General features: G+C 42.3%; 1 protein-coding gene and 1 pseudogene across 1 annotated transcript; one reads left to right on the forward strand and one right to left on the reverse strand.

Annotated features, from left to right (window-relative positions):
* The first annotated feature begins 20,969 nt into the window (after window positions 1–20,969).
* On the forward strand, window positions 20,970–22,930 carry LOC137277910 (uncharacterized; annotated as a pseudogene).
* Window positions 22,931–45,365: 22,435 nt separating this feature from the next.
* Window positions 45,366–106,186, reverse strand: LOC137257856 (uncharacterized). The gene is made up of 4 exons (XM_067795344.1): window positions 105,960–106,186; window positions 48,849–49,130; window positions 48,435–48,566; window positions 45,366–47,946 (listed from the first exon to the last, which is right to left on the reverse strand). Exons 1-4 carry the CDS (start codon window positions 106,036–106,038, stop codon window positions 45,440–45,442), a joined length of 3,000 nt encoding a protein of 999 aa, XP_067651445.1. The 5' UTR covers window positions 106,039–106,186; the 3' UTR covers window positions 45,366–45,439.
* Window positions 106,187–112,122: the final 5,936 nt, after the last annotated feature.

Consider the following 112,122-nt stretch of genomic DNA (forward strand, 5'->3'; position numbering starts at 1 on the left):
CTGGGGTGTGGGGGAACCAAATCCAACCATCCAGGACTTCTGCGATTGTCTGTGGAAGATTGAGACTCGTTCGGAGCAAAACACAAAGATTGTGGAGCAAACCACATCGATGTTGTCTGCTCAGGCAGAGCAAACAACGAATATGTTGGTCAACATCTTGTCTAAGCTGGACAAGGAAGAACTCCAAGAGGATATTGAAGTTGAGGAGAATATAGAAGAGAAACATTTTGATATACAGAACAGTTGGGCGGATGGTAGAATCAACCAAGAATTTTGTATATGTTTCGATGACTGCCTTTGCTCTGTGGAAGGTCTTGTGGATGACCTGGAAGCACTGCACATCAGCCAAACAAGATGATTCACAGTTCATACACCCCATACACAAACAGGATGATGTGAAAAATTAAATGCCTCCCAAGGACCCCGTCCACATAAACTAAAATGTATGCACCTCGAACTACAAACGATGTGTATTTTTGTTTTCATGCAGTCCCTGTAGAAAAACTTGTATTTTTCACTCTCATCAAAGGTCTGGAAGCAGCAACTAAACTTCTCTGTTGTCTTTCCTTCTTGAAATAGGGGATCGAGATATTTTCCCTAGCAGGGGATTAGGAGCAGTAGGAGTTGGGTTGTTGACAACCGTTGTAGCCACACCGGTGGTGTTAGGACTTGAATTGGCATCTATAGTGACAGGAACAGCTGGGTCGGTGTTTAAATTTGTATCCCGCAAATTGAATCGTAAAGCAAAGAAACACGATGAAATTAGAATTCTCGCTGAATCGAAGTTAAATACAATAGAAGATCATGTTTCCACCACACTCAATGATAACAAAATCTCAGAAGAAGAGTTTTGTTTGATCCTAGGTGAACTAGAAAAGTATAACAAAATGAAAGAAGAGATTCGATCAAAGGTTCATAAAAAATCTTCTATAAACGAGGACGAGAAAAAAAATACATGAAACAAGGGATACAACAAGCCCAACAGGCATTTACTATGAAAACCAACGGCATAATAAAAGATACAAGTTAGACTGTTTCGCTGAGGTCAATGTTTTAGATTGATATATTGTGGGGTACCCCCACACCCAGTATATTTAAACTGTAATTATTTTATGGGTATGCCATGACGACCAACGTAAATGATTTTATTACAGCTTGAGAGTTGGGGGTCCCCCCCCCCACACACACACACTCACCACCCACCAACACACAGCCTGTTAACAATGTCAGATGTAATGTAGTATAGGAAAAGGGGTGTTCTGACCTGAATTGTTTCTGAGACCTCGATGTCACTTAGTGTGAAACGGACGGAAAGTGCCTCTACAATTGAGGGTTGTGTGAAAAGGAGGTTGAGGCATGAATTTTAACATAGGATTATGGATTCTTTTGTGTGAGTGAGTCAGAACCCCCATTTCCTATACCACTCCTTATACCCTCCCATACGGTAAGCAACATACCTCAGTGTTGTGTGCTTGATCAGTGTGATTACACAATCTCTGACTACCTTCCTTGTTTCGTAATTGTAATTCCTACGTCCAAAACATGTATTCCGAAATGGCACAAAGCTGACTCCACTGAATTAAATGCTTACACAGAAGAAACGGGGAGACTTCTCTCTGACATACATTTGCCATGCAATGAAGCTCAACCTGCTGACATTGAACTCTATAATGAACAGATTAGTAGTGCTCTTACTAGTGCTAGCTCTACGTGTATTCCCTCTGGAACATTTAGACCGTATCTAAGCTATATTGGAAGAGTAACGGCCTAAGTGATGCTCATTATCAAATGAAAGTCTCTCGTCGAACCTGGCTAGCAGAAAACAAACCAAGGGGAGACAATTCATATTCATATCGAGAATACAAATGCACAAGCGCGATTGCCGTCATTTACATAGGCAAAACAAAAATAATGCAAAGAACTATCCCGTCAAATTGAAATTACACCAGAAACTGATATGAATACCTTCTTTACATCTGTGCATAAACTTAGACCCCGCGGTCAACAGTTGACCAGTTAGTGTTGAACATTACCCAAGCAGACACACCAGAGGCCATTTGTAACCTGTGGGGTGTTTACTATGCTAACCTTGCTTTACCACATCATGCTGAAACGTTTGATGATGCATGAATTTAAAGCGTCTGTAGAAAACAAACTAGCAGATGCAATTTCACACCCTAATGATTCTACTGATGCTGACTCTGTACTATATGCTGATATCCAGTCATCAGAGTTAAAGCAACATCTGGTTAATCTAAATCGTAACACATCCCCTTGGCCAGATCATGTAAACAATAAACACCTTATCTTTGAAGTAGACATGCTGATTGAAAAGCTTTGTATCTTATGTAACATAATATAGCTGACTACTTTCCTAATATCTTTAGATTGGGTATGATTGTTTCACTTTATAAATGAAAAGGTTCAAAATGTGATCCCAAAAACTACAGATGTATCAACCTTACCTCCTGTATAAGAAAACTATTTGAAAAACTATTACTCAACGTCTACAATGTTATATAAGCCATATTAATCCTTACTTTCCAGACCCTCAACAATTTGGATTCAGAAAAGGACATCCTGCAATTATGTCAACGTTCATGCTCATTGCTTAACGTATTATGTTGAGCGTGACTCACAAGACTTTTCAACGTTTCTAGATAATGAGAAAGCCTTTGAATCCATCTGGCATAACGGTCTATTCCTAAAACGCTACAATTTGGGTATAACGGGGAAAATGTGGAATCTGCTATATCATGGCTACACTTGCAGCTCTTCTTTTGTAATGTACAGCGGAAATAGCTCAGACACATTTGGAGTAAAACAAGGTGTAGAGCAAGGTAGAGTCCTGTCTGCATGATTCTTCCTTGTCTTTATCAATGATTTAATAACTGAAATAAGACTTAGTAACAATGGTATATGTGTGTAGTGTACTGAAGTGCCATCAATCCTGTTAGGCGATGATATGCCACAGTTAAGTACCACCCCATCTGGGCTGCAGATTTCACTACCTAATGTCTCGGAATATGCCTCGTGATGGCGCTTAATTAATATACAATGCATCTAAAAGCACTGTTGTACACTGTAAATCTTTGCCGTAAAATATACGGTAACATCACATGAAACTGCGACGGTAGAACTACGTTATGACTTTGGTAGGGTGCAATGCCGTTAACGTCAATAATTTACGGGATAATATCGTTAAACCACACACCATTGTGAGACTTACGGCATTTTACTCTTATGACTGATTTTTACGTTATAACACCGTTTAAGCCCAAAGCAATGCGGGATACTTTCATCCACGCCGCCGCCATTTTACGTTGGGTTTGATCTCATTGATCTCTTTGATCAGCTGCCACAAGACTCATCCGTTGGTAATTTATACTATACAATGCCTAGAGTATGCAAATTAAGGATTCACACGTTTCCTATTTAGGATGTCTAATGTTTCCAACTGTATTTTTGTTCTTGACAGATATAATGGCGTATCGTTGCAAAAAATGTAATTTTGAGACTTCTATCCTACGTCAGTACATCAGACATCGTTTACACAGAAACGTACCAAATACAGTGTTTCCATGTTGTCAAGAGCTTTGTGTCAGAACATTTCACACATACAGTGCATTTCGAGCACACGTATTGCAACGAGTCAGTCAAGGTCATTAAATAGCCAGTCACATGTGGATGTACATCTTGTGTGTAGGCAAAGCTTTTGTGACAGTACATTTTCTCGTATCGAAGAGCTCTTAAAACAATTGTGTCAGCATTTAGATAGAAGGGATCCCATTGTATGTCCATTTAGATCATGCAATACCAAAATTGTACATACGTCAACATTCTCATCCCATATAAGTAGAAAGTACAAACACCACACATTATCAGAGTTATCAGAGTCAGTTGCTGACACAAATAACACACGTGCAAATCCAGAAGAGGACAACACTGCATGTCTTTACAAGGAGACAACAGGTTGGTTGAAGTTGATCTTGAAGAAAGTGAAATGCGGGATGCTGATTTAGATGAGACCTCACAAAATCAATACCTAAAAAATATTGCCCAGTTCTATTTAAAGTTAGAAGCAACACACTTGCTACCTGCATCTTTGATTCAAGATATTCTAACATTGATGACATCAGAAACGACATGAGTATATCAGATATATTTTCCATTTACAATAGAGGCCCCTTAGGATCTGCAAAGTGTAGGTCAACTTTCTACAAACATAATTTCCCATATGTACACCCCAGAGGAAGTAGTTTTGGGTTTCAGTGAAGAAAGAGGGAGGGAGCGAACATTTCAGTATGTCCCTATCCTCAAAACATTGTCAAACATATATACCAGTAGTATAGGGAATGACAGTTCTGGACCACTTTCAAGAAATGTCTCTACAAAGCCTTATTTACTAAATAAGGCTTTGGTTGGGACCTTAGATCTTGCTACTATTACCCCTACTACAATGAAACAGTTTACCGTGTATTGGTTGGAGGTAACACTGTGCCGTACGGTACGATCAATAATTCTTCTCTTACAAACCCCCTACCCGGCCCACCCCTCAAGTAGTACAAGTTAGGTTCGTTGGCCTTTATATCCACTTTATCTATGTTGTAAGTTTTGACTGACCATATAGGATCGGTGGCCCGCTTACGGCTATCACCCTCGTGTTCCCCCGGCTGGTATAGATACCTCACTAGGGCCCTATCTGGTATCTGTTTCTCCTTCCCACGCAATGGAGCGGCCGACTCTGCAACTATTGATTTTAGTTTGATAGCGTCTGCCGGTTTCTTACCGGTGAGACGGGTGACTTCATGGTTGATTGCCGACACCACCTTGGGTAACCTCGTGACCCATTCAGTCGATCGTTTTCCAGGGGTGACCATCTCCCTAGCATACTGATGGCCGAACAAGCGCTCAGCCAAAGTCCTATTAAATCTCTCAACTATGGCTTGGCTGCGATGGGCTCCGGCCGTGCCACGCCTGACCTTTGTATCGTGTTTGGCTAGCAGTTGTGACACGGCACCCATGAACTCCCGTCCGGGGTCAACTTGCAGCTCTGTTGGCCACGTCAGCGGACTGCGTTTGTATATGCGTTCGAATCCTCTGGCTACCTGGGCCGAATCTTTCGTGGTCAAGGGTTCGGCTTCCTTGTAACGACTGGCTACGTCCACTACGGTTAAGGCATACTTGTACCTCTTGTCGTGGGGTAGGAACAGTAGGTCTGCTTGGTGAACGCTATTAGGTATGTTAATACCGAACCTCCTTCTAGGCACGTAGCGTGGTGCCGGCAAATAGATCTGCCACAGGGCTTGTTTTTCAAGCCACGCTTTGGCTTCCTCCGGGGGTACTCGCGCTATTTTAGCTAGCTTATCTACTGCGCTAGCTCCTTTCCAGTACCCACGCGGGCTGTAGTAAATAGCCTCAAATTTTTTCATGTCCATACGCGTATGTGTTTATCCCATCAATAGCTATCCAACGTTTCGTGTCCATAGGCGACAGGGACGTCTTGTTTATAGTCAGTCCGTATATCTTATGTCCATCACTTCTAAGTGTGTTCATTTTATGTCTAAAGGTACGGGTCTTGAACAGGGCTTCCTTGAATCTGGCGTGTTTGATGTGTTGTTTCACCACATACTTCTTAACCCCCTTAGCCTTCCGGATCTCACTATTGTCGGCTTTCAGTATGGAGTACATCTTAGGTCTCAAACCTATGTACTCGGCTATGGGCGTGCCAGCACACTCGTCCTTCATCTTACCTAGGACCTTTTTATTTACCGTACTGTGTATAGCATGGGTCTTAGGGTAGTCGCTGGTGTCGTATAAATCGAGGTGTTTTTTCATGTCCTCGTACACGTCCTCGGTTCGAATCTCCATCAGCAGGGAATCCGTGTCAGTGTACAGCACTTCACACCTGGCACCGTACTGTTTCTTGAGCTCGTTGTAGTAAAAGTCGTACATCAGGTGTTTGGATAAATCGAGGATGCTCATCCCCACGTAAACAGGCCGGTTGAATTTTATGTGGCTTTTCTTCATGTGTAGGGCAACCAGGTTGTCTGTGAATATCTTACTACGGTTGAATGCCGGACTGGCTATCAATCTCCTGAGCTTGTCTTCTTCACTCGACCGAACCAGCTTCACGGTCACGCGTTTCCTCAGGTTCTCCATAGTCTTACCAAACACCGAGTTGTTCATGAGCTTGTAGAGATTTTTCTCAAAATCACTGGTGGCTTTTTTTCGTAGGTCTGTGTTCATTCTGATGTAGGGCTCCATCCATGGACTCTGGTCGAACATGAGCACCCTGTGTATTTTGGTCAGCCTCATACCCAACGACAGGTACAGCTGTAGGTTGCGATAGTGAACGATGTACTTGGTCTTATTCATTAAGTTAGGCACGAGTTTTTCAACGTCTGTCACACGCCCACCTGACAAGTTATGTTGGTACTCAGACATCCAGTCTGGGTTAACCCTCATACGTTCGGGGGCCAGGGGGTAGCTGTTGTGTGATGTGTGTAATTCCTTGGGATACTCTAAGTCAACCTCGAGGATATACCCTTTGTTCGAATCTGGTGCAACCCCCATAACATCAACGTGTGGTACCCATTCGAATCCCCCTGTAGGTAGATACTGGCTCATGGCCCAGCCGTACAGGTTGTTTGCGTCGAGGTAGAGAATGTGATTGGTTGGCTTGTTAGGATCGTAACCTTTCACGTATTGATTATTTGCTTTCGCGTATCGTTTGGATACCATGGAAATCCCACCTCGCAAGCCTTTCTCAATGAATAGGTGCATGTCGTAATCTGTGAGCAATTCCAAATTAACTCCGGTCTTTTTAAGCAAGGCGTCCCACGACAGACCTGGGCTGGTGTAATACCATGCGGGGTCGAGTTTATACTGCTTTAAACATGTCCGCCTGAACGTTTCAAACACGTCGGCTAACAGCAGTACATCTGTCCTCAAGTACAGGTCGTGATAATCACCCAGGTTCTTACAACCCAGTTTATTCCATACGTTAGTCGCGTGCGAGTAATCATCTCGTGAGACGGACGCCTCATTCAGCTTGCTATAAAAGCAGTCAATAGGGGGTAGTCTGGTCTCGGTGAACTTGGCCCAACTATCCATGTACTCATAGGGGTACACACCCTTCCTCATAAGCAGGGGTCTAGTCTCGGCGTCTGTGTATCGATCGGTGATAGGGAAGGTATTGTTGGCCTTGACCAGACTGTCGAGTGACGACAGGAGGAACTGAAACGAGTCAATGAACCTAAGTCCGTTTAAGCTGAAGGAGATGTATCTCTCCATGTTGTTGGGGATGCACGTTATATTACCATCGATTTTCGCGATGGCCTGCATGATCAAGTGTGAGTCGTACCCTCTCAAGTTGTGAAAGACAACAGGGATGTTTATTGTCTTAGGGTTGATTTTAAGCTTGAGGTTGCACGCGTTGTGAGCGGCGCCTCTATACTTACCAGTTATGTGACAGTGATCTCTCACCGAATCACCGTTAAGTGGTGATTCACACACGTGACAGTTAGTGCTACTAGCGTGGGCTAGCCTGTCGACTCGGGTCAGACGCATGGGAGCGATTTTATACAATGCATTCCTAATAATTTTTTCTTCCTCCTGCAAACACTTTAGAAACCTTTCAGCCGCGTCAGGCCCCCTATACACTACCGGAGCTTTCGTTTCCCCGTCACAACGGACGACAATGTATCCAAACGAACAGGCTTTATGCTCTTGTGTCTTGTGGGTGAAGCTACCACTGGGGGAATCCCCACCCACAACTAAGGCTTCGAAGTCGGCGTATATGATATAAGGCACAGACATTTGGTTCTTGTGGTTACTGAATTTTAGGATATTATCACCTTCCTTAGGCATGTCGACTCGTATGGCCGTCTGCCCCACACCTTGACAATCATCCCGGTGGGATTCTAATAAATCAGCTCGGGTGAAGCCATGTAGGCATCGTACACAAAAGTGTTTTTCCCCATCGTGTTTCGACTGGTCGTGCAACAACCGGCTGAGATGTTTTATCCACGTGTAGTGATACTTTTCACCTCGTTGGATCATGAATATATTGATAACTTGGCGATCCTTCACCGGGCTGACCCTGTGTACTATTGTTGTGTTACCTTCGTGCCCAAAGACATTTATAGCCAGATTATTCTGTTTTTCTACTTTAGTGATCTGGGATATGGGGGTGGGTTCATCTATACCATCCCAGTTGAGCCCATCGTCTTGGGGATAGCTAGAAAGCCTATCTGAATGAGTGCCAGCTGGAAATAAGGCTGACCTGATAGCTAACCTCAGGCAATCGTTTCCTCTATTCTTAACGTTTACTATGGCATGTTTATTCCTATAGTAGGGAGGCAAGGCTAGGTATGACCCGCCTCTGAACGGCACGTAGTTAGCTATGTCTAGATAGACATTATCGATTTTATCTACAGCCCACCCGGACCCCAAGTGTGTGTAGCGTTCTAGGTATTCTCGTATCTGCTGAAAACTGGTATCGATTGATGCGTCAATGGTCTCTGTATGTGTGGCGACCTCTTGTTGACCTCGGAAGTAAGGCTGAACATACTCAGTGGTACTCCCAACCTGCTTATCGAGCGACATTTTCACTGTGATCTGAAACTTGATACTTCCTAGGTTATTTAGTTCCTGGTTGACCTTATCAGCTATCAGAGGCTTGATATCTGTAATGTCTATGTTTCTATGAACGTGCATGCGCCAACCTCTCAAATAGTTGCCTACAGCGCGCTCAGTGCGCACGAACTGTAGGTCAATAGCTCTATTCTGTCGTAATAATTCTAAAAGCTGTGGTTTTCTCATACGGGAATACCCGCCTAAACCCAAATCGTGTGCCTCGACTTTCAGTTGTTTTACAGTGGGACGTGCTACGGGGGCATGTGATAACAATGCGGTTAACCCGGCTCTCCCCAGGTTTGAATAACCCGTGTATCCAAGCTGTTTTGCTTGAGCTTTTAATTGTTTTACTGTAGGAGGGGCTTCTAAACCTAGTAATCTCAACAATGCTGACTTCCGCATTCTAGAATACCCGATCACACCTCTCTGTTTTGCGACCCGCTTGAGCTCGCTTACAGTAGACATCGTGTTTACACCTAAGAGAACCAATGTCTAATTGGTTCACAGTAAGGGGAGGTAACCCTTTCACGCACTGGAGTCTATCTTGAGCAGTCGCCTACGTTCTTTTATGTAGCCTTTTTTATTCTCGTAGATGAGTTGATGTCTGACTACGTTCGCTCCGTGAGCTTTACATAGACAGTAGTGTCCTTTAACCCCGATACCACACACAGAACACGTGTAGTTAGGACTTCCCATATGGAAACAACAGAACCCCTGATTCCTGCATTTCCTACCACAGGCCTCGGTCTTCCCCATAAGTATGTATTCGCATCGGTATGGAGCGGGTCTCATGTTTACTTATATAGGTATTTTAATTAAATTGCTTCGCAACCAACACAGTAGCTGTTATACCCAACACTATGAAGCCCAGTTCACGATTCATTTGTCCCTTGGATGGTGTGTAGTACTGAGCGAGTGTGGGTTTATTGAGCGGTTCCAATTGTTTACCAGTTAGTAGATAGTATTCTTTCATTGCTTCATCGACATCGTAGAATGTTTTAATGGCATGGTTTTCACGCTTGAGTTGTTCGTTAATAAAATCGATCCTCTGGAGGCGTTTTTTAACGTACTCGTCCTGTGCTCTTTGTAATTTCTCAGTAGCGAGATCGTGCCGCTTCCTTTCTTCCTGTATTTCAGCCGCGTGATCATCTCGTAGTTTCGAGAAGAGGAAATTACTCCCGGAAAATGCCAGGGCATTCACTAACGCCCCACCGACCATCATAGCTATCGTGGCCATCCCTATATTTATTTCATTATATTATCAGGTATTATTCCTTGTTTTACTAGGATGTCTTTTGTGGCCATCGCCATACCAAGGTTCATTATGAGCATACCCATATCCTGCAGGTTGAAATCTAGCTTGATAGTTGGTTGTTTAAGCACCATTTTAGTCAACCGAGCGTACCCTACGGCTAGACTGGCGACCACTGTGGCGTGGTATGCGTCGTTGACGAACGTTTTCCCCTCAGACATTATGTATATGATATAAAATATTAAAATTATAACATGATATGCGGGTCAATAGTGGGGGATACCCCCACACCCCCACTGTTGGGGGTTACCTCACTGTTGGGTGGTGGCTCACTGTGGGAGGGTACCCCCACGTATAACCATGTTATAACCACGGCAGCAGTTACGCCTACAGCCAACAACAGTCGGGTTGGGTTGGTCACTTTATGTTGGTTACACCACCGTTTTTTACCGGCAGCTACTCTCTTAGGATTCTTCTGCCTGGTTACTGTGGGGGTCACTTCCCTCACTGGGGTCACTGGTTCCTGTGAAGGGGTCTCTTCCACTGTTGGGGGTACCTCCACTGGTTCCTGTGCAGCATCCATCTATACTATTATTATTATTCTTTCTCTCAAATTGACAATGTTTTGCCGTGATAATCGCCGCCGTCACTGGAGCCAACAACATGCCATATTTGTGGTACAGCCCGCAGCTGATAGAGCTCACGGCGTGTTCGATAAAAGGGTCTTTCTCGAGGTCTTCCCACAGGTAAAGTCGGCGCTCTGGTGGAATGGGAAAGAAGTATGATACAATACCGGTGTATATCTGGGTCATAGCCGATCCTATTGTCTTTGTCATTTCTGCTCCGAGCCGGGACTCGTATCTAGCGTACAGCTTATCGATTTCTTCGGCTGACATTTTGTGAATTTTATCCGGAGTGTAGTCTCCAAAGTAATGTTTGGCTTTGCCGCCAACAGCCAACGCCACCAGTTTCTCTCGCTTGTCATCAGTGGGGCCTGCCGGCGGCGTGGGGGAACCCTCCACAGACAATTGTTCGAGCAATTCCTCACACTCCATCTTATAATATAACAAGTAAGATTTAGTTTTAACTATATAATACCCGATACAGACAAAACACAGAGAAATGAAGGGTAAGTTGCACACGACAAATACTTCAAATATCATAGCTATATACTTAGCTTTGCTTAGCTTTGCTTAGCTTTGCTTAGCTTTAGCTTAGCTTTGCTTAGCATACTATATATGCTACTGGTTGGTCGGTTTTTAGAACGAGCTTAGCGTGTTTAGTTTCAGCGAGCTGTTTCTTCACCCGTTCCCGTTCTAATTTACTCATCACATCGTTCTCTCTCAAACACTCCTCAAACGAATCCCTGTCCTTGCAGTGAAATAAGGCCACCCATCGCGTCTGCTCCCTGAGGTCTTTCAACACCGAGTTGAACTTCTGCGTTAGCACCCAGACGCTGTGATTTGCATGCCGGCCGGAGAAGGCCAGGTACGATAGCATGTCTCTCTTTTTTGTTATCTCGCGATTAGCGCTGCAGTCGTCCAGTATGAACAGCGTCGGTTCCCCTTTAAATTTCTCGTGAAGAGCTTTCAACCAGTCCTGCAGGCGTGTTCCAGGGTCGATTTTGTGTACGTCCGGGTCCGTCATCACCCAAGGTCGCGCGTACGTTTTATTCATGCTCAGAGTAGGGCACATGATAACGATGTTATCGAACACATCCTTGTAGTAACCCTCCAACATATCCAACACGAAAACGGTCTTCCCACAGCCAGTCTGCCCGCACACTATAGCGCAGTGTGGGTCAGTGGGTAGTTGTGGGTACCCCTGGGGGGTGTGGGGGTCTTGTTTATTGTTGGGGGGTGTGGGGGGGTACCCCCCATCAGTAGATGGCTTGCACGAATCTCCCACTGTCTATATTAAGTTGCGCGTCCATAATAACGTACAGATATAATTTCAACTTACCAGCGGTTTGAGCCTTCTTAGTAATCTGGATGGTTATCCCTTCGCTGCCGTTATCTATACGGCGCCCGCTACCGTGCAGTTTATCATCATCCGTGGATCGCATGTCCAACCATAGGGCGTACTTGGTGGTCAGGTATTCACCGATCTGCACGGAGCCGAGGTCCAGGTCCTTTGTTATGTAATCCCCCACTGGTAGCTTTTTTATCTCATCCCACTGCTGGTGTGGTCTCATAACATGACTGAACAGCTGGTTGGGCACGCCCTCGATGGTAACTTCCACCTTTTCAATCTCGGGGTTGAAAAACTTCTCGCTGTCCCTCCGGAATGGATCGTAATCCTCCACGGGGACGACCAGGATACCTTTCATCGATCGCGCCGGCACGTTCAGGTTGATATTCCACACAGTGTCGCTCTTATCTCGCACGACTGATCTATGCCTCAGTACGCGATCGTACAGGATAGCCATCTTCCCAGAGTACTGGCTTCGAACCTGCCTGGCCAGATCCGGGCTAGTGACCATGTCGAACTCCAGAGAGATGTTGTCTATGGTATAACTGGCCTCATCACCGTTCGGCGTACGCACTACTTTGCTATAGTCGTTAAACGTGAGCTCGTATTCGAGCCTAACACCCAGCGCGGCCTGGTAAAACGGCGCGTGTCCCGTGAGCAACTCGAAGTCGAGCGGCACGCAGAATCGATTTCCGTATGCTCGAGCGATGGCCTTTTCACCGTCCGATAGCTTGTCTTGCTGGTCTTGCGTGAAGACATACCCTATGCGCGCCCGGGTTGATTTGCTGATACCCTGGTACACATCATTGACTCGTTCTCTCTCGCTTTTCCAGAGATCCCTGTAGCAGTGAAACACGTCGCTGTCGTCGATGCTCAGCACCTCGTTACCGCTGATCTTGACGGTAGTTTTCTTGATGATGGCTCAACCCACGTTCCGCACTAGCTCGCGTTTGTCGTTGTCGGAGATCAACGTGATATTGAACGCCAGTCGAACAGTGCCTGGTACAATGAGGTCATTCTCACCAAGGTTTGGAAATCTAACCAGCAGAGTTTGATTCTGGTCTATCTTGCTGGGATTGTTGGTGATGGTCACCGACTGGCGCACGGCTCTGGCTCCTAATGGCTCTCTCAATCTTCTGAAAGGATCTAATTTTCTGCCGTACATTGTTATATAAAAGAAATATATTTTTAATACTAATGGATGAAGACATAGATATGACGGAGATGCCGGGCGCTAGTGCCCAGGCATTTGATGATGAGCAGGAGACCTCATTTACTAGTTCACCATTGAACCAAGAACTCTTGGAAACAACGGTAAATGATTATTACGAAAGTTTAAGAAGTGATAAAAACTACGTTGAACCACAGGGTCGATACCATAAGAATTTTTTTATTGATACAAAGGGTGTTCTACGCCTTAAGTCTGACCCAGGGGTTGACCTCTTTAACAAGAGCAATAAAAAACCACTGGCCTTGTCAACTCTAGCCAGCCGCCATGGTGTCGAATTTATCCGTAAAAATCTAAACATGAATGATTACGGTGGTGCAATACCTAAGGCCGTTAAAGAAGATCTGCAAGCTACCAGATCCCACCTCACCACTAGAGATGAAATGACACCACAGCGTGCTACAGAAGCCTCGGACAGCATAGAAAAACTGTTGAGCACCTACTGGGACAAACCGTTACCGGGGTAAAGGGAACTGCGCGGCTTAGACGAAGCCGTGAAACGCGTGCGTGGAGAACTCGTTAACAACATGGGGAAACTGAACGAAATCGACGAGCACATCGCTAGGGAAAAAACCAAACTCAACGAAACTGAAAACGATGATATGAAGCGCCGTATCAATGAACGAATACGTGATTTAGAAGACGAGAGACGTACACGATTGGAAGCCGCTTCCTCGAATCGTGAACAGCTTCGATCCCAGATCAGTCGTATTCGGGAAACAATCGATAGAATACTGAATGAGGATACAACTTTAGCCAACAGGATTCGGATATTGTTCCGGGAGCAAGGGATCACCATCGCCAGTATTCTGACTGCATTGGGTTTCATCATATCAACCCTGGTGGTGTCACTGACAGGGGGAACCCCCACACCTGCCGGCGGGGGAACTCCCACTCCCACAGGCGGTGGTGTTAAAGACTGGATAAAAAAACTCGGGGAAGGCCTAGCTAAACTGGCTGGTAAAGCCGCCGAAGCCCTTCTCGGCATCCTGGGTAGCATCGTCTCGTGGTTGTTGAGCGCTCTGTCTAAAACTGCCATGTGGCTCAGTCAAAACCTGTGGGCAGCCATCGTCGCCGTGGCGGGTCTGGTGTACGTAGCGGCTAAGAAATCTTTAACCAAATAAGTCCCAAAGTTACCCCACCAACCACTAGGGCTGTTTTATTATCAATATGCTGCTGATAGGGGGGTCCCCCCACATGAATATGGGGGTGTGGTGTTGGTTGAATTTTAGGCTCCGGAGGTGGCGCCACTATACCCTTTTCACGTGGTGGGATGTGTGGGATATAGGGGGTGTTAATATCGGGGTTGATACCCAACTTTTGGTCCGCCGTGGCTATGACTATTTTGTTGTTATAACCCACCACTTTTTTTATTCTCAGTTGCATATCACTTGGAGCCATGTACAACCCCACGCCGAACACGTAATTGACTTTCGATCTGGCGTATTCTAACACGTTTTGGTAGCGTTCGATGGCCCGCGGGAGATCAACTGGAGAATTGATAGCATCATCAACGTTGGAAACGAATTGTGTCTGAGCGTCGTAAGCAGTTCCCTTACCGAGGATGTTGGAACGCGTCATCGACTGCGCACCCAACAGCGCCCACACGTACGTTCGAATCGAGTCGTTCAAGCGTATTGTACCAGCACGAGTGAATTCTTTCGATGTTTTTGAGATCATTTTAGTCCAGGCTGTGGCTGCATCAGGATTGGTTTGCTTTATACAGCTGACATGGATCTGTTCATTCGTTGTGGGGCCTGTAAATGTATGACGGTGTGGGTTGTATGAACCATCTTTAGAACCGGCCTGATATGTTCCGGACCTGTAGAAGTACACGAGAACTATACCGAGACCATGGTTCACACCAGGAAGGCGAAAGTCTTTATTCATTGGAATCTCAAACTCCCCACAAACACGTTCATAAGCGCGTTTATCATAGGGGTTATTCGTCATACTCCACGCTTTATCTTGGGGAAGAGGAGCACTTATTTCCTTCAATATTCGTCTCGTTTGATAATAAATATGAAACAAAATAACCGCCTTACTCAGTTCGTCTATACCGTAGTCTGGTGTCACACCCGACCCTGTCGTCGCACACCACACAGCAAAGTTGAGTTCTGCCAAAACTGCATTGGGTTTTGATTCCAGTTTACCACCGCCTGCGCGTTATTAACGGACACGATATAGTTTTCAAAGATATTAATAAAGGTTGTTTTAAACCCCGTACCATCTGCATTCACCACGATTTTCAAGTGTGCTAAATCCATATTATAATATATAAATTATATATTATAATATGTACATAACACTTCCAGGAATAACGAGCGGTGAGGCCGTTCAGCTGACGCACGCGATCGATAACACGTCAGGTCAACTCGAAGTCGCACTCTGCGATATCACCTACCTACCGCAATGGACTAACATCAACGTCAGCAACAATAAGCTGTTCGTCAGTGGGGCTCGCAGTCAGATAACTGACGGCTACTACAGCGTGTGCTCTCTAAACGACGAGGTCTTCAAACCCCTGGGAGCCGAACTCAAGATGAACGACTCAAACGGTACAGTGGTGTTAATCAACAACGGAAGAAACCCCTTGAGGCTCGGCCGACCATTAGCGAGGATACTCGGTATGTCTCCTGACGAGATAAAACCAACAACAACCGTCACAGGCACGAAGTTACCCGACCTAGTACCGTACCGAGAGCTGTACATTCATCTCGGTCAGGTGAGCACAACGTACAACATTCAAGGAGGTCACCCTTCCACTATACTGAGAGCAGTGCCGGTGAAAACTGAGAAATTCAACGACGGTAGAACCGAGTCGTTTTCACCACGGCAGTATAAGAGATTAACCCAGGGCAACATACCTGAGCTGACAATATCGGTGTTAGATATAAATCATAATCCTGTAAATATAGGATACCTCAGCTTAACGCTTCATGTAAAATGACCAGCGCACAAGGGCCCGGAGTGAAAAAATGCGTCAATATCGGGATCTCCGACCTCGGAGACACGCGCGGTTTCGACGCTCCCGGAGTAGATGGTAAATCGTACGCCTTGCAACTGAAAAACAACATTTACAAACGCGTTGAAATCCCCTCCGGTGGAACCCTAAGTGATATGATAGATACCACAAGAGCAACAGTCAACACTAAGTACGCCCTTGTCAACACCGGTGATAATAATTGGATAATATACCCACCGTTCGGTGGTAAACTGTTCGACTTAGACGATGTTGAGAGCACTACCGTCGTCCAAAACAAACCATATATGCTCGTCTTCACCGAAGATAACAAGTGGGTGTTGTTACCCGATAACGACGACTGGTTTCTCAATATTAGACTCGTCTCCCCTTACGTGTTTACGGATAACAAAGACAACCACCTAAACAAAGTCGTGAACAATGGAACCCTGCTCGTGGCTTATGTCCCAACTCAGAGACGTAGCGTAGTCGTCAGCCCAGTCAACACTATGGCAGCCCACATGCTATCGAGTAAACCAGCCATACAAAACGTGAAATTGCAGTTGGTGTCTGAATTCGAAGGTGTGGTCACTATACTAGAGGATCTACCGGCAAACTCAACACTGGTCATTAAAGTCTACCTAGGGGAACCATCGGGGAATAATATCGAGATCGTGAAGGGGATCAAACTCGGGTGGGTGAAACGACACCAGTATCAAGTTTGCAACGTTTACGTGCGGGTGGGTGTCGACTCCAACACCAGTCTGCAGGGGGTCAACGTGATCGTGGAAAACAAGATATCACTAACCAATATCTTCCTGCCTGACAACATACACTTCATGGGTATGAAGTTCACCCCTGAATTATTATCAGAAAACCAGTTGGAAATTATATCGTAATAGTATAATAATGACCAGTCATCATCCCAACACTACACTTAACGACTTAGGAGATACGGAGGAATTCGATCAGCCTGGTGAGGAAGATGAATTATACATCCTGCAATTCAAAGACAACGTGTACAGACGGATGTCGTTATCAGATTTTAAAGAGCCCAAATGGTTGATCAACTTAACACTCGCCTCACCTTATATCACATTAACTGAATTGGGGCGTATCTCTAAGATTAGGAATAACGGTATCTGGCTCGGGGATTTCATTCCGGAGAGGGGATTAATAAGAACTAGCAAAAATGGGTTAACGTCTTTCTTCGAAAATAAATTAACATTTAGTAATCCTGAAATAATATTCCCCCCTTTCACACTCATCATAGAAGTCTTCTTTGAGTATTCAGACAATGGAGACCCCCCAATAGTACACCAAATTCTACCCGAGGTGTTAATGAGCTGGTTTAGCATACACAAAGGCAAATATTGCCGTATTGTTATACAACAGGATACCACGGGTCCTATAAACCACGTAATAAGCCTCCTGGGGGTTTCTATTACAACAGGAAATTCTATTAGCCTCTCACCTATTACCCTGACTAATAGTCTAGAACTTATAGACTTTAAATTCATTAATAGATTTTTAACTGAAACCCAATTAAAATATCTTTCAAAATATACATTATAGGATGGGTCTGTACCCAGTCGTAGAGGAAGTAGCGAAGACGCTGGAAACCGTAGATGGGTTCCGCTTGAGGCAGTTATGTGATGTGAAACGTCAACTAGAACAAGACCGTGACACGCGGAAAGCACTATGTAAAAAGTATAATAGAGCTTTCAATATCGTGGACGGGGCTGACACTACCCTTATGGCAACCAGCATGGGACTAGGGGCGGCAGGTGTTGGGTTGTTGGCTACCATCGTGGCTGCACCTATAGTGCTAGGTATTGAAATAACGGCAGGGGTGGCAGGGTTGGCAGGGTTGGCGCTTAAGTTAGTATCACGCAGACTTAATCGTAAGGCATTGAAACACGACGAGATCAGGGTTCTGGCCGAAGCAAAGCTGAACACAGTGAGTGAGCGAATTTCCACGGCACTCTCTGACAGTAAGATCTCAGAAGAGGAGTTTCGTTCAATCCTATCTGAACTCAAAAAATATAACGGAATGAAACAAGATATTCGATCCAAGTCTCGTAAGTCTGCTATCAGCGAGGACGAGAAAAAAAAGTACATAGAACAGGGGATACAAAAAGCCCAGCAAGCCTTTATTATGAACACCAAAGAGATCGTAGGCGGTTCACGTTAAACTGTTTCATCGATATAAACATAACATAGGGGAACACGAGGGCGATAGCCGTAAGCGAGCCACCGATCCTATATGGTCAGTCAAAACTTACAACATAGATAAAGTGGATATGAAAGCCGACGAACCTAACTTATACTACTTGAGGGATGGGCCGGGTAGGGGATTTGTAAGAGAAGAATTATTGATCGTACCGTACGGCACAGTGTTACCTCCAACCAATACACGGTAAACTGTTTCATTGTAGTAGGGGTAATAGTAGCAAGATCTAAGGCCCCAACCAAAGCCTTATTTAGTAAATAAGGCTTTGTAGAGACATTTCTTGAAAGTGGTCCAGAACTGTCATTCCCTATACTACTATACCTACCACAGATTACATATGGCACACCATAATGACAGTGGCGTGAGCAACAGTGGTGAGCAGCAGCCACCTTTGCAGGACATTCATCAAGGTTCACATTTTAAAGACACTGAATTCTTTCAAACACACATGAACTCTTTCCAGATAATTTCGTACAAGGATGCCTTTGATGCCGTGAATCCCCTGGGTTCAGCTAAAAGAAAGCACAAACTTATAGGAGAATATTTTACTCTTGGAAATTTCCCATCTTTCAAGCGTTTGACAACTGACCAAATTCAGTTGGTTATACTTTGTCGTGAAAGGGACATGAAAGAATTTGGTCCAGATAGAGTTTTTCGTAAATTGGTGAAGGATCTGAAACATCTTGAAAGTGTTGGCCTTGAAGTGGCAAATGACCTTTTCATTTTTGGATCTTTATATTGCATTCTAGGGGATAATCTAGGTTCCCACATGGTTGGGGGTTTCGTGGAAAGTTTTAGTGGAAATCACATTTGTAGATACTGCCTTGTCAAAAGATTAGAAATGTTTGAGGTATCTTATGCCGTTAGAGGGGAGAAAAGAACAAAACACAATTACCAGGAAAGTGTCTAAAGAGTCCACAATGAAAGTCTTAACAATCACACAGAAATAAAGCAAAGTTCTATCTTTAATGAGTTACAACACTTGCATGTAGTTTAGCACATGACTTATTTGAAGGAATTCGTGCCTATGATATGATGCTGGTCATTGATCACATTGTGAAAACCAACAGATGGCTTACCTATGATCAGCTCAACAAAAGACTGAATGGGTTTCCCTACACTGGCTCGGATGCCTTTGACAAGCCTTGTGCTGTAAACCCTGCATCAGATAGACTGCAAGGACATGCAGTTCAGAACTGGGTAGTCATCAGATTATTTTCCTTGTTAGTTGGAAAATACGTTTCTGATACAGAGGATAGGGTTTGGGCTTTTTTCCTATTGATGAAAATTTTGGTGGAACTTGTCTGTACACAAAGTTTTGAAATTTACCAAATTGCAATTTCGAATTCTGTCAAAGAAGATTATTTGCATGAAAGGAAAGATGCTGTCAGTGTTCAGATGCGTCCAAAGCACCATTATCTGGTACATTATCCGGGACTTATTTTAGTTTGGGCCCCTCATTCGCCTCTGGACACTTCGATTTGAAAGCAAACATGCTTACTTCAAAAAGTGTGCAAAAAGGCTAGTCAGTTATAAAAGTCTTGTGAAAACACTCGTTCAAAAACACCAGCTTTTACAGACTTTGTACAATTCAGGTAGTTTGTTTCCAGATGAACTTGACATGGAAATACTTTTACCCGTCCACCCAGAAATGTATTCTAAAAACATCCAAGCTGTTTTGTCAAGATGTGTTCAAACGTTCAAACGTGTTCAAACTCTATAAGGTTTGTATAAGAGGCATTACATACAAACTTGGAAACACACTGGTGATCAGCAAACCATCTTCTTTTGAAATGTTAATTGGAAACATTCAAGACATATTTGTTGAAGGAATTAGAGTATATTTTTGGGTACATGAAATTGTATGCACCTACATAAATGACATGGATCTTTATGCATATGAAAGTTCACCTGATCAGGAGTATAGATCGCAGTGTCTGACTCTTTCCCAGTTTGCAGATTACTACCCAGTGGAAGTCTATTTTGAATCAGGAACTTTCTACATTTCCCTAAAGCATTCATTGCCACAGTGACTATCAGTACTGAAAATGGCCAGTGATATGTCTCAGGGTGAACAGCATCTTCAGAGATATGTCCATGAAGTTATGGGTGACCTGGACGAGGACACTTTGAACAGTATTGTTCAGGTACTGAATACCTTAGGCGTCAGTCAAGCGCATGACCTGCAGTTGGTGACACAGGATGATCTGGTGGTGAAAATCAAGCCTGTTGATGTAAGGAAGCTCTTAAGCCAAACCTTGTGTGAGTACTCTTAATATGTATTTGACAGTTAATGCACAAACTAATTCATCATCTTTCAGCTTCTTGTAGAAAAGTTGTTATTCCTTTGAATTGCTGAAGCAGTCTGAGTATTAAGGTGATGGAATTGGAATGTTAACCGTCCACAAATATGCAGATACCATGCAAGACATGGCTATTGCAACACCAAAAGTGCAGTTTCATATAGATGGTAAATGGTTAGGTAAACGTGTTACACAAGGACGTTGAGCTTACATACAATGTTACTGTCTCCAACCCAGATCATAGCTGTTTGCCTTGGGCTTTGAGAGTTCAATGTTTGCAGTTTCAGAATCCCATTGTAATACACCTATGCTGTCCATATAAAAACAATATATTCATTTCAGCCCAACCATTAAGTGGAGTCCCTTCACCTGCATCCACTATGGATTCGTCCTTGTCATTTTCACCCAGAAATCCAAGTCTAATATTGATCAATAAAATAAACACTGACCCAAACTGGCCTGTCAAATTAGACCTTCCATGGGCAAATGTGAGTGCTGCTGTTATAAATGATTTAGAGAGGGGGAAAAGACTTAATCCAAGTGCTAAACAGGATCTTGTCAGATTGTTTGTTGATGCAGTCAGAAAGAAAACCAATCATGCAACCAGGTCCCAAATGTCAATTATTGCCCAAAGGATGACTGCACGATATCCTGATAGTCTAATGTATACCTGGATGGTTCCATTATTGGTTCTGGATATGACAGCATTCTGAACAAGCTTGTATCCAGAAATGAAAATCTGAACCGAAATGCAAGCAGCATGTGTCTTTCTCGTAAGAAGAGACCACTTGCTTATGATAATTCAGCTGTTCAAGATACCGGTGGCACTACTGCAGCAGCAACAGCTGAACGATGAGACTCATGTGGCTGCATCAACTGGATGCCACTGTACACAGGGGATGCGGATGCTATGGAAACTCAAAAGCAGAGTTTGAAAGCAATGTTTGAGGATTCCGATACTGATGATGAAAAGGCAATGCATTTGATAATGCTCTGCAGCGCAAGGAGATTAACAGTGGGACCTCCATGGAGGAATTGAAAAAAAATTGCCCGTATCTTTTTCATGTCAAGGGCATTTTAGATCATGCAAAAGAACTTTTGGAGATCGACATAAGAAATGCCTTGGGAAGTGCTTACACGGACAAGGCTGTGAGAATAAACAGATTCTTTAAAAACAAATCAAGTTCCAAATATGAGGTGATCTATGATGAAGCCAAAAGGCAGAGTGAAAAGGATAATATCAAGGCCTGGTTGGTAGCAGTGATTCTCTGCATCCTGAATCATTTTGGGGAAAACGAGAAGGATGTCTTCTTTGTTGTTGATGTAAGATATATTCTAATAGTAAGATTCTGATGGTGAATTAGTATCACTGCTCTCAAGATCAATTTTAAACTTAGAGGGACCTCTTTTCAATGCTATGTGCTATTTCTATAGTTTTCAGATTCAGTATGAAATCAAAAGATCTTTCAAAGACATTCTGCTCATCGAGTATTTTCCTGTTTATTCATTTTACCTTTACAAACCGTTGGAACAGGAAACAACAAGTGTTGGAGAAATAGAAGAGTGTGCAGGATTGGAATCACTCCTGCTGATAGTTTTTGGTAAATATTTTATTCAGTTATTTCAAATGTAATATTGAGCTTTATTGGAAACAGTATTTCTAGATGTTCAGGGACGGTTTCCTCTGCATACTTTTGTAGTGTCTAAAATGTATAAGTACTAATATCTAAAGTTGTATTGTGGATAATTCAAAGTATTCAAATTTATAATATCTGTCAGATAATATTTTATCCAGTTATTTCTTATACTTTCTGTTCTGGGTGATTCAGTCCTTGCTGGTAAGTCATATATGTTAATGTGTGACAGAATCGTCATCTCATCCATGGGAAGAATCCCAAGCTTCACGGATGCCGTCTCTGCATTCTTTGCATCATTGTACGCTTTCAATCTTGAGTATCCCCCGGTGGTTTCCGCAACCATGGCGTTTATTCAGAGGTATTTTACATTCAGTAGAATAGTCAGAGGTAAGATGACAAAACACAAGCAGATTTCATTCATTGAAGTCCGTGGAATATGAATCAGAGGCTAGAAAACGGAATAATTAAGTGTCGTTTTAGTCATCTGTGGTACATGTCAAAGCTATAAAGCAGCCCATGAAGAATGAGAATACAATGCACTCAACACAGGTACAGTGTGTGTAACATCTTGAATCCAGTTCTTAATTCATTGACTAATCATGTTTTTCATATGATTCAGATGTTTCATTGGCATCATCCCTGATAGAGGATCTAAAGGGAACAAAGGAAAAAAGAAGAAGGTTAAGATTAACCCCAAGGTATGATTGTTAATATTTTCACTGAAGAATGTCACTTCTGAATGTTGTTTTAAAGTTCAACTATTCTGTTAAAATTTCACTATGAAAGGGATCTTATTTGAGATTTAAAATATTTAAGCAGTTTCACATTGAAAAATTATGGTCGTTTTTCATTATACCATTAAAGTAATGCTTGTATTTGGACCATGTGACTGGAATACATATTTCAAGTAATTTCTTTCAAAGAAAATATTAGTGTTATAGGGTTGTTTTATGTTGAGCATTTTCAAAACTTAAGGTTTTCTAATACCCTTTTGATAAATACCCTCCATTAGGAGGATATTATATTAATCTGAGCACAGGACATGGACCTGTTTCTCATTTTTGGTTGTGTACTGGATGAGTTTTGCATATGTGCTAAAGGCATTCCAGGTTTTGGGAAAAGGTAGTGTGGTTGTGTTTAGTGTCATGTAGGTAACACTTTGTGTTTCATGCAATGTAGATTTTGGTACATAGATGACTGTTCATGTCAGTCCACAAGGATTAGTTTTAGTTGGGTGGTGAGGGTGGGGGTTGTGACTTAATGATGATAGATGAGTATTTGCAGGGTATAGGGAAATGTTTCTCCTTTTTATTTGCAACTCACGCACAGCATCCCACCCCCCCCCACCCCCCCCACCCCCCCCCCCCCCCCTCCCTCCCCCTTTCCCCAGTTTCAACTGACAAAAGTAGGCGTTCGTATATCTCTATACAAGTTATCTTAATATCGTTATACTTTCATGATGTAAGAGAAGACCAGCTTCAGGCTGAAGACAATAAATATTCATCTAACACAGTTGTATTCTTTCTTATTTGAATGTCATGTGTTCGCAGCATTATAAACAGCACAATTATATACTGGACAAAATAAGTTAGGGATGTTGGTATTTTGATCATTGATATTTCATCAGTATGACAATGATTAAATAGATGCCTATTCATTATTTCAAAATTTACACATATCCCTAACATTTTTTGTCCAGTTAGATAAGTCTCATGTTGCAACTAATATTTCAGTGCTGTTGCCTTTCAACTGTTATGTGAAGGTAACCTCAGCAAATGGCTTTTTCATTTTGCTATACAAGCACAGGAATTCTACCAGCCAGAATTTCACCGTATATTTTGCGGTGTGAAGACATCTGACACTCCGTAAGGTACTGGGTTTCTAACAGCAGCATGACTGCCGGAGGTGTACCGTATATTCTACGGTATGAATATATTACGGTATCCCGTGAAGCTACTGGGTTTTTACCGGCATCGAGGCTGCCAAACCTTTACCGTAAAAAAATCACGGTAAAGTTTTACAGTGTATAGTCTTTCGGAAACGGAAACAATCTTGTCCTGACTTTTCATTCTCGTTTTGTGACATCGCAAGTAACGTAAGTTCATCAGTAAAATATGGTGGTATTCTACTCTTATCAGACCTGTCTTGTAAAGGCAGAGTTCTCGCTAACCGTCAAAAGGCCTGGCAAACTATAAAATCTTCTCGCTTATTGGGTCTTAATAATACCGATTTATATCCAGTTACATGTGTTAATATATGGAAAAGTATGATTTTACCTACAAGTCTCTGTGGCTGTGAAACCATGCCTCCGCTATATGGCAAAAACATTCATTTGTTGGAAAATACCCAACGATATTTCGCTAAATGTATTCAAGGTTTCAACAGACGTATGTCAACAGATTCTGTGTGTGCCAACCTATGTCTCTGGACAATGGTTGGATACATTGATAAGTGTAGATTGTTATTCCTAGGAAGATTATGTAACAACGCTTGTCATTGATCGAGGAAAACGATGTTCTGTGCATTCTTATCACTAACTGTTCATTTAAATATTAACTCACCCAGTACTGTACGAAAGTATAATCTACTGAAATATGTAGTAACTTGTGTGCAAATTGGTATTTTTCCGTCAAAGACAGCGTGGAGCAGAATAGTTGCAAGTTCTATTTTCTCTTATGAAGCTCAGTGGAATAGGAGACTCTCCATACGTGAAGATATGTCCAGATATGCTGTAATACACCACATGCTGAGTCTACATTGACTTACACTCTGATGTACATATTTGTACCAAGACTATAAAGCCCGTATACAACTTACTGTATTAGTCGGCTCTAAAGCCACATTCTCAAAGGAATGTACGCTTTGTGATAAGGACTGCCAGGACCATGATGCCGGCCTTATTTTACATTGGGAATCTGTAATGGGCCAAAGAAATCATTTTCATATGCCACTACTTGACATACTGGATATAGATGTATGTGTATTAATTGAAATGCTGGATGATGAAGATGCCCTTGTACTCTGTTGTGGTGCCAAACTTCCGATCCCTGGCCTTGACGAAACAGCATGGCAAACTTTCATATTACACTTTTCAAACTACATCTATTCCTTGAAAGACTCTTTGATGTATACTCTCTAAACTACCACTCATGCAAATATCCATCTGTTGTAAATATCCGTGCTTTGTTAATGTCATATGTATATATGTAACTGACTGACATCATAAATGCTTAATCATCGAATGTATTGTGGAGGAAATAAATGCTTTCTTTGATTGATTGATTGATTGATTGATTGATTGATTGATTGATTGATTGATTGATTGATGTTTTGCAGGTAAGGGTACAATGCAAGTGCATGTTATAAACCACCTGACGGCACAGAGCAGATCGTGCTTCAGCAGAACACCACTTTACAATGCCGAGGTTAACGTCAGCGAGAGACGGCCATCGGAGTACTGCAAACTGGCCACGTGGTCAGAAGCTTCCATCGTGGCCGTCAGGAATCTTCGTCGTCGTTACCAACAGACTGGCCAGACCTTTGACAAGCTCCAGATAGGCATACTTCGCGTTACAACTGCACAGGTGGGCCTGTGCCTAACGACTGGCAGACATCGCCGCTCGAGTTGTCCAGAACTTCTTTCACGCCGTCATGCTATTGCCTGCACGCTCTCCTAACATGTCGCCAATCAAGCACATGTGGGACCACCTGTATAGAGGTATTTGACGAAGTCAGAATACAGCAGTTATAGGACAGCAAATGACTAAAGCCCTTGTCAAAAGATGTTGCGTATCCAGGATGTCATCAGACCTAGAAGACGTGTGTTTGCATGTATTCTATCTAGAGATGGACAAACTCGCTATTTAAGACTTCTCCTCGCGCTTTGCGGTTTCCCGAACGGACCCACTAATCGTGAATTTTCTAGTTAGACCCGACGTCGATCATAAACTGTTCAGTAAGCTATAAGCTTTGTTAAAATCAAACGTTCGTACCTAGCACGTGTCTGTCATTGCATCACAAATTATATATTGACAACTTCGACTTCTTGTTCTTGTGTTTTTGCCAGTCAGCATATTGAAATATATACACCCAGCCTACGAGACACGGGGTGTAAGTATGGCCAGTGTAGGATTAAAGTATGGATCATTCCATTCTCAACTCTCAAGGTAACCGGAAAGAGGGTAGACGTGCAGTTACCTAAGCAGTTGTTTCTATTAAAGGGTGAGTAACTAATGGCATGTGTAACTAATGGTACGTGTAACTAATGGCACGTGTAACTAATGAGAGGACATCGCTGGCATGCCAGGTACAAATGATAATAAATGATAATGCTATAGCAGAATAGTAATTAGCCGGAAGACTTTACAATTTGCCTGATATATTTACAGAATTTACTGAGATATGTCAGAACAGATATCTCATGAATTTAGGCGCCATGTATCAGAAAACCCGCATGTGGGTATCAATTTCAGGACAGAGCTCACACTACATTTTTCTGTACTTTAAATGTGATAATATCAGAAAGACGATGTACTTTTATATACATTGGTATGATGTGACATCAATACCTTGTGGCCTTAGTTCAGTCTGCATTTAAACATGGAAATGTACCTGCAGTTCACGATTTTATCCTCAAAAGCAAAAGATGTGAGTCATTGTAAATTCATATAGATCATAGCTGTATTATTGCACTTATCACCAGACACCAGAACTCCAAAATATTGACTTTATGTGTTCCGTTTGTGCAATTGTATATGATGTTTAGCACTATCTTGCAAACGTATACAAGCACTAACCAGATTGCTTTTCTTACCAATCCGGAGTTCTTCGAAATAAAAATGTGTTTGAACCAAATAATGAAATCCATAGCCCACATCATTCATACAACGTAACTTACATTTCATTCATCTGTTGGTATCCTATTCCATCTTCCTGTTACAACTGGTAAAATGGTTGCATAAGTATGAACATTGTCATTTTTGGAATTTTCCAATACTGAACTCCACATCTGAATAGCACTGGCATTTAAAGCCATAACCACTGCGAAGGCCATACAAAACCAATGTTGTTAAACACATTCTTGTCAGCAGCCATGAATATTCAGCTACAGTCGTGAATACCGTATTTGTGAAGATTATATACAGTGGAATAAGATTGAAGATATCTTGGATGAACTGTTTGTAAATAACAGCTAACATAAATGGATGTAAGCAGATTAGGTCTAATAGTCCAGTGCTTGCACGGTTAGGGTTCAGGACGTCCACTTTGGGTCCAAAACTCACTCCATGACAACATTTGTGGACAGCTTCTTCTGTGCTGGACGAGTCAAGGAAGTTCATTGATCACTGATCATTGACCATATTTGTGTAGCTAGAATTCCCTACATTTCTGAAAGTAGGATATTAGTGTTGTCTTTAGGCTGTTTTACATGAAGATGCATCTTCGCTCGCTGGTCTTCCCTCACCCACGCGAGCCGAATTGGCTACCTTACCACACTCCTTGTTTAGGGAGTCACACAGATAATGTGACGACTACATGGAAGTCGAGTGTAAACGACATCCTGAAGTCATTTGTTGGCTGAGGAGGGTCAGGGTTAGGGTCAGGGTTAGGGTTAGGGTTAGGGTTAGGGTAGCCTAACCCTCACAGACGCTGAACTGACTGCTGCCACGTTCCATATCTACAGGGTCACACAGATCCACTCAGACAACCTGTCTGTTGGCTGACAAAACACTCAGACGACAACCTGTCTGTTGGCTAACAAAAGCTTTGGGACTTTTTTATATGGGGTGTGGACTGCAGTTTGAATCCCTTTCGTTCCACAACTTAGGTGCTTTAGTATCTGAATATGGTAGTCAATCCAGACACACCCTCTAATGAACTGAACCCATGAGTATCTGGGTTAGAATCAGTCAGACTCAGACCACCTGGCTCGGCTGATACTGCTCATATCCCAGTTTCATACATCAATGCTCATGCTATTGATCACTGGACTGTCCAGACCAGACGTAATTATTTACACCACATCCAGTGTTGCTTTAATTTAAAGGACAGACAAAAGAAAAAGAATTTTCATTTTAATCACATTTAATGCCGCTCATGTCATGAGACTTTATGATGATAAACATCAATAGTGAGATAAAATATACAATGGAGGAAGCATATACAATCATGTACAAAACAACCGGATGTATGATACACAGGGTAACAGATGTATGATACACAGAATACATTATGATACACATAACAGTGGATGTATGATACACAAAGACAATGGATGTATGATACACAGACTTTTTATGTGTGACTTACAGCACAATTGGTGTATGATACAGAGACAATGGATGTATGATACAAAAACAATGGATGTATGATTCACCGAACAAGGGGTTTGATACACAATACAATGAATAAATGACACACAGCACAATGACTTGACCAGTCAGTCTGTTTGACAGTGTATTTATGAGCCAGGCACAAGTTCCTAGTTCCTCTGCTAATTGCTGATGCTGGCAATATAGCTGGTGATATAGTTGGTAATATATAGCTGGTGATATAGTTGGTAATATATAGCTAGTGATATAGCTGGTGATATAGTTGGTAATATATAGCTGGTGATATATCTCCACCTTCCTTAAGTGAGGAAAGCAAGATTTATGGTTGACAGCTTGTTTTTTTGGTGAAGAAACACAATGTTTCAGAGCATATCCTTGCTCCTTCATCACCATCATTTCAAATATCTGCAGGCCCTTGTGGCCTTCTGTAAATTATCTGTCTTTTTTCACAGTGCAAATCTTTCCCTTGTATTTTTTCCCATTATTAATGTTCGGGAATCATCCATGACCCATGATGTTACGAGAACTTAGTTTCACTTCCTGGTATTACAGCACGTCGCACATAGGAATGTCAAACCACTCTTTAACAATTAAAACATCGCTCTCATAGGGTTCACTAATTGACTTTGTAGTAACAGCCTATTGGTTTTTTTTTGTTGGTATGGCTTTAACAAAATGTGAAAGAGGAGTCAATTCAGGTAATTAACCAACTGTCCTCGCATCTACGTAGACTGAGCCTACGGATGTGATTCACAAGATGCCTGAGAGTAACAATCATATATTACAGCTTGACCAGACCTATATTTCCAGCTCTTGTCCTAAATTTCTCCTAAAACATCTCCGATAAAACATTTCTCCTCACACATTTCTTCAAAAAGCTTCTTGAGACACTAACTTTGGACATTTGAAACAAGGATTCCTTGTAATACGGAATCTACTTAACAGGTTATTTTCACCGATTTTGTACAAGTTTACACAAGCTGCTCCTGTCTTGGATTCCGTGTTACACAGATGTTGATGCCAAGCATTATAACCTGTAGGTCGTACAGAGATAAAATAGACCTAAGCCTGAACTGATTTCAGTCATGTCACATCTTGCATGAGCTGGTTACCATCACAACAATGGATATTCAATATGTTTGGAACAGAAGGAAATATTGAATGTTCTCTGAGTCAAAGCTAGTTGTCTCTCTTGTGCAGACAACAGACTGACCCATGAAACCATGACACCTTGATTGAGAAGACCCTGATATACAGGAGCCACCCACCACCATTGTGCTCCAATCAGTTTACAAACACATGGACAATATTTACAGGGAGCCACAGAATTACAGAAGCTACACAAGACCATTTGTTTTGCAGCAAGATATCCACTGTAATTCAAATTGCACATTATATATATGTCTATATTGCATAATTCATGAAACTCACAAACACTTAACGCCAATGCCATTCTAATTCGACTAGTGTAAACATTATCACAACATATCACAACTCTTCAGTTTAACTTAATCCTTAAACCAGTTATTCAATACAGATCCTTAAAATCTTACAACGCAATCCCTATCCCTAAAATCCTGTACCTTTCCTCATGACCAATGTTTATGCGCAAACAAAACAAATCTGTTGTTTTCCTATTGCAGCCAATTTAAAAACAGGATAATTTTTCATGGTTCCTTAAACCTATTTCTCTCTTTGAAAACAGTTATCTGCATAACATTGGTGAAAGCAAGTTAAAAGACAGACCATTCATGCATCAAGTTTCTGGAACACCAGGATGAAGACACCATAGCTTCAGGACAGCTTGCTGAGAGCAGCAAGGAAGTTGAGCACTACTACCGGTCTGCTGTGGAGCGGCAAGAAATACATACTGACTCACACACTCATTTGACCAAACAGTATAGCTTGACAAGATATCTACTCTCCCAAGAGGAGTGTAACTGACTTTGGATTAAACAGATAGACAGGTAAATAATCCTAACATTCAAATGTAAGGAAATGTTAATCAAGAAATGGGTGTTTCTGGTTTCTCCAGCTAGCCTGATCTGCGCAGGCCAACATGTTGGTACTCATCACACTGTCACCTGACTACACTGATGACTCACTGACATTGTAAAAGCATATGTATCCTCATGTGTTCACGGGAGGCAGAGTTGGGGTCCATCGAGGTTGATGGGAATGAATGGGTGCGTGGCAGAATTCTCTCACTGAGGTCAGTTAGATTTAAACACTTTCAACTGACATCTAGCTGCTTCTCCACATCATGACTTGCAACAAATCCCCCATCCCCCAACATCCATGAACACCAACTCCCTCCCCCCCCACAACCCCTATCAACACCCCTTCCCCCAACCCCCATGTGTTCACAGCTTCTGTCTCTGATGAAGCCATGCAGCTTGTCAACAGACATAACATCTTTCAGACATGTGGTGACATAGTTCTATGCTTTTACATGCCTTACAGTTTCACATAATACTTCAAATTACTGCTAATAGACAGGTGTATAAAACCTTAAAACATCAAAAACATCACTCACACAGCTTAAAAACTGATGCTAAAAGAAAAAATTGTCTAAAAATTTTAATGCAATTAAATTATTCAATACCTTAGAAAAGTACTTTGCCATGGGTTCTGATATCACCTTGCCATGGGTTCTGATATCACCTTGCCATGCGTTCTGATATCATCCTGCCATGGGTTCTGATATCACCTGCCATGGGTTCTGATATCACCTTGCCATGGGTTCTCATATCATCCTGTCATGGGTTCTGATATCACCTGCCATGGGCTCTGATATCACCTTGCCATGGGTTCTGATATCGCCTGCCATATGCACTGATATTACCTTGCCATAGGTTCTGATATTGCTTGAAATATGCACTGATATCACCCTGCTATAGGCACTGATATCACCTGCTATAGGCACCGATATCACCTGCCATGGGTTAAGAAATTATCTACCATGGGTTTGGATACCCCCTGCCTTTGGTTCTGATATTCCCTGCCATGGGATAAAACTGCCTTCGGTACACATAGAGAAACCAAATCAGGCACTAGCTCATCTCTCATCAAAGCCAGAACCATAGTATGAGTTTGCACAAAATTCTGTAACTACATTAACAACAGTTCACGCAATAGCCTGTAAACCATGGCTATTATTTTTATCTGTACCCTGACCAGATACCACACCAACAACCCTCCGTCACCCCCAAATTTCATTTCCTTAAGTTTTCCTTGATTTGTATTAAGGGAGACAATTCATGGATAAAAACTCAGATTACCTCCCTTTGATGAGTCAGTTTTGTTACTCAAATGATTTAAGAGCAAGAACTATGGCCTGTCTCTGTATATGAAACTTAAAGTTGATGAACAAAGAGGTGTTCTAACTGACCAATGTAACACACTCACCAAGGATATCTCTCAACATATCCTGTTTGACTATTTCAATGTAAAGAATCCTGTCTAGATGGTGTACATGAAACACTAACCAACTGATTGCACAGACATGACTGTATCAACAGAAACTGGTTATTTCAGAGACTGGACTATGAAAAAATATCAAACTTTGTATATTTCATGAGGTCACACACAAGTGTCTGCTGGGTCAACACTGCTATCACAGAAAGGTATTTAAACTGAAAAACAAAATACATAAAGGAAAGAGAGAAAGCTAAATGAAAGAAGTCTGAGCAATAGGAACTGGAGAGTAACTGAGCTGCTGGTTTTCCACATCACACACATTTTGTATGCTTTCAAATAACTTACAACAATATTGCCTTTCTGAGGCAATGGAAGCAATGGAATAAAGACTTTCATTTAGTTTACAGAATACTTGAACAAAGACTTACAACACTCCTAGTACTAAATTGTTGTAACTCACATACCTTAACACTGACTTACAACATCCCTAGTACTAAGTTGTTGTAACTCCCATACTTTAATGCTGGCTTACAACATCCCCAGTTCTAAGTTGTTGTAACTCCCATACTTTAATGCTGGCTTACAAAATCCCTAGTACTAAGTTTCTGTAACTCCCAGACTTTAATGCTGGCTTACAACATCCCTAGTACTAAGTTGTTGTAACTCCCATACTTTAATGCTGGCTTACAACATCCCCAGTTCTAAGTTGTTGTAACTCCCATACTTTAACACTGACTTACAACATCCTCAGTACTAAGTTGCTGTAACTCCCAGACTTTAATGCTGGCTTACAACATCCCCAGTTCTAAGTTGTTGTAACTCCCATACCTTAACACTGACTTACAACATCCCTAGTACTAAGTTTCTGTAACTCCCAGACTTTAATGCTGGCTTACAACATCCCCAGTTCTAAGTTGTTGTAACTCCCATACCTTAACACTGACTTACAACATCCCTAGTACTAAGTTGTTGTAACTCCCAGACTTTAATGCTGGCTTACAACATCCCCAGTTCTAAGTTGTTGTATCTCCCATACTTTAACACTGACTTACAACATCCCTAGTACTAAGTTGTTGTAACTCCCATACCTTAACACTGACTTACAACATCCTTAGTACTAAGTTGTTGTAACTCCCAGACGTTAATGCTGGCTTACAACATCCCCAGTTCTAAGTTGTTGTAACTCCCATACCTTAACACTGACTTACAACATCCTTAGTACTAAGTTGTTGTAACTCCCAGACTTTAATGCTGGCTTACAACATCCCCAGTTCTAAGTTGTTGTAACTCCCATACCTTAACACTGACTTACAACATCCCTAGTACCAAGTAGTTGTAACTCCCATACTTTAACACTAACTTACAACATCCCTAGTTCTAAGATGTTGTAACTCCCATACTCAAACACTGACTTGGCACATCTCTAGTACTACATTGTTGTAACTCCCATACTTGAACGCTGACTTCCAACATCCCCAGTTCTAAGTTGTTGTAACTCCCATACTTTAATGCTGGCTTACAACATCCCCAGTTCTAAGTTGTTGTAACTCCCATACCTTAACACTGACTTACAACATCCCTAGTACTAAGTTGCTGTAACTCCCATACTTTAACGTTGACTTCCAACATCCCCAGTTCTAAGTTGTTGTAACTCCCATAACTTAACACTGACTTGCCACATCCCTAGTTCTAAGTTGTTGTAACTCACATACTTTTACAATGACTTGCCACATCCCCAGTTCTATGTTGTTGTAACTCCCAGACTTTAACACTAACTTGCCACATCCCCAGTTCTAAGTTGTTGTAACTCCCATACTAACACTGACTTACCACATCCCTAGTACTAAGTTGTTGTAACTCCCATACTTTAACAATGACTTGCCACATCCCCAGTTCTATGTTGTTGTAACTCCCAGACTTTAACACTAACTTGCCACATCCCTAGTACTAAGTTGTTGTAACTCCCATACTTGAACACTGACTCATAACATCCCTAGTACCAAGTTGTTGTAACTCCCATACTTTAACACTGACTTACAACATCCCCAGTTCTAAGTTGTTGTAACTCCCATACTTTAACACTGACTCACAACATCCCGAGTAGTAAGTAGTTGTAACTCCCATACTTTAACAATGACTTGCCACATCCCCAGTTCTAAGTTGTTGTAACTCCCATACTCGAACACTGACTTGGCACATCCCTAGTACTAAGTTGTTGTAACTCACATACTTTAACAATGACTTGCCACATCCCCAGTTCTATGTTGTTGTAACTCCCAGACTTTAACACTAACTTGCCACATCCCCAGTTCTAAGTTGTTGTAACTCCCATACTAACACTGACTTACCACATCCCTAGTACTAAGTTGTTGTAACTCCCATACTTTAATGCTGGCTTACAACATCCCCAGTTCTAAGTTGTTGTAACTCCCATACTTTAATGCTGGCTTACAACATCCCTAGTACTAAGTTTCTGTAACTCCCAGACTTTAATGCTGGCTTACAACATCCCTAGTACTAAGTTGTTGTAGCTACCATACTTTAATGCTGGCTTACAACATCCCCAGTTCTAAGTTGTTGTAACTCCCATACTTTAACACTGACTTACAACATCCCTAGTACTAAGTTGCTGTAACTCCCAGACTTTAATGCTGGCTTACAACATCCCCAGTTCTAAGTTGTTGTAACTCCCATACCTTAACACTGACTTACAACATCCCTAGTACTAAGTTGCTGTAACTCCCAGACTTTAATGCTGGCTTACAACATCCCCAGTTCTAAGTTGTTGTAACTCCCATACCTTAACACTGACTTACAACATCCTTAGTACTAAGTTGTTGTAACTCCCAGACTTTAATGCTGGCTTACAACATCCCCAGTTCTAAGTTGTTGTAACTCCCATACCTTAACACTGACTTACAACATCCCTAGTACTAAGTTGCTGTAACTCCCAGACTTTAATGCTGGCTTACAACATCCCCAGTTCTAAGTTGTTGTAACTCCCATACTTTAACACTGACTCATAACATCCCTAGTACCAAGTTGTTGTAACTCCCATACTTTAACACTGACTTACAACATCCCCAGTTCTAAGTTGTTGTAACTCCCATACTTTAACACTGACTCACAACATCCCGAGTAGTAAGTAGTTGTAACTCCCATACTTTAACAATGACTTGCCACATCCCCAGTTCTAAGTTGTTGTAACTCCCATACTCGAACACTGACTTGGCACATCCCTAGTACTAAGTTGTTGTAACTCACATACTTTAACAATGACTTGCCACATCCCCAGTTCTATGTTGTTGTAACTCCCAGACTTTAACACTAACTTGCCACATCCCCAGTTCTAAGTTGTTGTAACTCCCATACTAACACTGACTTACCACATCCCTAGTACTAAGTTGTTGTAACTCCCATACTTTAATGCTGGCTTACAACATCCCCAGTTCTAAGTTGTTGTAACTCCCATACTTTAATGCTGGCTTACAACATCCCTAGTACTAAGTTTCTGTAACTCCCAGACTTTAATGCTGGCTTACAACATCCCTAGTACTAAGTTGTTGTAGCTCCCATACTTTAATGCTGGCTTACAACATCCCCAGTTCTAAGTTGTTGTAACTCCCATACTTTAACACTGACTTACAACATCCCTAGTACTAAGTTGCTGTAACTCCCAGACTTTAATGCTGGCTTACAACATCCCCAGTTCTAAGTTGTTGTAACTCCCATACCTTAACACTGACTTACAACATCCCTAGTACTAAGTTGCTGTAACTCCCAGACTTTAATGCTGGCTTACAACATCCCCAGTTCTAAGTTGTTGTAACTCCCATACCTTAACACTGACTTACAACATCCTTAGTACTAAGTTGTTGTAACTCCCAGACTTTAATGCTGGCTTACAACATCCCCAGTTCTAAGTTGTTGTAACTCCCATACCTTAACACTGACTTACAACATCCCTAGTACTAAGTTGCTGTAACTCCCAGACTTTAATGCTGGCTTACAACATCCCCAGTTCTAAGTTGTTGTAACTCCCATACTTTAACACTGACTTACAACATCCCTAGTACTAAGTTGCTGTAACTCCCAGACTTTAATGCTGGCTTACAACATCCCCAGTTCTAAGTTGTTGTAACTCCCATACCTTAACACTGACTTACAACATCCTTAGTACTAAGTTGTTGTAACTCCCAGACTTTAATGCTGGCTTACAACATCCCCAGTTCTAAGTTGTTGTAACTCCCATACCTTAACACTGACTTACAACATCCTTAGTACTAAGTTGTTGTAACTCCCAGACTTTAATGCTGGCTTACAACATCCCCAGTTCTAAGTTGTTGTAACTCCCATACCTTAACACTGACCTACAACATCCCTAGTACCAAGTTGTTGTAACTCCCATACTTGAACACTGACTCATAACATCCCTAGTACCAAGTTGTTGTAACTCCCATACTTTAACACTGACTTAAAACATCCCCAGTACTAAGTTGTTGTAACTCCCATTCTTTAACACTGACTTGCCACAACCCTAGTACCAAGTAGTTGTAACTCTCATACTTTTAACACTGACTTACAGCATCCCCAGTTCTAAGTTGTTGTAACTCCCATACTTTAACACTAACTTACAACATCCCTAGTTCTAAGATGTTGTAATTCCCATACTCAAACACTGACTTGGCACATCCCTAGTACTAAGTTGCTGTAACTCCCAGACTTTAATGCTGGCTTACAACATCCCTAGTACTAAGTTGTTGTAACTCCCATACTTGAACGCTGACTTCCAACATCCCCAGTTCTAAGTTGTTGTAACTCCCAGACTTTAATGCTGGCTTACAACATCCCTAGTACTAAGTTGCTGTAACTCCCATACTTTAACGTTGACTTCCAACATCCCCAGTTCTAAGTTGTTGTAACTCCCATAACTTAACACTGACTTGCCACATCCTTAGTACTAAGTTGTTGTAACTCCCAGACGTTAATGCTGGCTTACAACATCCCCAGTTCTAAGTTGTTGTAACTCCCATACCTTAACACTGACTTACAACATCCTTAGTACTAAGTTGTTGTAACTCCCAGACTTTAATGCTGGCTTACAACATCCCCAGTTCTAAGTTGTTGTAACTCCCATACCTTAACACTGACTTACAACATCCCTAGTACCAAGTAGTTGTAACTCCCATACTTTAACACTAACTTACAACATCCCTAGTTCTAAGATGTTGTAACTCCCATACTCAAACACTGACTTGGCACATCTCTAGTACTACATTGTTGTAACTCCCATACTTGAACGCTGACTTCCAACATCCCCAGTTCTAAGTTGTTGTAACTCCCATACTTTAATGCTGGCTTACAACATCCCCAGTTCTAAGTTGTTGTAACTCCCATACCTTAACACTGACTTACAACATCCCTAGTACTAAGTTGCTGTAACTCCCATACTTCAACGTTGACTTCCAACATCCCCAGTTCTAAGTTGTTGTAACTCCCATAACTTAACACTGACTTGCCACATCCCTAGTTCTAAGTTGTTGTAACTCACATACTTTTACAATGACTTGCCACATCCCCAGTTCTATGTTGTTGTAACTCCCAGACTTTAACACTAACTTGCCACATCCCCAGTTCTAAGTTGTTGTAACTCCCATACTAACACTGACTTACCACATCCCTAGTACTAAGTTGTTGTAACTCCCATACTTTAACAATGACTTGCCACATCCCCAGTTCTATGTTGTTGTAACTCCCAGACTTTAACACTAACTTGCCACATCCCTAGTACTAAGTTGTTGTAACTCCCATACTTGAACACTGACTCATAACATCCCTAGTACCAAGTTGTTGTAACTCCCATACTTTAACACTGACTTACAACATCCCCAGTTCTAAGTTGTTGTAACTCCCATACTTTAACACTGACTCACAACATCCCGAGTAGTAAGTAGTTGTAACTCCCATACTTTAACAATGACTTGCCACATCCCCAGTTCTAAGTTGTTGTAACTCCCATACTCGAACACTGACTTGGCACATCCCTAGTACTAAGTTGTTGTAACTCACATACTTTAACAATGACTTGCCACATCCCCAGTTCTATGTTGTTGTAACTCCCAGACTTTAACACTAACTTGCCACATCCCCAGTTCTAAGTTGTTGTAACTCCCATACTAACACTGACTTACCACATCCCTAGTACTAAGTTGTTGTAACTCCCATACTTTAATGCTGGCTTACAACATCCCCAGTTCTAAGTTGTTGTAACTCCCATACTTTAATGCTGGCTTACAACATCCCTAGTACTAAGTTTCTGTAACTCCCAGACTTTAATGCTGGCTTACAACATCCCTAGTACTAAGTTGTTGTAGCTCCCATACTTTAATGCTGGCTTACAACATCCCCAGTTCTAAGTTGTTGTAACTCCCATACTTTAACACTGACTTACCACATCCCTAGTACTAAGTTGTTGTAACTCCCATACTTTAACAATGACTTGCCACATCCCCAGTTCTATGTTGTTGTAACTCCCAGACTTTAACACTAACTTGCCACATCCCTAGTACTAAGTTGTTGTAACTCCCATACTTGAACACTGACTCATAACATCCCTAGTACCAAGTTGTTGTAACTCCCATACTTTAACACTGACTTACAACATCCCCAGTTCTAAGTTGTTGTAACTCCCATACTTTAACACTGACTCACAACATCCCGAGTAGTAAGTAGTTGTAACTCCCATACTTTAACAATGACTTGCCACATCCCCAGTTCTAAGTTGTTGTAACTCCCATACTCGAACACTGACTTGGCACATCCCTAGTACTAAGTTGTTGTAACTCACATACTTTAACAATGACTTGCCACATCCCCAGTTCTATGTTGTTGTAACTCCCAGACTTTAACACTAACTTGCCACATCCCCAGTTCTAAGTTGTTGTAACTCCCATACTAACACTGACTTACCACATCCCTAGTACTAAGTTGTTGTAACTCCCATACTTTAATGCTGGCTTACAACATCCCCAGTTCTAAGTTGTTGTAACTCCCATACTTTAATGCTGGCTTACAACATCCCTAGTACTAAGTTTCTGTAACTCCCAGACTTTAATGCTGGCTTACAACATCCCTAGTACTAAGTTGTTGTAGCTCCCATACTTTAATGCTGGCTTACAACATCCCCAGTTCTAAGTTGTTGTAACTCCCATACTTTAACACTGACTTACAACATCCCTAGTACTAAGTTGCTGTAACTCCCAGACTTTAATGCTGGCTTACAACATCCCCAGTTCTAAGTTGTTGTAACTCCCATACCTTAACACTGACTTACAACATCCCTAGTACTAAGTTGCTGTAACTCCCAGACTTTAATGCTGGCTTACAACATCCCCAGTTCTAAGTTGTTGTAACTCCCATACCTTAACACTGACTTACAACATCCTTAGTACTAAGTTGTTGTAACTCCCAGACTTTAATGCTGGCTTACAACATCCCCAGTTCTAAGTTGTTGTAACTCCCATACCTTAACACTGACTTACAACATCCCTAGTACTAAGTTGCTGTAACTCCCAGACTTTAATGCTGGCTTACAACATCCCCAGTTCTAAGTTGTTGTAACTCCCATACTTTAACACTGACTCATAACATCCCTAGTACCAAGTTGTTGTAACTCCCATACTTTAACACTGACTTACAACATCCCCAGTTCTAAGTTGTTGTAACTCCCATACTTTAACACTGACTCACAACATCCCGAGTAGTAAGTAGTTGTAACTCCCATACTTTAACAATGACTTGCCACATCCCCAGTTCTAAGTTGTTGTAACTCCCATACTCGAACACTGACTTGGCACATCCCTAGTACTAAGTTGTTGTAACTCACATACTTTAACAATGACTTGCCACATCCCCAGTTCTATGTTGTTGTAACTCCCAGACTTTAACACTAACTTGCCACATCCCCAGTTCTAAGTTGTTGTAACTCCCATACTAACACTGACTTACCACATCCCTAGTACTAAGTTGTTGTAACTCCCATACTTTAATGCTGGCTTACAACATCCCCAGTTCTAAGTTGTTGTAACTCCCATACTTTAATGCTGGCTTACAACATCCCTAGTACTAAGTTTCTGTAACTCCCAGACTTTAATGCTGGCTTACAACATCCCTAGTACTAAGTTGTTGTAGCTCCCATACTTTAATGCTGGCTTACAACATCCCCAGTTCTAAGTTGTTGTAACTCCCATACTTTAACACTGACTTACAACATCCCTAGTACTAAGTTGCTGTAACTCCCAGACTTTAATGCTGGCTTACAACATCCCCAGTTCTAAGTTGTTGTAACTCCCATACCTTAACACTGACTTACAACATCCCTAGTACTAAGTTGCTGTAACTCCCAGCCTTTAATGCTGGCTTACAACATCCCCAGTTCTAAGTTGTTGTAACTCCCATACCTTAACACTGACTTACAACATCCTTAGTACTAAGTTGTTGTAACTCCCAGACTTTAATGCTGGCTTACAACATCCCCAGTTCTAAGTTGTTGTAACTCCCATACCTTAACACTGACTTACAACATCCCTAGTACTAAGTTGCTGTAACTCCCAGACTTTAATGCTGGCTTACAACATCCCCAGTTCTAAGTTGTTGTAACTCCCATACTTTAACACTGACTTACAACATCCCTAGTACTAAGTTGCTGTAACTCCCAGACTTTAATGCTGGCTTACAACATCCCCAGTTCTAAGTTGTTGTAACTCCCATACCTTAACACTGACTTACAACATCCTTAGTACTAAGTTGTTGTAACTCCCAGACTTTAATGCTGGCTTACAACATCCCCAGTTCTAAGTTGTTGTAACTCCCATACCTTAACACTGACTTACAACATCCTTAGTACTAAGTTGTTGTAACTCCCAGACTTTAATGCTGGCTTACAACATCCCCAGTTCTAAGTTGTTGTAACTCCCATACCTTAACACTGACCTACAACATCCCTAGTACCAAGTTGTTGTAACTCCCATACTTGAACACTGACTCATAACATCCCTAGTACCAAGTTGTTGTAACTCCCATACTTTAACACTGACTTAAAACATCCCCAGTACTAAGTTGTTGTAACTCCCATTCTTTAACACTGACTTGCCACAACCCTAGTACCAAGTAGTTGTAACTCTCATACTTTTAACACTGACTTACAGCATCCCCAGTTCTAAGTTGTTGTAACTCCCATACTTTAACACTAACTTACAACATCCCTAGTTCTAAGATGTTGTAACTCCCATACTCAAACACTGACTTGGCACATCCCTAGTACTAAGTTGCTGTAACTCCCAGACTTTAATGCTGGCTTACAACATCCCTAGTACTAAGTTGTTGTAACTCCCATACTTGAACGCTGACTTCCAACATCCCCAGTTCTAAGTTGTTGTAACTCCCAGACTTTAATGCTGGCTTACAACATCCCTAGTACTAAGTTGCTGTAACTCCCATACTTTAACGTTGACTTCCAACATCCCCAGTTCTAAGTTGTTGTAACTCCCATAACTTAACACTGACTTGCCACATCCCTAGTACTAAGTTGTTGTAACTCACATACTTTAACAATGACTTGCCACATCCCCAGTTCTATGTTGTTGTAACTCCCAGACTTTAACACTAACTTGCCACATCCCCAGTTCTAAGTTGTTGTAACTCCCATACTAACACTGACTTACCACATCCCTAGTACTAAGTTGTTGTAACTCCCATACTAACAATGACTTGCCACATCCCCAGTTCTATGTTGTTGTAACTCCCAGACTTTAACACTAACTTGCCACATCCCTAGTACTAAGTTGTTGTAACTCCCATACTATCACTGACTTACAACATCCCCAGTACTATGTTGTTGTAACTCCCATACTTTAACAATGACTTGCCACATCCCTAGTTCTATGTTGTTGTAACTCCCAGACTTTAACACTAACGTGCCACATCCCTAGTACTAAGTTGTTGTAACTCCCATACTAACACTGACTTACCACATCCCCAGTACTATGTTGTTGTAACTCCCATACTTTAACACTGACTTGCAACATCCCTAGTACTAAGTTGTTGTAACTCCCATACTAACACTGACTTACCACATCCCCAGTACTATGTTGTTGTAACTCCCATACTTTAACACTGACTTGCCACATCCCTAGTACTAAGTTGTTGTAACTCCCATACTTTAACACTGACTCACAACATCCCGAGTAGTAAGTAGTTGTAACTCCCATACTTTAACACTGACTTGCCACATCCCCAGTTCTAAGTTGTTGTAACTCCCATACTCGAACACTGACTTGGCACATCCCTAGTACTAAGTTGTTGTAACTCCCATACTAACACTGACTTAAAACATCCCCAGTACTATGTTGTTGTAACTCCCATACTTTAACACTGACTTGCCACATCCCTAGTACTAAGTTGTTGTAACTCCCATACTAACACTGACTTAAAACATCCCCAGTACTATGTTGTTGTAACTCCCATACTTTAACACTGACTTACAATAGTTCTAGTACTAAGTTGTTGTAACTCCCATACTTTAACACTGACTTACAATAGTTCTAGTACTAAGTTGTTGTAACTCCCATACTCGAACACTGACTTGGCACATCCCTAGTACTAAGTTGTTGTAACTCCCATACTAACACTGACTTAAAACATCCCCAGTTCTATGTTGTTGTAACTCCCATACTTGAACACTGACTTGCCACATCCCTAGTACTAAGTTGTTGTAACTCCCATACTAACACTGACTTACAGCATCCCCAGTACTATGTTGTTGTAACTCCCATACTTTAACAGTGACTTACAATAGTTCTAGTACTAAGTTGTTGTAACTCCCATACTTTAACACTGACTTGCCACATCCCTAGTACTAAGTTGTTGTAACTCCCATACTAACACTGACTTACAGCATCCCCAGTACTATGTTGTTGTAACTCCCATACTTTAACACTGACTTACAATAGTTCTAGTACTAAGTTGTTGTAACTCCCATACTCGAACACTGACTTGGCACATCCCTAGTACTAAGTTGTTGTAACTCCCATACTAACACTGACTTAAAACATCCCCAGTACTATGTTGTTGTAACTCCCATACTTTAACACTGACTTGCCACATCCCTAGTACTAAGTTGTTGTAACTCCCATACTAACACTGACTTACAACATCCCTAGTACTAAGTTGTTGTAACTCCCATACTTTAACAGTGACTTACAATAGTTCTAGTACTAAGTTGTTGTAACTCCCATACTTTAACAATGACTTACAATAGTCCTAGGCCAAATGCTAGAAAAGTCCCTGTCTTTTTAGGACCTCTGAGAAGCAGTAAACATGTTATTCAGTAATGACTATGATGCCTCCCACTCTCCCAAAATTCTTGTTGATGTGGAACTACCTACATACTGGAGGTATCTGGTTACTAAAAACTAAATGGGTTCAGTCCACTATTGAAACAGTGTCCACATGTTCATAGACAAACTGGTGGTGACAACGACTGGTGTTCAACATGGTCAAGATATGCTTTATGGGTGATAAGGATGGGTGTATCATATTACCTGATTTTCATGCTATACATTTGGCCTAGGAGTATACAACTGGCCTGAAATGCCTGTAAGGTATAAGGATCAGGATTGGCAGGGCTAAGAGCATCCTCGATATCTCCAGGGTATACGTTCCGAAAAGTCTCCACTATACCCTGGATGCATCTCCGGGTCGGCCCTATAATTTTATTACCTCCCTTTGCTAACTCCGCTTTCTCACAGTAGCCAATCAGAGTGGTCGCTGTTATAACCAAACTTGCCAGTGTCAACAACGGTAGCAGTTGCAACTGCGAAGGTTTGCTTGCCGTACGACTCACAATTTGGGGAAATCATACATGCAACTTTATAGGTCTGAAACCTCTTTAAACACATATGCAAGAAATCCATCTAATACTTTCAGAGAACCTACGCATGGTTTGTTTGCCAAGTTTAATTGGTTAGAGAATTTAAAAAGCGAAAGTGAGTTGTGATTGGTTCGCTCAACTTCCCAGCGTAGACACCTGATTGGATAAAAAGCCAGCCAAGGGAGGTAATAAATTTATCGGGCTGAGCCGTAGATGCATCCAGGGTATAGTGGAGACTTTTCGGAACGTAGACCCTGGAGATATCGAGGATGGGCTAAGAGTGACATCAGTGACATCAGAGTGACATCAGAGTGACATCAGAGTGGCATGACTGCTAGTACCATTATGTCACTACTGCCAAATATATCTCCAGTTACTTATAAAGGTCAAAACTATCCATTAAGACTCACATGTTGTGTAACAACTCCTGGAAGTCAGCTTACACTTGATTCACACTTGATGGAGCAGTATACAAATGTTGAGAAATGTTGACAATGACAAAATACTGAAGACTTGATCACACATCGGCCTCAATATTTGCAATATGCAGATACAACCCTGGCAGTACACTGCATCACAACACAGATCCAGCCTGGACCATAGGAGAGGAGGTGCAGGTTGTCATCATCAGTAAATCACCATAGCAACAAGACTCACATTACGAAGACTTTTGTACAAGACTGTTAAAATACAGCCTTACATCTTGTGAGATATTTGATACATCTGAGAGGCAAAGTCACAAATATCACCCCATTACTTTAGATTGCTGTCACTTAATCCTTACAGTACAATATCTGACATTAAGTGTCCAACAAAACAAAATGCATCTACATCTAATACCAAATTCAAGAAGAAAGAAGGTCCAACAGAGTGCAACAGAAAGATTCTACCTATGTCCATCAATATTTAACACACTGATCAGTTTGCTGGAACCACAAAATCTCTGTCAAGTTATTTATTGAGAAAAGAAAATAAGTGTACAAACTGTTTAATGCTGCTTCACATAATCAGTAATCAGTGATAAGGTATAATCAGTAATCAGTGATAAGGTATAATCAGTAATCAATGATAAGGTATAATCAGTAATCAATGATAAGGTATAATCAGTAATGAATGATAAGGTAAAGCCTGTTCTCATAGGATTGCATGCCCACATATTATGCTGCTCCACTGGTTTCTATAATGCTGACATATTCTCATAAATTCACAACAAATTGTTTTCAATAAACATGGCATCAGGAAGGGAGATAACTGGAGTTACTTCCCCTTGATCAAACGAAACATCACTCACACATTAAAACATGATTAAATAAACTATAAATGGCATAAAACAAAACTATAGTATAGAATGTGTATAATGCTTTTGTGATAAAAAAGAAAAGTTGTTTTAAGACCTTTGACATAAAATCATAATATTTTTTCACATGGACCACACCACAAAGACACATACATTTATGAATATGATATGATTGAAGATACATGAGCTAATGATAACTACACAACTATCAACCTATTCCAATATTCTTCTTTTACTATACATAGCTACTTAAAGGTCCATTTCGCACTGTTATAAGACCTAAAGGTAGAGACCTTTGACCTGATTCTTCACTGGCTGATTCAAGTGGTACAGAGTTATCATTGGCTGATTGCTCGTCTTGTTCCTGTGATGCCTCAGCTGCTGTAACAGGATACGACACTCGCTTCTTTGATTTTGTTGCATTCCGAGACTTTCGTTTCGGTGTACCTTGAGTTACCATGGGTAAATGAGAAGTTTCGGCACCTTGGACTGGGGATCCTTCACAAGCCCCTGTGGGGTGGCCAAAAGATCGAGGCCGAGATGACTTTTGTCGAGTTGGACTTGGACTGTAGGAACTTTTGTCAGCACTTGTTAAGTGTCTCTTTCCTCCAGGTTTACCCAGAGTTACACTTTGTTGCTTATTTTCACAACCTGACTGAGACTTGTCATTGTGAGCCCCAGACTTTATCAGAGCCTGAGGACATTCAACATCATCAGCATCAACTAACCTCAATTCAACTATCCCATTTCTTGATTGTAAGAAATTTGGGTCATCAATAAATCCATATTGTTTGTATGAATCACACACTGGCTTTCCAGGTTTCTTTTTAGAAGAATCTCCTTTGCCAGAACCTGGTTTGTTGCCAGGAGAACTGGATGCTTTGCCACTTGGTGATCCATGGACTTTGTCAGATCTCTTCCTGTGACTAGGTGAGACTCCTGTGCCTGTCTCACCTCTCTTGCCCACCTCTCCACCTGGTGGCAGCTGGGAGGAGGAAGAGTGGGCATGCTTCTTTGGTCTGCCCTGCATCACACTGCCTGTGGAATGACGATTCTGTTTATGCTTGTCCTTTTTCTTAGATCGGTGGACTTTAGGGGACATCGCATCCACAGCTGGATTATTCATTGTGACAGAGTTTGATGCTTGATCAGCTCCAATTTCCTCTATAGCATTCAGCCTTGGCTTTACCATCCCCTCTCCTCCCTCATCACATACAGGCCTCCCACTTAACGAAAAGGTATCGCCTCTGTCATTCATTGGCTGCCCCTCAAGGTGACTGTCATGATGAACTTGACCTTCAACTTGTTGAGCAAGACTGGCCATCCTCATGGCATGAGCAGATATTGGGATATCTGGATACTGAGAGTCATTCCTCAACACTCTGCCTGCTGCTGCTGCAGCAACTGCCTTGGATCTTTTCTCCCCAGTTTCTGAACAAACTGAGAAAACAGAAATATCTGAGGTCACCGAATGAGATCGCCGCATTGATCTTGTGACAGGAGACCCTGGGGAGGCAGGGCTATCGAAGGAGGTAACTGGACTGTTCAAAAGATTGGAGAGACGAATGTTTCTGAGATACTCACTACTATTAATATGCTGGCTCTCTGATGCTTGATCCTCAGTATCTCTGGCCTGAGGGTTAGCTTCAGGTGCCGAGGGACTGTTTGAGGAGAAATCTAGAGGTGGCAGACTGTTGCGCAGATGTTCCTGATCATTCCTATCATGTTTGTTTTCCCTCAGAATTACACAACTCTGAGACATGCCATGACTAGTTATTGCCATTGGTGGCTCAGGGCAGTCAAGAACAGGTTCTGATGGTTCCTCAGCCAAAGGATGATAAGCTGCTGCAGCAGCTGCAAGAGTTCTACCTGCATCACTTGCTGTGCTATCACAGTCTGCTATTTGTTCATCATGTAACCTTGGAGGCAGGGAACAATATTGTTGACCAGGAGGACATGTATTTGCTTCTTGAGGTAATGACTGACTGCTGTTAGCCGGACTCCACGACATGTCCACACCTGGGTTGAGGTGTCCTTGACAGCTTCGAGATGTCTTGGGACATGGACTGTCCTGTCTTGCCTTCCGTCCTTTCAGTCTGTCCTGGCAGAAGCCAAGAGGCAGTGTTTGACTTGTCCAGTGTGACTTGTCTGGGCAAACTGTCTTTTTCAGAAGCGTCTGCTCACTATCACAGCTGCAGTTGTGTGACTCAGTGCTGTCTGTGCTGTTGGACACTTGCCCAAGAGAGTTACTGTGATCTGAAGTAGGTTCACGACCATTGGCCTCCACATTGTGGCTCCTCTGTGATGAAGACTCAGATCTAACTCTGCCAGCAGAACAAGAACCACTAGTTTGTCGCTGGTCATTGTCACTGACTTCAGTCCCAAAAAGTGAGCGCCTTGTCCGCTGTCCTCCACCTCCTCCTCCTCCTATGTCCTGACTGGGACTACTCCGGCCATATTGATTACTTGCCTGAGTACCCTGAGATCTGCTGCTGATGGTCTGGGTGTCAGATGGGAGCAGTATGTTGTTATTGTTATTGTTGCTATGGTGATTCTGATCCACCTCCTCATAGGGAGGTGGAGCCTCCCCAGGCATGATGTGTGGGTTTGGTTTGGGGGAGAAGTATGGAGGAGGCGGGTCTTCATAGGGGGGACATTCAATCATGCCAAAGTAGGTATCTGGGATGTAGGGGTCCGAGTCACTCTCATCCAGCTGCTGCCGCCGTGATTGCGCCTCGAACCCTGCAGGAAACATCAGACACAGTCAGCAGGACTCAAACATCACCTAATTTACTGATTCTTTTATGTACATTTCTTTCTCATACAACTGTCTGAAAGGTGAAATATAATTACAACAACTATCTAAAAATGTTTATGAAAGGAACATCTATGATGTTTAGAGATTGAAAATCCACTAAGGATCAACCTAAACTGGCTATGCTGTGGTAAAGAAAGTGTGTACTAGCTCTTTGGGTAGTCAAATACTGCAAGCAACACATTTCATTCAAGGATAAGACCTATTTACACTTGGCCCCCAAAATTCACTTATCACAGCTAGAGTAACAGCAGTCGTCTCTCATGCCTCTGTACAAAACTCACTTCCCTGTACACCACTCTTGTCCCCACACATCACTCACTTCCATGTACACCAGTCACATCTCTGTACACCAGTCACCTCTGTACACTACTCACGTTTCTGTACATCACTTATGTCTCTGTACACTACTCACGTCTCATTGCCAGGAGGAGCCGTCTCTGCCTGAGTCTGTGCACCATGAAGAGCAGTAGTGCCAGGACGAGGAAGGATGTGACAGTGCTGGCCACCAGGCGGAGCCCAAGGTTGGTGATGCTGTCATCCTCCACTGTTGGAACATGCCATTGCATTATTGCCACAGCAGACAGGTAGATTTAGTCATGAGTTTTTATTCAACAACTGATGTTTCAAGAATTGGACATAATATGCTGTTTAAATAATGTTTAGAATGTTTAGCCCCACACAGTGACTGACTGAACATGAAACTACACCCCATGATAGGTGGCACAAACAGTTCCAGCCCCACACAGTGACTGACTGAACATGAACTACACCCCATGATGGGTGGGGCAAACGGTGCCAGCCCCACACAGTGACTGACTACCATTACCTGTGCCGCCGCCGCTGCCAATGGTGCTGTTGTCCATGCCAGGCAGGTCAGGATTGGCTCTGGGCGGGTCCAGACATTGGTACTCACAACACTCTTCCTCCACCTTGATGAGGGTCAGGCACTTGTGTTCTGGGGGGTGGCACACCACGTCCTGGCACATAATGGTGAAACCCTTGTCGCAGGTACACCTCATGCATGGGTCCTCGTTGTTTGGGGCGAACTTCTCCCCATTCTCTACCTTGTTGCCCTTCCAGTCAAAACAGTTGTTGTTGGCAGCCAGTACTGGAAGTAAAATCACACTTGTCGATGTCTAATCTTACAGGTAGCAGATAACACACGCTACATATGTGACCTCTTAGGGACCTACACCTAGGTCACCTACACCCAGGTCACCTACACCCAGGTCACCTACATCGAGGTTACACATCCAGGTCACACACACCCATGTTGAGGCTACATCCAGGTCACCCAACCAGGTCACCTACAACCAGGTCACACACCAAGGTCACCTACGCCAAGGTCACCCAACCGGGTCACCTACACTTAGGTTACACACACCTTGGTCACCTACAACCAGGTCACACACCCAGGTCACCTACACCAAGGTCACCCAACCAGGTCACCTACACTTAGGTTACACACACCTTGGTCACATACAACCAGGTCACAGACACTCAGGTCACCTACACCAAGGTCACCCAACCAGGTCACCTACACTTAGGTTACACACACCTTGGTCATCTACAGCCAGGTCACACACCCAGGTCACCTACACCAAGGTCATCCAACCAGGTCACCTACACTTAGGTTACACACACCTTGGTCACATACAACCAAGTCACACACTCAGGTCACCTACACCAAGGTCACCCAACCAGGTCACCTACACTTAGGTTACACACACCTTGGTCACATACAACCAGGTCACAGACACTCAGGTCACCTACACCAAGGTCACCCAACCAGGTCACCTACACTTAGGTTACACACACCTTGGTCACCTACAACCAGGTCACACACCCAGGTCACCTACACCAAGGTCACCCAACCAGGTCACCTACACTTAGGTTACACACACCTTGGTCACATACAACCAGGTCACAGACACTCAGGTCACCTACACCAAGGTCACCCAACCAGGTCACCTACACTTAGGTTACACACACCTTGGTCACATACAACCAGGTCACACACTCAGGTCACCTACACCAAGGTCAACCAACCAGGTCACCTACACTTAGGTTACACACACCTTGGTCACATACAACCAGGTCACAGACACTCAGGTCACCTACACCCAGGACAAACATTGTTACTCTAAAACAGGTGTTAGTACGGCTGTTAAATATATCAGTATGACATTGTTACTCTTTAAACTGTCTAAAACAGGTGTTAGTACGGCTGTTAAATATATCAGTATGACATTGTTACTCTTTAAACTGTCTAAAACAGGTGTTAGTACGGTTGTTAAATATATCAGTATGGCACTGTTACTCTTTAAACTGTCTAAAACAGGTGTTAGTACGGCTGTTAAATATATCAGTATGGCGGTTTATGCACACGAAGTCGACCTTTTGAAATTTTGCTATGCACGAAGTCGACCTGTGCCTAACTTTGATGTCAAAGGTGTTGTTAGAGTCACGCTAATCCGCTAGTGGGTGTTGTTTTAAGATTGTCGACAACTTGGGCATCCCATTGGTACCGTACCATAAGGGTGAACATAGTTCACCCAAAATGTCACCCTTGTCATCAGTGTAATGTCATCATTGTTATCATATGAGATTGTTTTTTTACAATCATGAACACATTTCATTAAAATTGATATATAAGGACAGAACTTGAGGTAGATTACATTCAGTTTCGATATGGCGAATGCACAGTTGAATCAACGATTTCTTCCTACCTCTCGTGGCGGCAGATATCTGTGTGTTGGTGGCTTTATGTGCCGTGTGAACAAGAGGAAGCGAGATTGGATATCATGGAAATGTACACTGAAGAACTGTAACGCCACTGCATCAACCGTCAATGACATTGTTACAAAGGTGATAGGTGACCATAGTCATCCCAATGTCGAAGTAGACATAAAGGTGAGCATTTTGTCAATCCCTAATATGTTAATTTTAAAAAGTAAAATATAAATGTGTCATAAATATGTCAGACCTGAGTCATGTTTTACGTAGCTAACATTTGATATCTGTTCACAGGTGAAGGAAACCCTTGACAAACTTAAAGTGAAAGCAGCATCCACCCTCACCCCGACGCCTTCCCTTTATGAAGAAGAAATAGGCAGTTTAAGAAAAGGTCCCTGGACTGATGACAACAAAGCCCTAGTTTCATCAATGCCAACATTCGATAGTACCAGAACCCTCCTCTATCGTACCAGAAGAGCCGTCCTGCCTCGACTTCCCCTCTGAAGAGACGATCTTGTCATCCCAGCAGATTTCTAGAAGACTGAATCTGGTGAGGATTTCCTCCTGATCAACGATGGAACTGCCAAACGAATCCTCGGATTTACAACACCAAAAAACCTTCATCACCTGAGTGAGGCTGATACGATCTTTTGTGACGGAACATTCTACGTGACACCTGGTATTTTTCACCAACTGTACACGATCCATGCCATGATTGATGGCCACATGTTTCCCCTCGTGTTTTTCTTTTTACCAGACAAGAGAGAGGACACATACACAAGAATGTTAAGGCTTCTGTCTGATGCCTGTGTGACCTTGAAGGATGGCATTCTGGACTGAAGAGATTGGTGGGAAAGGCACATCCCAATATATTCGAGATCATAGAGTTTCTTGCTAAGGAGCAGACCCACACAGAAGTCCGTCTCTTACAGTTCACCGGTGGCCAAAAACGTCCCTTGAAGAAAAGGAATTACAGGGATTTGGAACGTCGCCTGGACATTCTGAGACATAACCTCGGGAATGGACTCATGAGCACAAGAGATTATGCAGATGCTGCATCTCACCTTCTTCATATGGGGTGATATTTATTGATCAATAAATATGTTGGTCGACATATAGTATTTTTTCCTGTTGTATGTGCTTTCAACCGCATAATCCGAATTATCCCCTTGTGAAAACACTGGATTATTTCTTTGTCTTCTTTAAGTTAATTGGTACTTGGTCAAATGCACAGGACGTCGACCTTTTTTCTTACCTCAACCGTGACATTTTACCCAAAGGTCGACATCCTGTGCAGACACCCAGTATGGCAATGTTACTCTTTAAACAGTCTAAAACAGGTGTTAGTACGGTTGTTAAATATATCAGTATGACATTGTTGCTCTTTAAACTGTCTAAAACAGGTGTTAGTACGGTTGTTAAATATATCAGTATGGCATTGTTACTCTTTAAACTGTCTAAAACAGGTGTTAGTACGGTTGTTAAATATATCAGTATGGCATTGTTACTCTTTAAACTGTCTAAAACAGGTGTTAGTACGGTTGTTAAATATATCAGTATGACATTGTTACTCTTTAAACCATCTAAAACCAGTTTTAGTATAACTGTTGAATATAACAGTATGGCATTGTTGCTGGGTATTCTATTTACTTAAACTGTTACTCAAAGTCAGCAATGAGGTACAGTAGAAACCTGGGTTCACTGCCTACAATGAGTAACAATTGCTTGTTTGGGTTTGATGTTTCCCTATAAAACATCAACTTTCACCAAAAACACAAGTTCTCAATCATCTCTCTGGGGCTTGCCCCACAACTATTCACCCTCAACTATCCACCTGATAGTGTCATGTCATGACCTGATGGTGTCATGTAATCCTAATTATGCAGATCCTAATCATCACCTCCATCTAGTGGCCAGTGTTGACAGTTAACCCTAATCATCACCTCCACTTAATGGCCAGTGGTGACAACAAATCCCAATTGTCTCCACCTCTTAGTGGCCAGAGTTGACCTCCGTATATTGGCCAATGTTGACAACAAATTCCAATCATCACCTCCACTCAGTTGGAACAATGTCAGTACATGAGTGACATTGAAGAAGGGTGTATTGGGTGGGTGTGAGTACATGAGTGACATGAAAAGGGGTGTATTGGGTGGGTGTGAGTATATGAGTGACATGAAAAGGGGTGTATTGGGTGGGTGTGAGTATATGAGTGACATTGAAGAGGGGTGTATTGGGTGTGGGTATATGAGTGACATTGAAGAAGGATGTATTGGGTGGGTGTGAGTATATGAGTGACATTGAAGAGGGGTGTATTGGGTGGGTGTGAGTATATGAGTGACATTGAAGAAGGGTGTATTGGGTGGGTGTGAGCATATGAGTGACATTGAAGAAGGGTGTATTGTGTGGGTGTTAGTGTGTGAGTGACATGAAGAAGGGTGTATTGGGTGGGTGTGAGTATATGAGTGACATGAAGAGGGGTGTATTGGGTAGGTGTGAGTATATGAGTGACATTGAAGAGGGGTGTATTGGGTGTGAGTATATGAGTGACATTGAAGAAGGATGTATTGGGTGGGTGTGAGTATATGAGTGACATGAAGAGGGGTGTATTGGGTGGGTGTGAGTATATGAGTGACATTGAAGAGGGGGTGTATTGGGTGTGTGTGTGTATATGAGTGATACTGAAGAAGGGTGTATTGGGTGGGTGTGAGTATATGAGTGACATTGAGGAGGGGCATATTGGGTGGGAGTGAGTACCCCTAACCATAATGTTCAACTTCAACTGTGTAACAATTAATAATAATTACCCTTGAAAAAACTGTAAATCTGTATCAAAATTCGATATCCTTCTTTCTTATTGACAATCAAGCCATTACCCAATTATGAAAACAATCCATGAACAAATTTGATATGAGACCTTTTTTGCTGAGTTCAAGAGATGTAATTTCTGATAATTCTTAATACATTAAAATATCAAAGAATAACTTTGTACTGAACTGTCCTACAGATATGGAGGGTGATCCTTAAATCTGAAAACAATCCATTAAAATGTGTACAAGTTATTGGTTGAACAAATATCCCCTTGTTTTGTTTCTTAAAGTTTAAACTATGAATATTAACAGAAGAAATCAAAACCACATGTTACACTGCACCTCTCCTGTAACACTGCACCTCTCCTGTAGACAAGGAAGCTATTTTCCAAATTTGAAATACTTTTTACCAATATCTTTCAAGTTACTTGAACCCATGGTTAAATCAAGGCTAGAATTTTGTCTTAAGCAAGCCAAGCTTGTTGTACGAGTTGACCTACGGTCAATGCTTACTATGCTGATCACCAGAATGTCTTGTCCAGATTTGACTATATACAGATTGCCAGCATACAATAGAAACACAGCTGTGTGAGGCGTTAAACAACAAACATATAAGTTCCTGGAAGAACAAACTTTTCTTGGTACAAATTTGTAAATTGCTATAATTCCTCAAAAGAATGAAACGCCACTATCAGAATTTGCACCACTAAACTTCTTCTTTAAACAAAACTTAAAACAATCCAACTAACAGTTTAGTCTTTATCATAACACTGCATCAACTGAATAAAAAGGTTGTTCATCCATACTTTGTCCTTGTGTGACTCTCCAGCGTCTGAAAATGCTACTCAAAGAAGTTAAATAACTCTTGCAATGTTCATATTTGTATTAACTCTTTCAACACCAGTCAACCAGAGGCATATGCTGCCATGACATTAGTTCCCAGAGACTCTGAGGCCATAAATCAAAGAAAATATCACCTCATAAATCATTATCACTTTTACATATATCATTGAAAGATCTTATTCCAACTGTTTATAAATATGAAGGTTATTTTTTGTCACATTATTCACGCAATATGACTACAGCTTACATAAGTTAATTTTTAATGAAAATGCAGGTATAGATTTATATGTCCAGGGGAACCATGAAGGAACCAAGAAACCTTCTTTCATATTTTCATTTTTACGTGTTTGAAGCTTTGTATGAATAATGTGAGGTGATTCGTTTGATGGCGGGTATCTTTTGAAAGCTCTGAACATCAAGAATATAACTGTACCCTTGCCAAGAGTATTTTCATAGTTGTAAGAAGCGATTTTATAGGATAAGATTGGTTTCTAATGATGCTTTCTTGCCTCAGTATGCAATAAGGATTGTGATTGGTCAAAATCAGACATGTGGCATAAGTCAGCGAATCAGATTGTCCTAGTAAATGAAAACCGGCAGATTCAGATGAATATCATGAAACGTTTGGGTAAAATCATGTCATTCTGAATGTGTTACACACAAAAACTCAACACCTATACGTATATTATGGAACTTAGAGGAAGTATCGCGCTAGGTTATGACCCATGACAAGAAAGGTGCATGCATATATTTTAGCATTAAACATCATGTTCGAGTGTGAAGCTTGAAGCAACAAATTTTTAAGAGAACTGTTGTTGATTTTATTCTTCAGTTTATAATGGTAAATCTTCTCGGTAACATATGGCCATTTGAAGTGTAGTAAGTGTTGACCAGTACACCGCCATACCAATCTATGTACAAGTTTGGTGAAGAAATATTGAAAGGTTTTACAGTTCTTGTCTGGAGAAGAGCACATCCACCAAAATCAGTCAAAGTCAAACTTGTTGCCATGTAAACGCAAAACATATTTTATTCGGAATTCTGAAACTACCAAAAGGCAGTACACTACAAGATCTATGTGCCAAGTTTGGTTTAGAAATAGTGAACAGTTTTAAAGTTATGATTACATATTGTCATTTAGAAAGTGGTGAAATGAAACATATGTCATATGTCATTTGTGTGCTAGTGATTAGGTGCCTGACTCTGAGGGTGCGGGTTTGAATCCTGGATGGGACTCAACCGAAAAGACTACAAGAATTTGTACTTTACGAAGAAAGTGAAATCCCAAATATGACATATGTTGCAGTTTTAAAGTTCTCAGAAAAAGAGTGCACACCCACCAAATTCTCCACACAACACGTGACCAGGCTAACAAAACACATGACCAGGTTTAAACAACACGTGACCAGGCTAACACAACACATGACCAGGCTAACACAACACATGACCAGGTTTAAACAACACATGACCAGGCTAACACAACACATGACCAGGTTTAAACAACACGTGACCAGGCTAACACAACACATGACCAGGCTAACACAACACATGACCAGGCTAACACAACACATGACCAGGTTTAAACAACACATGACCAGGCTAACACAACACATGACCAGGCTAACACAACACATGACCAGGTTTAAACAACACGTGACCAGGCTAACAAAACACATGACCAGGTTTAAACAACATGTGACCAGGCTAACACAACACATGACCAGGCTAACACAACACATGACCAGGTTTAAACAACACATGACCAGGCTAACACAACACATGACCAGGTTTATACAACATGCGACCAGGCTGATATGAGGCAACAGGTACATTGTGCCCAGGTGACAGACATTCAGCATTGAGAGGGGTCCATAAGATATTTCCAGTCTGTGTGTGTCACTGGGACCCAATCCATGAATCAATTACAACTGAATAGGTATGTTTAGAAAAAGATGATCAACAATGTAAATAAAGTATCAACTTGAACTGCTCTTGGTGCGACTGAGTCATCAGACTACACATTGACTGAGTGATCTTCTCCTGGCTGGATGAACATGCAGAATACTCTTGAATACAGGATCAGTTGCACAACTAACATTAGCAACAATGTGTATGATAGACTCTGAAACCTAAACAGACATGATGATAGCAGTTCAGTCATGCACAATGCAAGTGGAACATTCGTACCAAGCACAGTTGTCTGCAGATGTTAGATACTGCTGAATGGATCACTTGCTACCTGGCTTGCTTGTATCATATTCATGATCACGTCAAACATCATTTGCAACAAAATCAGAAATAATGTTATGAAATAAGTGTCTGACCCCTGAGTCTCAGAAGGTAGCTACTTTTTTCCTCACCTGTACATCTTATAGAAAGCCTGACAAATTTCAGTAGTTTACAGAATGGGGGTACGCCACCGCAAAGGAAAATCCCTATGTATTTTATACAGGGATTTCCGAAATGAACAGGTACAACTGCATATCTTAGAGGCACTCATTGTATGTAGATACTTTGGGACCCAACCCCATGAAAAAGGTGCAGTCAACAGGTCGTTTGTTCGAGAAGAGAAAAGGAAATACCACATATCACAAGCCTGCTACACACGAATTCGGGGCGAGCCTGACACGGCCGAAGTCTTGAAGACGCTGTTGGAAAAGTGTTCTCGTGTCTTGCTCTCTGACCGAGAGAAACAAATCCTGGAGCGATCGGGCCACACCTTCTATGAGTGCTGGCAGATGTCTCGCCAGTTTTTGGAACTGTATTTGCTGATCAGATCCTTCTGACCAACATGGTCCAAAGATGGCATTACCAGAGCAGCCATCAAAGGTGTTGCCATAGATACTTTACACTTTGTCCTTGGGGAATTAATAATACAGTTGCCATGACAACCAAATGAAACGTACAAATTAAGAAATAAAGGAAATAGTTTTGCTGGACTGGACATGCTGTATAGTTAATATCACGTGTTCTGTGTATGGGGAGAATACACGTTGTTGTCTGGAGGCTAAATGTTGTTGATGTGTGGAGACTACATGTTCTGGATATGTGGAGCCTACATGTTGATGCATGGCGCCTTCATATTCTGGATGTGTGGAGTCTACATGTTCTAGATGTCTGGAGCCTTCATGTTGTTGTGTGGAGCCTACATGTTGTGGATGTGTAGAGCCTACATGTTCTGGATGTGTGGAGCCTTCACGTTATTGTGTGGAGCACACGTTCTATATGTGTGGAGCCTACATGTTGTGTGGAGCCCACATGTTCTGGATGTGTGAAGCCTACATGTTGTTGATGTGAGGAGCGAGTTATGGATTGCTGACAGACAGAACGTGTTGTCAGACACCAATAGTGAGTGAGGAACACACACAACTATTAATTACTGATTGTCTAGCCAAGGGGCAGACAGACAGAATCATGTGCTGTCAAACAAATCATGATTTGGCTACCTGTCAAGGTGACATGCCGTCAATGCCTTCACTTCACATACATTTCCCTGGAAACATGGCGAATCTTCTTTACATGAAAAATAACGAAAAAAAACACAAAATCCTTTGGCAGCAGAAATACAAGAAAGTTCGAAAATCAAAATATCAATTTCTTGGCGTAACATATAGAAATTATTTCTACAGCTTTTAGATTTAATATGAAAACAATTGAGTAGTCATCAGTCAGATCTGGGAGAAAAACTTCAAGGAGTATATTGATTTTTGCCACATATTTCCAGTAAAAAGAATGAATGTTTCCTCCTAACACAGCATTCATGGGGTGGAGTTATGATCAGCCAAATATTACATGCTTGATGGCTGCTGTGTCCAGCAATCAGTGTGAGTCATGGACACATCCCAACACAGGCAGTGCTCCACTCTGGTTCCTCTATCCGACGGTATCCCGCTCCACAGTTCCTAGCTGAATACTGTGATTCATCCCACACAATCATCACAACCATTTCTTCCGTCATGTCAATTTCATCATCAATTATTCCACAGATGTCGGACAACTCTGATATTACTCACAGTGTACTGGATTACTAGAGGAACAGTTTCGCTGCCTTCTTTGGGATACTGTGCTCTTCACACGATTATACTCTACATACTTATTTTATGCATGACAGAATATATATATTGTGTAGAGCCATGCATTTTCTTCTGACTAGATTATTTAGGACAGCTTGTCTTGGTCAGAGACCTGTCATTTATCAACCAAGTTATGTTACATTGTCAGAGACCTATCATTTATCAACCAAGTTATGTTACATTGTCAGAGACCTATCATTTATCAAGATTTATCAAGAAAGTTATGTTACATTGTCAGAGACCTGTCATTTATCAAGAAAGTTATGTTACATTGTCAGAGACCTGTCATTTATCAAGAAAGTTATGTTACATTGTCAGAGACCTATCATTTATCAACCAAGTTATGTTATGTTACATGGTCAGAGACCTGTCATTTATCAACCAAGTTATGCTACATTGTCAGAGACCTGTCATTTATCAAGAAAGTTATGTTACATTGTCAGAGACCTGTCATTTATCAAGAAAGTTATGTTACATTGTCAGAGACCTGTCATTTATCAACCAAGTTATGTTACATTGTCAGAGACCTATCATTTATCAAGAAAGTTATGTTACATTGTCAGAGACCTGTCATTTATCAAGAAAGTTACTTAACACTGTCAGAGACCAACCATTTATCAATCAAGTTACATTACCTTCTCAGAGACCTACCATTTATCAACCAAGTTATGATACACTGTCAGAGACCTATCATTTATCAACAAAGCTACATGTTTCCGTTTTTGTGTTACAACATCAGCTAGAAAATTCAAATGGCTAAGACGGTTTCTTTATAATAAAATTCTGGTCTCTTCACCTGAGATATTTTTCCCAATTGTTTTTATTATGTCACTGACAACCAATCACTTAGTATAACTTCTCTAGGCACTTTACAACTCAGTGTCACAACAACGTACAACATGGACCCCTCCAGACACTGACAATATCCTTCATTCATGATTATGGTCCAACCTACTCACAGACAGTATCCTACTAAATGCTCCCCTCTATACATGGACAACATCCTACTAAATGCTCCCCTCTATACATGGACAGTATCCTACTAAATGCTCCCCTCTATACATGGACAATATCCTTCATTCATGATTATTGTCCAACCTACTCACAGACAGTATCCTACTAAATGCTCCCCTCTATACATGGACAATATCCTACTAAATGCTCCCCTCTATACATGGACACTATCCTTCACTCATGATTATGGTCCAACCTACTCACAGACAATATCCTACTAAATGCTCCCCTCTATACATGGACAATATCCTTCATTCATGATTATGGTCCAACCTACTCACAGACAGTATCCTACAAAATGCTCCCCTCTATACATGGACAATATCCTTCACTCATGATTATGGTCCAACCTACTCACAGACAGTATCCTACAAAATGCTCCCCTCTATACATGGACAATATCCTACTAAATGCTCCCCTCTATACATGGACAATATCCTTCACTCATGATTATGGTCCAACCTACTCACAGACAGTATCCTACTAAATGCTCCCCTCTATACATGGACAATATCCTACTAAATGCTCCCCTCTATACATGGACAGTATCCTACTAAATGCTCCCCTCTATACATGGACAATATCCTACTAAATGCTCCCCTCTATACATGGACAATATCCTACTAAATGCTCCCCTCTATACATGGACAATATCCTACTAAATGCTCCCCTCTATACATGGACAGCATCCTTCACTCATGATTATGGTCCAACCTACTCACAGACAGTATCCTACAAAATGCTCCCCTCTATACATGGACAGTATCCTTCACTCATAATTATGGTCCAACCTACTCACAGACAGTATCCTACAAAATGCTCCCCTCTATACATGGACAATATCCTTCACTCATGATTATGGTCCAACCTACTCACAGACAGTATCCTACAAAATGCTCCCCTCTATACATGGACAGTATCCTTCACTCATAATTATGGTCCAACCTACTCACAGACAATATCCTACTAAATGCTCCCCTCTATACATGGACAATATCCTTCACTCATGATTATGGTCCAACCTACTCACAGACAGTATCCTACTAAATGCTCCCCTCTATACATGGACAGTATCCTTCACTCATGATTATGGTCCAACCTACTCACAGACAGTATCCTACAAAATGCTCCCCTCTATACATGGACAATATCCTACTAAATGCTCCCCTCTATACATGGACAATATCCTTCACTCATGATTATGGTCCAACCTACTCACAGACAGTATCCTACAAAATGCTCCCCTCTATACATGGACAGTATCCTTCACTCATGATTATGGTCCAACCTACTCACAGACAGTATCCTACTAAATGCTCCCCTCTATACATGGACAATATCCTACTAAATGCTCCCCTCTATACATGGACAGTATCCTACTAAATGCTCCCCTCTATACATGGACAATATCCTACTAAATGCTCCCCTCTATACATGGACAATATCCTACTAAATGCTCCCCTCTATACATGGACAATATCCTACTAAATGCTCCCCTCTATACATGGACAGCATCCTTCACTCATGATTATGGTCCAACCTACTCACAGACAGTATCCTACAAAATGCTCCCCTCTATACATGGACAGTATCCTTCACTCATAATTATGGTCCAACCTACTCACAGACAGTATCCTACAAAATGCTCCCCTCTATACATGGACAGTATCCTACAAAATGCTCCCCTCTATACATGGACAGTATCCTTCACTCATGATTATGGTCCAACCTACTCACAGACAATATCCTACTAAATGCTCCCCTCTATACATGGACAATATATTTCATTCATGATTATGGTCCAACCTACTCACAGACAGTATCCTACTAAATGCTCCCCTCTATACATGGACAATATCCTACTAAATGCTCCCCTCTATACATGGACAGTATCCTTCACTCATGATTATGGTCCAACCTACTCACAGACAGTATCCTACTAAATGCTCCCCTCTATACATGGACAATATCCTTCACTCATGATTATGGTCCAACCTACTCACAGACAGTATCCTACTAAATGCTCCCCTCTATACATGGACAATATCCTACTAAATGCTCCCCTCTATACATGGACAATATCCTTCATTCATGATTATGGTCCAACCTACTCACAGACAGTATCCTACTAAATGCTCCCCTCTATACATGGACAGTATCCTTCACTCATGATTATGGTCCAACCTACTCACAGACAGTATCCTACAAAATGCTCCCCTCTATACATGGACAATATCCTTCATTCATGATTATGGTCCAACCTACTCACAGACAGTATCCTACTAAATGCTCCCCTCTATACATGGACAATATCCTTCATTCATGATTATGGTCCAACCTACTCACAGACAGTATCCTACTAAATGCTCCCCTCTATACATGGACAATATCCTACTAAATGCTCCCCTCTATACATGGACAATATCCTTCATTCATGATTATGGTCCAACCTACTCACAGACAGTATCCTACTAAATGCTCCCCTCTATACATGGACAGTATCCTACAAAATGCTCCCCTCTATACATGGACAGTATCCTTCATTCATGATTATGGTCCAACCTACTCACAGACAGTATCCTACTAAATGCTCCCCTCTATACATGGACAGTATCCTACAAAATGCTCCCCTCTATACATGGACAATATCCTACTAAATGCTCCCCTCTATACATGGACAATATCCTTCATTCATGATTATGGTCCAACCTACTCACAGACAGTATCCTACTAAATGCTCCCCTCTATACATGGACAATATCCTACTAAATGCTCCCCTCTATACATGGACAGTATCCTTCACTCATGATTATGGTCCAACCTACTCACAGACAGTATCCTACTAAATGCTCCCCTCTATACATGGACAGTATCCTACAAAATGCTCCCCTCTATACATGGACAGTATCCTTCACTCATGATTATGGTCCAACCTACTCACAGACAGTATCCTACTAAATGCTCCCCTCTATACATGGACAGTATCCTTCACTCATGATTATGGTCCAACCTACTCACAGACAGTATCCTACAAAATGCTCCCCTCTATACATGGACAATATCCTTCATTCATGATTATGGTCCAACCTACTCACAGACAGTATCCTACTAAATGCTCCCCTCTATACATGGACAATATCCTTCATTCATGATTATGGTCCAACCTACTCACAGACAGTATCCTACTAAATGCTCCCCTCTATACATGGACAATATCCTTCATTCATGATTATGGTCCAACCTACTCACAGACAGTATCCTACTAAATGCTCCCCTCTATACATGGACAGTATCCTTCACTCATGATTATGGTCCAACCTACTCACAGACAGTATCCTACTAAATGCTCCCCTCTATACATGGACAGTATCCTACAAAATGCTCCCCTCTATACATGGACAGTATCCTTCACTCATGATTATGGTCCAACCTACTCACAGACAGTATCCTACTAAATGCTCCCCTCTATACATGGACAGTATCCTTCACTCATGATTATGGTCCAACCTACTCACAGACAGTATCCTACTAAATGCTCCCCTCTATACATGGACAGTATCCTACAAAATGCTCCCCTCTATACATGGACAGTATCCTTCACTCATGATTATGGTCCAACCTACTCACAGACAGTATCCTACAAAATGCTCCCCTCTATACATGGACAATATCCTTCATTCATGATTATGGTCCAACCTACTCACAGACAGTATCCTACTAAATGCTCCCCTCTATACATGGACAGTATCCTTCACTCATGATTATGGTCCAACCTACTCACAGACAGTATCCTACTAAATGCTCCCCTCTATACATGGACAGTATCCTTCACTCATGATTATGGTCCAACCTACTCACAGACAGTATCCTACAAAATGCTCCCCTCTATACATGGACAATATCCTTCATTCATGATTATGGTCCAACCTACTCACAGACAGTATCCTACTAAATGCTCCCCTCTATACATGGACAGTATCCTTCACTCATGATTATGGTCCAACCTACTCACAGACAGTATCCTACAAAATGCTCCCCTCTATACATGGACAATATCCTTCATTCATGATTATGGTCCAACCTACTCACAGACAGTATCCTACTAAATGCTCCCCTCTATACATGGACAATATCCTTCATTCATGATTATGGTCCAACCTACTCACAGACAGTATCCTACTAAATGCTCCCCTCTATACATGGACAGTATCCTTCACTCATGATTATGGTCCAACCTACTCACAGACAGTATCCTACTAAATGCTCCCCTCTATACATGGACAATATCCTTCATTCATGATTATGGTCCAACCTACTCACAGACAGTATCCTACTAAATGCTCCCCTCTATACATGGACAGTATCCTTCACTCATGATTATGGTCCAACCTACTCACAGACAGTATCCTACTAAATGCTCCCCTCTATACATGGACAGTATCCTTCACTCATGATTATGGTCCAACCTACTCACAGACAGTATCCTACTAAATGCTCCCCTCTATACATGGACAGTATCCTACAAAATGCTCCCCTCTATACATGGACAGTATCCTTCACTCATGATTATGGTCCAACCTACTCACAGACAGTATCCTACTAAATGCTCCCCTCTATACATGGACAGTATCCTTCACTCATGATTATGGTCCAACCTACTCACAGACAGTATCCTACAAAATGCTCCCCTCTATACATGGACAATATCCTTCATTCATGATTATGGTCCAACCTACTCACAGACAGTATCCTACTAAATGCTCCCCTCTATACATGGACAGTATCCTTCACTCATGATTATGGTCCAACCTACTCACAGACAGTATCCTACTAAATGCTCCCCTCTATACATGGACAGTATCCTTCACTCATGATTATGGTCCAACCTACTCACAGACAGTATCCTACAAAATGCTCCCCTCTATACATGGACAATATCCTTCATTCATGATTATGGTCCAACCTACTCACAGACAGTATCCTACTAAATGCTCCCCTCTATACATGGACAGTATCCTTCACTCATGATTATGGTCCAACCTACTCACAGACAGTATCCTACAAAATGCTCCCCTCTATACATGGACAATATCCTTCATTCATGATTATGGTCCAACCTACTCACAGACAGTATCCTACTAAATGCTCCCCTCTATACATGGACAATATCCTTCATTCATGATTATGGTCCAACCTACTCACAGACAGTATCCTACTAAATGCTCCCCTCTATACATGGACAGTATCCTTCACTCATGATTATGGTCCAACCTACTCACAGACAGTATCCTACTAAATGCTCCCCTCTATACATGGACAATATCCTTCATTCATGATTATGGTCCAACCTACTCACAGACAGTATCCTACTAAATGCTCCCCTCTATACATGGACAGTATCCTTCACTCATGATTATGGTCCAACCTACTCACAGACAGTATCCTACTAAATGCTCCCCTCTATACATGGACAATATCCTTCATTCATGATTATGGTCCAACCTACTCACAGACAGTATCCTACAAAATGCTCCCCTCTATACATGGACAATATCCTACTAAATGCTCCCCTCTATACATGGACAGTATCCTTCATTCATGATTATGGTCCAACCTACTCACAGACAGTATCCTACTAAATGCTCCCCTCTATACATGGACAATATCCTACTAAATGCTCCCCTCTATACATGGACAGTATCCTTCACTCATGATTATGGTCCAACCTACTCACAGACAATATCCTACTAAATGCTCCCCTCTATACATGGACAATATCCTTCACTCATGATTATGGTCCAACCTACTCACAGACAGTATCCTACAAAATGCTCCCCTCTATACATGGACAGTATCCTTCACTCATGATTATGGTCCAACCTACTCACAGACAGTATCCAACAAAATGCTCCCCTCTATACATGGACAATATCCTACTAAATGCTCCCCTCTATACATGGACAATATCCTTCATTCATGATTATGGTCCAACCTACTCACAGACAGTATCCTACTAAATGCTCCCCTCTATACATGGACAATATCCTACTAAATGCTCCCCTCTATACATGGACAATATCCTTCATTCATGATTATGGTCCAACCTACTCACAGACAGTATCCTACTAAATGCTCCCCTCTATACATGGACAGTATCCTTCATTCATGATTATGGTCCAACCTACTCACAGACAGTATCCTACTAAATGCTCCCCTCTATACATGGACAATATCCTTCACTCATGATTATGGTCCAACCTACTCACAGACAGTATCCAACAAAATGCTCCCCTCTATACATGGACAGTATCCTTCACTCATGATTATGGTCCAACCTACTCACAGACAGTATCCTACTAAATGCTCCCCTCTATACATGGACAGTATCCTTCACTCATGATTATGGTCCAACCTACTCACAGACAGTATCCTACTAAATGCTCCCCTCTATACATGGACAATATCCTACTAAATGCTCCCCTCTATACATGGACAATATCCTTCACTCATGATTTTGGTCCAACCTACTCACAGACAATATCCTACTAAATGCTCCCCTCTATACATGGACAATATCCTTCACTCATGATTATGGTCCAACCTACTCACAGACAGTATCCTACTAAATGCTCCCCTCTATACATGGACAATATCCTTCACTCATGATTATGGTCCAACCGACTCACAGACAGTATCCTACTAAATGCTCCCCTCTATACATGGACACTATCCTTCACTCATGATTATGGTCCAACCTACTCACAGACAGTATCCTACTAAATGCTCCCCTCTATACATGGACAATATCCTACTAAATGCTCCCCTCTATACATGGACAATATCCTTCATTCATGATTATGGTCCAACCTACTCACAGACAGTATCCTACTAAATGCTCCCCTCTATACATGGACAATATCCTTCACTCATGATTATGGTCCAACCTACTCACAGACAGTATCCTACAAAATGCTCCCCTCTATACATGGACAATATCCTTCATTCATGATTATGGTCCAACCTACTCACAGACAGTATCCTACTAAATGCTCCCCTCTATACATGGACAATATCCTACAAAATGCTCCCCTCTATACATGGACAATATCCTTCATTCATGATTATGGTCCAACCTACTCACAGACAGTATCCTACTAAATGCTCCCCTCTATACATGGACAATATCCTACTAAATGCTCCCCTCTATACATGGACAATATCCTACTAAATGCTCCCCTCTATACATGGACAATATCCTTCATTCATGATTATGGTCCAACCTACTCACAGACAGTATCCTACTAAATGCTCCCCTCTATACATGGACAATATCCTTCATTCATGATTATGGTCCAACCTACTCACAGACAGTATCCTACTAAATGCTCCCCTCTATACATGGACAATATCCTACAAAATGCTCCCCTCTATACATGGACAATATTCTTCATTCATGATTATGGTCCAACCTACTCACAGACAGTATCCTACTAAATGCTCCCCTCTATACATGGACAACATCCTACAAAATGCTCCCCTCTATACATGGACAATATCCTTCATTCATGATTATGGTCCAACCTACTCACAGACAATATCCTACTAAATGCTCCCCTCTATACATGGACAATATCCTTCATTCATGATTATGGTCCAACCTACTCACAGACAGTATCCTACAAAATGCTCCCCTCTATACATGGACAATATCCTTCATTCATGATTATGGTCCAACCTACTCACAGACAGTATCCTACTAAATGCTCCCCTCTATACATGGACAATATCCTACTAAATGCTCCCCTCTATACATGGACAATATCCTTCACTCATGATTATGGTCCAACCTACTCACAGACAATATCCTACTAAATGCTCCCCTCTATACATGGACAATATCCTTCATTCATGATTATGGTCCAACCTACTCACAGACAGTATCCTACTAAATGCTCCCCTCTATACATGGACAATATCCTACTAAATGCTCCCCTCTATACATGGACAATATCCTTCACTCATGATTATGGTCCAACCTACTCACAGACAGTATCCTACTAAATGCTCCCCTCTATACATGGACAGTATCCTTCACTCATGATTATGGTCCAACCTACTCACAGACAATATCCTACTAAATGCTCCCCTCTATACATGGACAATATCCTACTAAATGCTCCCCTCTATACATGGACAATATCCTTCATTCATGATTATGGTCCAACCTACTCACAGACAGTATCCTACTAAATGCTCCCCTCTATACATGGACAATATCCTTCATTCATGATTATGGTCCAACCTACTCACAGACAGTATCCTACTAAATGCTCCCCTCTATACATGGACAATATCCTTCATTCATGATTATGGTCCAACCTACTCACAGACAGTATCCTACTAAATGCTCCCCTCTATACATGGACAATATCCTACTAAATGCTCCCCTCTATACATGGACAATATCCTTCATTCATGATTTTGGTCCAACCTACTCACAGACAGTATCCTACAAAATGCTCCCCTCTATACATGGACAATATCCTTCATTCATGATTATGGTCCAACCTACTCACAGACAGTATCCTACTAAATGCTCCCCTCTATACATGGACAATATCCTACTAAATGCTCCCCTCTATACATGGACAATATCCTTCATTCATGATTATGGTCCAACCTACTCACAGACAGTATCCTACTAAATGCTCCCCTCTATACATGGACAATATCCTACTAAATGCTCCCCTCTATACATGGACAATATCCTTCATTCATGATTATGGTCCAACCTACTCACAGACAGTATCCTACTAAATGCTCCCCTCTATACATGGACAATATCCTTCATTCATGATTATGGTCCAACCTACTCACAGACAGTATCCTACTAAATGCTCCCCTCTATACATGGACAATATCCTACTAAATGCTCCCCTCTATACATGGACAATATCCTTCATTCATGATTATGGTCCAACCTACTCACAGACAGTATCCTACTAAATGCTCCCCTCTATACATGGACAATATCCTACTAAATGCTCCCCTCTATACATGGACAATATCCTTCATTCATCATTATGGTCCAACCTACTCACAGACAGTATCCTACTAAATGCTCCCCTCTATACATGGACAATATCCTACTAAATGCTCCCCTCTATACATGGACAATATCCTTCATTCATGATTATGGTCCAACCTACTCACAGACAATATCCTACTAAATGCTCCCCTCTATACATGGACAATATCCTTCATTCATGATTATGGTCCAACCTACTCACAGACAGTATCCTACTAAATGCTCCCCTCTATACATGGACAATATCCTTCATTCATGATTATGGTCCAACCTACTCACAGACAGTATCCTACTAAATGCTCCCCTCTATACATGGACAAAATCCTTCATTCATGATTATGGTCCAACCTACTCACAGACAATATCCTACTAAATGCTCCCCTCTATACATGGACAATATCCTTCATTCATGATTATGGTCCAACCTACTCACAGACAGTATCCTACTAAATGCTCCCCTCTATACATGGACAATATCCTACTAAATGCTCCCCTCTATACATGGACAATATCCTTCATTCATGATTATGGTCCAACCTACTCACAGACAATATCCTACTAAATGCTCCCCTCTATACATGGACAGTATCCTTCACTCATGATTATGGTCCAACCTACTCACAGACAGTATCCTACTAAATGCTCCCCTCTATACATGGACAATATCCTACTAAATGCTCCCCTCTATACATGGACAATATCCTTCATTCATGATTATGGTCCAACCTACTCACAGACAGTATCCTACTAAATGCTCCCCTCTATACATGGACAATATCCTACTAAATGCTCCCCTCTATACATGGACAATATCCTTCATTCATGATTATGGTCCAACCTACTCACAGACAGTATCCTACTAAATGCTCCCCTCTATACATGGACAATATCCTTCATTCATGATTATGGTCCAACCTACTCACAGACAGTATCCTACTAAATGCTCCCCTCTATACATGGACAATATCCTACTAAATGCTCCCCTCTATACATGGACAATATCCTTCACTCATGATTATGGTCCAACCTACTCACAGACAGTATCCTACTAAATGCTCCCCTCTATACATGGACAGTATCCTTCACTCATGATTATGGTCCAACCTACTCACAGACAATATCCTACTAAATGCTCCCCTCTATACATGGACAATATCCTACTAAATGCTCCCCTCTATACATGGACAATATCCTTCATTCATGATTATGGTCCAACCTACTCACAGACAGCATCCTACTAAATGCTCCCCTCTATACATGGACAATATCCTTCATTCATGATTATGGTCCAACCTACTCACAGACAGTATCCTACTAAATGCTCCCCTCTATACATGGACAATATCCTTCATTCATGATTATGGTCCAACCTACTCACAGACAGTATCCTACTAAATGCTCCCCTCTATACATGGACAATATCCTACTAAATGCTCCCCTCTATACATGGACAATATCCTTCATTCATGATTATGGTCCAACCTACTCACAGACAGTATCCTACTAAATGCTCCCCTCTATACATGGACAATATCCTTCATTCATGATTATGGTCCAACCTACTCACAGACAGTATCCTACTAAATGCTCCCCTCTATACATGGACAATATCCTACTAAATGCTCCCCTCTATACATGGACAATATCCTTCATTCATGATTATGGTCCAACCTACTCACAGACAGTATCCTACTAAATGCTCCCCTCTATACATGGACAATATCCTTCATTCATGATTATGGTCCAACCTACTCACAGACAGTATCCTACTAAATGCTCCCCTCTATACATGGACAATATCCTACTAAATGCTCCCCTCTATACATGGACAATATCCTTCATTCATGATTATGGTCCAACCTACTCACAGACAGTATCCTACTAAATGCTCCCCTCTATACATGGACAATATCCTACTAAATGCTCCCCTCTATACATGGACAATATCCTTCATTCATGATTATGGTCCAACCTACTCACAGACAGTATCCTACTAAATGCTCCCCTCTATACATGGACAATATCCTACTAAATGCTCCCCTCTATACATGGACAATATCCTTCATTCATGATTATGGTCCAACCTACTCACAGACAATAACCTACTAAATGCTCCCCTCTATACATGGACAATATCCTTCATTCATGATTATGGTCCAACCTACTCACAGACAGTATCCTACTAAATGCTCCCCTCTATACATGGACAATATCCTTCATTCATGATTATGGTCCAACCTACTCACAGACAGTATCCTACTAAATGCTCCCCTCTATACATGGACAATATCCTTCATTCATGATTATGGTCCAACCTACTCACAGACAATATCCTACTAAATGCTCCCCTCTATACATGGACAATATCCTTCATTCATGATTATGGTCCAACCTACTCACAGACAGTATCCTACTAAATGCTCCCCTCTATACATGGACAATATCCTTCATTCATGATTATGGTCCAACCTACTCACAGACAATATCCTACTAAATGCTCCCCTCTATACATGGACAACATCCTTCATTCATGATTATGGTCCAACCTACTCACAGACAGTATCCTACTAAATGCTCCCCTCTATACATGGACAATATCCTACTAAATGCTCCCCTCTATACATGGACAATATCCTTCATTCATGATTATGGTCCAACCTACTCACAGACAGTATCCTACTAAATGCTCCCCTCTATACATGGACAATATCCTTCATTCATGATTATGGTCCAACCTACTCACAGACAGTATCCTACTAAATGCTCCCCTCTATACATGGACAATATCCTACTAAATGCTCCCCTCTATACATGGACAATATCCTTCATTCATGATTATGGTCCAACATACTCACAGACAGTATCCTACTAAATGCTCCCCTCTATACATGGACAATATCCTTCATTCATGATTATGGTCCAACCTACTCACAGACAGTATCCTACTAAATGCTCCCCTCTATACATGGACAATATCCTACTAAATGCTCCCCTCTATACATGGACAATATCCTTCATTCATGATTATGGTCCAACCTACTCACAGACAGTATCCTACTAAATGCTCCCCTCTATACATGGACAATATCCTACTAAATGCTCCCCTCTATACATGGACAATATCCTTCATTCATGATTATGGTCCAACCTACTCACAGACAGTATCCTACTAAATGCTCCCCTCTATACATGGACAATATCCTACTAAATGCTCCCCTCTATACATGGACAATATCCTTCATTCATGATTATGGTCCAACCTACTCACAGACAATAACCTACTAAATGCTCCCCTCTATACATGGACAATATCCTTCATTCATGATTATGGTCCAACCTACTCACAGACAGTATCCTACTAAATGCTCCCCTCTATACATGGACAATATCCTTCATTCATGATTATGGTCCAACCTACTCACAGACAGTATCCTACTAAATGCTCCCCTCTATACATGGACAATATCCTTCATTCATGATTATGGTCCAACCTACTCACAGACAATATCCTACTAAATGCTCCCCTCTATACATGGACAATATCCTTCATTCATGATTATGGTCCAACCTACTCACAGACAGTATCCTACTAAATGCTCCCCTCTATACATGGACAATATCCTTCATTCATGATTATGGTCCAACCTACTCACAGACAATATCCTACTAAATGCTCCCCTCTATACATGGACAACATCCTTCATTCATGATTATGGTCCAACCTACTCACAGACAGTATCCTACTAAATGCTCCCCTCTATACATGGACAATATCCTACTAAATGCTCCCCTCTATACATGGACAATATCCTTCATTCATGATTATGGTCCAACCTACTCACAGACAATATCCTACTAAATGCTCCCCTCTATACATGGACAGTATCCTTCACTCATGATTATGGTCCAACCTACTCACAGACAGTATCCTACTAAATGCTCCCCTCTATACATGGACAATATCCTACTAAATGCTCCCCTCTATACATGGACAATATCCTTCATTCATGATTATGGTCCAACCTACTCACAGACAGTATCCTACTAAATGCTCCCCTCTATACATGGACAATATCCTACTAAATGCTCCCCTCTATACATGGACAATATCCTTCATTCATGATTATGGTCCAACCTACTCACAGACAGTATCCTACTAAATGCTCCCCTCTATACATGGACAATATCCTTCATTCATGATTATGGTCCAACCTACTCACAGACAATATCCTACTAAATGCTCCCCTCTATACATGGACAATATCCTACTAAATGCTCCCCTCTATACATGGACAATATCCTTCATTCATGATTATGGTCCAACCTACTCACAGACAGTATCCTACTAAATGCTCCCCTCTATACATGGACAAAATCCTACTAAATGCTCCCCTCTATACATGGACAATATCCTTCATTCATGATTATGGTCCAACCTACTCACAGACAGTATCCTACAAAATGCTCCCCTCTATACATGGACAATATCCTACTAAATGCTCCCCTCTATACATGGACAATATCCTTCATTCATGATTATGGTCCAACCTACTCACAGACAGTATCCTACTAAATGCTCCCCTCTATACATGGACAATATCCTACTAAATGCTCCCCTCTATACATGGACAATATCCTTCATTCATGATTATGGTCCAACCTACTCACAGACAGTATCCTACTAAATGCTCCCCTCTATACATGGACAATATCCTTCATTCATGATTATGGTCCAACCTACTCACAGACAATATCCTACTAAATGCTCCCCTCTATACATGGACAATATCCTTCATTCATGATTATGGTCCAACCTACTCACAGACAGTATCCTACTAAATGCTCCCCTCTATACATGGACAATATCCTTCATTCATGATTATGGTCCAACCTACTCACAGACAGTATCCTACTAAATGCTCCCCTCTATACATGGACAATATCCTACTAAATGCTCCCCTCTATACATGGACAATATCCTTCATTCATGATTATGGTCCAACCTACTCACAGACAGTATCCTACTAAATGCTCCCCTCTATACATGGACAATATCCTACTAAATGCTCCCCTCTATACATGGACAATATCCTACTAAATGCTCCCCTCTATACATGGACAATATCCTTCATTCATGATTATGGTCCAACCTACTCACAGACAGTATCCTACTAAATGCTCCCCTCTATACATGGACAATATCCTTCATTCATGATTATGGTCCAACCTACTCACAGACAATATCCTACTAAATGCTCCCCTCTATACATGGACAATATCCTTCATTCATGATTATGGTCCAACCTACTCACAGACAATATCCTACTAAATGCTCCCCTCTATACATGGACAATATCCTTCATTCATGATTATGGTCCAACCTACTCACAGACAGTATCCTACAAAATGCTCCCCTCTATACATGGACAATATCCTACTAAATGCTCCCCTCTATACATGGACAATATCCTTCATTCATGATTATGGTCCAACCTACTCACAGACAGTATCCTACTAAATGCTCCCCTCTATACATGGACAATATCCTACTAAATGCTCCCCTCTATACATGGACAATATCCTTCATTCATGATTATGGTCCAACCTACTCACAGACAATATCCTACTAAATGCTCCCCTCTATACATGGACAATATCCTTCATTCATGATTATGGTCCAACCTACTCACAGACAGTATCCTACTAAATGCTCCCCTCTATACATGGACAATATCCTTCATTCATGATTATGGTCCAACCTACTCACAGACAATATCCTACTAAATGCTCCCCTCTATACATGGACAATATCCTTCATTCATGATTATGGTCCAACCTACTCACAGACAGTATCCTACTAAATGCTCCCCTCTATACATGGACAATATCCTACTAAATGCTCCCCTCTATACATGGACAATATCCTTCATTCATGATTATGGTCCAACCTACTCACAGACAATATCCTACTAAATGCTCCCCTCTATACATGGACAGTATCCTTCACTCATGATTATGGTCCAACCTACTCACAGACAGTATCCTACTAAATGCTCCCCTCTATACATGGACAATATCCTACTAAATGCTCCCCTCTATACATGGACAATATCCTTCATTCATGATTATGGTCCAACCTACTCACAGACAGTATCCTACTAAATGCTCCCCTCTATACATGGACAATATCCTACTAAATGCTCCCCTCTATACATGGACAATATCCTTCATTCATGATTATGGTCCAACCTACTCACAGACAGTATCCTACTAAATGCTCCCCTCTATACATGGACAATATCCTTCATTCATGATTATGGTCCAACCTACTCACAGACAATATCCTACTAAATGCTCCCCTCTATACATGGACAATATCCTACTAAATGCTCCCCTCTATACATGGACAATATCCTTCATTCATGATTATGGTCCAACCTACTCACAGACAGTATCCTACTAAATGCTCCCCTCTATACATGGACAATATCCTACTAAATGCTCCCCTCTATACATGGACAATATCCTTCATTCATGATTATGGTCCAACCTACTCACAGACAATATCCTACTAAATGCTCCCCTCTATACATGGACAGTATCCTACTAAATGCTCCCCTCTATACATGGACAATATCCTTCATTCATGATTATGGTCCAACCTACTCACAGACAGTATCCTACAAAATGCTCCCCTCTATACATGGACAATATCCTTCACTCATGATTATGGTCCAACCTACTCACAGACAATATCCTACTAAATGCTCCCCTCTATACATGGACAATATCCTTCATTCATGATTATGGTCCAACCTACTCACAGACAGTATCCTACAAAATGCTCCCCTCTATACATGGACAATATCCTACTAAATGCTCCCCTCTATACATGGACAATATCCTTCATTCATGATTATGGTCCAACCTACTCACAGACAGTATCCTACTAAATGCTCCCCTCTATACATGGACAATATCCTACTAAATGCTCCCCTCTATACATGGACAATATCCTTCATTCATGATTATGGTCCAACCTACTCACAGACAGTATCCTACTAAATGCTCCCCTCTATACATGGACAATATCCTTCATTCATGATTATGGTCCAACCTACTCACAGACAATATCCTACTAAATGCTCCCCTCTATACATGGACAATATCCTTCATTTATGATTATGGTCCAACCTACTCACAGACAGTATCCTACTAAATGCTCCCCTCTATACATGGACAATATCCTTCATTCATGATTATGGTCCAACCTACTCACAGACAGTATCCTACTAAATGCTCCCCTCTATACATGGACAATATCCTACTAAATGCTCCCCTCTATACATGGACAATATCCTTCATTCATGATTATGGTCCAACCTACTCACAGACAGTATCCTACAAAATGCTCCCCTCTATACATGGACAATATCCTACTAAATGCTCCCCTCTATACATGGACAATATCCTTCACTCATGATTATGGTCCAACCTACTCACAGACAGTATCCTACAAAATGCTCCCCTCTATACATGGACAATATCCTACTAAATGCTCCCCTCTATACATGGACAGTATCCTTCATTCATGATTATGGTCCAACCTACTCACAGACAATATCCTACTAAATGCTCCCCTCTATACATGGACAATATCCTTCATTCATGATTATGGTCCAACCTACTCACAGACAATATCCTACTAAATGCTCCCCTCTATACATGGACAGTATCCTACTAAATGCTCCCCTCTATACATGGACAATATCCTTCATTCATGATTATGGTCCAACCTACTCACAGACAGTATCCTACTAAATGCTCCCCTCTATACATGGACAATATCCTACTAAATGCTCCCCTCTATACATGGACAATATCCTTCATTCATGATTATGGTCCAACCTACTCACAGACAGTATCCTACTAAATGCTCCCCTCTATACATGGACAATATCCTACTAAATGCTCCCCTCTATACATGGACAATATCCTACTAAATGCTCCCCTCTATACATGGACAATATCCTTCATTCATGATTATGGTCCAACCTACTCACAGACAGTATCCTACTAAATGCTCCCCTCTATACATGGACAATATCCTTCATTCATGATTATGGTCCAACCTACTCACAGACAATATCCTACTAAATGCTCCCCTCTATACATGGACAATATCCTTCATTCATGATTATGGTCCAACCTACTCACAGACAATATCCTACTAAATGCTCCCCTCTATACATGGACAATATCCTTCATTCATGATTATGGTCCAACCTACTCACAGACAGTATCCTACAAAATGCTCCCCTCTATACATGGACAATATCCTACTAAATGCTCCCCTCTATACATGGACAATATCCTTCATTCATGATTATGGTCCAACCTACTCACAGACAGTATCCTACTAAATGCTCCCCTCTATACATGGACAATATCCTACTAAATGCTCCCCTCTATACATGGACAATATCCTTCATTCATGATTATGGTCCAACCTACTCACAGACAATATCCTACTAAATGCTCCCCTCTATACATGGACAATATCCTTCATTCATGATTATGGTCCAACCTACTCACAGACAGTATCCTACTAAATGCTCCCCTCTATACATGGACAATATCCTTCATTCATGATTATGGTCCAACCTACTCACAGACAATATCCTACTAAATGCTCCCCTCTATACATGGACAATATCCTTCATTCATGATTATGGTCCAACCTACTCACAGACAGTATCCTACTAAATGCTCCCCTCTATACATGGACAATATCCTACTAAATGCTCCCCTCTATACATGGACAATATCCTTCATTCATGATTATGGTCCAACCTACTCACAGACAATATCCTACTAAATGCTCCCCTCTATACATGGACAGTATCCTTCACTCATGATTATGGTCCAACCTACTCACAGACAGTATCCTACTAAATGCTCCCCTCTATACATGGACAATATCCTACTAAATGCTCCCCTCTATACATGGACAATATCCTTCATTCATGATTATGGTCCAACCTACTCACAGACAGTATCCTACTAAATGCTCCCCTCTATACATGGACAATATCCTACTAAATGCTCCCCTCTATACATGGACAATATCCTTCATTCATGATTATGGTCCAACCTACTCACAGACAGTATCCTACTAAATGCTCCCCTCTATACATGGACAATATCCTTCATTCATGATTATGGTCCAACCTACTCACAGACAATATCCTACTAAATGCTCCCCTCTATACATGGACAATATCCTACTAAATGCTCCCCTCTATACATGGACAATATCCTTCATTCATGATTATGGTCCAACCTACTCACAGACAGTATCCTACTAAATGCTCCCCTCTATACATGGACAATATCCTACTAAATGCTCCCCTCTATACATGGACAATATCCTTCATTCATGATTATGGTCCAACCTACTCACAGACAATATCCTACTAAATGCTCCCCTCTATACATGGACAGTATCCTACTAAATGCTCCCCTCTATACATGGACAATATCCTTCATTCATGATTATGGTCCAACCTACTCACAGACAGTATCCTACAAAATGCTCCCCTCTATACATGGACAATATCCTTCACTCATGATTATGGTCCAACCTACTCACAGACAATATCCTACTAAATGCTCCCCTCTATACATGGACAATATCCTTCATTCATGATTATGGTCCAACCTACTCACAGACAGTATCCTACAAAATGCTCCCCTCTATACATGGACAATATCCTACTAAATGCTCCCCTCTATACATGGACAATATCCTTCATTCATGATTATGGTCCAACCTACTCACAGACAGTATCCTACTAAATGCTCCCCTCTATACATGGACAATATCCTACTAAATGCTCCCCTCTATACATGGACAATATCCTTCATTCATGATTATGGTCCAACCTACTCACAGACAGTATCCTACTAAATGCTCCCCTCTATACATGGACAATATCCTTCATTCATGATTATGGTCCAACCTACTCACAGACAATATCCTACTAAATGCTCCCCTCTATACATGGACAATATCCTTCATTTATGATTATGGTCCAACCTACTCACAGACAGTATCCTACTAAATGCTCCCCTCTATACATGGACAATATCCTTCATTCATGATTATGGTCCAACCTACTCACAGACAGTATCCTACTAAATGCTCCCCTCTATACATGGACAATATCCTACTAAATGCTCCCCTCTATACATGGACAATATCCTTCATTCATGATTATGGTCCAACCTACTCACAGACAGTATCCTACAAAATGCTCCCCTCTATACATGGACAATATCCTACTAAATGCTCCCCTCTATACATGGACAATATCCTTCACTCATGATTATGGTCCAACCTACTCACAGACAGTATCCTACAAAATGCTCCCCTCTATACATGGACAATATCCTACTAAATGCTCCCCTCTATACATGGACAGTATCCTTCATTCATGATTATGGTCCAACCTACTCACAGACAATATCCTACTAAATGCTCCCCTCTATACATGGACAATATCCTTCATTCATGATTATGGTCCAACCTACTCACAGACAATATCCTACTAAATGCTCCCCTCTATACATGGACAGTATCCTACTAAATGCTCCCCTCTATACATGGACAATATCCTTCATTCATGATTATGGTCCAACCTACTCACAGACAGTATCCTACAAAATGCTCCCCTCTATACATGGACAATATCCTTCATTCATGATTATGGTCCAACCTACTCACAGACAATATCCTACTAAATGCTCCCCTCTATACATGGACAATATCCTTCATTCATGATTATGGTCCAACCTACTCACAGACAGTATCCTACAAAATGCTCCCCTCTATACATGGACAATATCCTACTAAATGCTCCCCTCTATACATGGACAATATCCTTCATTCATGATTATGGTCCAACCTACTCACAGACAGTATCCTACTAAATGCTCCCCTCTATACATGGACAATATCCTACTAAATGCTCCCCTCTATACATGGACAATATCCTTCATTCATGATTATGGTCCAACCTACTCACAGACAGTATCCTACTAAATGCTCCCCTCTATACATGGACAATATCCTTCATTCATGATTATGGTCCAACCTACTCACAGACAATATCCTACTAAATGCTCCCCTCTATACATGGACAATATCCTTCATTTATGATTATGGTCCAACCTACTCACAGACAGTATCCTACTAAATGCTCCCCTCTATACATGGACAATATCCTTCATTCATGATTATGGTCCAACCTACTCACAGACAGTATCCTACTAAATGCTCCCCTCTATACATGGACAATATCCTACTAAATGCTCCCCTCTATACATGGACAATATCCTTCATTCATGATTATGGTCCAACCTACTCACAGACAGTATCCTACTAAATGCTCCCCTCTATACATGGACAATATCCTACTAAATGCTCCCCTCTATACATGGACAATATCCTACTAAATGCTCCCCTCTATACATGGACAATATCCTTCATTCATGATTATGGTCCAACCTACTCACAGACAGTATCCTACTAAATGCTCCCCTCTATACATGGACAATATCCTTCATTCATGATTATGGTCCAACCTACTCACAGACAATATCCTACTAAATGCTCCCCTCTATACATGGACAATATCCTTCATTCATGATTATGGTCCAACCTACTCACAGACAATATCCTACTAAATGCTCCCCTCTATACATGGACAATATCCTTCATTCATGATTATGGTCCAACCTACTCACAGACAGTATCCTACAAAATGCTCCCCTCTATACATGGACAATATCCTACTAAATGCTCCCCTCTATACATGGACAATATCCTTCATTCATGATTATGGTCCAACCTACTCACAGACAGTATCCTACTAAATGCTCCCCTCTATACATGGACAATATCCTACTAAATGCTCCCCTCTATACATGGACAATATCCTTCATTCATGATTATGGTCCAACCTACTCACAGACAGTATCCTACTAAATGCTCCCCTCTATACATGGACAATATCCTTCATTCATGATTATGGTCCAACCTACTCACAGACAATATCCTACTAAATGCTCCCCTCTATACATGGACAATATCCTTCACTCATGATTATGGTCCAACCTACTCACAGACAATATCCTACTAAATGCTCCCCTCTATACATGGACAATATCCTTCATTCATGATTATGGTCCAACCTACTCACAGACAGTATCCTACAAAATGCTCCCCTCTATACATGGACAATATCCTACTAAATGCTCCCCTCTATACATGGACAATATCCTTCATTCATGATTATGGTCCAACCTACTCACAGACAGTATCCTACAAAATGCTCCCCTCTATACATGGACAATATCCTACTAAATGCTCCCCTCTATACATGGACAATATCCTTCACTCATGATTATGGTCCAACCTACTCACAGACAGTATCCTACAAAATGCTCCCCTCTATACATGGACAATATCCTACTAAATGCTCCCCTCTATACATGGACAGTATCCTTCATTCATGATTATGGTCCAACCTACTCACAGACAATATCCTACTAAATGCTCCCCTCTATACATGGACAATATCCTTCATTCATGATTATGGTCCAACCTACTCACAGACAGTATCCTACAAAATGCTCCCCTCTATACATGGACAGTATCCTACAAAATGCTCCCCTCTATACATGGACAATATCCTTCAACATGGTCCCCTACATACACGGATAATAATTATTAATATCCTTCAACATGTTTCCCTCCATACATCGATGATATCCTTCAACACACACCACCACCACCACTACACACTACACCCCACATACCACCTTCACACACCACACACACACCAACACACACACACACCACCAACACACAACGCCCACACACACAACCACATACCACCAACACACAAAAAACACCACCACCACTCAACATGCCACCACAACTCAACACAAAACAGCAACACACACCACCACCACTACACACCACCACCACTCAACACACAACACCACCACCACTCAACACACAACACCACCACACACCACCACCACTCAACACACACCACCAACACACACCACCACCGCTCAGCACACAACACCAACACACACCACCACCACCACCACCACCACCACTCAACACACACCACCACCACTCAACACACACCACCACTCAACATACACCACTACACACCACCACCACTCAACACACATCACCACTCAACACACAACACCATCACATACCACCACTACTCAATACACAACACCACCAAACACCACCACACACCACCACTCAACACACAACACCACTCAACACACAACACCACCACTCAACACACAACACCACCACTCAACACATACCACAACCACACACCATCACCACTTAACACATACCACCACCACACACCCCCACCACACACCCCCACCACTCAACACACACCATCAACACACACCCCCACCACTCAACACACACCATCAACACACACCCCCACCACTCAACACACACCCCCACCACTCAACACACACCATCAACACACACCCCCACCACTCAACACACACCATCAACACACACCACCACCAATCAACACACACCACAACCACACACCATCACCACTCAATAAACACTATCAACACACACCACTATTGCTCTACACACAACACCACCACAACTCAACATGCAACAGCAACACACATCACCACCACTACACATCACCAACACACACCACCAACACATAACACATATACTATATACTAATTGTCAAGTTGAACTGAAAACAGATGCTTTCAGTGTTTTGTGAGTACTTGACTAATTCTAAATCACACTTTATCATGTTGATGTCCACATTCTTCTTGAACCATACACTGGGCGATTCCCTGGGAAACCAGCCAATTACAATAATGGTGGACCAACACTGGCAAGTGATTAGAACAAACATAGACACAGCAGCAAATATCTCTTCATTATTAACGTGTTACATGTTACGTAAGGCATCCTTCACTGACAGATAATCACTTGACAAAGTCATGAGTGAGCCTGTTCATTAGTGTTTACATTCACACATCTAACTGATAAATGCATTTCATACCTCTGTCAAACTTACTTCTTTCAAGTATGAACATATATAAATGACACAGTAGTATCTCATACACACCTCGAGATAATCATACCAACAACAGCCTGAGACTGGGAAAGGCAGGGGCAGGTGCCATCTTGCACATAAGAACAAAAAATGACCCATTACAATTTTGAACTGTACTATTGATACTTGGGCAGCGGCTCATTCTGACTTCAGAAAATGGCTAATAATCCTGAAAAATGTCCATCGTCAAAGTTATCTTTCCGAATCCCTGAACAGCTCATGCAAATCTAGAATATGTGGTAAGTCTAAGATTTCAGGAAGAATGTTTCTATGCTCTATTTCTATGCTCTATTTTTATGCTCCATTTTGTCATATCTTATGGATACAATTTGGAAACATTTCTTAATTATAGACAAGTGTGTTTATTTCTGTGACAAGAAGTCAGTCTCATGACAGCGGTCAGTCATCAAGAAAGGTATTTCTGACTTCATCTCAGACTAGAGGAACTTGATGCACAAATGTTCGCTGAACACATGATGGTACAAATGACATCTGTACTCAGGATAACCTGCGGGTAGTTGACTTTCAATACAGTAGTAGTATAGGGAATGATAGTTCTGGCTCACTTTCAAGAAATGTCTCTACAACGTCTTATTTACTAAATAAGACGTTGGTGGGCCCCTTAGCTCTTGCTACTATTACCCCTACTACAAAAAAGTTGGCGGTAATTACTGTGCCTTGGTAGGAGGTAACACTGTGCCGTACGGTACGATCAATAATTCTTCTCTTACAAAACCCCTACCCGGCCCATCCCTCAAGTAGTACAAGTTAGGTTCGTCGGCTTTCATATCCACTTTATCTATGTTGTAAGTTTTGACTGACCATATAGGATCGGTGGCCCGCTTACGGCTATCGCCCTCGTGTTCCCCTATGTTATGTTTATATCGATGAAACAGTTTAACGTGAACCGCCTACGATCTCTTTGGTGTTCATAATAAAGGCTTGCTGGGCTTTTTGTATCCCCTGTTCTATGTACTTTTTTTTCTCGTCCTCGCTGATAGCAGACTTACGAGACTTGGACCGAATATCTTGTTTCATTCCGTTATATTTTTTGAGTTCAGATAGGATTGAACGAAACTCCTCTTCTGAGATCTTACTGTCAGAGAGTGCCGTGGAAATTCGCTCACTCACTGTGTTCAGCTTTGCTTCGGCCAGAACCCTGATCTCGTCGTGTTTCAATGCCTTGCGATTAAGTCTGCGTGATACTAACTTAAGCGCCAACCCTACCAACCCTGTCACCCCAGCCGTTATTTCAATACCTAGCACTATAGGTGCAGCCACGATGGTAGCCAACAACCCAACGCCTGCCGCCCCTAGTCCCATGCTGGTTGCCATAAGGGTAGTGTCAGCCCCGTCCACGATATTGAAAGCTCTATTGTACTTTTTACATAGTGCTTTCCGCGCGTCACGGTCTTGTTCTAGTTGACGTTTCACATCACATAACTGCCTCAAGCGGAACCCATCTACGGTTTCCAGCGTCTTCGCTACTTCCTCTACGACTGGGTACAGACCCATCCTATAATATATATTTTGAAAGATATTTTAATTGGGGTTCAGTTAATATTCTATCAATTAATTTGAAGTCTATAAGGTCTAGATTACTAGTCAGGGTAATAGGTGAGAGGCTAATAGAATTTCCTGTTGTAATAAAAACCCCACTGAGGTTTATTAAGCGGTTTATAGGACCCCCGTGGGTATCCTGTTGTATAACAATACGACAATATTTGTTTTTGTGTTCGTCAAACCAGTGTATTGACACCCCGGGTAAAATTTGGTGTACTCTTGAGATGTTTTCATGTTGTAAAAACGTAAATAAGACTTCTATGATGAGTGTGAAAGGGGTGTATATATCAGGCCTTAAGTTAGTAGGATAATTGCTAAATGTTAATTTATTTTTTACTTCACTCCTTAACCTATTTTTTTCGGTATTAGTAGTTCCTATGGATACACTATCCGGAATGAAATCCCCGGCCCAGATGCCGTTGTTCCTAATCTTAGCGACAGTCCCATGTTCGTTTATTGTGATATAAGGTGAGGTGAATGTTAAATTGATCAGCCATTTGGGCTCTTTTAAATCTGATAACGACACCAGTCTGTACACGTTGTCTTTGAAGTGCAGGATGTATAATTCATCTTCCTCACCAGGCTGATCGAATCCCTCCGTGTCTCCTAGGTCGTTAAGCGTAGTGTTGGGATGATGACTGGTCATTATTATATTATTACGATATAATTTCCAACTGGTTTTCTGATAATAATTCAGGGGTGAACTTCATACCCATGAAGTGTATGTTGGCAGGCAGGAAGATATTGGTTAGTGATATCTTGTTTTCCACGGTCACGTTGACCCCCTGCAGACTGGTGTTGGAGCCGACACCCACCCGCACGTAAACGTTGCAAACTTGATACTGGTGTCGTTTCACCCACCCGAGTTTGATCCCCTTCACGATCTCGATATTATTCCCCGATGGTTCCCCTAGGTAGACTTTAATGACCAGTGTTGAGTTTGCCGGTAGATCCTCTAGTATACTGACCACGCCTTCGAATTCAGACACCAACTGCAATTTCACGTTTTGTATGTTCGGTTTACTCGATAGCATGTGAGCTGCCATAGTGTCGAGTGGGCTGACGACTATGCTACGTCTCTGAGTTGGGACGTAAGCCACGAGTATGGTTCCATTGTTCACGACTTTGTTTAGGTGGTTGTCTTTGTTATCCGTGAACACGTAGGGAGAGACGAGCCTAATATTGAGAAACCAGTCGTCGTTATCGGGTAACAACACCCACTTGTCATCTTCGGTGAAGACGAGCATATATGGTTTGTTTCGGGCGACGGTAGTGCTCTCAACATCGTCTAAGTCGAACAGTTTACCACCGAACGATGGGTATATTATCCAGTTATTACCACCGGTGTTGACAAGGGAGTACTTAGTGTTTACTGTTGCTCTTGTGGTATCTATCATATCACTTAGGGCTCCACCGGAGGGGATTTCAACGCGTTTGTAAATGTTGTTTTTCAGTTGCAAGGCGTACGATGTACCATCTACTCCGGGAGCGTCGAAACCGCGCGTGTCTCCGAGGTCGGAGATCCCGATATTGACGCATTTTTTCACTCCGGGCCCTTGTGCGCTGGTCATTTTACATGAAGCGTTAAGCTGAGGTATCCTATATTTACAGGATTATGATTTATATCTAACACCGATATTGTCAGCTCAGGTATGTTGCCCTGGGTTAATCTCTTATACTGCCGTGGTGAAAACGACTCGGTTCTACCGTCGTTGTATTTCTCAGTTTTAACCGGCACTGCTCTCAGTATAGTGGAAGGGTGACCTCCTTGAATGTTGTACGTTGTGCTCACCTGACCGAGATGAATGTACAGCTCTCGGTACGGTACTAGGCCAGGTAACTTCGTGCCTGTGACGGTTGTTGTTGGTTTTATCTCGTCAGGAGACATACTGAGTATCCTCGCTAATGGTCGGCCGAGCCTCAAGGGGTTTCTTCCATTGTTGATTAACACCACTGTACCGTTTGAGTCGTTCATCTTGAGTTCGGCTCCCAGGGGTTTGAAGACCTCGTCGTTTAGAGAGCACACGCTGTAGTAGCCGTCAGTTATCTGACTGCGAGTTCCACTGACGAACAGCTTATTGTTGCTGGCGTTGATGTTAGTCCATTGCGGTAGGTAGGTGATATCGCAGAGTGCGACTTCGAGTTGACCTGACGTGTTATCGATCGCGTGCGTCAGCTGAACGGCCTCACCGCTCGTTATCCCTGGAAGTGTTATGTACATATTATAATATATAATTTATATATTATAATATGGATTTAGCACACTTGAAAATCGTGGTGAATGCAGATGGTACGGGGTTTAAAACAACCTTTATTGATATCTTTGAAAACTATATCGTGTCCGTTAATAACGCGCAGGCGGTGGTAAACTGGAATCAAAACCCAATGCAGTTTTGGCAGAACTCAACTTTGCTGTGTGGTGTGCGACGACAGGGTCGGGTGTGACACCAGACTACGGTATAGACGAACTGAGTAAGGCGGTTATTTTGTTTCATATTTATTATCAAACGAGACGAATATTGAAGGAAATAAGTGCTCCTCTTCCCCAAGATAAAGCGTGGAGTATGACGAATAACCCCTATGATAGACGCGCTTATGAACGTGTTTGTGGGGAGTTTGAGATTCCAACGAATAAAGACTTTCGCCTTCCTGGTGTGAACCATGGTCTCGGTATAGTTCTCGTGTACTTCTACAGGTCCGGAACATATCAGGCCGGTTCTAAAGATGGTTCATACAACCCAAACCGTCATACATTTACAGGTCCCACAACGAATGAAAAGATCCATGTCAGCTGTATAAAACAAACCAATCCTGATGCAGCCACAGCCTGGACTAAAATGATTTCAAAAACATCGAAAGGATTCACTCGTGCTGGTACAATACGCTTGAACGACTCGATTCGAACGTACGTGTGGGCGCTGTTGGGTGCGCAGTCTATGACGCGTTCCAACATCCTCGGTAAGGGAACTGCTTACGACGCTCAGACACAGTTCGTTTCCAACGTTGAGGATGCTATCAATTCTCCAGTTGATCTCCCGAGGGCCATCGACCGTTACCAAAACGTGTTAGAATACGCCAGATCGAAAGTCAATTACGTGTTCGGCGTGGGGTTGTACATGGCTCCTAGTGATATGCAACTGAGAATAAAAAAAGTGGTGGGTTATAACAACAAAATAGTCATAGCCACGGCGGACCAAAAGTTGGGTATCAACCCCGATATTAACACCCCCTATATCCCACACATCCCACCACGTGAAAAGGGTATAGTGGCGCCACCCCCGGAGCCTAAAATTCAACCAACACCACACCCCCATATACATGTGGGGGTACCCTCCTATCAGCAGCATATTGATAATAAAACAGCCCTGGTGGTTGGCGGGGTAACTTTGGGACTTATTTGGTTAAAGATTTCTTAGCCGCTACGTACACCAGACCCGCCACGGCGACGATGGCTGCCCACAGGTTTTGACTGAGCCACATGGCAGTTTTAGACAGAGCGCCCAACAACCACGAGACGATGCTACCCAGGATGCCGGGAAGGGCTTCGGCGGCTTTACCAGCCAGTTTAGCTAGGCCTTCCCCGAGTTTTTTTATCCAGTCTTTAACACCACCGCCACTTGGAGTTCCCCCGCCGGCAGGTGTGGGGGTTCCTCCCACCAGTGACACCACCAGGGTTGATATAATGAAACCCAATGCAGTTAGAATGCTGACGATGGTGATCCCTTGCTCCCGGAACAATATCCGAATCCTGTTGGCTAAAGTTGTATCCTCATTCAGTATTCTATCGATTGTTTCCCGAATACGACTGATCTGGGATCGAAGCTGTTCACGATTCGAGGAAGCGGCTTCCAATCGTGTACGTCTCTCGTCTTCTAAATCGCGTAGTCGTTCATTGATGCGACGCTTCATATCATCGTTTTCAGTTTCGTTGAGTTTGGTTTTTTCCCTAGCGATGTGCTCGTCGATTTCGTTCAGTTTCCCCATGTTGTTCACGAGTTCTCCACGCACGCGTTTCACGGCTTCGTCTAAGCCGTGCAGTTCCCTTACCGGAAAGTCAAACCCCGGTAACGGTTTGTCCCAGTAGGTGCTCAACAGTTTTTCTATGCTGTCCGAGGCTTCTGTAGCACGCTGTGGTGTCATTTCATCTCTAGTGGTGAGGTGGGATCTGGTAGCTTGCAGATCTTCAACAACGGCCTTAGGTATTGCACCAACGTAATCATGCATGTTTAGATGTTCACGGATAAATTCGACACCATGGCGGCTGGCTAGAGTTGACAAGGCCAGTGGTTTTTTATTGCGCTTGTTAAAGAGGTCAACCCCTGGGTCAGACTTAAGGCGTAGAACACCCTTTGTATCAATAAAAAAATTATCAAGGTATCGGCCCTGTGGATCAACGTAGTATTTATCACTTCTTAAACTTTCGTAATAATCATCTACCGTTGTTGCTAAAAGTTCTTGGTTCAATGGTGAACTAGTAAATGAGGTCTCCTGCTCATCATCGAATGCCTGGGCACTAGCGCCCGGCATCTCCGTCATATCTATGTCTTCATCCATTAGTATTTAAATATATTTTATTTATATATAACAATGTACGGCAGAAAATTAGATCCTTTCAGAAGATTGAGAGAGCCATTAGGTGCCAGAGCCGTGCGTCAGTCGGTGACCATCACCAACAATCCCAGCAAGATAGACCAGAATCAAACTCTGCTGGTTAGATTTCCAAACCTTGGTGAGAATGACCTCATTGTACCAGGCACTGTTCGACTGGCGTTCAATATCACGTTGACCTCCGACAACGACAAACGCGCGCTAGTGTGGAACGTGGGTCGAGCCATCATCAAGAAAACGACTGTCAAGATCAGCGGTAACGAGGTGCTGAGTATCGACGACAGCGACGTGTTTCACTGCTACAAGGATCTCTGGAAAAGCGATAGAGAACGAGTCAATAATGTGTACCAGGGTATCAGCAAATCAACCCGGGCGCGCATAGGGTATGTCTTCACGCCAGACCAGCTAAACAAGCTATCGGACGGTGAAAAGGCCATCGCTCAAGCATACGGAAATCGATTCTGCGTGCCGCTCGACTTCGAGTTGCTCACGGGACACGCGCCGTTTTACCAGGCCGCGCTGGGTGATAGGCTAGAATACGAGCTCACGTTTAACGACTATAGCAAAGTAGTGCTTACGTCGAACGGTGATGGGGCTAGTTATGCCATAGACAACATCTCTCTGGAGTTCGACATGGTAACTAGCCCGGAGCTGGCCAGGCAGGTTCGAAGCCAGTACTCTGGGAAGATGGCTATCCTGTACGATCGCGTACTGAGGCATAGATCAATCGTGCGAGATAAGAGCGACACTGTGTGGAATATCAACCTGAACGTGCCGGCGCGATCGATGAAAGGTATCCTGGTCATCCCCGTGGAGGATTACGAGCCATTCCGGAGGGACAGCGAGAAGTTTTTCAACCCCGAGATTGAAAAGGTGGAAGTCACCATCGAGGGCGTGCCCAACCAGCTGTTCAGTCATGGTATGAGACCACACCAGCAGTGGGATGAGATAAAAAAGCTACCAGTGGGGGATTACATAACAAAGGACCTGGACCTCGGCTCCGTGCAGATCGGTGAATACCTGACCACCAAGTACGCCCTATGGTTGGACATGCGATCCACGGATGATGATAAACTGCATGGTAGCGGGCGCCGTATAGATAACGGCAGCGAAGGGATAACCATCCAGATTACTAAGAAGGCTCAACCCGCTGGTAAGTTGAAATTATATCTGTACGTTATTATGGACGCGCAACTTAATATAGACAATGGGAGATTCGTGCAAGCCATCTACTGATGGGGGGTACCCCCAACTGCCCACTGACCCACACTGCGCCATAGTGTGCGGGCAGACTGGCTGTGGGAAGACCGTTTTCGTGTTGGATATGTTGGAGGGTTACTACAAGGATGTGTTCGATAACATCGTTATCATGTGCCCTACTCTGAGCATGAATAAAACGTACGCGCGACCTTGGGTGATGACGGACCCGGACGTACACAAAATCGACCCTGGAACACGCCTGCAGGACTGGTTGAAAGCTCTTCACGAGAAATTTAAAGGGGAACCGACGCTGTTCATACTGGACGACTGCAGCGCTAATCGCGAGATAACAAAAAAGAGAGACATGCTATCGTACCTGGCCTTCTCCGGCCGGCATGCAAATCACAGCGTCTGGGTGCTAACGCAGAAGTTCAACTCGGTGTTGAAAGACCTCAGGGAGCAGACGCGATGGGTGGCCTTATTTCACTGCAAGGACAGGGATTCGTTCGAGGAGTGTTTGAGAGAGAACGATGTGATGAGTAAATTAGAACGGGAACGGGTAAAGAAACAGCTCGCTGAAACTAAACACGCTAAGCTCGTGCTAAAGACCGACCAACCAGTAGCATATATAGTGTGCTAAGCAAAGCTAAGCAAAGCTAAGCAAAGCTAAGGAAAGCTAAGCAAAGCTAAGCAAAGCTATGATATTTGAAGTATTTGTCGTGTGCAACTTAACCTTCATTTCTCTGTGTTTTGTCTGTATCGGGTATTATATAGTTAAAACTAAATCTTACTTGTTATATTATAAGATGGAGTGTGAGGAATTGCTCGAACAATTGTCGTTGGAGGGTTCCCCCATGCCGCCGGCAGGCCCCACTGGGGGTGTGGGGGATTCCCCCAAGCGAGAGAAACTGGTGGCGTTGGCTGTTGGCGGCAAAGCCAAACATTACTTTGGAGACTACACTCCGGATAAAATTCACAAAATGTCAGCCGAAGAAATCGATAAGCTGTACGCTAGATACGAGTCCCGGCTCGGAGCAGAAATGACAAAGACAATAGGATCGGCTATGACCCAGATATACACCGGTATTGTGTCACATTTCCTTCCCATTCCACCAGAGCGCCGACTTTACCTGTGGGAGGACCTCGAGAAAGACCCTTTTATCGAACACGCCGTGAGCTCTATCAGCTGCGGGCTGTACCACAAATATGGTATGTTGTTGGCTCCAGTGACGGCGGCGATTATCACGGCAAAACATTGTCAATTTGAGAGAAAGAATAATAATAATAGTATAGATGGATGCTGCACAGGAACCAGTGGAAACAGTGGAGGAGACCACTTCACAGGAACCAGTGAGTCCCGAGGTGACGGTGGAGACCACTTCAACAGTAACCAGGCAGAAGAATCCTAAGAGAGTAGCTGCCGGTAAAAAACGGTGGTGTAACCAACATAAAGTGACCAACCCCCGACTGTTGTTGGCTGTAGGTGTAACTGCTGCCGTGGTTATAACATGGTTATATACACGTGAGGGAACTGAGGGAAACTCTGGGGGTGTGGGGGGTACCCCCACGCCGCCGGCAGGCCCCACTGTAGATCCGCATATCATGTTATAATTTAAAATATTTTTATATATACATAATGTCTGAGGGGAAAACGTTCGTCAACGACGCATACCACGCCACAGTGGTAGCCAGTCTAGCAGTAGGGTACGCTCGGTTGACTAAAATGGTGCTTAAACAACCAACTATCAAGCTAGATTTCAACCTGCAGGATATGGGTATGCTCATAATGAACCTTGGTATGGCGATGGCCACAAAAGACATCCTAGTAAAACAAGGAATAATACCTGATAATATAATGAAATAAATATAGGGATGGCCACGATAGCTATGATGGTCGGTGGGGCGTTAGTGAATGCCCTGGCATTTTCCGGGAGTAATTTCCTCTTCTCGAAACTACGAGATGATCACGCGGCTGAAATACAGGAAGAAAGGAAGCGACACGATCTCGCTACTGAGAAATTACAAAGAGCACAGGCCGATTACGCTAAAAAACGCCTCCAGAGGATCGATTTTATTAACGAACAACTCAAGCGTGAAAACCATGCCATTAAAACATTCAACGATGTCGATGAAGCAATGAAAGAATACTACCTACTAACTGGTAAACAATTGGAACCGCTAAATAAACCCACACTCGCTCAGTACTACACACCATCCAAGGGACAAATGAATCGTGAACTGGGCTTCATAGTGCTGGGTATAGCAGCTACTGCGTTGGTTGCGAAGCAATTAAATTAAAATACCTATATAAGTAAACATGAGACCCGCTCCATACCGATGCGAATACATACTTATGGGGAAGACCGAGGCCTGTGGTAGGAAATGCAGGAATCAGGGGTTCTGTTGTTTCCATATGGGAAGTCCTAACTACACATGTTCTGTGTGTGGTATCGGGGTTAAAGGACACTACTGTCTATGTAAAGCTCACGGAGCGAACGTAGTCAGACATCAACTCATCTACGAGAATAAAAAAGGCTACATAAAAGAACGTAGGCGACTGCTCAAGATAGCCACTTAAGGGTTACCTCCCCTTACTGTGAACCAATTAGACATTGGTTCTCTTAGGTGTAAACACGATGTCTACTGTAAGCGAGCTCAAGCGGGTCGCAAAACAGAGAGGTGTCATCGGGTATTCTCGAATGCGGAAGTCAGCATTGTTGAGATTACTAGGTTTAGAAGCCCCTCCTACGGTAAAACAATTAAAAGCTCAAGCAAAACAGCTTGGACACACGGGTTATTCAAACCTGGGGAGAGCCGGGTTAACCGCATTGTTATCACATGCCCCCGTAGCAAAACCTCTCACTGTAAAACAACTGAAAGTCGAGGCACACGATTTGGGTTTAGGCGGGTATTCCCGTATGAGAAAACCACAGCTTGTAGAATTATTACGACAGAATAGAGCTATTGACCTACAGTTCGTGCGCACTGAGCGCGCTGTAGGCAACTATTTGAGAGGTTGGCGCATGCACGTTGATAGAAACATAGACATTACAGATATCAAGCCTCTGATAGCTGATAAGGTCAACCAGGAACTAAATAATCTAGGAAGTATCAAGTTTCAGATCACAGTGAAAATGTCGCTCGATAAGCAGGTTGGGAGTACCACTGAGTATGTTCAGCCTTACTTCCGAGGTAAACAAGAGGTCGTCACACATACAGAGACCATTGACGCATCAATCGATACCAGTTTTCAGCAGATACGAGAATACCTAGAACGCTACACACACTTGGGGTCCGGGTGGGCTGTAGATAAAATCGATAATGTCTATCTAGACATAGCTAACTACGTGCCGTTCAGAGGCGGGTCATACCTAGCCTTGCCTCCCTACTATAGGAACAAACATGCCATAGTAAACGTTAAGAATAGAGGAAACGATTGCCTGAGGTTAGCTATCAGGTCAGCCTTATTTCCAGCTGGCAAGAATTCAGATAGGCTTTCTAGCTATCCCCAAGACGATGGGCTTAATTGGGATGGTATAGATGAACCCACCCCCATATCCCAGATCACTAAAATAGAAAAACAGAATAATCTGGCTATAAATGTCTTTGGGCACGAAGGTAACACAACAATAGTACACAGGGTCAGCCCGGTGAAGGATCGCCAAGTTATCAATATATTCATGATCCAGCGAGGTGACAAGTATCACTACACGTGGATAAAACATCTCAGCCGGTTGTTGCACGACCAGTCGAAACACGTTGGGGAAAAACACTTTTGTGTACGATGCCTACACGGTTTCAGTCGAGCTGATTTATTAGAATCCCACCGGGATGATTGTCAAGGTGTGGGGCAGACGGCCATACGAGTCGACATGCCTAAGGAAGGTGAAAATATCCTAAAATTCAGTAACCACAAGAACCAAATGTCTGTACCTTATATTATATACGCCGACTTCGAAGCCTTAGTGGCTGCCGCCGGCGAGGCTCCCAGTGGTAGCTTCACCCACAAGACACAAGAGCATAAAGCCTGTTCGTTTGGATACATTGTCGTCCGTTGTGACGGGGAAACGAAAGCTCCGGTAGTGTATAGGGGCCCTGACGCGGCTGAAAGGTTTCTAAAGTGTTTGCAGGAGGAAGAAAAAATTATTAGGAATACATTGTATAGAATCGCTCCCATGCGTATGACCCGAGCCGACAGGTTAGCTCACGCTAGTAGCACTAACTGTCACGTGTGCGACTCACCACTTAACGGTGATTCGGTGAGAGATCACTGCCACATAACTGGTAAGTATAGAGGCGCCGCTCACAGCGCGTGCAACCTCAAGCTTAAAATCAACCCTAAGACAATAAACATCCCCGTTGTCTTTCACAACTTGAGAGGGTACGACTCACACTTGATCATGCAGGCCATCGCGAAAATTGATGGTAATATAACGTGCATCCCCAACAACATGGAGAGATACATCTCCTTCAGCTTAAACGGACTTAGGTTCATTGACTCGTTTCAGTTCCTCCTGTCGTCACTCGACAGTCTGGTCAAGGCCAACAATACCTTCCCTATCACCGATCGATACACAGACGCCGAGACTAGACCCCTGCTTATGAGGAAGGGTGTGTACCCCTATGAGTACATGGATAGTTGGGCCAAGTTCACCGAGACCAGACTACCCCCTATTGGCTGCTTTTATAGCAAGCTGAATGAGGCGTCCGTCTCACGAGATGATTACTCGCACGCGACTAACGTATGGAATAAACTGGGTTGTAAGAACCTGGGTGATTATCACGACCTGTACTTGAGGACAGATGTACTGCTGTTAGCCGACGTGTTTGAAACGTTCAGGCGGACCTGTTTAAAGCAGTATAAACTCGACCCCGCATGGTATTACACCAGCCCAGGTCTGTCGTGAGACGCCTTGCTTAAAAAGACCGGAGTTAATTTGGAATTGCTCACAGATTACGACATGCACCTATTCATTGAGAAAGGCTTGCGAGGTGGGATTTCCATGGCATCCAAACGATACGCGAAAGCAAATAATCAATACGTGAAAGGTTACGATCCTAACAAACCAACCAATCACATTCTCTACCTCGACGCAAACAACCTGTACGGCTGGGCCATGAGTCAGTATCTACCTACAGGGGGATTCGAATGGGTACCCCACGTTGATGTTATGGAGGTTGCACCAGATTCGAACAAAGGGTATATCCTCGAAGTTGACTTAGAGTATCCCAAGGAATTACACACATCGCACAACAGCTATCCCCTTGCACCCGAACGTATGATGGTTAACACAGACTGGATGTCTGAGTACCAACATAACTTGTCAGGTGGGCGTGTGACAGACGTTGAAAAACTCGTGCCTAACTTAATGAATAAGACCAAGTACATCGTTCACTATCGCAACCTACAGCTGTACCTGTCGTTGGGTATGAGGCTGACCAAAATACACAGGGTGCTCATGTTCGACCAGAGTCCATGGATGGAGCCCTACATCAGAATGAACACAGACCTACGAAAAAAAGCCACCAGTGATTTTGAGAAAAATCTCTACAAGCTCATGAACAACTCGGTGTTTGGTAAGACTATGGAGAACCTGAGGAAACGCGTGACCGTGAAGCTGGTTCGATCGAGTGAGGAAGACAAGCTCAGGAGATTGATAGCCAGTCCGGCATTCAACCGTAGTAAGATATTCACAGACAACCTGGTTGCCCTACACATGAAGAAAAGCCACATAAAATTCAACCGGCCTGTTTACGTGGGGATGAGCATCCTCGATTTATCCAAACACCTGATGTACGACTTTTACTACAACGAGCTCAAGAAACAGTACGGCGACAGGTGTGAAGTGCTGTACACTGACACGGATTCCCTGCTGATGGAGATTCGAACCGAGGACGTGTACGAGGACATGAAAAACCACCTCGATTTATACGACACCAGCGACTACCCTAAGACCCATACCCTACACAGTACGGTAAATAAAAAGGTCCTAGGTAAAATGAAGGACGAGTGTGCTGGCACGCCCATAGCCGAGTACATAGGTTTGAGACCTAAGATGTACTCCATACTGAAAGCCGACAATAGTGAGATCCGGAAGGCTAAGGGGGTTAAGAAGTATGTGGTGAAACAACACATCAAACACGCCAGATTCAAGGAAGCCCTGTTCAAGACCCGTACCTTTAGGCATAAAATGAACACACTTAGAAGTGATGGACATAAGATATACGGACTGACTATAAACAAGACGTCCCTGTCGCCTATGGACACGAAACGTTGGATAGCTATTGATGGGATAAACACATATGCATATGGACATGAAAAAATTTGAGGATATTTACTACAGCCCGCGTGGGTACTGGAAAGGAGCTAGCGCAGTAGATAAGCTAGCTAAAATAGCGCGAGTACCCCCGGAGGAAGCAAAAGCGTGGCTTGAAAAACAAGCCCTGTGGCAGATCTATTTGCCGGCACCACGCTACGTGCCTAGAAGGAGGTTCGGTATTAACATACCTAATAGCGTTCACCAGGCAGACCTACTGTTCCTACCCCACGACAAGAGGTACAAGTATGCCTTAACCGTAGTGGACGTAGCCAGTCGTTACAAGGAAGCCGAACCCTTGACCACGAAAGATTCGGCCCAGGTAGCCAGAGGATTTGAACGCATATACAAACGCAGTCCGCTGACGTGGCCAACAGAGCTGCAAGTTGACCCCGGACGGGAGTTCATGGGTGCCGTGTCACAACTGCTAGCCAAACACGATATAAAGGTCAGGCGTGGCACGGCCGGAGCCCATCGCAGCCAAGCCATAGTTGAAAGATTTAATAGGACTTTGGCTGAGCGCTTGTTCGGCTATCAGTATGCTAGGGAGATGGCCACCCCTGGAAAACGATCGACTGAATGGGTCACGAGGTTACCCAAGGTGGTGTCGGCAATCAACCATGAAGTCACCCGTCTCACCGGTAAGAAACCGGCAGACGCTATCAAACTAAAATCAATAGTTGCAGAGTCGGCCGCTCCATTGCGTGGGAAGGAGAAACAGATACCAGATAGGGCCCTTGTGAGGTATCTATACCAGCCGGGGGAACACGAGGGCGATAGCCGTAAGCGGGCCACCGATCCTATATGGTCAGTCAAAACTTACAACATAGATAAAGTGGATATGAAAGCCGACGAGCCTAACTTATACTACTTGAGGGATGGGCCGGGTAGGGGTTTTGTAAGAGAAGAATTATTGATCGTACCGTACGGAACAGTGTTACCTCCTACCAAGGCACAGTAATTACCGCCAACTTTTTTGTAGTAGGGGTAATAGTAGCAAGAGCTAAGGGGCCCACCAACGTCTTATTTAGTAAATAAGACGTTGTAGAGACATTTCTTGAAAGTGAGCCAGAACTATCATTCCCTATACTACTACAGTGTACTCAGAATAACCTGCGGGTACTTGACTTTCAATACAGTGTACTCAGAATAACCTGCGGGTAGTTGACTTTCAACACAGTGCACTCAGAATAACCTGCGGGTACTTGACTTTCAATACAGTGTACTCAGAATAACCTGCGGGTATTTGACTTTCAACACAGTGCACTCAGAATAACCTGCGGGTACTTGACTTTCAATACAGTGCACTCAGAATAACCTGCGGGTATTTGACTTTCAACACAGTGCACTCAGAATAACCTGCGGGTACTTGACTTTCAATACAGTGCAATGATCCATACCAATTATCTGAATTTCTGACAGGATTTTATCATTCTGCATAGTGCTCATCAGTCATTTGACTAAATCAATACCATGGCTGAAGCCATATTTTGAAAACACCTTGCAAAAGGCTAATACTTATCAGAAAAACTTCATAATAAAGATAACTAGTTAGAACTGTCCCTCCTGCAGAAAAAATCACGGAATTTACCTTGCCATTCAGAAAAACGTCTGGTCCGCATAAAACGCATTTTCGTGCAGAATCTGTGTATAATTTACCAATTTTCTGATGCAGAATTTACTTATTTTAAAAACTAAGTGAAAACTAACTGTCACCCGAAACAAAAAGTAAAGTTAATGTCAAAAGTAGGATTGGTTACACATAAATAGGCCTGACATTTATTGTGACAAGATTTTCAAAATAAACATGATTAAAGATACTTTATTAAGAAAGCAAGTTCTAGGCATCTTGCAAAGAATATTAGATGAATGTGACACTGACATTACATTCTCCAAATCAATCATATTGAAAATTGAAATTATTTCAGATTTCTTTTAGGTATAAAATTCTTGTTTCCACGAAACCGGAAGTTGTTCGTCTGCATCAAAGCAGGGATAATCTACAACAGGGATAGAATTAAAAGTGACGGTGGGCCCTGTCGAAGTGAGATAGGCACTTGCGTGTGGCAGAGAGGTTACCGGTTTCGTTCGGTATGAACTCATCAGACAGTTCTGCTCTGGCTGTGTTGCCCTATATATACTCTGTAGTCGCCGGTGGGCGGTGGTGTGATGTCGCGGTAAATGTGTCGGTGATATGCCTGTCTCGTCATAACCATTGTCTTGTTTTGGCACTGGTTCAACCGCTGGCAATGTTATCGTCAGCGCCGTTGGCTCTACTCCAAAATTTATTGGCAGTTATTCAACTACCAGCAGAGTGATGTTGGTATTGTTGGTTAAGCTCAAACTATCCGGGGCCATAAGACCATCGGTACACTTGCCAGTGTATTTGGCGGGCGTTACAAATTAGTGTATTTTGTGACGGTACCTGCGACGTTGAATTTAACAAAATAGTATGTTAAGGGTACCTGGCTCTATATCCGTGATTGTGCGGAAATGTGGCCATATTTGCAGTATTGCGAGAGTGTTTGGTATACCTGTTTGAGACAATGTGATGAAGTTTTACAAATTGTTATCAGTTGTTTCCTTTATTATGGAAACATGTAGGAGCCTATCGGTTTGGTAGGTTCGGGGGCCCCTTCTTGTTTCAGTTATTTTGCTATCTCCGTCAATGTGAGAAGTAACCTATTACGAATGATGTCTGTGTGGGACGCACCCGGCTGCAGTTCTCTGAACTCACTGAGGATTTTTGCGAGCTCTTCCTCCGTGGTGTGGGGTGCAGCTGTATACTGGCCAGGGTTCTGTAATCAGATTTTCGATTACAAGCTTTGGATCGTTCCAATTGGTGAACGGCGGCTTTTGTACAGGGCCGTAATGAATGGTATTAAAAGGTTCATGTTCCCCATGTTTGTCAAGTTCAAAGTAGATTACCTTATACTCGATGACACCGTGTCATGTGTCTGCGGTATTGTCCGCGTCCGTGTGGGTGGGTCCGCTTGTAGTGATGGCAGTGGGCTAGCTGTCAGTCTCGAGCCTGGCAGTGGTGACAAGTGGATGACTATAGTGTGGGGGGGCTTCCACGGCAGTGGGGGCTTCGACGATATCAACGAAGCTACTTATGTTTTCGCTCATATAGCATTTATGATTCTTTTTTAAATGTTTCATGAAATCATCCCGGCGTCTATAATTTTTTTTTTTTTTGGCCTATCTCACTTCTACGGGGCCCACCGTCACTTTTAATTTTATTTCTCATTCTCTTCCCTCTTGGACGGAGATGTCTACAAACGCTACGCCGGCAATGTCTGCTGCTTCATTCACTAGCATAAGTACGGAGGTGGAAATTCACCACCAATCTATACCAGCACTGGCGAAACGACCCCGCTTTCGGCGCAAATCCACCCGCCGGGGCTAACACCGAGACCAAAGCGGAAGAATTACCAGTAAGAGCCATGCAGCCTTACTGCAATTTACATAATGCAAGCACAAAACGCAGCCGAGTTAGTGTAAATCTGGAATTTTTGCGATGCTGCCTTGCCAAGGGAATCTTGCCGGTGGATCTGGACCAGTCAAAATCCACCATCTCCAAAGCGATTGAAACAGTCACCACACGTGAAACAAATACACTGTTTCAGAAACTGGACCAGAGATTTAATGAACTGGCCCAGCAATAGGAGAAATATGACCCATTTCACTTCAACAAATTTATTGAAGGCAACGTAACCAAGCCGACAAACCGGCAGTCAAGGTCGAGATCAAAGGGCAGCAAATCACGCTGTCTACCCAGCACACATCGCCCAGTGCCGGGACCACGACGACGACCGGGAAACAGGCGCAAACCCACCGGCAATACGAATGACCTGAAACAGCTCTGTATGTGATGCTCTAAGTACTCTGAACTTAAACAATAATTCAGAAATAAACAGCACTTCTAAAACTTACCCACAGAACTTTGTTGTCAATTTCTCTGACTATCAATTAACGGAGTTGGAATTAAGCCTCTTATCTAAAGGCTTAACATTCGTTCACCTATCTAAAGATATTCTTTAGAAAGCTTAAACTCATACACTACTTCAGTGAAGCCGGGGAGACTACACCTATGCAACCCCTAGACAAAAAGTTTGGACCCAAAAGTACCTGGAACCCACCATACAGCAATGATCAGAGTCATTCCTTAAGGCGGTCACCAGTGACTTCTTTAAACTAAAGGACATAACATACCGCGTTCAGCAGTAGTAATCCAAAACACTAAGGATTATATAAATGAATCATTACAACAACTCTCGGATGATCAATTCTACTGCAAACTCGACCATGATCCTGCACATACGTTCTTGTCCCAAATCACTAGAGATCTAACTAATCTCTATCTTAAGGATGAAATAACACACAAAGTGTTTGTCGGTTTATTACCTAACGACTGCAAAGCTGGCAGATTTTACACACTCCCTAAAATCCATAAATGCCTCACTCCGGAAAAGTCCCAGGGCCGTCCAATTATAAGTGGGAACAACATGTCCGGGACACGAAAGCTGTTGACCAAACGCAGCCTGGAGAACACTGCGCAAAAACGCACCCAGAGACAAACTTTGCTTTTCATGTGCACAAGGGACACAAGCATACGTCAGTTCTAGTATGTTTGGCGTTAGTTGGAACTTTTATTTCAAGGTAGCAACAGGTAATTCCAACAGGGGGATTTGTAATAGAAACGTAGACGCCCACTGAGAAAATTAGTAGCTTCGTAGATGAACACATCAAACAGTTTGTCCAACTATATCCCAGCTACGTTCGAGACACCATTCACTTCATTCAAAGACTGGAATCACTGTCTCTCCCCACTGACCAGGACATCTTCCTGGTCACCCTAGACGTCACATCACTATACACCAATATCCCTAATCATGAGAGCATGTTAGCTGTTGCCAAGGCAATACGCAGACATAATCTCCACTGGCAAAAACTCCTTAAAAACATTTTTGTTTTCAACAGCCAAAACTACCTACAAGTAGGAGGTACGGCCATGGGTACCAAACTTGCACCGTCGTATGCAAACATATTTATGGGAGAATTAGAAACTAAACTCCTGTCACAACACGCCGACAAACCACACATTTATATATTCAGACTCCACACGTTCGTTCCGCAAGGCCTCAATGACAAAATAGTTGGCTAAGGTATCCCCTAGTTCTCTTACTTACAACAAGGATAGGTCACTCGCTTACTTTCTTTACCATTTGTGCTAATTAGCGTGTGCCTCGTCATGCTTCAGCGCACACAGCGACTTGGCTTGTTCCCAGTGCAACTTCAGCTGTGTTTAACAGAACTTCATCCAGTTTATTGTATCAGTCGGAATTTGACAATGAATGAATGAATGAATTACAGTAAGAATCAAGACCAAGAATTATACTTGAATGAATGAAAGAAAGAAAAAGAATAAAAGAAAGAAGTACATATGTGAATAAATGAAAGAATAAATAATAGACCACGGCCTTCCCCCCAAAACATGTTAAAGAACGCAAAAGTATCGTGAGAACACATGTGTTAACATCAGCTTTCTAAAAAATCTACTTTGAGACATTTTTGTCTACATTAATAATTAATTCAGATATCTTATTGCATGTGGGGAATGGAATTGGCATTAACAAAAAATATCTGACACTGTCACACATCCCTCAAAAACAGACAGCGTATAAGTTCTAAAACTGTCACAAAGCATTGTAAACACCTTTCCAGTTATGTCAAATAATAAGATCAACAAGAAAGAAAGAAATTATAAAACTCTAACCCTCAGGCATCACAAGCATCAATGGCCGATCAGATCAGACTGGCGATATGTCATAGTCACCTCAAATAACATTCTTTCTTAGATTATGAAACTATCACTGTTACTTGCAAACACATTTCTCTTGATAGTATATTCCCCTCATAAGAATTAAAAGTGTATGTGAATGATGTTTTAGAAGATATAACTAGAAACACTCAAACAATGGTGTGTAGCATTTCAGTGGCGGATCAGAACAGATCGACGATATGTCATATATTTCACATACCTCAAATACACACTAACATTTTTTTCAGATTATGAAACTATCACTATTACTTGCAAACACATTTATCTGATAGTATATTCCCCTCATATGAATTAAAGGTGAATGTGAAAAATGGTTTTGAAGAAATAACTAGAAACACTCAAACAATGGCGTGTAGCATTTCAGTTGTGGGTCAGAAAAGATCGGCAATATGTCATGCTTTTCACACACCTTAAATACACCCTGATAATTTTTTTAAGTCATAAAACTATCACTATTTTTTGCAAATACATTTCATCTAAAGGCATGTTTCCCTTCTAAAAATTAAACGAATGTGTGAAAGAAGGTTTTATCGGCACAATTTAGTCTATCTTCGCAGTGAGCTGTAACACACAGACTTGAAACTTTACTACAAATCTACTGTCCTAATACTGATACTAATACCAAATATTTGACATTAACTGAAGTGACAAAATAGTTAACCTGTCTTCTACATGTAGGATTCCAGTTGTCACGACACTCAGCGAATTTAATCAGCTGATGAAAATATATGGGGCTCAATTTTATTAATACCACGCAGCCACTACATTGGCTTCACTGCTTATGTAACGACCCAAGACATACTTTCAGGGGGCTTTTCGGGGAGTTTCTTCTCCCTCTGTATATAGTCTCCCAGACCAAAGTTACGACTGAGGTTAGAGAAATAACTTTCAGCGAGTGTTTAACTCTCAAACACAGAAAAAGGTGTGGGTGCTTTGTCATCAAACTTACTCAAGATGTGATATGTACTGTCAACTTAACTTTACATGTTTGTTTGAGAATTAAAGGGGCACTGATGCGGAGTGAATAATGTTTCTCGCCAACAGTCTTATTACAAAACCAAACTGCAAATTGGTCGACCGTGACGGACAAAGGGACTGGGCTCCTGTCCATATAAGCAGAATTTCTTCACCTAAACAGTCCGGATGCCCATTATATGTCATTATTTAAAAATATCAACGGCATTCCTTGTCTGATCGTAACAAAATATCCCAGCAGTGTAGGTTTTTTCGGATGCTTGGATGGTATAGTGACTGATCCAATTTGATCCTATTTCTATCCTCGATATTTAATCATGTTACGTGAAAATATGATGTCTACAGGCACGTAGCAAGCCATTTGTTTCAGTCCGAAAGATTGCAAAGCTTTAGGTATTTAGGTAGTTTTGAGTGTTAGTTCAGCTGTGATAGCAAATATCATACATAAATTTTGGTAGCTATGGTAGCTACCCTGGGTTATTATTTATGATAATAAAAACACACAGTTGATTTATTTGAATTCGTAAGCTAAAAACGATGAGTCTGCCTTTGGTAGACAAATCTGAAAATTTTCTTACCTTAAAAAACCCAACTTATTACACCTATTAACCCAAGTACACAGCAAATGCCAGTATGTATTCCTTATGTAATGAAGTTCCGTTGGTATCCTCAAAACAGTTTCGGTCCATAAGTGTTTTCAGGCTGCATGTGACACAGAGATTACATCTTCCTTGCTGTAACTTGCGTTTTATGGTGTAAACCTACATGTGTTATTTGTCATCATTCTTTGGATGGTCAGTTAATGAATTTATAACAGGTATAATTAGTAGTACCATCACTTCGGTTACTCAACAAAGGTTCCCATTTGGCATTTCTCCAGTCTGGTGTAAATACTCAACATTATAAATTAAGGTCTGTAATGGCAAATGTATTGTATGTTATGTAATATGTGCATGTATGTGATGCAAGAGGATTTATCAGCTGAGTTACAAAAACAAAACATTGATCAAAGGATTAACCTTTAACACACAGATTAATTAATTACTTTTATCTTCTAGCGGATTTGTCAAAAGGCAGTGTGTGTAGATGTACTAATTCATACTGACTACACCCTGTCATAAAGTGCAAGTGTAAAAACAACATCCTCCCTTCAAAGAATTAACCACCCTTGCGTTGATTGATTGATTGCTCATTAGTGGTTAACTAAATTACTTAAAATGACGGACATCATACAATTAGTTGCCAGGTGTGCTATGTTGGGTGACCAATGAGAGGTTTATCAGTTTTTCACCAATGTGAAAGACATGAAACGATGTGTTACTTTCTCGCAAATTAGACTGTTGTAAGACACATGACACAAAGCAGGATTATTTACCAGCTGCAGATGAATGGAATACGATTTCTTTTATGTGGATATTGATGAATAAATTCCTGAACAAGGTAGTATCCTGACATTGTTGCTATAAAATTAGTCTGTTTTACATTCATTATTTGTATTTTGTTTTAATTTATTTGTTGTAGCATTCAGCAGAATCTATGACAGAAAACACACACTAGATCGCGCATGTGTGTGAAATAGGATCCACGTTGGCAGTCTATACAATCAGGGAGCCTATATAGAGGTAGGGTATCCCTGATACAATGTATAAATGTTGCTGTCATGTTAGAAATGTGCTATAAGTATAAGCAGACCGTGTGTTCTTTTAGTAATTTTCAAAATCATACAAATATGACAATAAACTAATTAGGGTTATGAGACAAAATATAGAGACGTACACTGGCTTCGCTATTTTTCCGTCCTAATAGTTTTTTACTATTTCTACCACTGGCAGATGATTAACCTTCAAAGTGTTTCAATTGTTTTCACAATACATTTGTAATGAAGTAAAAATGACTTCGCCTTAGTTGATCTGTCTATAATTAAACTATCAATTGCGCACAAGGACTGCGCAGCAGAGGTCAAGAACCAGTCACGAATTCTGGGATACCATCCGGGTACTCACGGGAGAAAAACAATAACAAAAGTTTACACCAGTCCACGGAAATCGCTCCGCATTAGTGCCCCTTTAAACCATGAAGGTCTGTATAACGTTTTGTTGTTTTTTCCAAATGTTTTAACTGAAGAATGTTTTGCAGAATATTGAAAAATGGGGCACAGAATTTGCCGTGGAATTCTTAAGAATTTGCCATGGAATCCAGGAAGGACTGTTAAAATTGCAAACATGAATTTACAGCATTGAAAATTCCATTATTTCAGACAGAGTTGGAATTTGTATATGTCACTGCACCGGAGTGTGATTGTGAATGTACAGGGGGGTCTGCATTGTCAGAACCTTGGAACACAATACAGACGTACATGTACATTCTACTTCAAACTTCACCTTCTTCAATACGTAATTACAAATGATAGCATCCACACGTCCGGTGCTATAAAGACACAAGGTGTAAATTAAATATACCATCCATGTGACATGCGCCACTGTCAAGCTAAATGGATGAGTTCTTGGCTTAGTTCTGGGCTGCATATATTTACAGGATAAAAACACAGTATTTCAGACGCATTGAACTCTGTATCGAAATCAGCGCGGTTGTAACATGCATCATGTGCGACAAACTGATTTATGCTAAGTATAAGACGGTAATCATATGGTTTTGTCGAGCAAACCCCACCTGTCAATCTTGTCGCCAAGGCCAGCCACATACATGCGATCCAGACTCCGTGTGCTGCGTTACTAGAATGGTACTCCATATTTTCTGTGACGAGATGAGTGAAATGACTCTATGACTTGTCAATGTGCATTAAGTCACGTAAAAGACCATTCCATTTCATTGTAGTCTCGCTGACATCAGTAGTCACTTGCTAATCATTTGCAGAGTTGAAATCGACATGGCTGCTGCTATAGCTGATAGGAACTTCCTGCGAACTAGTTACACATGTTTGGGACATCAACAGTCGTCTGTTGATTACAGTCTGAGCATAGACGACAAAACATATCCCCCATGTTATTCTGTTAGTTCCTTATATCCGATCATAGTCTTCGAACCTTATTAAAAGTAAAATATACAACACAATATAGATTTGTGGCTGTAAGTATCATACAAGTATAATTTTAATGTCAGTTCTTTGCTATTTTGAGACGGTATCGAGAATGCGTCTTTCTTCCTAATTATCAGGTGTCATCATATCGAAATTGTTTTCCTGGTTGTGAAGCAGGTGTTTTTGGTTTTTCAATTGTCGGGTTAAACGTAAGCCTTTCCATCACCATTACCAGTACCCCTCGTGTTTATCCGACTGAACACGTTGATACTAGTATTCAATTAGTGGGTGGGTGAGAGGGTTGTGAGCTGGCGATAAGATGCCCGAGTCTGAAGGTTTGGGTTCGAATCCTGATTTTGGGACTCAACCCAGCAGAAGTACTACAATGAGTACTTTCATGACAAAGTGTAGTCCCAAATACAACATGGGCTACGTTGATAGTCTGTTTATCGTCGTGTGAGTGAATGAATATTGTAGAGCAATCTGATTGGTTAATTACTTACCAGAAAATGATGGCCTAATAACCACACATTAATACATTGGCACTAATACGTTCTACTTTCACTGCAGGAATTTGCATCATGGAGGAAGATTACCACCTCAGTTTTCTTTCTATGAGATTTTGATAGAATCTTCGATGACGACAAATTCTTGGAAGAATTATTCAAAGATGATTGGAAGTACAATCCTATGGCGCTTGATCGCTTAGTAGTAAAGCGATTGAAGAGTCATAAAATAATATTCTTCAATGATATTTATTGACAAACGAACTGCTTTGCAAATCTCAAGCATTCGTGTACTATGATATTCCAAGTTAAAAGGCGGACACAATGGTTTTAAGTCCGGAGTCGGACCATGAAAGGTAACTTTTAAAAAAAAGGAACGCAAGAGCTAGTTTTAGAAGAATTTATTGCAATAGGAGCCTCCAGCGTGACGTCATTGTTTTGATCACGTGGCCACTAAAACTTCCGGTAGGCAGGAAAGTGTCAATACAACAGCAGACAACGCACTAGCCGACGTTCTAGCATTATATACGAATAAGATCAATTTTCGTGAATTATTTACCACTTGCATCGGATTCTACGCAGCGATAGTCGTGTCATGGATGGTAGTTGGTTGCACGAATAGATTTTTAAAACGTTCAGGCTTGAAATTTCATCGAATTCCGACTGCTGATGGAAAAAGACTCAAGTGGCTTCAAGCGATCAACGGCAAGACTTGGACGCCCCACCATGATGGCGATGTAATTTCAGTGGTAGAACGGTGAAAAGTCACAAGCCTGCAGACATGCTCCATCACAGCAGCAGCCCTAACTGTTGGTGTTCATGTGATTCCACCAGATGGTGTCAGTACTTTGTATGGCAGGAATTACTGCTTGTCAAGGCACAGACTGGATAAGTCGACGGTGTCGCTCTGGCGGAATTCTTCTCCACTCTTCCTGCACTGGGATGGCCAGTTGTGGAAATGTCCGGGGCGTGTCTTCACGTTGGCGTAGACGTCGATAGATTTCATCCCATATGTGGTCTATCACTTTTACATCTGGTGATCGGGAAGGCCATGGCAAGATACTGACGTTAGAACTGGCAAGGTAGATGTATATGAAGCAGCGCTGTGACGCTGTGGCAAGGTAGATGTATATGAAGTAGCGCTGTGACGCTGTGGCAAGGTAGATGTATATGAAGTAGCGCTGTGACGCTGTGGCAAGGTAGATGTATATGAAGCAGCGCTGTGACGCTGTGGCAAGGTAGATGTATATGAAGTAGCGCTGTGACGCTGTGGCAAGGTAGATGTATATCAAGCAGCGCTGTGACGCTGTGGCAAGGTAGATGTATATGAAGCAGCGCTGTGACGCTGTGGCAAGGTAGATGTATATGAAGCAGCGCTGTGACGCTGTGGCAAGGTAGATGTATATGAAGCAGTGCTGTGACGCTGTGGCAAGGTAGATGTATATCAAGCAGCGCTGTGACGCTGTGGCAAGGTAGATGTATATGAAGCAGCGCTGTGACGCTGTGGCAAGGTAGATGTATATGAAGCAGCGCTGTGACGCTGTGGCAAGGTAGATGTATATGAAGTAGCGCTGTGACGCTGTGGCAAGGTAGATGTATATGAAGTAGCGCTGTGACGCTGTGGCAAGGTAGATGTATATGAAGTAGCGCTGTGACGCTGTGACAAGGTAGATGTATATGAAGTAGCGCTGTGACGCTGTGGCAAGGTAGATGTATATGAAGCAGCGCTGTGACGCTGTGGCAAGGTAGATGTATATGAAGCAGCGCTGTGACGCTGTGGCAAGGTAGATGTATATGAAGCAGCGCTGTGGCAAGGTAGATGTATATGAAGTAGCGCTGTGACGCTGTGACAAGGTAGATGTATATGAAGTAGCGCTGTGACGCTGTGACAAGGTAGATGTATATGAAGTAGCGCTGTGACGCTGTGGCAAGGTAGATGTATATGAAGCAGCGCTGTGACGCTGTGGCAAGGTAGATGTATATGAAGCAGCGCTGTGGCAAGGTAGATGTATATGAAGTAGCGCTGTGACGCTGTGACAAGGTAGATGTATATGAAGTAGCGCTGTGACGCTGTGACAAGGTAGATGTATATGAAGTAGCGCTGTGACGCTGTGGCAAGGTAGATGTATATGAAGCAGCGCTGTGACGCTGTGGCAAGGTAGATGTATATGAAGCAGCGCTGTGGCAAGGTAGATGTATATGAAGTAGCGCTGTGACGCTGTGGCAAGGTAGATGTATATGAAGCAGCGCTGTGACGCTGTGGCAAGGTAGATGTATATGAAGCAGCGCTGTGACGCTGTGGCAAGGTAGATGTATATGAAGCAGCGCTGTGACGCTGTGGCAAGGTAGATGTATATGAAGTAGCGCTGTGACGCTGTGGCAAGGTAGATGTATATGAAGTAGCGCTGTGACGCTGTGGCAAGGTAGATGTATATGAAGCAGCGCTGTGACGCTGTGGCAAGGTAGATGTATATGAAGCAGCGCTGTGACGCTGTGACAAGGTAGATGTATATGAAGTAGCGCTGTGACGCTGTGGCAAGGTAGATGTATATGAAGCAGCGCTGTGACGCTGTGGCAAGGTAGATGTATATGAAGCAGCGCTGTGACGCTGTGGCAAGGTAGATGTATATGAAGCAGCGCTGTGACGCTGTGGCAAGGTAGATGTATATGAAGTAGCGCTGTGACGCTGTGGCAAGGTAGATGTATATGAAGCAGCGCTGTGACGCTGTGGCAAGGTAGATGTATATGAAGCAGCGCTGTGACGCTGTGGCAAGGTAGATGTATATGAAGCAGCGCTGTGACGCTGTGGCAAGGTAGATGTATATGAAGCAGCGCTGTGACGCTGTGGCAAGGTAGATGTATATGAAGCAGCGCTGTGACGCTGTGGCAAGGTAGATGTATATGAAGTAGCGCTGTGACGCTGTGGCAAGGTAGATGTATATGAAGCAGCGCTGTGACGCTGTGGCAAGGTAGATGTATATGAAGTAGCGCTGTGACGCTGTGGCAAGGTAGATGTATATGAAGTAGCGCTGTGACGCTGTGGCAAGGTAGATGTATATGAAGCAGCGCTGTGACGCTGTGGCAAGGTAGATGTACATGAAGTAGCGCTGTGACGCTGTGGCAAGGTAGATGTATATGAAGCAGCGCTGTGACGCTGTGGCAAGGTAGATGTATATGAAGCAGTGCTGTGACGCTGTGGCAAGGTAGATGTATATGAAGCAGCGCTGTGACGCTGTGGCAAGGTAGATGTATATGAAGTAGCGCTGTGACGCTGTGGCAAGGTAGATGTATATGAAGCAGCGCTGTGACGCTGTGGCAAGGTAGATGTATATGAAGTAGCGCTGTGACGCTGTGGCAAGGTAGATGTATATGAAGTAGCGCTGTGACGCTGTGGCAAGGTAGATGTATATCAAGCAGCGCTGTGACGCTGTGGCAAGGTAGATGTATATCAAGCAGCGCTGTGACGCTGTGGCAAGGTAGATGTATATGAAGTAGCGCTGTGACGCTGTGGCAAGGTAGATGTATATGAAGCAGCGCTGTGACGCTGTGGCAAGGTAGATGTATATGAAGTAGCGCTGTGACGCTGTGGCAAGGTAGATGTATATGAAGCAGCGCTGTGACGCTGTGGCAAGGTAGATGTATATGAAGCAGCGCTGTGACGCTGTGGCAAGGTAGATGTATATGAAGCAGCGCTGTGACGCTGTGGCAAGGTAGATGTATATGAAGCAGCGCTGTGACGCTGTGGCAAGGTAGATGTATATGAAGCAGCGCTGTGACGCTGTGGCAAGGTAGATGTATATGAAGCAGCGCTGTGACGCTGTGGCAAGGTAGATGTATATGAAGCAGCGCTGTGACGCTGTGGCAAGGTAGATGTATATGAAGCAGCGCTGTGACGCTGTGGCAAGGTAGATGTATATGAAGCAGCGCTGTGACGCTGTGGCAAGGTAGATGTATATGAAGCAGCGCTGTGACGCTGTGGCAAGGTAGATGTATATGAAGCAGCGCTGTGACGCTGTGGCAAGGTAGATGTATATGAAGTAGCGCTGTGACGCTGTGGCAAGGTAGATGTATATGAAGCAGCGCTGTGACGCTGTGGCAAGGTAGATGTATATGAAGTAGCGCTGTGACGCTGTGGCAAGGTAGATGTATATGAAGCAGTGCTGTGACGCTGTGGCAAGGTAGATGTATATGAAGCAGTGCTGTGACGCTGTGGCAAGGTAGATGTATATGAAGTAGCGCTGTGGCAAGGTAGATGTATATGAAGCAGCGCTGTGGCAAGGTAGATGTATATGAAGTAGCGCTGTGGCAAGGTAGATGTATATGAAGCAGCGCTGTGACGCTGTGGCAAGGTAGATGTATATGAAGTAGCGCTGTGGCAAGGTAGATGTATATGAAACAGCGCTGTGACGCTGTGGCAAGGTAGATGTATATGAAGTAGCGCTGTGGCAAGGTAGATGTATATGAAGCAGCGCTGTGACGCTGTGGCAAGGTAGATGTATATCAAGCAGCGTTGAAATGCTGGAACAACTACCTCTGTCGATTCCATATCCACAGAATCGGTCGACTTGTAGAATGCAATTAGGAGCAAGACGTCCATTTCTCCGACGGTAAACACGATGTCTTCCTTCCCGCCTGTAATGAAGAAGAAATGGGGATTCATCAATGAACCAGACTCTCTTATAGTATGTTCGGTTCCAGTTCCGGGCTTTATGACACCGCCGCAAGCGATTGCGCCAATGGAAGTCTCTCAAAACAGGAGTGACAACTGGCCTTCTTGGTCGAATCCCCGCCGCAAGCAATCGATTCCTGACAATTAATTTGGTCAAAATCTCCAATCTCCTATCTTCCGATCTTTTGGGAATTGGCCAGCAGGAAACCATAAAAATGTGAGATATGCTTCCTTGGTGAACATGGCTAAGACAAAACGAGAAAGCACCGAAGTGTGAAATCAAAGCACACTGAATATCTGAAAACCATAACCCAAAATAGTTTGGAAGTTCTTAAAGAAAGAAAGGAATTCTTCATCTCACAGGACCCCGCAAGGTGATTTCCTAAAGAACTTCAAGGATCTTTTCAATCATTTGGGTGAATTTGAATATCTTGAGATAGAGGAACATGTGTTTCATGTAAGTAATAAAATTATATAATCAGTGTACAGCGAGGTGAAGTCTTGTGTTGAGAAAGGTTCTACACTATTGGAGCTTGGATAAAGCAGGGAGGCTATAGAGAAATTGTCCGTGGATAAAGCAAGGCGAGGAGACGTCACCGCTATTATTCTCATTCTGGAATA

The sequence above is a fragment of the Haliotis asinina genome, chromosome 1 (genome assembly GCF_037392515.1).
Source record: "Haliotis asinina isolate JCU_RB_2024 chromosome 1, JCU_Hal_asi_v2, whole genome shotgun sequence".
NCBI classification, from domain to species: Eukaryota; Metazoa; Mollusca; class Gastropoda; order Lepetellida; family Haliotidae; genus Haliotis; species Haliotis asinina.

Excerpts from the sequence above, each read along its gene's own strand:
- LOC137257856 (XM_067795344.1), bottom strand. The coding sequence starts at position 106,038 with ATGGAGTACCATTCTAGTAACGCAGCACACGGAGTCTGGATCGCATGT. Across the intron at positions 48,567-48,848 it reads TGGCAGCGGCGGCGGCACAG|TGGAGGATGACAGCATCACC; the intron begins GTAATGGTAGTC and ends ATGTTCCAACAG. Across the intron at positions 47,947-48,434 it reads GCTCCTCCTGGCAATGAGAC|GGTTCGAGGCGCAATCACGG; the intron begins GTGAGTAGTGTA and ends TGTTTCCTGCAG.